This window comes from Gopherus flavomarginatus, chromosome 3 (assembly GCF_025201925.1).
Source record: "Gopherus flavomarginatus isolate rGopFla2 chromosome 3, rGopFla2.mat.asm, whole genome shotgun sequence".
NCBI classification, from domain to species: Eukaryota; Metazoa; Chordata; order Testudines; family Testudinidae; genus Gopherus; species Gopherus flavomarginatus.
In genome coordinates this window covers 234,577,230-234,713,702 of record NC_066619.1, presented here as the reverse complement: position 1 = coordinate 234,713,702, position 136,473 = coordinate 234,577,230, and the positions used below count along the sequence as shown (strand labels likewise).

General features: G+C 41.3%; 2 protein-coding genes across 6 annotated transcripts; one reads left to right on the top strand and one right to left on the bottom strand.

Annotated features, from left to right (window-relative positions):
* Positions 1–36,836: 36,836 nt before the first annotated feature.
* On the bottom strand, positions 36,837–57,794 carry SGCB (sarcoglycan beta). 2 transcript variants are annotated; one of them, XM_050947948.1, is made up of 6 exons: positions 57,545–57,794; positions 45,829–46,038; positions 44,372–44,557; positions 44,051–44,242; positions 41,438–41,569; positions 36,837–40,794 (listed from the first exon to the last, which is right to left on the bottom strand). In XM_050947948.1, exons 1-6 carry the CDS (start codon positions 57,584–57,586, stop codon positions 40,594–40,596), a joined length of 963 nt encoding a protein of 320 aa, XP_050803905.1. In that variant the 5' UTR covers positions 57,587–57,794; the 3' UTR covers positions 36,837–40,593. The 2 variants fall into 2 exon arrangements, with proteins under 2 accessions (XP_050803905.1, XP_050803906.1); XM_050947949.1 differs by lacking the exon at positions 57,545–57,794 and adding an exon at positions 46,417–46,475.
* A 9,387-nt stretch (positions 57,795–67,181) lies between these two features.
* Positions 67,182–109,632, top strand: SPATA18 (spermatogenesis associated 18). 4 transcript variants are annotated; one of them, XR_007773575.1, is made up of 14 exons: positions 67,182–67,738; positions 77,536–77,641; positions 77,760–77,875; positions 79,991–80,109; positions 85,989–86,084; positions 95,738–95,872; positions 96,625–96,862; positions 97,992–98,150; positions 98,699–98,874; positions 101,315–101,438; positions 101,798–101,887; positions 104,502–104,547; positions 105,521–105,603; positions 106,617–109,632. XR_007773575.1 is itself a non-coding variant. In XM_050947778.1 (13 exons), the coding sequence occupies exons 1-13, from the start codon at positions 67,652–67,654 to the stop codon at positions 106,673–106,675; spliced, it is 1,551 nt and encodes a 516-aa protein (XP_050803735.1). In that variant the 5' UTR covers positions 67,182–67,651; the 3' UTR covers positions 106,676–109,632. The 4 variants fall into 4 exon arrangements, 3 of the variants coding, with proteins under 3 accessions (XP_050803735.1, XP_050803736.1, XP_050803737.1); XM_050947778.1 differs by lacking the exon at positions 105,521–105,603; XM_050947779.1 differs by having other exon boundaries at positions 67,183–67,738; positions 105,521–109,632.
* The last annotated feature ends 26,841 nt before the right edge of the window (positions 109,633–136,473 follow it).

Here is a 136,473-nt window from a genome sequence, read left to right as displayed (position 1 = left end):
TCCAAGTATAATTTGGTAAAGTGCACATGTGTGCAGTCTTATTATTTTTAATACTGTTCATGTAAAGGCAGATTGATTTTAAAAGGATATACTGCTATGCTAGAATATACTGTATGCTTCAAAAGATGTAAGGGGCTAGAGTAATGCGAAAGTTTTTTTTAATGCAGAGACTATTTCTCCGAGCTCATCTGTTCAAGAGGAACTGCACAGTGAGTATCTTTAGAAACTGGTCATTTCTTAAATCACACATTACTCTGGGAAAGTCCATAAATGATTTTAGGGTAACATTGGAAGAATGAGTTGTTCAAGTAAGCTTAAATTTATTCCTGGGGGAATTCTGCGCCACTACACAGGTGCAGAATTCATTTGTCCTGCAGATTCTCCCTCTCTCCCGCCCCCCGAAAAGACATTCTGCTGGAGAGACGCTGCAATTACACCTTTTTCCCACCAGGGGCTGCTGCAGCATCAAAAGGGAGGTGAGCCAGCTCTGGTCCAGAATAGCCAGCCACAGAAAGGGAGGGGGCAGTGGCTGTGTTCCTCACAGTAGCCTGCCCATGGGATCAGGTGAGGAGGCACAGGATATAGGGTGGGGGGACAGAGAGGGGCACATGATGCTGCAGGGGGGTCATATAGACTGGTTTTCAGAAGGCTAGTGGAGGGGACAGATGGGGGTGAGGGCAGAGGAGTTAGTGGGGTGACAGAATTGAACCGGGGCTGAATGGCAGTCGGGGTGCAGGGCTACATGGAGATGGGGGAGAGGGTGCAGGGGCAGGAGGAGTGGCTGAGGGGGGGTGCAGAGACACACTGGGGAGAGAGAAGATTCAGGGACATATGGGGACAGGGACAGATGTGCCTGACTGAGAGAGGCTAGGAGTCAGTCAGGATCTGCATGGAGGAGGCTCCCCAACTCCCTAACAATCTCTCCTTCACCCCCCAAAAAATTTGTTCTATACTTCTACCACCCATACCCAATAACCCTCCAGGTTCACTGCCAGGCTCTTTCCCAGCAATTAATCCCCCTCCTTCAGCTCCTCTATTTCCCCTGACTCCCCCAGGCTTTTGCACTACTTCTGAGGGGTGCAGGAAAGACATTTCTGTATTGTAGTTTAAATTAAATATTACTCAAAGTTCTGAATTAATATGCCTATAAAGGATTCTATTTGTCAAAAAACATTTCCTGAATCTTTTTTATCAAAAGTGGCATGGTTATATTGTGTTGTTTTGACAAATAAAATAGGCAGAAATTTGCAGAAAGTTTAAATACTGTGTGCAGAATTTTTAATTTTTTGGTGCTGAATTTTTAATTTTTTGGCACATAATTCCTCCAGGAGTATTAAATGTAAGTGATACTTTATTTTAGATGCTGTGTGAAAAGTCAAGTATATACATTTGTCTTACTTTGTTTGAAAGTGATTCTTTCCAAAGAATCTGCTTGTTGTAAGTCTACAGTAAAGTAAGGTACATTTTTTAAAAAAATCTACTTTTACTATTGAAGTGCAGTTGCAAATAGTGTTTTGAGTTAGTGACCAAAAAAATGCAGAGAAAAATAATGAATAAAGTTGAGCCAGCTTTGAGAGCTCTGTTCTTCCTTGACTGGATCTTTAGCAGCTTTTTAAGGTATAGTTCCCAAGCCTTACCACTTACCAGACTTATTTTAAAAGTGATTAAACTTGTTCCAGAGAAGCGATGCCTCAGATATATTTGAACTAATAACCAAGGGTGGGCTTGTTTTCTACAGTTTCAGAATGTAGGCTACTGCTTATATTTACGCGCTAACTTGAGCCTTGGTCCTCTGTAGCAACAGTATCTTCATGCTACTTCCCAAATAAGCTTGGGGGGCAATTATTTATTACAAGCATTTATTTTACAAACTCCTGTCAGGGATAGTCTAGATCAGGATTAGGCAACCTATGGCACGCGTGCCAAAGGTGGCACACAAGCTGATTTTCAGTAGCCACCCGGGTCCTGGCCACCGGTCTAGGGGGGCTCTGCATTTTAATTTAATTTTAAATGAAGCTTCTTAAAACATTTTTAAAAACCTTATTTACTTTACATACAATTGTTTAGTTATATATTATAGACTTATAGAAAGAGACCTTCTAAAAATGTTAAAATGTATTACTGGCATGCGAAACCTTAAATTAGAGTGAATAAATGAAGACTCAGCACACCACTTCCGAAAGGTTGCCGACCTTGGTCTAGATAATACTTTGTCGCTCCTTGGTGCATAGGATGGAACTAGATGACCTATCGAAGTCCCTTCCAGTCCTACATTTCCATGATGCTGTGGTTACTTTCTTCATAATGTCTGGATTCACTGTATGTAGCTTATTTAAGGCAAAAAACCCTCTCATATATAAGTGACTACAATGATACACCATATTGCCTATCAAGTTCCATGACTTTAAAGAGATTGATCAGAGAGACCTTGTACATAAATCAAATTATTAGGGAAACCTATCTGGCAACTATCAAAAACCTAGGACAAATAAGTGAGTGTTCAGAATGTGGCCAGGTTATGGTGTGTGAGTACTGGTAGCTGTCTGTATTCTGGAGGAAACCTAACCTCAAACTCAAAACTCCAGTACTGTTCATAATGAACAAATGCATGACAGGGAGAGCAGTGGCACCTTGTCCCTTCCAACCTCTTACTTGAGCTCAGAGAATCCTTGTCTGGCTACATTACTGGAAAAGGGTAAGTCTGGAATAATAGTCTAAAATAGAACAGCAGGTGCATCTAATAAAGTGAGGTCTCCATGCCTCCAGTGGATAAGACTTCTGTTTTCAATCAAGAGTTCAGATGGTTAATGGTCATGCTGCTCTTAATAGAGCCTCTTTGTGGACAATCTATTTATCCAGTATCAGCAGTGTATACAGTGACTTACAGCTTGTCTGAACATAAAGGTACAGCATTAATTATGCCAGTATAGTTAACAGTTAAAGCCGTACAGCTCCCATACCGTGGCGGCAGTTATACTGACACAAAAGTGCCTTATTCTGGTATAGCCTATTGTACAGGGATGGGAATAAGCTATACCAGTATAACTGTATCCACACTGGCCGGGGAGGTGGAGGGGAGAGGGAGGGCTTACTGGTATAATTTCTGGTAAATCGTCTCTAATTGAAAGTTATACCAATACAATCTTCAAGGTACATCAAGCTTTACTGGGCAAACAAGGCTTGAAGAATTCTGCTTTGGCAGATTTAATGTAAGAAGGAAAGAAGAAGAGTTTCAGATCACAAAGGGATTCTATTCTGAACAGAAGGGTAGTATAGAAGAAAATGAGTGGAAGGAACTAGATGGAATAAATATTGAGAGGGCTAGGCTAAATGAAATGGTGCGGGGGGAGGAGTAAGAGCTATAGGAAAGGACAGAGTTCAGGACTTTGGAGCGGGGGAGTAGCTTGAACTTGATATGGAAGGCAAGGGAATGTTAGTGAAAGGAATCTAAGCGAGCCTCATGTTAATATGGTCAGAGCAGCTAAGAAAGAAAATGATGTTAGTGACAGTATTTTAAATGGATTGATGAGGAAAGGGGAGAGGCAAATAAGGCGGTTGCAGTAATTGAGTGCAATGCATAAACAAAGGTTTTAGTAGTAGGGATGGAGAGGAAAAAACTCTTAGCCCTGGTCTACACTACGAGTTTAGGTTGAATTTAGCAGCGTTAGATTGATTTACTCCTGCACATGTTCAAACAACGAAGCCATTTTTGCCGACTTAAAGGGCTTTTAAAATCAATTTCTGTATTCCTCCCCGACAAGGTGATTAGCGCTGAAATCGACCCTATGGGTCGATTTTGGGGTAGTGTGGACGCAATTTGACAGTATTGGCCTCTGGGAGCTATGCCAGAGTGCTCCATTGTGACTGCACTCTCAACTCACATGCACTGGCCAAGTAGACAGGAAAAGCCACGTGAACTTTTGAATTTATGTTCCTGTTTAGCCAGTGTGGTGAGCTATCAGCACAGGTGACCATGCAGAGCTCATCAGCACAGGTGAGCATGGAGTCCCAGAATCGCAAAAGAGCTCCAGCATGGACCGAATGGGAAGTACTGCATCTGATCGCTGTATGAGGAGACAAATCTGTGCTATCCGAACTCTTCCAAAAGACAAAATGCTGGAATATTTGAAAAAATCTCCAAGGAAATGAAGGACTGAGGTTATAATGGGTGCCCGCAGCAGTGCTGTGTGAAACTTAAGGAGCTCTGGCAAGCCTACCAAAGAACCAGAGGGGCAAATGGCCACTCTGGGTCAGAGCCCCAGATGTGCCGCTTCTGTGATGAGCTGCATGCTATTCTAGGGGGTGTCCCTACAACTACCCCACCCCTGTGCTTCCCTCCTTCGTCACCCCTCCCGAGCTACCTTGGCAGTTATCTCCCCATTTGTGTGACAAATTAATAAAGAATGCATGAATTTGAAACAACAACGACTTTATTGCCTCTGCAAGCGGAGATCAAAGCGGGGAAGGGAGGGGAGGGAAGGGCGGTTGGCTTACAGGGAAGTAGAGTGAACCAAGGGAGCAGGTTTTCATCAAGGAGAAATAAACAGAAATTTCACACACTGTAACCTGGCCAGTCATGAAACTGGTTTTCAAAGCTTCTCTGATGCACAGCGTGGCCTGCTGTGCTCTTCTAACCACCCTGCTGTCCGGCTGCGCGTAATCAGAGGCCAGGCGATTTGCCTCAGCCTCCCACCCACCATAAACGTCTCCCCCTTACTCTCTCAGATATTGTGGAGCACACGGCAAGCAGTAATAATAATGGGAATATTGGTTTCGCTGAGGTCTAACTGAGTCAGTAAACTGTACCAGCGAGCTTTTAAACGTCCAAAGGCACATTCTACCACCATTATGCATTTGCTTTGCCTATAGTTGAACTGCTCCTTACTACTGTCCAGGCTTCATGAGCAATAGGAGCAAGGGGTAGGTTGGGGTAAGTGCAAACACATGGTGCTGCAGATGGGGAGAGCAGCCAGAGACAGAAGCCTCCAGCTGGCATGATATTCCAGGCAGGACTGAATCTCCATTAGACGAAACTTAAAGAAGAGAATGAGCTTGAGTCAGGGCCAGCTCTAGGCACCAGTGTTTCAAGCATGTGCTTGGGACAGCACTTTTCAAGGGGTGGCACTCCATTTTTGTTTGTTTTGGCGGCAGCACTCTCCCTCCTCCTCCCCCCCCCCATTTTTTTTTGCTTGGGGTGGCAAAAAACCTGGAGCCGACCCTGGCTGGAGTCATTCCTATTTTTGTCCAGGCGCCCCCGACTGACCTCACCGAGGCCAGCCAGGAGCACTCAAGTCTTCCAGACACCCCCGACCAACCTAACCGAGATCGGCCAGGAACACCCACGGGACGACGACGGTTAGCAGTCGTATTACACCATCTGCCATCCGCAAGGCAAGGCAAGGGGATGCTGCTGTGTAGCACTGCAGTACACGTCTGCCAGCAGCACCCAGGAGGCATATGGTGACAGTGAGCTGAGTGGGCTGCATGCTTGCCATGGTATGTCATCTGCACGGGTAACCCAGGAAGAAAGGTGAGAAACAGTTTTTTGCCGTTGCTTTCACGGGGGGGATGGACCTGACAACATGTACCCAGAACCACCCGCGACAATGTTTTTGCCCCATCAGACACTGGGAGCTCAACCCAGAATTCCAGTGGGTGGTGGAGACTGCGGGAACTGTGGGATAGTTACCACAGTGCAATGCTCCAAAAGCTGACACTAGCCTCAGTACTGTGGACGCACACCACCGACTTAATGCACTTAGTGGGGACACGCATAATTGACTATCAAATTGATTTCTAAAAAATTGACTTCTATGAAATCGACCTAATTTCATAGTATAGACATACCTTTAGAGATGTAGAATACTCCATAGGATTTGGCAACTACCTGGATTGGTTTGGAGGAGGAGGGGAGTATGTACTTTGCAAAATAAGATGACGGGAGGTTTAGTGAATTTTTATAGTGAAGGACAAAGATTCAGGCAGAAAATTTCACTTTGTGGTAAACTGAGCTTGAGTTGGGGGTGGAGTGTCAACAATGAGAAGCTGAATGAGAGAGTGAAGAACGTGGTGAAAGTCTGGAAAGGAAACCTGTATTTGAATCATCGGCATAGAGATATGGTTGAAGCTCTGGGAGTGGATGAGATTAGTTGGATAAAATGTAAAGGAGAAAAAAAAAAAAACAACCAAGGGCAGAATCCTGAGGGAAGCTACAGTGGAAGAAGGGAGAGCCAGGAATCACTAGAAATACTAAAGGAATGATTGGAGAGAGAGAAGAGAACAGCATCATGAAGCATGGGGAGGTCAGCTGTTAGAAGTGGCAGAGTGAGAACGGATGACAAGCCTTCATATGAGGGAGGTCACTGGTGTCTTTGATTAAAAACAATTTCAGTGGTGTGGAAGGAAAATACATTAGATTTCAGGGGATTCAAGAGAGTATTAGAGAGGAAAGTAAGCGGTGAGAGTAGTGTTCAAGGTGGTTGGTGCTAAAAGTTAGCTGGACTTTTAGTTATCATTTTAAGTTTTTTGTGATTTAGACGTTGTTTGGGGTCTTTCCAGCATGGTGGGTGTCTGTACTCTTCCCACTACCAGTGACACATAAGCCAAACTCTGCAGGGATCAAACCTTGTGCAAGTAGCAGGAAGCCTTTAGTTGATAGTGACACTCACCCCTGCTGGCTCAAGTGTTTGAGTGATGGCCACGTTAAGAGATCGGTGTTCTGTTGTGGCTTCAAGAGTAGGACTATCTTCAAGGCTCCCTCGGTCATCTAAGGGAGGCCCTTCCAAGACTCCTTCCTTAAATTCTCCACCAGATATGTCAGCTGAAAGAGGTCACAGAGGATCCCCTGTCTTCAAGACTTGCCTCTTTGAGGTCCAGGGAATTGGAGTCCCAGTCTCAGAAGCACAAGCAAAAGACTGCATCTGGCTCCTTAAAGCTTAGGATGGGGGACTCTTCCTATAGAGGTTCCTTCAGACATTAAAAGTAGAACAGGCACTTTGGCTTACCACTCCCCAGTATCAACTCGCTCAGAGAGATCTGGGCTGTTGACTCTTGTGCCCTCAGTTACTATTAAGACCTAGTTACTTCTATAATGGTGAAAGATCAGGCTGCTCTGATCACTGCAGGTCAGCAGCCCATGTCAGTACAGACTATGCCAGAGGCTTACACCAGTTAGGCAGTTATTATGCCTGTCCGTACTGCCACTGTCTTTGCTCCAGGATGAGGACCCTTGCGCTTCACCAGTGCAACCTTCTAAATTGTTGGCACTGATCACTTATCCATGGCGCCACTTGCCCCAAGCTTGATATTGCCACCTTCCCTGGGGCCAGCTCAGGATCCCTTACATGGAATATTACCGGCAGCCAGGAAGTCGTCCATGCTGCCTCCAGTACTGTGCTCCAGACATAGGTCCCAAACAAAGTCACAGAGGACTCCTCTCCTCGCACTGCATGATCTAATTTTCTGGGTACTCCAGATTATCGTAGGACGCTGAAGTTGACTCTCAGGTTTTCCAGTACTGAGAGTCTAGAGCCCACTGTCATCACTGTTCTCATTGCCAGGGCTTGGATAAGGGTCCCCCCAGGCCTTTGGGAGAGTTGGGCTGGGCAAGTCTGGAGCCTACTACTGTACCAGCCCTCCCCATTTCCAGTGTCTCTGTTGGCTGCTTTGGAGGAAGCTTCTGGCATCTAGATATACATCAATATGGTATATAGATCAAACATTTTCTCATTCAGTTCTTGTCTAAGCAGACCTTATAGAGAACAATTAAGTTTTCACTACAAAGCTTCCAGCTGTGTCACTGTCCTGTTTTTTTCAAAAATACCAAAAGCAGCTATGGTAGCAAAGTTAGTTTGTCAACTTATGTAAAAAAAAAAAAAAAAAAAGTTTCATCAGAGGAAGACTGCGTCTGATTTAGTGGCACGGTGCCTGTGGCTCGATGGCTAGGAATTGTAGCAATGGAAGTGGAATCAGTCACTGCATTCCTGACAACTTTTTAGCTACTAGCTTCTCACTTCCAAACCTAACAGTGGTGTGAGAGTGGGTTCTGATTATCAATCTATTCTCCTAATACAAATGCAAATGGGCAATGAAAAAAAGGATTCCCCACTACTCAAGCCTAAGCAAATACAAGGCATGTGAATACAACTGGAAGAAAGGCAAAAGATACCAACAGTACAGTGAGATGGGCAAACACCTCAGTTGAAGCTAAGAACTGATAACAGCTGGTGAAAGCCACCAAGAGTGATTACTCCCAGCTGAGCCACAATCATATGCTGTGAAATTAGAGGCACCAGAAAAACTCAAAATACCTGAGACAACCCAGGTATCTGTGGATACTGTACAAAAAAAAGTTAACTCAGTTCTTCATGGGCCATATGGGAGTGTAAGAGAATCTGTGTCAATGCCTGTAGAATCACTGTTCACAGTGGCATAGTAGAGGTCATTAAGAGCACAGTTATTTGTGGATAACTTAATTACCAAAGTCAAATTCAAATAATACTTGGCTGAAACTGCTACATAACCTGTCTCAGGAATAAATCATGATAGTGAGCATAGCTGAGAGAACCAGCCAGGTAAATACATGAATGAAATAAAGTATGACTGAGAGACAAGTGGATAAGGTAATATCTTTTACTGGGCCAACAGAAGTTCATTGAATAAAAGAGATTACCTCACCCACCTTGTCTCTCTAATATCCTTGGATCAACACAGCTACAACAACACTGCGTATGACTGAATAATTTACCTTGAAAAAGCATCTCAATTTATTGATCAGTTAGATTAGAAGTACTGTAGTGGAATAAAAGCAGAAATGAAGGGAATATTTTCCAAAAATTTACTTTGGGAACCTAACCTTTTTCCTCATTCAACTCAGGTGTCTTCACATGTACTGGATTCAGTGATACCTTTTATAATAGTGATACAGTTCAAGTTGGGCAAAAATATCTGCTAGGCCTTATCAGCAGCTGTTGGTTTTCTCCAAGCTGTTGTTTTAAATAAACCTACAAAACCTTATCAAGTATCAGAGGGTAGCTGTGTTAGTCTGGATCTGTAAAAGCAGCAAAGAATCCTGTGGCACCTTATAGACTAACAGATGTTTTGGAGCATGAGCTTTCGTGGGTGAATACCCACTTCCTCAGATGCATCTGAGGAAGTGGGTATTCACCCACGAAAGCTCATGCTCCAAAACGTCTGTTAGTCTATAAGGTGCCACAGGATTCTTTGCTGCTTTTACAAAACCTTATCAGTTTTCTATGCTTCTCTCTCTCTCTCACACACACACACACACTTTCTCTCTCTCTCTCTCTTTCTCTCTCTCTCTCTCTCTCTCTCTCTGACAAAGGTAAATCCCTTCTCCTTTTTAACTATCTTCTCATCAAAGCATTGAGAAGTTGATGTTCTCCCTAGATGTGACCAGATAGCAAGTGTGAAAAATTGGGACGGGGGTGGGGGATAATAGCCCATATTAAAAAAAATAAATAAAGCCCCAAATATTGGGACTGTCTCTCTAAAATTGGGACATCTGGTCACATTATCCCTAGATAGCTATTCCAACTTGTGCAACTGGAAGCATTTCAGAGAAAGCTATCCACAGAGGTCCTGAACCTTCTCTTTCCCCTCTCTCCCCCTCTCTGCATTTAATTTCAAGGCCTTCTCTTATACATCTCCCTACAAGAATGACACCAGTGTGGAATGATATTAGGTCCTCTTCAGTACTCACTGAAGTTTATCTAGATGTCGCATGAGATCTGTTGCCTTTGTACTTGGAAGGAATCACTATGCACCCAACTATCAATATGCTATTGATTGAATCTCTGTTTTATACAAATTGTTTCACATCTGTAATCACATCTGCTGGAATGATACTTAGGTCCAAGGACTGATCTGCTGTCTTCCTTCATGGGATATGTGGGTCCCAAGTAAATGAGTTTGTTCCTTCATTCCATGTTGAATGCTTCTAAAATCAATACCATGTGTGGTTTTCTTTCAGTCCTCCAGAGTTTTCAGTGACACTTCAAAGAGCAGTTTAGTAAGATCACTAGCTTTTTGTTTTAATACTATAGGATGAATGTCATCTGGACCTACTGATTTGTATATAGGTAAGTGCATATTTCCAAGCATACCCTTCTTTTCTTTATCTCTGTTTTTACAAAAACTATGTTTTAATTGTACAAGCTTAGTTAACAAAAAACAAAACAGATTTTATGTATAAATAAATAAAAATAAAGATCTCTGTACTAAAAAGGAGGAAGGCAATCAAACAATGCTTTACACTTTGAGATTTTTGAATGAAACATACTAAGTGCTTTACCAACCATTAATTAATCCTAATAGCAACCCATAAGGTAGGAAAGTACCCTTTATAAAACAGTCAGTTAAAGATGCCATGAAAAAGATAAGAGCTGAAAAAAGTCATCTTTAATTTGTTTGAACTTATTTTTATGTTATTACCAGTAAAACTTAAAATTGCTGTATCTAGAAAAGATTAAAGGGGAAAAAATACCTTCTCCATTTTTTTTTCTTTGTTCCTTTGACAGCATATCCACTTCCACTGTTTTTCTGTTGGTTTGTTGCACTTCTTTCATGAACAAGGATAATATATCTTTCATGCAGTGCTGTAGCCAGACCTCACTCTTGTGCTCTTCCCTAGGCCCTGCAATAAATTCACTATCAGCAGCAGCAGCAAAGCTTTAAATGAAAAAGTAAGTAACGAGGGAGGGAAGGATGAGCCTGAACGTGCCTGAGTTGTTGCTTTCAAACCTGCACACCCATGTCTCCCTCCCCAAATCCACCCAAAACCTACCACCCTAAACATTAACCAGGAAGCAGAAAAACCCATGGTTGCAGCCCTAGCTGAGCTCCCTCTTGAGAATACTCAACACGCTGCTGTACTAGACCTAAATCCTTGGATCCCATGGGCTTTTAAGTTTGCTGAGTCTGAGCAGTGTTTATACATTCTCTCCCTGTTGGGTTTTAGGCACTCCCGGTATACAGACTCTGTCATACTCCTCAGGGAATTCTGTGCCAAAAAGTAAATTCTGTGCACAATATTTTAAAATTCTGCAAATTGTATTTGTCAACAAATAAGTGTGGAGGCTCCAGCATGGCAGTGGAAAGCATGGGCCGCTTGTGGCACGAAGGTGGGAGATCACTCTGCAGCCCTCCCTCTGCCTCTGGGACATGGACTCAGCGATGAGGCTGCACCCAACCCTGACACAGTGCAAGGACTGGGCCTGGCCCAGAAACAGCCTGGGGCCCTGTCCCGCCATGCCAGGTGCACCAGGTGTGGGTAGGAAGGTTCGGCCCAGTAGGATCCAAGTGTGGATCCAGGGGCTCAGTGTGGGGAAGATCCAGGTGTGGGGTGAGAGGGTTCTGTATGGAGAAATCTGGGTGAAGGCAGCTCACTGAGAGCACCAGTGGCAGAGGGATCTGGATGCACAAGGGCTTATTGGGGGGTTCTGGGTGCAAGGGCAATGGGACTGAGTGGTGGGGAGGTTCAGGTGAAAGTGATTGAGGCTCAGCAGGGTGGTCTAGATATGGGGGCCCCAGGAGGGAGGGGATGGGTGCTGGGGAAGTTGGGTTTGGTGTGGTTGGGGGTCCAGGTGCAGCTGAATGGTGCTCAGTGTGGTGGGGTTCTGGATGCAAGGAGCTCATCTGGGTGGTACAAGTGTACGGGGGTGGGTCTTGTCGGGTGGAGATTCTAGTGTGGAGGGATCAGCAGGGTCTGGTCTGGGTGCAGGAATGGGGATCCGGATGCAGAGGATGAGGCTTGGTGGTGTGCAGGGCTTGGTAGGGAGTCTGGGTATGGGGGGAGTCCAGATGCACAGGAGTTGGAAGGATGAGGGAGGAGCTTCTCATACAGTAATCTCTCCCCTTAGGTTGCGGACCAATGATGGCAGGAAATGGGAGGGGTGTGTGTGTGTAGCACTTCCCGCAGCCAGGGGAAGTTTCTGGGGGTGGGTCTGACCCAGCCCCGGCTGCTCCTTGCAGGGGAAGAGGAAGTCCTGCCTGCCCTCAGCTCAGCCACAACTGGCAGCTGAGCCCGGCGCAGAGTAGGAGCCACTGGCTGGGCTGTCCCCAGCCCTGCCCTCCCCCCATCAGTGATTTACCTCTCTGATGGCTACTCCAGATGCCCAAAATGACATGCGCTGCTGGGGAGGGGTGTGTGACCGCTCTTGTGGTTCCCTTTGCTTCCCCATCAGAAAGTCATTTTTTGAGGGGAAGCAAAGAAATCTACAGGTACATGAATTCTGCACATGTGCAGTGGCACAGAATTCCCCCAGGAGTAACATCTGGTACAGCTTCCTGGGATGTAGGACCCTGTTGTCCAACTGCCCTATTCCCCAAGATCAGTCCTGACCCCCTCCCCAAGTCTCCCCAGTGGCTTTTGCAAACATTCTCCAGAGCTACACCCTCATGTGTACTGTGGATTACCGTTTTACCCTTCAGGGACTTTATGATAGTTAAAGTGAGAGCCATACAGATAAAATAATTTCTAAATCAGGCATACTTTATTCATAGACAAAGCATACAAGATATAAAATGTATGGAAACACAACTCCGAGCAAGCAGGTCTAGGCCTATTACTAGATGGTAATAGTAAAATTGTTAATAACAATGCAGAAAATGCAGAAGTGTTACATATTTCTGTTGGTGTTTGCAAAGAAGCAGGATGCTGTACTCATTTCACGTAAGAATGATGACATACTCCAGCAGTAATGAAGAAGGATATTAAACAACATCTCATAGGCCAGAAGGGACTTCTGTGATCATCTAGTCTGACCTGAATAACACTGGCCATAGATGGACTCAAGGGGCTCAGTCATTATCATACATGTTTTCTAATCATTTAATCGTTCTCTTGGCTCTTCTCTGCACACTTTCCAATTTATCAACTTCCTTCTTGAATTGTGGGCACCAGAACTCAACACATTATTCCAGCAGCAGTTGCATGAGTGCCAAATACAAATGTAAAATAATGTACTTGCCTATTCAAAATTCCCTTTTTAAGCATCCAAGGATTGCACTAGCCCTTTTGGCCACCATGTTCTGCTGGTTGTCCACCAAGATCCCCAAATCTTTTTCAGAGTCACTGCTTCCCAGGATAGAGTCCCCCATCCTATAAGCATGGTCTACATTCTTTATTCCTAGATGTATATGTTTACACTTAGCTGGATTTAAAAAATCTTATTTGCTTGTGCCCAGTTTACCGAACTGTCCAGATCACTTTGTATCAATCAGTGACCTGTCCTTTTCATTATTTACCATTTCCCCCTATATTTGTGTCATCTGTAAACTTTATCAGTGATAATTTTGTGTTCTCTACCAAGTCCTTGATAAAAATGTTAAATAACATGATGCCAAGAACTGATCCCTATGGGTCCCCACTAGAAATACACTCACTGGATGGTTACATATTGAGACCTATCAGTCAGTTTTTAATTCATCTTATGTATGACATGTTCATTTTGTATTCTAATTTTTTAATCAAAATGTGTGCTACCAAGTCAAAGGTCTTACAGAAGTCTTAGTATATTACATCAATGCTGTTACCTTTACTAACCAAACTTGTAATCTCATTTGAAAAAAAAAAGAAGATATCAAGTTAGTTTGATTGCCAATCTAAGAATAAACATTTTAAAATCAGCAGGCCTGGATAACTTGCATGTAAGAGTCCTAAAAGAGTTGGCTGAGGAGATCTCTGGCTTGCTGGTGTTAATTTTTAATAAATCATGGAGTACTTTGGAAATTCCCAAAGACTGAAGAGTGCTAATTGTGTGCCAATATTTTAATAGGGCAAGCAGGATGATCCAGGTAACTATCAGCCAGTTAGCCTGAAATCAATCTCAGGCAAAATAATAGAAAAACTGATATGGGATTCACTTGATAAAGAATAGGAATATAGTTAATGCCTGTTCACATGGTTTTGTAAAAAATAGGTCTTGTCAAACAATCCTGATTTCATTCTTTGATGAGATTATAAAATTGGTTGATAAAGGTAACTGCATAGATATATTTAGACTTTTGTAAGGTGTTTGGCTTAATACTTCATGACACCCCAATTAAAAAATTAGTGCTATGCAACAGAACACACATTTAAATAGATTAAGAACAGGCTAACTGACAGAACTCAAAGTAGTTAGTTAATGGGGAATCATGATTGAATGAGGGAATTTCCAGTGGGGTACCTCAGAGATTGATACTAGGTTTCATCAACATTTTATCTAAAAGGGATTTAGGAAGCATAGTGGACAAGCAACTGAACATGAGCTCAATACGATGCTGTGGCAAACAGGGTTAATGTGATCTCTCCATGCATAACCAGGAGTAGTGTGTAAGAGTAAGGATGTGATTTTACTTCTGTATGCAGCATTGGTGAAACTGACACTGTAATACTACATACAATTCTGGTATCCACATTTTTCAAAGGAGGTTAAAATATTAGGGTGCAGAAAAGAGCTACAAAAATGATTTTAAGGCTGTAGAAAATGCTTTTGAGTGAGAGACATAAACAGCTCAATCTGCTTAGTTTATCAGTAAGAAAATGTGAGAGGTGACTTGATTAATATATAAATATCTTCATGGGGAGAAAATACAGAATCCTAAAGAGCCCTGTAATATAGCAGAGAAACGCGTAATAAGGAACAATATCTGGAAGTTCAAGCTAGACAAATTCATATTTAAAAATTAAGCACAATTTTTTAACAGTGAGGGTGATTAACCATTGGAACAAACTACCAACGAGAGTGGTGGATTCTACTCTGTCTCTTGATGTCTTCAAATTTAGACTGGGTGCCTTTCTGAAACATATGCTTCAGCCAAACCAAAGTTATGCTTTAGTCAAACACAAGTTAATGGCTCAATACAGGGGTAACTGGATTAAATGTAATGGCATGTGATATACAGGTCAGACTAGGTGATCTAATCATCCCTTATGGCCTTAAACTATGAAGACCTTGCCTCATTTTCTTTAGCTCTCCTGAAGTTTAATACTGTTCTTCCAGGGAATCCAGAGAATCCTTCTGCCTCATTCACCTCCTGGCCAGTCCTATCTTCTGTTTTGGGTCTGCTGATGGATGACTAGTGAGAGAGAGCCAGCTCAGAGCAGAACTTGTCCTTTTATAAAGTTCCAGTCCCTTTTGTCAGATGACCCTCACCCTGCCTCTCTCCCTGAGTGGCTTCATGGCTTTCATCAAGTGATGTGTTGCTTAGTTCCAGCCAACCTGAAATCCAGACTGGCAAAACTGGTTTCCCTGGACTTCACCCAGCTCATTATTCTAGGGTGCTTTCATTTAAATGGAAGCAGCAAAGAATCCTGTGGCACCTTATAGACTAACAGACGTTTAGGAGCATGAGCTTTCGTGGGTGAATACCCACTTCCTCAGATGACTTTTGGTTGCTCTCTGTTGTCAGCCATCTGCTAGGTGCAAGGATCTCTCCTGACACCTCTTGTATGTTCCAGCTCAGGTTAGAGGCTGGAGTGCCAAAAAGCACAAAAGAGTTTTACAATCAAAATGGCATTCACAGAACATATTGGGGTTTGCAGATTTATATAGAAATATGCTCTATTAAATGTGTTTTTAAAATTCTGTAATTGCTATTGAATTGGTCCTCTATTAGAAATAATGCTTTAAAACAGCTTAAAAAATCAAGTTGACAATGTTCTTTTGTCAGGCAAAGGGGAATAAAGGATATTTTACAAGGAGACAATTTCCAGGGGAAAATATCTTTTAAGGTGCCTTAGTATCTAAGCACCAATACTAAAGAAAAAATAGGCCTATTAAAATGAAGCAAAGAGAAAATTAATCTAATTTTGAACGTTATTGCATAGTTGCAGCTACTGAGTGGCTTACATGTTTGAGAAGGCTATAATATATTATTCCACTGAAACCATTTTGCTTACTAAAGCTGACTCTAATTCTATTTGTTTTGAATAAGAATTTTTCTCAAAACACACTATTTTTGCCAAAACACATGGCTTTTTGGAGATTTTGATTTTGAATGGACATAGCCAAATACTGGCAAATCAAAAGTGAAATATGGCTGCTTGTGATGTTCTGCTCAGGACACACAGAACTGTAAGCCACTGTGTTACCCCACAGCTTCAGCAAGAGTCAGTTGTGAGGGGGGGGGGTTAGACTGTGTGTCAGCTCCCTGCCATGTCTGTCTATCTGCTTCACCAGCAAACTCCTCAAGCCTCTGCCAGTCTAAACCTTCCTTTGCAAGTAGCAAGCAGTGAATCCTAGCTCTCGAGTTCCACTCAAGATGTCTCTTCGTAGTGTCCAGTCCCTCTCACTAGAAGTTTCCAAAAATTAAGTTCACTGCCTCCAAAGAGACAATATACACACCAACCAGTTTGATTAGCTGAAGACACACTTCACTTTAATACACAGCGTTGAGAGGGCTTTGTAATAAAACAAGAATAAGTTTAGTAATAAAGAAGAGAGATTTAAATGATACAAGGCAAATGAAAAAGAGACAGGTTTGGTTACAGACAAAACAAAATTTGATCTCTACTGTAAAATTTAATTTTACCAAGTTATAATCTTTGCCTAAGCAGCTTTCTCACTTACATCTAGCTACCAGCATCTCTAGACCTCCTGGCCAGGGGATCCAACGTTCACGGACTCAGAGGGTGCTGTAACCTATGTGCCCTAAGTGATGGATAATTAACATGTCGTTTTGTTCCCAAATTCCATTGTCTCTGCCTTAAGAGCCAGGAAGACTTCATCGGGATGTGGACTCTGTCCCTCTGTGTGCTTACTAAACTACTGCTTGTTAGCTTGGTTGCTTTGTTTACCTTATATGTAAATGTGCTTTCATTTTCCTCTGCTTGTAATCAAGCCAGTCAGACAGGGGAATACACATTCCTTTGCTAGGGCATGTTCAATGTATGTACTGCCTCCCAAACACATTTTAAAGGACATACTTCCAGCACACATAACTCTTTGTACACAATTCTTGCATGTATCAGACACTGATTTTGGGGGCCAATTTACCTGTTTACATATGATACCTTACATGATACCTTTTAGATACGTATTATGACAACAGTGTGTTGGGGATAATGAGTGTGTCAGGCCTGATATGAGTTACAATATAGCAGACTCTTAGGATCCTACTGCTGTCATCCCCCTTCATTTTTAAAATAGTTTTACAGCATGGGTTTCTGAAATAATTCAGGTCAGATAATTATGCTGAGAAAACTGGGCACAATGGTTGAATGGTTGGGGTTGTTTTAAGTTTAATATTCAATATTTATCAGTATATATATAATTTAGGAACCATAGTCCATCTTAAACTAAGCACATTTTGACATTTACTTGGGTACTGTGTACCCTTAATAAATGTTGCAGAGTCTTGGTACAGTCATTTAATATCGTACGTCTTATTTTGTGGAATCCATTGTTCTGCTTTGTAGAATACTTGCAAAACCATCAAAGGCTTTTTTTTTTTTAACAAAAAAGCTGCCCTCTGTTAAACGCCGCTCTCTTGTGGCTTCATTTTTTTTATCAGATTTTTCGCTTGAATTTTGGAGGATTGCATCTGCCTTAGAATTGTTGTCTAATTCTGCCAACAAAGTTTCATTCTCAGTCTCACTGGAATTGGTTCTATTGGCAATTGTATTTCCTTGAGCAGTCTGTGACACCTTATATAAACTATGTTGCTCATTTTCATTAAAAAAGCTCTGGGGATGTGTTGAGAAACATACATTCTCTTCACTCTCATGATCGGGTTGTAAGTATTTGTCTTCCTTGAAAACTGATTGCATTGTCTCAGAAGAGGTAACATAGCTTGAATCTGTCATAATATTGTGAAACTTCATTTCTGCTGAACACAAGCTAGAATTGCCTTTATCTATTCCAGACAAAACTTCTTGTTCTGTGTATTTATCCCATTCCCTTTCATTAAAACCTCTGTGCATTCTTTGTGCACAAGTCCCAGACATGTCCACGTGCTGTTGCTCTTGCACTGATGAGCCCTGTCTCTCAGTAATGTTTGGAACAGATTTTTCATCTGTGCTCTCCGAATGAGACTGAAGAAATGGTTCACCAGTGGTTATACTGGAATGCAGAAGTGATGCTTTATTAGCAGCACAGTTCGACCCCAAATCAATAGAAGTTAATATAAAATTATTGTTCATATGAGGAGTGTTAATATTTGCTATGTTTAATGTAATGCCATCTTCCCTGTAATTCTGCAGGGAAGAACTCTGAGCTATATGATTTTCTTCTGTATTGATCTTAGTAACATTTTCTTTTTGATCACAGGGGGTGGATCTGTCAAAATGCTGAGTTAAAGTAGAAAATTCAGAAAGCTGCAAATAAGTGTTTTTAGCAATAATGTTCTCTGTATCTGGAATAGATCTGGGAGAATACTTTAATGGTGGTAATGTTGCATAATTCAAATTTATATTTTGTTTGCAGACAGGATTAGAAATTATATTCTGGGCTGGTGTAGTTGGGCTGGTAACATACTCAAATATACCAGGAACTTCACAACATGGAGGATTATTTGTATTTGAATACGACAGGGTTACATGATCATCCAACTTATCAATATGAGATGTCAGATATAACAATGTGAGATGAATCTATATGAAAAACAGATGAATATGTTTCAGACATGCCAGTACCTGATCCAGAAATAATAGCTGTTTCAGAATATGTTTCATTCTTACTTTGATGTTTTTGCATAATATCTTGAAATCCAGTAGTAATGGTAGAACTCTGTGGCAATGTGGTGAACTTGCCAGTAGTACCACTGTTTAAGCTAATCACCTGCTCTGTTACTGACGGGTTGGTCAGATGATGATCATCATCAGCATTAGATTGCCCCAGTTCACTTTCTGTTAAAGAACTGGAATCACTCAGTGCGAATGCAGACCCTTCATCTGTGGAACTGCTGTCATTAAACATGTCCACTGGATTGTTTTTATTTCTAGTATTTTCTTCTTTACAGTTAAGCTCTTGAATACTAGCAGAATTTTTCTGTGTTTGGTAGGTATGTGAATTCTCAATATTTATACCACTTTCACAGCTAGAAGATAAAATAAAATTCTCACTGTTATTGAGCATATCTATGTTGTCCTTTACATCAAGCTCTTTATCACAGTTATGCCTTTTGAGCATAAATTGTTGAGTATTCAGTGGCTGAGTGTGGGAAGTCATTTGTCTCATATTCTCCTGAAGAGACTCTGCAATTTCAGACTGCAACAGATTAGACCTGTTGTTTACATTGCTATATTCTGAACTTTGTGCGTTTGTTTGTATTTGTGCTTCAGAAAATGGAAAGTTAGTTTCTCTTGCAAATGGTGAATTTAAATCTGAAGATTCAATGTGGAGCGAGTAAGAGTCCATGTTAAATCTATTTGCTATAGGAGAGAACCTGCATTTTCCTGAATCTTCATTAAAAAGGTATTTTGAATCATCATGTGATGAAATGTCATTATTTGATAATTCTTTTTGAAAGGCTTTATTGCGACACTGATGATCTGACATTGCAGAAAAAATGTCATTATTATCAATGTCTATATCTGCTTCACCAGCAGAATTAATTGCCTGGCTATTCTGAGACACCTTTTCTTTCTTTACTTTGATATAGCTGCTGCTTTGATCTTGGTTTGCTTCTTCTGTATTTAGTGCAAGTACACTGTTGTGAAGGGCAACTTTATGCAAGCTAGTGGCTTCCACAATGTAAGAGCCTACATTTCTTGAAGAGTTTCCACTACAAAAAGACAAATTTTGCGGTACGTTTGTTTGTGTGTTTGTAGTGTTCTCTCTTGTCAGGGTTTCAGCTGAAAATCCTTGGTTAGAAAATGTATTTTCTGAAGCTGAGCTTTTCTTTCTGCATATTTGTCTCCAGAGTCTGCCAATGTAAGGTCTAGTGAAAGCACCAAGACAAAAAGCACAAACAAATGTAATGAGCACTGAGAGACAGACTGCCAAGGTGAAGTCTCTTTCTGTTCTTCCTTGTCTAATAACAGCATTGATGTCTCTGGCATTTCTAACCAAGGCTGGTGAATATTTTTGCTTCAAATATATGTCATAGATGAGATATTTTGTCTTCATTTTTTTACAAATACCTGCATATAGAGCTTCTGCAGTTTTCCCAATATTGTGTATTAAGTTTTTCATTTCATCCTGTCTAATATGAGGAAGCCAGTTATCCTTGGAAATTCTGCCATGGGGTGTCCACCAATAGATTTCTTCATTCCCTGAAATTAAAAAATATAATGAAATACTCATAGACTCATAGACTCTAGGACTGGAAGGGACCTCGAGAGGTCATCGAGTCCAGTCCCCTGCCTCATGGCAGGACCAAATACTGTCTAGACCATCCCTAATAGACATTTATCTAACCTACTCTTAAATATCTCCAGAGATGGAGATTCCACAACTTCCCTAGGCCATCTATTCCAGTGTTTAACTACCCTGACAGTTAGGAACTTTTTCCTAATGTCCAACCTAAATCTCCCTTGCTGCAGTTTAAGCCCATTGCTTCTTGTTCTATCATTGGAGGCTAAGGTGAACAAGTTTTCTCCCTCCTCCTGATGACACCCTTTTAGATACCTGAAAACTGCTATCATGTCCCCTCTCAGTCTTCTCTTTTCCAAACTAAACAAACCCAATTCCTTCAGCCTTCCTTCATAGGTCATGTTCTCAAGACCTTTAATCATTCTTGTTCCTCTTCTCTGGACCCTCTCCAATTTCTCCACATCTTTCTTGAAATGCGGTGCCCAGAACTGGACACAATACTCCAGTTGAGGCCTAACCAGTGCAGAGTAAAGCGGAAGAATGACTTCTCGTGTCTTGTTTACAACACACCTGTTAATGCATCCCAGAATCATGTTTGCTTTTTTTGCAACAGTATCACAATGTTGACTCATATTAAGCTTGTGGTCCACTATGACCCCTAGATCTCTTTCTGCCATACTCCTTCCCAGACAGTCTCTTCCCATTCTGTATGTGTGAAACTGATTGTTCCTTCCTAAGTGGAGCACTTTGCATTTATCTTTATTGAACTTCATCCTGTTTACCTCAGACCATTTCTCCAATTTGTCCAGATCATTTTGAATTTTGACCCTGTCCTCCAAAGCAGTTGCAATCCCTCCCAGTTTGGTATCGTCCGCAAACTTAATGAGCTTACTTTCTATGCCAACATCTAAATCGTTGATGAAGATATTGAACAGAACCGGTCCCAAAACAGACCCCTGCGGAACCCCACTTGTTATACCTTTCCAGCAGGATTGGGAGCCATTAACAACTACTCTCTGAGTACGGTTATCCAGCCAGTTATGCACCCACCTTATAGTAGCCCCATCTAAATTGTACTTTCCTAGCTTATCTATAAGAATATCATGAGAGACCGTATCAAATGCCTTACTAAAGTCTAGGTATATCACATCCACCGCTTCTCCCTTATCCACAAGGCTCGTTATCCTATCAAAGAACGCTATGAGATTAGTTTGACACGATTTGTTCTTTACAAATCCATGCTGGCTATTCCCTATCACCTTACAACCTTCCAAGTGTTTGCAGATGATTTCTTTGATTACCTGCTCCATTATCTTCCCTGGCACAGAAGTTAAACTAACTGGTCTGTAGTTTCCTGGGTTGTTTTTATTTCCCTACATATTTAAAAATGTAAATCTGTTGCTTCTTAAGGCTAAATAGTCTTCAGTGTGGTAGCCATTTCTATACAGAAACTATATCTGATATATCTTTATCAGTTTTAGACATCATTAATTCTTAAATATTAAATAAAGCCATTTTCTACTTATCCCCCAACAGCACTCCAGTACCCTGCCACCTTACTGTTAAACCACCATACCTCCTCATCCACACTTCCAATTTGGACCATAGTCTTTCAAACTTCCATACTGTAAATACTATAAAAATAGAGGGGAAAATTACTGGAGTTACATTAATATTTTTTTTGGTTCATATTGGAAATATTTTACTATTGAACTATAGCAGTATCTTCCTGACAACCACTTGAAACATCAACTGGTGCAGAATGTGGCTGCTTGCTAATTACTGGCATACCTTTCTCGGGATCTACTTATGCATCTGTTCCAGAACCTGTGTGGGCTTCTACTTTATCTTTGGGTGCAAGCCACTGTATTGATTTTGATCTATATACCCTTTATGGTTTGAGTTCTGCACGTTTTAGAGATGGCCTTTCTCTTTGTATCCAACCCTGGAAGTAGATATTGGCTGGCATATATGACAGTTCCTATCCATCCATCCATCCATTTGGGGTAAAGAATTTCAAAAGGAGGGTCCAGAACCCTTCAATTTACTTTCCCATTAGTTTGTCAGAACCCATCTTTGTTGAATCTTCAGGACCATTGCAAAACATGTTTGTTTATTGGGCCCTATCTTAGAGAGGGGGCTAAGTGGGAAAAGTCTTAGCCCTTATGTATGTTGTTAATATTGAGAGGAGTTAGTGTTGATTAATGGGTCAAGAAGAATTTGTTTACAAAGTGAATTATTATTGGTTAAAGCCTGGGGTAGCCACACTTATAAATAAAAACAACACTTTCCCCTTCACACACGTTACAGACCCAAATAAAAACCCACTTTTACTTTACCTAGTGAGAACAAAAATCACTACAGTGATACCTCTCATTTCTCTACAAACAGTCCAGAAGCATCGTCCCATAGTCATCACTCTGGTAAGGATGGCAGAGTTTATTCTGCCTCCACCATCCTCCAAAATATGTACTGATTTATAATTCACCACCTGTTCTTAACTTCCTGGTATGACTGATTCTACACCATACATTTCTTGGATGAAGAGGTGAAACATGATATCAATATTTTAAAGTAACTATTCAAATTTTGAAAGTTAAGTTCCCAAAAACTCTTTTAATCACAACATTCTAACATTTTAATGTAACTGAAATCTATTTATTGTACAACTATTCTTAATGAAGATTTTATCTGAGGAATTGTTCCCTTTATTGTGAATTGAGCTTGATTATCATCCTACATGTATTTCACAGGAACTTAAAATGTTGGATGGCTATAGTAATTATTACACATACCCCAGGTTTTATCCAAGCCACAGTCTAGCACAGCTGTTTCTCCTGTTGGGACAGCAATTTTCTTAAATGAAACGTTGTTTATAGGCATTTCACAGTTTAAATGAAACCTTTTGAGAGACAGCAGAGGTTGACCAGAGTTGCTGACCAGTTCATTGCATAAGATACTCCACTTTTTCCTCAAGGATTCAGAAAGAAAACTAATGAAATGTTTGAAAGCAATGAGCCTGCAGTCACATATCCAGGGATTGTTTGATAAATCCACTTCCCATTGAAGTATGTTCAAGTCAATGAATATTGCTTTTAGAAGGGTTGTCATAGCATTGTTGCTGAGGTTAACAACCTATTTGAAAATAAGTTACTCAAAATTAATTTATAAAGAGCTGTATAGAGCAGAGGTACTCAAACTGTGGTCTGTGGACAACCAGTGGTCTGTGAGCTCCAGTCAGGTGGTCCGCGGATAGTTCCCTTTAAGATGTGTGCATGGACAGCTGCACACAAGAGAATGAAGGACCATCCACCTAATTAGTGGAGCCGTGCAGGCCTGGCTCCACTAATGAGGTGTCTGAACCCTAGAGAAGATGCACATGTAAGGTGAGGTGGTGGCATTGGGGGGAAACCGGGAGTAAGAGGGAGGGGGCAGTGGGGTGAGAAGAGGGGGTGAGGGAATTTGGGGTGTGCCAAGCTGCAGTGGCTAGAGAAAGAGGCAACTTTCCCCAGCTCCAGGGCCATGGCTGCTGCGGAGAGACCCCACTCCTTCCCAGCACCAGCTCAGGTGCTGCCATGGTGGGGGGGAAAGGGCATGTCCATCGCATTAGAAAGGTAAGACTACTGATATTAAAATATAAGTTGTGTGCTTTTATTTGTGGAACAAAATATGTTAATTGTTATTAAGGGTTTTTTTATATAGCGCTTTTATCCAGAGTGCTTTACAGTAGTTAGCTAACGGTACAAGCAACATTTAGAAAGATCATTAAGTGGTCCGCCGAGACCCTCAGCAATTTTCAAGTGGTCCGTGGAAAAAACAAGTTTAAGAACCATTGGTATAGAGTGAATGGTGTCCAACTTCTGCATCATTAGCAATAACATTTATTTTAATAAACCAGTTTTTATGTGCTAAGCATTTGTAAGGAAGCAGGAAAAATACCTTCCAAATGTTCTAGATGTAACTGTACTAAAGCACTGTTTATTAAGTGATTCAAAGATATGGAAAATTCCAACGTTAAATTAAGAATGAAGGTTTTTGCCCATAAAAGATGATGACAGTATCTTTAGAACTCTTTGATCCTTGATGTGACTACTCCTGCATAGGGGCCTGGAAGCTTCATGGGGTTCTTTCCATGAAGTTTCTTCCATACTGTAGAATTGTATCCCTCCTTTGGCAGGGAGAAGTCCTGTCCCTTCAGAGGTGTTAGTTTCAGATGCTTCAAAGGAAGGTAGTTTTCCAGTATTTTCAAATATCTTCTTGATCCAACTGGTGAACAGTTTATGCTCTGAAGAATGAGTGTTAAGTAGCTAGGGTTAAAATTATAAGGGTAACTGTATATTAAAAATAATTCATCTCTGTTTTCAGTGTACAGTTTTTAATTTCAGAGGGCCTCTTTGCTGTTATGTTTGGGGGAGAAATAAGTAACACATCCTAGCTAACCATCCCCACCCTAGATAACCATGGGTTGATTATTTTATCTATTTCCATCATAGCTCTTTCTACTCGTCTCCTTTCCAAAATAAATAATCTTGGTCTTTTTAATTTCTTTATCTGTTCATGAAGCAGACATTGACAGGAAAAAAATCCTAAGATAACATATGCACTGAACTGAGGGCTTAATTCTGGAAATACATGGGTTGGCCACTAAGATGGGTGCACGTGTACATATGCTGTAAAAGCAGTGTTAAAATACATCTATATTCTGGTCAATACTAGGCCCATGCACATTGCTTGTGCTTTTAATCTGCACCTCAGTGTGTGTGTACAGGCCTTTGCCATGGTTCATGTAGCCTAAGCAATGCCTAGTGAGGGATCCATACAGCAGGAAACCGGGACTAGGAGATCTTTTGCGCTGCCTGCCCCCTGCTGTGCACAGAGTGCCCAAAGCACTTTACCTCCTGTTAAATTTGGTCCAAATTGCAAGTGAACCCATAAAGGGCCCTGTTCTGATACTTGTTTTCCACTTAAGTTAAAAGGAGCTGTGTAACATGCACACTCATTTAAATTATGCAATTATTGATATTCTATCACCTTGAAATTGGTGTGTAAGCACGTCTTAATAAGGGTTAGGAAATATATAAAGAGTGGAGTTAGCCCAAAAGAGAAGATGAAAGGTTTGCCCTTAAAAACTAGAACACTTACGAAGGTTTACAAGAAAAAATAATCTGCATATTTTACGACTCCCCCCAGATAGCTATGGTTTAAAGCTGTTGTCACAAGACTGTTTGAGGATTTTTTCAGATATACCCCATTTCCTTTAGATTAATGTTTACACTTGTATACTGATGATTGTGGATTAATATCTTATTGCTTAAGAGTTATGACACTTAATGTCTTTAATAAGTATTCTATGCACACCATTTTCATTTGGAAAATCATAACGCCACATTTACAACCTGCAAGTTTTTGAGATTCTTGAAGGCATCTGGATGAATTTTGGTTATCCTGTTGATCTGTAAGTAGACGTTCTTTTGTTGGGAACAGTTCTGAAAACCACTGTGATCAATCTATGATATCTCATTGGATGACAGATGCAGACTTTGTAAAGACTGCAGCTTCTCTAGTCCTGAAAATACAAAAAAATTGTCTAACATACTTGGTTAACATACACGTAAAGCCCAATTTTGTCTGGTAAAAATGGTTTTCTGTTTTCTTGACAACAAAGTTTGTTTTAATTACTGGATATTACAAGTGGTTGCTATAGTTTTTGGTTTTTCATGCATATTCTATTCAGCATTATTGTCTTATTTTTAAATGGGTACAGAGTATCAATACCATTATTTTAATCTTTTGGCAAATCAATAACATCTGAAATGTTCTTTCCAATGTGCGAGTTCATTAAAGTAGTAACATTTCTTAATGCTGTAAAAAACATGCATATTTCCCATCGGCTGCCTGCTGTAGCTTCATGCAATTTATAATTTTTAATTTACCTAGTAAAACATAACTAGTTCTGGACCACCTGAGCTCCAAAAAACACCCCAAACAACTTTTGTGATATCAGTCTTAAATTTGTGGGAGTGTGAATAGGTTACATGAGTATCTCTGGCTTCAAAGGGATGCTTCAGCTAAGATGTGCTCCCCTGCTTGGAGCACAGAAGGGATTTAGCTCAGGGCTAAAACTTTCCAAAACACTAAGTCCAATTCTCAAAAGTGACTTAAACACTTAAAAGTCTAAGAGAAAGTCTACACTGGAGCCAGAAGTGTAATTCTCAGCTCAGATATACATACGTGTGCTAGCTTTGATCCTAGCATGCTAAAACTAGAAGTATAGCAGCTATGGCAGGAGTGGCAGGACAAGTTAGTGGTCCAAGCACGAACCTGAGGTTTCAAATGGGATTGTACTTGAGGCAGCTGCACTCTATTTTTAGTGTGCTAGCTGCATCAGAGCTAGATGGGTATGTCTACCTGAGCTGGAAATTACACCTCCATCTGCAGTGTAGAGACACCCTAAGAGTCATTGAAAGTCACCGGGACTTAGGCTCTCCTACATGTCTGAGTAACTTTTGAAAAATTTACCCCAGAGCTCATACGGCTCATTGGACCCCTACATGAGAAAACCCTTGGGCTGGATGAACAGTTGCTCAATCCCACCCTCTGGAACCATTGTGAAAAATAGTTCCATTCCTACCCAGGTGCTGACTTGTCCATTCCTGCAGTAAAGTCAACCAAGTCTTGTCATTGGTATCACTGGCTCTGTCTTATTTATAATAATTAACGTGAACATTTGAACCTTTGTCCTTTTGATAAGAGGAGATCTTCAAACGGAGAAACGTACATAGTTTCCTTCCTGTACTCAGGTCAGAAATGCAAGGCTTCCAGAAATGCTGCCTCACTGTCACTTTCAGTAATGTCCCTATAGGGCAGATTAGAATCAGGGCAATAACTTATGTGTTTTCTTGAACAAGACAAGAGATAGTCGAAGGTTTTCCTAAACAGAGCCTAACAGCTTTTAATTAAGCTGGCACGCTGCCTTTCTTAACGGAAGCATTAATGATGTCTCTAGCAGTAGACACTATATCTCCTTGCTCATGTCCACTAGCCATGAGGGACATGTGTCTGACTTACAGGCAGTGGCCTCTAAAGGGATTTTCAGCAGTGCTTAGTGTTGGCCTAAATCTGTTCCCAGTGAAGTTAATAGAAATTTTACCATTCATTCTATCATTGACTTCAATGAGAGCACAGTTAGGCCAACCCTAAGCACTGTTGAAAATCCCACCTGGAAGCTGTCCTACCACTTCTAGAACCTGGTTGGATGAAACTGGCCAAAACTCAACCAGAGAGAAGGTGGACATGGCATTTGTCCCCACCAGATATGAGGGGTGCCTCAACTGAAATGGCCAAATCAATCTGATTATTATTTTACTGGGAAGATAGAAAACTGTTCAGAGTAAGAAATGTTCACAATATGTTTCAAGGCAAAAGCAGCTCTGCTATTTCAGAATGTGCATCACTTGAAATAGTTTGGTTGAGCAAGATCATCTGGATCAGTGGTTCTCAAGTTTTTATTTAATTAATTAATTTATTTATTTCATTTTGCAGACCACTTGAAAATTGCTGAGGATCTTGGTGGACCACTTAATTATCTTTCCAAATGCTGTTTGTACCGTTAGCTAACTATTGTAAAGCTGGGGCTGGGAAGGAGGGGGGGTCTCTCCCTCTCTCCCACCCCACTGCAGCAGCAGCCTAGCTGGGGCTGGGAAGGAGGGTGGTACCTCCCCCACTACAGCAGCCACAGAGCTGAGGCTGGGAAGGAGGGCCATCTCTCCCCGGCAGCCGCAGCCCTGGAGCTGGGGAAAGTAGCCTCTTTCTCTATGCAGCCTTGCATGTCCCAAATTCCCCCCACCGCCTCTTCTCACCCCACTGCCCCCTCCCACCTACACCCTGTTCCCTCCTCCGCCACGCCACACCTGTGTGGCTCCACTAATTAGGTGGGTGGCCTTTCATTCTCTTGTGTGCGGCTGCTCAGACACACATCTTAGAGGGAAATATCTGCAGACCACCTGAGTGGAGCTTGTGGATCACTGCTGGTCCACGGACCACAGTTTGAGAACCTCTGCTCTGGATGATATATTGAAGGAGAGGAAAACTTTCTTTGCCTCGATGACAGCCACAGCACAGAATTTAAAATATCCATTTAAAAAGTATTTATTCTCTGAACTGCAAACCCTAATGACACTAGTGTTCTGAATTCCATCTGCTACGCTGTTGTTACTATGCCAAATTGTAACGTCACTGCACATTCAGTGCAAAGGGTGTCAACCTGCAGACAATCTCTTATCAGTTTCTATCCAGAAAATCTGTAGGACAGTCACTTGGAATTTTCTGTGCAACTTTATGAAGAACTTTATTGTTTGGTTACCTCCTTGCGGCCATGGTTACCCTAGAAACTTTTCCCAGTATAGCAGATGTCAGTTAGGAGTGTGATTTGTGTGTCTTTGACATTGATGTGCCTACAAAAGCCCTACTGTAGATGCAGTTATACCGGCATAAAAGTGCGTTTTCTGATATATGCACTAAACTAGGGAGGTTTTGGCAAAGCTTTTCTAGTGTAGACCAGACCTCTAACAAGAATTAACACTTAGCCTCTCCTACTGCAAAATCTACTTATGAGGTGAGAGATCCCTAGGTCTACCCTCCCCCATTCACCAATTTTATTTTTAGGCTGCCTTTATTTTGTTTTCTGTTTATTGAGAAGTTCCTTGGCCTTCTCTATAATTAAAAATCAATTTTTAATGCTTGTCTTTTTAAAAAAGAAGTTGTTTCTGTTTATGGTGTATTTACTATATATCTCCTGCTACTTACAGTGATATTTCCAATGTTCCAATATTGCTATTGTTTGGATGTTTATATTTGCAGAGAAATATGGTGGAGCAATTCAGGCTCCAGGCTAGTCAAGGCTCTTTAAGTATTTCTCTTTGGAGAAAAAAATGCCTGTAACTGGTTCACTGATCACCACGTGCCCACCTACCTCTCCTTCAAGCCGAAGGTCCATACCCACTTTTTGTTGCATCTTTTTAGACAAAGATTTTATTTTATTTATTATCCACTGTTTAGCTTGAATGAACTGATGACAGCATGCAGTGTCCCCGGCTGAAGCTATTAGCTCAGAGATGAGCTATGGGACTTCCCTATGCAGTCTATAGCACATTGGCCAAATAGCAATCTGCTAGTTAGGTATTTTTGGAGCAAGACAATTAAAGGCCAGTAATTATTTTGTCTTGATGTCTTAAATATCAAGCTTTAATGCAACATTGTTACAGCACATTTATTATTTAATTCAGGGGTTATCAAACTGGGGGTCGGGACCGCTCAGGGGGTCATAAGATTATTACATGGGGGGTTGCGAGCTGTCAGCCTCCACTCCAAGCCCCGCTTTGCTGCCAGCATTTATAATGGTGTTAAATATATAAAAAAGTGTTTTTAATGTATAAGCAGTGTTGCACTCAGAGGCTTGGTATGTGAAAGGGGTCACCAGTTCAAAAGTCTGAGAACGCCTGGTTTAATTATTTTTATTGCAGTAGCATGCAGAGGCCCTATTGTGCATTCACTTTGCACACACACACAATGAAGACAATTGCTGCCCCAAAGAGTTTACAATCTGTGTATATTCATATTTATGCATTTATTCATGTGGAGAGACTTGTAGCTTCCACATGCTTACCTGAAGGACACGGGCACAAGTCCCCTTCAAATCACATGATTCAAGCAAGAGCCATGTGTGACAAATCACCATATAGCCACATTCTATGTAATGTTAAGTATTCTATTCAGGTAGAGGGCACCATCACTGTGCTCCTTCAGTGTGTGTGTGCTAGCTGCCATTCATTGCTGCTGTCTCATTGTTAGGACAGGGGGGTTAGGAAAGGGGAGAGGAGCTGGTGATAAAGTGTGAGTTACTTGTTGCAAAAGTTGCAGAAAAGAGGTAATCACCCCCCATCTGTCCATAAACTAACCATGATGAGTACTAAATTTCTACTAGGACAGGTCTAGTATCAGATCAGAAATACAAAACTATAGTTACACAGCCCTCTTCCTAGTGGTTATGTAGGAGAGGGAATTGTTTTATCATTTATAATTTATGACCCTAAAAAGGATTTTCAGACAATAGAATAGACACGAGTACATTTGGTTAGCCCATTTGCCAAACTTTGGCGCTCTACCATCAGTAATGTACGAGACGTGGTCAAATTTTACTCTCAGGTTCGCATGCATAACTTCTATTGAAGTCAAGGGTAGCTGCATGCATATATCTAAGGATATAATTAGTCAACAGTTACCTAGCTTTAACTTCCAGCTACTAATAAATTGCACAATCCTGTCCTTATGTAAGTATCATTAATTTCAACAATTTTTGCAAATATCCCAGAAGTGCAAAACTACATTATATTCATGTAAATCATGACAAAGTTCCTCTCCTGGGCGTTTTGTATTTACCATATACTAAGAACTCACTATGATCTAATTCAACGGTTCGCAACCTGTGGGGTTTCAATGGAGTCACCAGAGCTTGTGTTAGACTTGCTGGGGCCTGGGGCCGAAGCCTGAGCCCCACTGCCTGCAGTATAGAGACACTATAAGTCTCACTGAAAGTCACTGTAACTTCAGTCCTGGTGGCAGGGCTCAGGTAACAGCCTCACACTTGGGGCTGAAGCCTTTGGGCTTTGCCCCCCACCCCTACCCCAGGGTGATGGGGCTTGGCCAGGTTCAGGCTTCAGTCTCCCTTCCTGGGGTTGTGTAATAATTTTTGTTGTCAGAAGGGGGTCGTGGTGCAATGAAGTTTGAGAACCCTGATCTAATTTATATATGTTCTACATTGTAATTCTATGCTAGTGAGTTTTAGTACTACATACCAATATTTTCATCAAACCAGTGTTCCTCTGTGACAGGGACAGCTCATTTATGACAGCTTATCAGGCATAAGATTATGTTTATCTAACAAAACAATCAGTAAATAAACCCAACAATGCATGTTCTAACACAAGCTGTGGCTACAGCCTTCACAGAAAAGCCTGATTGGTTCAACAAGATAACAAAGCAAAACATCTTACCACATGCCATAGGACTGTTTGGAGATAAAAGGGCAGAATAGTGGGGTGAAAATTAACACACTTGCTGCTGAGTAGTTGCTTCTGCATATGCTGAAGGATTTGTATGACTTTAGGCTTGTTTAGCCTTCTGGATAGGGACTTTTCCCTATGCATGTAAATCTTTTTCTCTGCAGACCATGCACTGATTGTGTCTAAACTGCATGCTTCCTTCAGGTGCTGTGGTGACCATCTCTGGGTAGTCCCCTCCCCTTGCATGGGTGTGATTAGCAGTGTAGATTGAGCCATGGCTTTGGCAGTGAAGACGTACCTGAAGGATATGGGTATGGATTTGAGTACATCCTGTATGCAGCTCTCGATTCGCATAAGCCAGGCCTCCCTGTCTACAGTATTATTAGTGGTGTGGTGTCCTACTGCCTCCTCGCTGCTGGAGTCTTTCCCTGGAAAGACTGGCAGTGGGGAGGCATCAGGGAAAGGCTTCAATAGCTCCTCATGATTGGAGCCCTTCTCTACTGCAGGGGCTCAGCAGCAAGAAAAAGCTCTAGCAGGAGGGAAACATTCGGGATGGATGCGGGGGGGAGAGGGAAGGAAGCTGCTGAAGCCTTTCCCTGCTTCCTAGCCTCTGCCAGAGGGTTTTGCTGAAATTAGTAGCTACACAGCACAGCACGGACACAGTGCACTTTTCATTGCAGCTACCTGTATCCTAGGTTCGACGGGGACAGGTGAGCAAACCCCACAGGTAAGTGGGGAACAAGACCTGGGAGATGGTTTGGAAACAGGAGGGAGCACGGGCTATGATGGCAGAGAGGAAGGAGGGTCAGGGCAAAGCTGGGAGGCAAGATCAAACCAGTATCTTAGATGCCTATATACAAATGCAAGAAGTATGGGTAATAAGCAGGAAGAACTGGAAGTGCTAATAAATAAATACAACTATGACATTGTTGGCATTACTGAAACTTGGTGGGATAATACACATGACTGGAATGTTGGTGTGGATGGGTATAGTTTTGCTCAGGAAGGATAGACAGGGGAAAAAGGGAGGAGGTGTTGCCTTATATATTAAAAATGTACACACTTGGACTGAGGTGGAGATGGACATGGGAGACGGAAGTGTTGAGAGTCTCTGGGTTAGGCTAAAAGGGGTAAAAAACACGAGTGATGTCGTGCTGGGAGTCTACTACAGGACACCTAATCAGGTGGAAGAGGTGGATGAGGCTTTTTTCAAACAACTAACAAAATCATCCAAAGCCCAAGATTTGGTGGTGATGGGGGACTTCAACTATCCTGATATATGTAGGGAAAATAACACCGCGGGGCACAGACTATCCAATAAGTTCCTGGACTGCATTGCAGACAACTTTTTATTTCAGAAAGTTGAAAAAGCTACTAGGGGGGAAGCTGTTCTAGACTTAATTTTAACAAATAGGGAGGAACTTGTTGAGAATTTGAAAGTAGAAGGAAGCTTGGGTGAAAGTGATCATGAAATCATAGAATTTGCAATTCTAAGGAAGGGTAGAAGGGAGTACAGCAGAATAGAGACAATGGATTTCAGGAAGGTGGATTTTGGTAAGCTCAGAGAGCTGATAGGTAAGGTCCCATGGGAATCAAGACTGAGGGGAAAAAAAACTGAGGAGAGTTGGCAGTTTTTCAAAGGGACGCTATTAAGGGCCCAAAAGCAAGTTATTCTGATGGTTAGGAAAGATAGAAAATGTGGCAAAAGACCACCTTGGCTTAACCACGAGATCTTGCGTGACCTACAAAATAAAAAGGCGTCATATAAAAAATGGAAACTAGGTCAGATTACAAAGGACGAATATAGGCAAATAACACAGGAATGCAGAGGCAAGATTAGAAAGGCAAAGGCACAAAATGAACTCAAACTAGCTATGGGAATAAAGGGAAACAAGAAGACTTTTTATCAATACATTAGAAGCAAGAGGAAGACCAAGGACAGGGTAGGCCCACTGCTCAGTGAGGAGGGGGAAACAGTAACGGGAGACTTGGAAATGGCAGAGATGCTTAATGACTTCTTTGTTTCGGTCTTCACTGAGAAGTCTGAAGGAATGTCTAATATAGTGAATGCTTACGGGAAGAGGGTAGGTTTAGAAGATAAAATAAAAAAAGAGCAAGTAAAAAATCACTTAGAAAAGTTAGATGCCTGCAAGTCACCAGGGCCTGATGAAATGCATCCTAGAATACTCAAGGAGTTAATAGAAGAGGTATCTGAGCCTCTAGCTATTATCTTTGGGAAATCATGGGAGACGGGGGAGATTCCAGAAGACTGGAAGGGGGCAAATATAGTGCCCATCTATAAAAAGGGAAATAAAAACCCAGGAAACTACAGACCAGTTAGTTTAACTTCTGTGCCAGGGAAGATAATGGAGCAGGTAATTAAAGAAATCATCTGCAAACACTTGGAAGGTGGTAAGGTGATAGGGAATAGTCAGCATGGATTTGTAAAGAACAAATCATGTCAAACTAATCTGATAGCGTTCTTTGATAGGATAACGAGCCTTGTGGATAAGGGAGAAGCGGTGGATGTGATATACCTAGACTTTAGTAAGGCATTTGATACAGTCTCGCATGATATTCTTATAGATAAACTAGGAAAGTACAATTTAGATGGGGCCACTATAAGTTGGGTGCATAACTGGCTGGATAACCGTACTCAGAGAGTAGTTGTTAATGGCTCCCAATCCTGCTGGAAAGGTATAACAAGTGGGGTTCCGCAGGGGTCTGTTTTGGGACCGGTTCTGTTCAATATCTTCATCAACGATTTAGATGTTGGCATAGAAAGTAAGCTTATTAAGTTTGCGGACGATACCAAACTGGGAGGGATTGCAACTGCTTTGGAGGACAGGGTCAAAATTCAAAATGATCTGGACAAATTGGAGAAATGGTCTGAGGTAAACAGGATGAAGTTCAATAAAGATAAATGCAAAGTGCTCCACTTAGGAAGGAACAATCAGTTTCACATATACAGAATGGGAAGAGACTGTCTGGGAAGGAGTATGGCAGAAAGAGATCTAGGGTCATAGTAGACCACAAGCTTAATATGAGTCAACAGTGTGATACTGTTGCAAAAAAAGCAAACGTGATTCTGGGATGCATTAACAGGTGTGTTGTAAACAAGACACGAGAAGTCATTCTTCCGCTTTACTCTGCGCTGGTCAGGCCTCAGCTGGAGTATTGTGTCCAGTTCTGGGCACTGCATTTCAAGAAAGATGTGGAGAAACTGGAGAGGGTCCAGAGAAGAGCAACAAGAATGATTAAAGGTCTTGAGAACATGACCTATGAAGGAAGGCTGAAGGAATTGGGTTTGTTTAGTTTGGAAAAGAGAAGACTGAGAGGGGACATGATAGCAGTTTTCAGGTATCTAAAAGGGTGTCATCAGGAGGAGGGAGAAAACTTGTTCACTTTAGCCTCCAATGATAGAACAAGAAGCAATGGGCTTAAACTGCAGCAAGGGAGATTTAGGTTGGACATTAAGAAAAAGTTCCTAACTGTCAGGGTAGTTAAACACTGGAATAGATTGCCTAGGGAAGTTGTGGAATCTCCATCTCTGGAGATATTTAAGAGTAGGTTAGATAAATGTCTATTAGGGATGGTCTAGACAGTATTTGGTCCTGCCATGAGGGCAGGGGACTGGACTCGATGACCTCTCGAGGTCCCTTCCAGTCCTGGAGTCTATGAGTCTATACTCAGCCGAAAGTGTTGTGAAGTGTAGACATAGCCTTAGACACTAAAATTTGTGAATCTGAGAGCATGATCAGAAAATTGTGTCCAAAAGACATGCAAATTAATTTTCCCTTTTCTTCAACACACCAGGAACATCATGAATAACAATACGTATACATATTCTTCTTAGTTACTAGCTCTTGGCTTAAATTTAAATTGTGGGCTCTTTAGGGTGGGAGTTATTTTTGTCTGTATGATGCCTAGCATATTTGAGTACTCGGTGAATAAATATAGCTGCAGTAAGTATCTGAGCCTTAAATCCTTCCCCTCCTAACCACGGTTGCTAGTTTGGTTGAACTTTTTATTGAACTCCATTAATATATAGCTAAGTGTTTGGCAAAATATTTGTTTTGAAAAAAAAAATCTCACAATTTGCCTGTTTTAAAATTTGTGAAACTTTGAAATTACTGAACTATTTAATACAAATTTTTCTCCCATCTCTTAAGGTAGTGTATTATAAAATTCTTCACCTTTCTCCACTGATGTTCTTGCGAATAGGGTACTGGACTAGGACTCGGGAGATCTGCATATTGTTCCCAACTTTCCCAAAAGCTTGCCTCAGTTTCCTATCTATAAAATGGGGGACAATAATACTTCTGTACCTCACAGCGTATTGAGGATAAATTCATTAATGTTTGAGGCATTTAGCTACTACAGTGACAAGGACCATAGAAAAACCTGTCAATCTTGTTCTGATCTCTTTGTGCATGAATCTTTTATGTCCACTCTGTATAAGTCAGAATTAAATCAGTTTCAGATTTACATAACACAATCAACAAATTAAAACAATGTATAAAATTATATATTTGAAGTCAACTCTCTTAGGTACTACTCACCTCTTGGAATTGCAGTAAGATTATTTCTCTCAATAAACAAGACTTTTAAAGAAGGAAGGAGATCGTAAGTATGAACTTTTCTATGTTTTATCAGTCCAGTGTGCAGGTTTATGTATATCCAGTGTGACAATGGATGGTATTACCACTGAGATTTAGAGTTTCTAAAAGTGGTCAATTTCTAAAGCTATTTAAAGATAGCTCAGAAATCAGGTTATTACTAAGATTCAGATATTTCATATTCCATTTTTCATCTCTCCAGTTAGACCAGAGTAAGGTAGTAATATTATTATAACTTAAATCAACTATTGTTATTGTTTGATATCTCTGTGGGGATAGTAGATTTCCCAATGAAAGAACAATTCATCAAGAACTTCCCATCCCACCAGCAGTCAGAACTGTAATAGATACCAACACCGGTCTGCTGTGATTTGCTCTCTGACAATCCGGTAAAATTCAGGCAAAGGACCATAACTATGACCTTCACATAAGGCTTTGCCATAATATCTAGAAATAAATATATAAAATTATAATAATTAAGGACCAAAGAGAAATCAGAAAAATCTTAAATGTTTCTTTAAATAAAAAAAAACCCTCACTGCCAGTTCATATTAAACATTCTATTTCATTAAGAAAGTCACAATTACTTTGAAAAATGCACAGTCTGAAGTTGCTAAAAACTTATTTTCAATTTTTCTTACTTTTCTCACAGATGATCAGTCCATAGCGCAGCCACTCAGAAACTTGTGAACTACTAACATCAGGGACTTTTGAACTCCAATTTCCTCTACTGTACATACTTATCAGGGAGCAAAGTCTACCATTCATAATCTGACACAGATGTAGACTGATTCTCATGTTTTTAGTTAATAGAATACTTGTATCATCAGTAAACCAACAACATATTGTAAACTAAATTTAGTATATACTGTACTTCCAAAACAATTTAAAGCAGAGTCTAGATTTTTAGAATTTATTTGTTTCACTTCAAAAACATATGGATTAAAAACTCAACACTCTGTTTTACATAATGAAACAACAATCAATACAAATGCTGAGAATAACTTTTTTCGAGAACAAGAGGTTTTGGAAGTACATAACACTATTTTACACAGAGGCATGTAGTGTGTACTTCAATATTCCTAGAATCTCAAATGTATCTAGTAGTTAAATAAATACAGGAGCACACAAGAAATCTTCTACTTAAACAAAAACATCCAGAAAATATAAAACGGATGCAGTTAAAAGTTAAACCACAAATAAATGCACAACACAGGGTATATATGGCATCAATATTTTTTCAATTTCTGTAGTTTATGGAAGGCAATGATTATTTTTGCTAATTTTAAATTACAAATGGACATTTTAAACAAATCCAAATACATAATTTAACACTATTACAGGTTTTGAGACAAGTTCTTTCAAATGCAGTTTGCATTTAGTACCTCAGCGAGAAGAACTCAACATCCAGGTACTGTATGCAGTCATGTGGTCATGCACACAACTAGCCAAAATTATCAATATTAACCGTATAATGGCCACAATGCGCCCATACAGATTTCATATATACCTTTGCCAGAAAGTGCTGCTGAAAACTTTTTAAAATGAAACATCTATAAATTGAAGCCCATAAAGTATCAATCTGCCCTTAGTAATATGGAGTGAAAATACTAAAAGCTTTTCATCTTGTTTCTTTGCCATGTTGAGCATATTGAGAACACACAAGTTCTATATACCAATACCTAACACAGCAAAGGAATTTATGTTTCAGGGAAATGTATATTTTAAAGAATATTAATAAGGATAACAAACATCCACTTCTGTAAAGCAATTTAAGCTCCATGAATGTAATGTGCTGTCTATGTGCAAAATGTTATCAACATTTATTCCATGTCTGAAGTGAGTGAGACAATTACTTTCACTATTATGTTGGTTTTTTTTTAAACTAAACCCCTGGAGTAAAAATCATCTTGCTGTTGCCATCATTCATCCTAACATCATCTCCTCCCTCCTGTTTGACACACTCAGTTGTTGCATCATGTCTAAACGAAGGCCCCAGTCCTGCAATCAGTTCCATGTAGGTACACTCCCGATTCGTGCAGAGTCCCACTGACATCAGCAGGGCCCAGTGCAGGACTGTGATGGTCTTTTGTGACGTGCCTACCACACCTTTGGGCACTGTCAGTCAATAAAACTAGATTAGACTTTATTTATCTTTCCATAAGTACCACATTCAGTGGGGAAGTTAATGTGTAACATTTGTAAGCCTATTAGTACTAGAAATTTATTGTCTAGTACAGCTTGTTAATAACCATGCACAGGAAATCACTTACATGGTCTCCATTATTAAGATCACTAGTGGCTATTAGAAAACAACACTATTTCTAACTAATGGTAACAAGTATAAAAGCTTTATAATTAGCAAGTTTATCTTTTACATTGGAATACATTATTCTTGCTCCAAAAACAGTTAAGAGGGTTTTAGTAAAAGTTGCCATCATTCTCAAAGTGCAAAGGTTTCATTAATACCCCAATTCATCACGATACATAAGAACCTGCATAACTTTTAAGCATGTATTCATTTTATTGATGTTAAATTTAGGCAGATGCTTCCGTACAGTGCAGAATTGGGACCTAGATTACTGTCATGTTTAGAACTACAGAACATTTTAGAATTTAAATACCAGTTTACTTAGTAACAAATTTATATTTCTAGTCATTGTAAATAGCTACACTTTTTTTTAATTTAGAAAAGTAATGGTCTCAATCACTATGGCCTACAATAGTGTTGTTACAGTGTTTTGAATCATCATCTGTAGAATACCATAGAATATCTTTTATTAAGGTACCCGAGAAAAAGCTATGTTCCCCTAATATAGTAGAGAAAAGCTAATTTCAATACACCTTTGAAACACCTCACTTTAGCAACATAAATAAAATATATTATAAATACCTTATATAATTAAAAAATGTAGCATAACTAGGCTGGTACTTAGATATTATAACGCTGGGAGTTCAAGATATACTTCCGATAAATTCCAACTTTCAGAATTGCCAACTAAATATTTCAAACATGAAAAAAATGAATAATTCCGCTGAAACAATAAAACTAGTTAAAGAAAAAAACTAGTTAACTAATGTTGATGCATGGAAATATATTTCCACAATAATTCTGAATCTAGAGAATTTTTCTTTTTTTAAAAAACAGACATTGAAATGCACAGCAGAAGCAATTGAAAATTAAATAGGATTCTGCTGTAGACGCTTTCATTCAGGACTGCATAGCATATAAATGTTTGGGGAAATGGTCAAAATGCAAGCTAGTATGATAAAGGATTTTCCCATACATCTACATCCATTGGCCTGCTGTTGATACTGCTATTCCCAGTAGCAGAACTGATTCCATACACAATTTTTTTTATAGCTACTTAATGGCTTTCTATTGCTTCCTAAAAGTTTAATTCCCAATTTCTTCTCTAAGCTTCTGGTTGAATAAAGTATGGCACATCCTTACAAAGAAGCAACTTATTCTCCTAAAGAAAAAAAATACATATCTTAACAGTTGGGCAGCAAGCAGCTGCCATCTTTACTGAGTCACATTATAGATGTGCTCTGAAGCCAGAAATGTATTATCCTTTTATTCCTATTAAGAATTTGTTACTTTTGTTTCTATCTATGTGAATAGTTATTGTTCCGCTTTCTGCATTAATTTTATATTTACTACTACATGATCATGTATTTGAATACATGCTACTTTGCTACCCTCCAAAAGAAATAAAAAATGGGTTTTCAAAGTAGAATACAAGCTTCTAAATATCAAAGCAGATACAGTACAATAATTGACTGTCCCAGTTCTGCCTAAAATGTTGGACACAGATTTTATGTAATGTCTGAAGGATCAAATAAGTCAGCATATGCTTGTCTCTAATTAACTGAAAATAATCAAAAGAAAATTGTCAAGAGTTCATATTAGAGTCCAACAGTCAATATGCATCAACTGCAAATAAAAACTGAATCTATTTGAATATAGATTTCACTGCATTTATAGGGCTACAGTTTTGAAAGCTAGCCTCTGTTTTTGCATCTAAAGTGTAAGTATGGCTATTTGGAGATGGAGAAATGCTTACTTGGATGTCAGGTACAGATTGTCGCTACAAAGCAGTTATTTAGATGACTGACCTTTACTGCACTCTAACTAATTACTGGTGCAAAAATGAAGGTCTGGCTGAGGTGGGCTGAAAATCACCATATAACACATCTATATAAGAAGTCAGATTGCCTTTTGGCTCCTTCCAGTAGGGTTTATCTCTAAAGAACTGGAAAGATCCTTCCCAATTATTCCTTTGTGGTTGGTTTCCTGCTACTGCCATAAAGCTTGGCCCCAATGAAGCCATGCTGCCAGAGCGTCCGTCTTACCACAGTTATCCCATAGTCCGCTTCTTAAAGAATGATCTGCACAACCAAAAAGAGGCTCTATGGAACAAGTAACAGAGCTGCAAACTGTATTGCTTCTTCCAAGGAATCTCTGCAGAGCCAAAGGTGGAACAACGTGCATCCACACAACTCTACACCTCACTCCATGCAGATTCCAGCAACTATAAACATTACAATAAACTGTTGTAAAAACAGAAAGAATTGGCATGCAATTGTTTTATACACACAAATGTAAAAACGTAAATGAACTCTCATGACTGCTCTTGTCCCAGTACTTTGCGTTTAGTGTGTGGTTCCGCAAGGGTTGACTGAGGTTTGACAACCCATGTTGCGGGTCTTTACTTCAACTCGGAACAGAGTTCCATCTGCACACATACAGAGCTTATAGCGCAGCCAGTCAATATTATTAAACTTTTCCCCATAAGAACTTGGCAGTCGAGATGTGCTGAGCATCACAGTTCCATTTAAGATAATGCTGTTTTCCTAATAAAAGAATAATTATACAATTTGTTACTTAACAGAAGTAGGATGTTTATTTTCAAAAGAATGTAAACCAACAGCTTATTTTCAAAGCTACCCTAAAGATAATAATAGGTTATTAATTTGGTTTACATCTAAAGTCTTTGCATAAGAACTTTATTTAAAAAAAAATCACAAATGAATGTAGTGCTCACACATCTCACTTCTGACCCGTCGCATACCTTGCTATTCCACTCATAGGCCAATACCGAGTACACTACTCATTCTGCAGTAGTTAGATGTGGATGCACAATACAATGAGCCCACCAAGCTTATCTTCACTTGTGAACCAGAACAAACTAGACTTTAAACATCAATCTTCTAAAAGCTACTATTTTTCCCTCTTCCCCCACTTCACATCAAAAAGCATACACCATTAAATAATTACTAACTCAAAGTTTTTGAGTCATCATTTCAAAAGATGAATAATAAAATTATTACATTTGCTTTTATAAGGCTACAAATTAATTGAACTGCTACTAAACTATATTTTTATATTGAACTTACAGATTTGAATCCATCCACAAAAATGAAGAAGCCTAATTTTTTTCTTCTTGGTTTTAACATGGAACTATTAGAAATAATTTTGTCAATTTAAAATACTTACTGCCTTTAGTTCCATATCACCACCCATGCGAAACTCAATAGTTTTGCCCATGATGAAAACACCTTCATTTCCACGAACAATGGCACGTCCGTCAACCTTTATATTTAGGTCACTGGTAGCATTGCTGGTAATCTTAAAGGGAAAAAAATATGCAAGAAGAATGAAATAATGGTTAATACAGTTTTAAAAGTTCCATTTTTGCTTGTCTTTAAGTAGTTTTGTTAAATTAGTTCCCTAAATAATAGCTACACTGCTAAAAATTTGAATACAACGCTGTCAATGCATGATGCATATCCCTCTCCCTATGCCTTTCAAGTTTCTACAATTTTTTACTACTCTGAACAATCAGTCATGTCTAGAAACAAGGATTACCTATCCTGGAAAATTTGTGTCACAGTAAAAAGTTAAACTTTTTAGACCGTCAGCTGACTTACACTTCCGTATCACTTGGCTAGGATTAAGTACAAGAATTTCAACCATTAATACTAGAGCATAGGTTCCCAAACTTGGTTTATGGCTTGTTCAGGGTAAGCCCCTGGCGGGCTGTGAGACGCTCTGTTTACCAGAGCGTCCGCAGGTATGTCCACTTGCAGCTCCAAGTGGCCGTGAATGGTGAACCATGGCTACTGAGAGCTGCGAGTGGCCGTACCTGCGGACACTCTGGTAAACAAAGCATCTCATGGCCCACAAGGGGCTTATCCAGAACAAGCCATGAACCAAGTTTGGGAATCCCTGTGCTAGAGAATTTAGAGGCACATCTAAGTAGTTTAGGTGCCAAATTTAATCTACCTTGTAAGTCTCTCTTATTCTGAAGAGTGATTATATAAAAATGATTCCTCCTTACCCATCAGATCTGTTCCCTGTGTGTATTCAGAGTTATAGCTGTTTACTTAGGTACAAAAATAAGTTTACTTTTTATTCCTGTTAGTTCTGCAGAGTAAACATCACAGAGAGAGTGAGCTGGATTCTGTTCCTTCTTGTACATCATCAACAATTGTTCACTACATTCTAAGTATACAGCCAGTTACCTGTGTAAACCTACTGAAGGCAATGAGGTTTGTCTTAATGTGGCCTGCAGAATCTTTATTACAGATGGTGATGTGCAAGAAAGAAACCTCAGAGCCTGATTTTCAGATCGCATGTTGAATTTGTAATGCTGGCACTTGGAAAACATCTTTTTTACTAATAAATGAAGCACATTTGATCTGGAAGTCAAACTGACAAACACGGAACCCAGCAATGCCAATGTTGTTCACTTTTATGTTTAACTGCACATAAAAAATTGTTATAATGTGCTGGATAATGTCATCTGATTATTACAAATCTATCGCCAAGGAAAAGAAAGCAATATGTAAAGCAGGGGTGGGCAAAGTTTTTGGCCTGAGGGCTGCATCGGGTCTCGGCAATTGTATGGAGGGCCAGTTAAGGGAGGGGGTCATGGCCTGGCCCCCACCCCTTATCTACCCCCCCCCAGGACTCCTGCCCTATCCACCCCCCCCGTTCCCTGACAGCCCCCCCCCCAGGACCCCTGCCCCATCCACACACCCCCACTCTCTGTCCCCTGACTGCTCCTTGGAACCCTGCCCCTGATTGCCTCCCGTCGCCCCATCGAACCCCACCCCTTCCTGTCCCCCCCAGGATGACTCCCCCCCCGGGACTCCTGCCCCCATTCAACCCCCCTGTTCCCTGCCCTCTGGCCACCCCGACCCCTATCCACACCCCCTGACCAACCCCTCCCCCGAACTCCCCTGCCCTATATCCAACCTTCCCCCTCGTTCCCTGCCCCCTTACCGTGCTGCCTGGAGCACTGGTGGCTGGCGGTGCTACAGCTGTGCCACCCCGCTGGAGCCGGGCATATCATTGCCACCGCGCAGCACAGAGCACTGGGTCAGGCTGGGCTCTGCAGCTGCGCTGCCCAGAAGCTTGCAGCCCCATCGCCCAGAGCATTGCACCAGTGGCGGAGTGAGCTGAAGCTGCGGGGGAACAGCAGGGGAGGGGCCGGGGCTAGCCTCCTGGGCCAGGAGCTCAGGGGCCCCGCAGGAGGGTCCCCTGGACTGGAGACGGCCTGCGGGTCATAGTTTGCCCACCTCTGAGGTACAGGTTGGGAGGGGTGTGTGTGTGTGTGTGTGTGTGTGTATGTGTGTGTGTGTTATTTTTAAAGAACTGAGTTTTTAAAAAAAAATCTGAATTTCCCACAACCTCTGAACAGTAATTATACAACAAACTATTTCTGGACCACTTACTGTCAAAATCAATAATGCTGGTGCATGAACAAACAGGAAAACTCCAATGGCAAACAGAAAAATAAATTTGGGTATTCTGGACCTGAAATGTTAGGATGGTTAATTAAAGCTTAATTTATCTTAACTTATTCTCTTACTTGCAACAGTGTACAACAAAAAGAACATAGTTACTACGACTTTTCTTCAGGATCTTACTGTTTATATTTTGCGACAGTTACTTCATGACAAAATACTTTTTGGGTTATACTTCTGTATTTACTTGAATATGACCAAGTCACAACACAAACTACATTCCTACTTTGCAATAACAAACAATTCCATAATCAGCCTTTATATAACAGAAAAAGTGAGCTATTAAAATAGTTCATACCCTCTCCGTAGATGCCTTCTGTACATTCAAAATTTTCACTCCATTTGGCAAATGAAACTCATGAGTCTCATAGTCTGTGCTGAACAAAGTATTTTGTGTCCTCGGGTCAATAAATTCCATACCAATATCACTGGTAATGGAGGTTTTGTCCTTTTCAACACTAAGTTTTGTTGTTCCTTGCTGAAATACAATCTGCAGAAACAAATAATTAAAATTATTTTAAAACATGACAAAAACGTTTCTACTATAGTTATGATTAGTAATAATAACACAATTCCCCATATTGTTAACCACATATGTTCAACTCATGATGTAACTTACAGGCTGGTTATTTCCAGTGATAACCAAATCTTCATTACGCTTGCCTCCTACTGTACTTTTATACAATGGATGTATAACTCCCATGTCGGATACTTGTTTAAATCGCAGTAAGCCGCTCTCATGAAACTCCATGCTGTCACAACCATTGGGCCCAATACGAATCACAGCCCAGATGACAAGTGTGATCTAAAAGAGTAACACAAAGTTTCATATTTATTGTAATACTACAGATGCAGGAAAAACAGAGTGGTCAAAATACTTTTTTTTTTAAAAAAGGAGTGTTTAATTAGTTATTACATTTGAAATAACTTCAAGCATACAAATTATTTAAGTGCTAGAGATTTTTACAATGGGTGTGTGAAAGGAAGTTTGTTTTAAAATATTTTCCTTTGCTTTCTATGTTTATCCTTTCTTTCCATTGAAAGCACAGAAATGCAGTTAATCACAATATGTGATTATTTGTAAACCATCTGAAATATGATCTAAAATAGTTTGTAAAATATTATAAAAACCTACATTCTCCTTACACTTGAACATTTTGAAATTAAGTAATGTGGGTGATGGCTTGAGATATATTCTTGTTTGAGGTACTGTCTGTATCCTAAGCTAAATAAACTCAAGGGGAAAGGTATTTGTTAACCCAGGACAGGACACAATCAATTCTGAATTAAAAGAAAGGACCTCTCAGTGTTGATGGTATACTGAAATGCCTAAATATGAGGAGATGAGAAGCAAAGTGGGTATTAAAATAGTGAATTGCAGTAGCAAATCAGAGTGCAGATTGTACAGGATGAATTCTGAAAACTAATGTACAGTTCAGTTAGTAACTATACAACATTCCTGTGATCTGATGGGTTGAGATCACTTCATTGCATACATTAATTAAGAATAATTGTATTGAAAGTTGCACTGGTAATACTTCGCAATGTTTGTCATGTACAGCTCTGGGTGTGGGAATAACTAGAAGATTCCTGATTAATATTGGGGGCATAGGTTCGGTTGTGGTAGTGATACATGTGGCCTCTTAGATGAGAGGATGTAAAAATAAGATTTAGCATTTAAGCTCTTTGTGGAAGGAACTGTCTTTTTAATATCTGCAAAACATCTTGCAATGTTATGATGCTATTTTTAAAAACAACAGAGAACTTTGGGAAAAAATGGAGAAAAAAATCATTGGTCTGTTTAGTTATACTAAGAAAAAGAAAAAAAAAGATTGGGGACTTCTTGCTAATAAAAAGTCCACAACAAAACACCTTGAAATAATATTTTTGAGACTAAAAATAAGCAGGAAAGGTAGGAAAAAAATTAAAGTAATCCCCCTTAATATATTTTAAGATTGTGCTTTCCAAAGTATTCTGATCTATACTGAAGAAAGTTTATATTTATTTAATAAATACTCAATAAAAAGTAAAACAAGCATGCCCAAATATCACTTGCAGCCTAAGTGTTATACTCACAATCAAATTGATGACAGCCAAAATAAAAAGGAGAACAATCACACAAATAGCCAAGTTGCCTTTCCTGCCTCGTAAGCCTGTTTTATGGAGACGGTCTTCATCAATTGGGATATATCCAGCCTTAAAGTTACTGTTGTGTTCTTTATTAATGTTTCTCCGCTCCACAGCCTTCTCACGCATAGATTTCTTCACGGGGCCATTAGAACTTTGCTACAGCATGACAAAAAGCATGGATAAATGGTTATTTTGCAGGTAATCAAAATTTATAACAAAAGTAAGAGTCTGAACCAGTGGAATATTTGTCTGCTATCCCAATGTTTGGTTTATCTATTTTTAAGTAACACCAATACAGAAGTACTTTAAAACCAATTATAAAGAATTTCTCATTTTTTTTATAACAGTATCTATCAATCAGTGATGCTGTTGCAGTAACCAATTAAATTTCAGTTGTAAAGAATTTCATTATGTATTTACATTTTGGGACTGATACAAGATATGCTCCTTATATCTAACTGGATTATTTACAGGCACCCAAACATTTATTTTTTAGTTCCCTGTGAACTACAGTGTGAGTCTCAGTGGGTTTACCTAAGAATGTAGAAAAGAGTAATGGTACAAACCATAAAGTTGTCTTACTGGTTGTCCCTAAGACAGAAATCCAAAAATATTTAAAAAAAAAAATGTAAAGCGACACCATCAATTTAAAAAAATCATACTATTTCTTTACTAATTATATGTAACAAATAAGATTGCTCTAACTGAAAGAATACAGAAACATATCTTTCAGGATTTTTATTGTGTGCATTTGACAGCATTTTGTGCATAGTCAGTTTTCTCTGTTTCTGGGGGTCTCACTTCAGGAAAAGAGAAGAGAAAAAACATAAAACCACAAAAAACTGGTAGGGAAACTCATGGGCACGTGTCATAAACAGATAGCTAAGGGTTAATGACTCTTTCACCTGAAGCACCTGACCAGAGGACCAATCAGAAAACCGGATTTTTTCAACTCTGGGTGGAGGGAAGTTTGTGTCTGAGTCTTTTGTCTGTCTGCCTGCTTTCTCTGAGCTTTGGAGAAGTAGTTTCTACTTTCTAGTCTTCTGTTTCTAAGTGTAAGGACAAAGAGATCAGATAGTAAGTTCTATGGTTTCTTTTCTTTGGTATTTGCATGAATATAAGTGCTGGAGTGCTTTGATTTGTATTCTTTTTGAATAAGGCTGTTTATTCAATATTCTTTTAAGCAATCGACCCTGTATTTTATCACCTTAATACAGAGAGACCATTTGTATGTATTTTTCCTTTCTTTTTTATATAAAGCTTTCTTTTAAGACCTGTTGAAGTTTTCTTTACTGGGAAATTTCAGGGAAATTGAGTCTGTACTCACCAGGGAATTGGTGGGAGGAAGAAATCGGGGAGATCTGTGTGTTGGATTTGCTAGCCTGATTTTGCATTCCCTCTGGGGGAATAGGAAAGTGCTTTTGGTTTCCAGGACTGGGAACGGAGAGGGGGAGTCACTCTGTTTGGATTCACAGAGCTTCTGTCTGTGTATCTCTCCAGGAGCACCTGGAGCGGGGAAGGGAAAAAGGATTATTTCCTTTGGTTGTGAGACTCAAGGGATTTGGGTCTTGGGGTCCCCAGGGAAGGTTTTTCAGGGGGACCAGAGTGCCCCAAAACACTCTAATTTTTTGGGTGGTGGCAGCAGGTACCAGGTCCAAGCTGGTAACTAAGCTTGGAGGTTTTCATGCTAACCCCCATATTTTGGACGCTAAGGTCCAAATCTGGGACTAAGGTTATGATATGGTGTGCAGTGGTGGGATAGACAAAATCCAGAAGCCAGTAGGAATATTATTTTTTTTCTTTTCTCTGCTAAGGGCTTTTTAGCAGAGAGAAACAGTTTGGTTTTAAAAGGGAACCAGAGAGAATTTTTATTTTCTGCTCTCTCTGGCAGTTTGTGGCTTGCATCTTAAGCAAGAAACCATTAAGGTGCTATTAAGAGTCTTTTGTCACACAATAGCACTCCCATTGAGAGTCATTACCAGCACTATATATATGCAAATAAAGTGGTTTTTCAGGTTTACTTAACATTGAAAATTAGCTAAAGGCACTGTTGCTAGGCAGACTTCAGGAGGCAACAGAGAACCTGCAGTTCAGAAGATAAACACCGGAGGGCACCCCAACACAAGAAAACAGGAATCATGACTTCTAAGGCAAAAATTGAGGCCGAAGAGCAACTCAAAGAAGCTGAACACAGGCGACAACTGGAAATAAAACAAAAAGAGATGGAGATTAAAGAAAGAGAAGAACAAATCAAACTGGCAGCCTACCAAAGAGAACAGGCAGCCAAAGAGGCAGCACACAAAAGAAAACTAGAATAAGAAGAGGTGGCCCACCGAAGGAAACAAGCAGAAGAAGAGTTGGCCCACAGAAGGAAGCAAGAAGAAGAAGAGGTGGCCCACCGCCGAGAAATGGAAAAACAACAAAAAGAAAATGAAGAGAAGGAAAAACAGAGAAAACATGAACTGGACTTGGCAAAAGCTGGGCTGCATGTGCCAGCCAACCCTAACAACCCGGCGCCAATTATTGCTCCACAGCACAGGAAATTTCCCACCTACAAGGCAGGGGATGACACCGAGGCCTTCTTGGAAAATTTTGAAAGAGCTGTCTTGGGTACAGCATCCCCGAAGACCAGTACTTGGTAGAATTAAGGTCACAGCTCAGTGGACCCTTAGCAGAGGTGGCAGCTGAAATGCCTAAGCAGCAAATGAATGACTATAAACTTTTTCAAACCAAGGCCAGATACCGAATGGGGATAACCCCAGATCATGCCCGTCGGCGCTTCAGAACCCAAAAGTGGAAACCAGAGGTGTCATTTCCCAAACACGCCTACTACATTGCAAAAAACTATGAGGCCTGGATAACAGGAAACAACGTTCAAACCTTGGAAGAACTGCACCTCCTCATACAAATGGAGCAGTTCTTGGATGGTGTTCCTGAAGACATCACACGGTACATACAAGATGGAAAACCCAAAGATCTCGCTGAGGCGGGGGAGATTGGAGCCAAATGGATGGAACTGGCAGAAAGCAAGAAAGCTACTGTCAAGGGGAACGATTACCCCAGGGGGCACACAGACCATAAACCCTACAACCGAGGACAGCCAAAGACCCCACATACCACCCAAGTAAAGCCACAGACACCCTACCCTTCCACCTCACCAGTCTCCAGTAACTCACCTCAGCCCAGTGACCCATCAGATGGAAGATGCTTTAAGTGTAATGAACTGGGACATATCAAGGCCAACTGTCCAAAGAACACCATGCGAGTGCAATTCATTACACCACCATCACACCAAAGATCCCCAGGCCCGGATGCCTCTCAAATACCCTTGGAGCGAAGGGAAAATTTGAGAGTGGGCGGAAAGAAGGTTACTGCGTGGAGAGACACGGGGGCACAAGTGTCAGCTATCCACCAATCCTTCGTTGACCCCAAATTCATCAACCCAAAGGCCAAAGTTACAATTTACACCTTCATGTCACAAGCTGTAGACTTGCCTACAGCTCAACTGCCTGTCCAGTAAAAAGGCTGGTCAGGAATGTGGACTTTTGCAGTCTATGACAATTATTCTATCCCCATGCTACTGGGGGAAGACTTGGCCAACCAGGTGAGGCGGGCCAAGAGAGTGGGAATGGTTACACGTAGCCAAACCAGGCAAGCTTCCAGACCCATTCCTGTTCCTGAACCGTCCACAGACGCCCCGTCTGGGTTACCAGAGACCCAGACAGAGGTAGTGGATCCAGATTCCATGCCAACCACTGAAACAGCCACAGCACCTCCAGTCCCAGGCCCGGAACTGGAACAGCAACCAGCACCAGCCATTGCAACCCCATCTTCAAACTCAACGCCAGTGGGCGCCAGCGAGCCACAACTGGCAGAAGCAACAGACAGCCATACCCAAAAGGCTCAGCCAGAGCCTGAAATACCCTCAGGTGCACCAGTGGAGAGCGGTTCACCAGCAACGGAAACAACCCCATCACCTACATCGCTTCCAGAGGGACCAAGCCCAAGTCCACAGTCTGAGGAAGAACTGGTGACCCCAGCCTCAAGGGAACAGTTCCAGACTGAGCAGGAAGCAGATGACAGCCTTCAGAAAGTGTGGGCGGCGGCACGGAGCACCCCACCGCCTCTCAGCTCTTCTAATCGATCCCGGTTTGTTATAGACCAAGGACTTTTATACAAGGAAATTCTTTCTGGTGGACACCGGGAAGAATGGCAGCCGCAAAAACAGTTGGTGGTTCCAACTAAGTACCGGGGGAAGCTCTTAAGCTTAGCCCATGATCATCCCAGTGGCCATGCTGGGGTGAACAGAACCAAAGACCGGTTGGGGAAGTCCTTCCACTGGGAGGGGATGGGCAAGGACGTTGCCAAGTATGTCCGGTCTTGTGAGGTATGCCAAAGAGTGGGAAAGCCTCAAGACCAGGTCAAGGCCCCTCTCCAGCCACTCCCCATAATTGAGGTCCCATTTCAGCGAGTAGCTGTGGATATTCTGGGCCCTTTCCCAAAAAAGACGCCCAGAGGAAAGCAGTACGTACTGACTTTAGTGGACTTTGCTACCCGATGGCCGGAAGCAGTAGCTCTAGGCAACACCAGGGCTAACACTGTGTGCCTGGCCTTAACAGACATCTTTGCCAGGGTAGGTTGGCCCTCCGACATCCTTACAGATTCAGGGTCTAATTTCCTGGCAGGGACCATGGAAAAACTGTGGGAAACTCATGGGGTGAATCACTTGGTTGCCACCCCGTACCATCATCAAACCAATGGCCTGGTGGAAAGGTTCAATGGAACTTTGGGGGCCATGATATGAAAATTCATCAACGAATTCTCCAATAATTGGGACCTAGTGTTGCAGCAGTTGCTGTTTGCCTACAGGGCTGTACCACATCCCAGTTTAGGGTTTTCACCGTTTGAACTTGTGTATGGTCACGAGGTTAAGGGGCCATTACAGTTGGTGAAGCAGCAATGGGAGGGGTTTACGCCTTCTCCAGGAACTAACATTCTGGACTTTGTAAGCAACCTACAAAGCACCCTCCGACACTCTTTAGCCCTTGCTAGAGAGAACCTAAAGGATGCTCAAGAAGAGCAAAAGGCCTGGTATGACAGACATGCCAGAGAACGTTCCTTCAAGGTAGGAGACCAGGTTATGGTCTTGAAGGCGCAACAGGCCCATAAGATGGAAGCATCATGGGAAGGGCCATTCACGGTCCAAGAGCGCCTGGGAGCTGTAAACTACCTCATAGCATTTCCCAATTCCTCACTAAAGCCTAAAGTGTACCATGTTAATTCTCTCAAGCCTTTCTATTCCAGAGACTTACAGGTTTGTCAGTTTACAGTCCAGGGAGATGATGCTGAGTGGCCTGACGGTGTCTACTACGACGGGAAAAAAGACGGTGGCGTGGAAGAGGTGAACCTCTCAACCACCCTGGAATGTCTGCAGCAGCGACAAATCAAGGAGCTGTGCACTAGCTTCGCCCCATTGTTCTCAGCCACCCCAGGACGGACTGAACGGGCATACCACTCCATTGATACAGGTAATGCTCACCCAATCAGAACCCCACCCTACCAAGTGTCTCCTCATGCCCAAGCTGCTATAGAACGGGAGATCCAGAACATGCTACAGATGGGTATAATCCGCTCATCTACCAGTGCATGGGCATCTCCAGTGGTTCTGGTACCCAAACCAGATGGGGAAATACGCTTTTGCGTGGACTACCGTAAGCTAAATGCAGTAACTCGTCCGGACAACTATCCAATGCCACGCACTGATGAGCTATTGGAGAAGTTGGGACGTGCCCAGTTCATCTCTACTTTAGACTTAACCAAGGGGTACTGGCAAGTACCGCTAGATGAACCTGCCAAGGAGAGGTCGGCATTCGTCACCCATGCGGGGGTGTATGAATTCAATGTCCTTCCTTTCAGCCTTCGAAATGCACCCGCCACCTTCCAGAGGCTGGTAGATGGTCTACTAGCTGGACTGGGAGAATTTGCAGTTGCCTACCTCGATGATGTGGCCATTTTTTCAGACTCCTGGCCCGAACACCTACTACACCTGGAAAAGGTCTTTGAGCGCATCAGGCAGGCCGGACTAACTGTTAAGGCCAAAAAGTGTCAAATAGGCCAAAACAGAGTGACTTACCTGGGGCACCAGGTGGGTCGAGGAACCATAAACCCCCTACAGGCCAAGGTGGATGCTATCCAAAAGTGGCCTGTCCCAAGGTCAAAAAAACAGGTCCAATCCTTCTTAGGCTTGGCCGGCTACTACAGGCGATTTGTACCACACTACAGCCAAATCGCTGCCCCATTGACCGACCTGACCAAAAAGACCCAGCCAAATGCCGTTAAGTGGACTGATGAGTGTCAAAAGGCCTTTACCCAGCTTAAGGCGATGCTCATGTCTGACCCTGTGCTCAGGGCCCCGGACTTTGACAAGCCATTCCTAGTAACCACAGATGCATCTGAGCGTGGTATAGGAGCAGTGCTCATGCAGGAAGCAACAGATCACAACTTCCATCCTGTCGTGTTTCTTAGCAAGAAACTGTCTGAGAGGGAAAGTCACTGGTCAGTCAGTGAAAAGGAATGCTATGCCATTGTGTACGCCCTGGAAAAGCTACGCCCATATGTTTGGGGACGGCGGTTCCAACTACAAACTGACCATGCTGCACTAAAGTGGCTTCATACTGCCAAGGGGAACAACAAGAAACTTCTTCGTTGGAGTTTAGCTCTCCAAGATTTTGATTTTGAAATTCAACACATCACAGGAGCTTCTAATAAAGTTGCTGATGCACTCTCCCGTGAGAGTTTCCCAGAATTCAGTAGTTAAAAAGTGTTCTTAAAATGTAGAAGTCTGTTAGTTATATACTTAGTAGTATATGTAAAGGTGCATGTGTTGTAGTAATCTGTTTATTTTAAAGTTCTAGAAGGAAATCGCCGCCAGTGAGCTTCCCCACTGTCTGCAATTTGGGGGGCGTGTCATAAACAGATAGCTAAGGGTTAATGACTCTTTCACCTGAAGCACCTGACCAGAGGACCAATCAGAAAACCGGATTTTTTCAACTCTGGGTGGAGGGAAGTTTGTGTCTGAGTCTTTTGTCTGTCTGCCTGCTTTCTCTGAGCTTTGGAGAAGTAGTTTCTACTTTCTAGTCTTCTGTTTCTAAGTGTAAGGACAAAGAGATCAGATAGTAAGTTCTATGGTTTCTTTTCTTTGGTATTTGCATGAATATAAGTGCTGGAGTGCTTTGATTTGTATTCTTTTTGAATAAGGCTGTTTATTCAATATTCTTTTAAGCAATCAACCCTGTATTTTATCACCTTAATACAGAGAGACCATTTGTATGTATTTTTCCTTTCTTTTTTATATAAAGCTTTCTTTTAAGACCTGTTGAAGTTTTCTTTACTGGGAAATTTCAGGGAAATTGAGTCTGTACTCACCAGGGAATTGGTGGGAGGAAGAAATCGGGGAGATCTGTGTGTTGGATTTGCTAGCCTGATTTTGCATTCCCTCTGGGGGAATAGGAAAGTGCTTTTGGTTTCCAGGACTGGGAACGGAGAGGGGGAGTCACTCTGTTTGGATTCACAGAGCTTGTGTCTGTGTATCTCTCCAGGAGCACCTGGAGGGGGGAAGGGAAAAAGGATTATTTCCCTTGGTTGTGAGACTCAAGGGATTTGGGTCTTGGGGTCCCCAGGGAAGGTTTTTCAGGGGGACCAGAGTGCCCCAAAACACTCTAATTTTTTGGGTGGTGGCAGCAGGTACCAGGTCCAAGCTGGTAACTAAGCTTGGAGGTTTTCATGCTAACCCCCATATTTTGGACGCTAAGGTCCAAATCTGGGACTAAGGTTATGATAGCACGTATAACTAAAAATAGTTTTAACTTATTGTTTTGAACTGACTATATTTCAAGGTGATAGTATCACTTTCATTGATATTACTGGACGGCAAATTAACAAGTAGGGAATGCTTTCATATAAAGTATTCCAGAGATAGAAAGTGGAAGGGTTACAAGACTACCATATTCTGCATCTAAAAATTCTGTGCCAAAAAAATAAAAATTCTGCACACAATATTTTAAAATTCTGCAAATTGTATTTGTCAAAATAACACTACATAATCATACTAGTTTCAATTATTTTGGTAATTTTATTTCAAAATACTTGTTAGCAAGTATGTCTGTAACATTACAGACACACACAAATTCCCCCAGGAGTAGAGAGTTAAAGAAACCCCTATGACAACCCTGTTCCTGTCTCTCTGCCCCCTCTCCCCCCCAGAGCCCAGCTGGGGGGGGGTCAGATGCTTACAATCCCTCCCCTAGAGCCCAGCCACATTGCCCAGCCAATACACTCCCTGCCCTCCAGAGCCCAGCCATGGGGACCCTCAGCCCAGATACCTGCACCCTCTCCCCCAAGCCCAGCTGTGGGCCTCTCCCTTGCCCAGATACCCACACCTCCCCGCCCCCAGAGCTAAGCCATGGCTCCCCCAGCTCAGACACCTGCCTCCCTCTGCCCCAGAGCCCAGGGAACCAGAGGGAGAAACAGCCTGAAGCTTGGTCCCAGGTCTGCATGCTGTCCTGCACACCACTGTCTCCTTCCCTTAGGGCGTGCTGGGAACCCTCTAGCTCTCTCTCCCTCCCACCAGTCATGTCTTGTCTTGTATGTGTGAGCTGGGTTCTGCTGAGTTCAGCACATTTCTGTGGGGGAAAGGAAATTCTGCATGTACAATATTAATTTCTGCAAAATTCTGCATTGCGCAGTGGCACAAAATTCTCCCAAGAGCAATGTTGCAAGACTGGGCACATAGTGACTTCTTTCTCTTTTCAGGCCACATCTAATATTACTTCCATGGATGACGAACTATGAGGGCATGTCTCTCTCCCCTCCCTCATCACCTTTACCTCTCAGAGACAGATGATGACACTCCTTAGATCATTTAGCCTCCACTACTCTGAGCGAGAATTCAGATAACCAGACTGAAACTTAGCCTAAGTCATATTTAAACATGGTCAACCAACCACCGCACTAGTACAAATTAAATAAAATGAAGCATATGATCACAATTCTATTTACAATAAACTACATTACATAGCTGTATACTGATTTATAAACTGTGAGTCTGAAAGACATTTTACTCATATGTTGAGATGTTACAACAAATGTACATTTTATTAACAAAATTCAGACTGTGAATGGGAAAACCTTCTTTCCCTATTACATAGATATATAGACACCATTCCTACAGGTGAATCTGTATTCCAATGTACAGTTTTAATGAGTATCTAAATTTCTGTCATTTACCCCTACCAACAGCTGGCACTATCTATAATGAAGTTCTATTCTACCATGGCAAAAAGCTATTATTTTTCTTGGCTGCACACATTGTGAATGGTCATCCTTAATTTTTCAAAGAAATTTAATGTGAGAGGCTTGATACAAAATGTAGTTCTTTCACTACATTTTAAATCAGTCTTGCCTGCAGGGCCAGTGCAACCATTTAGGCAATGCAGGCGGTCGCCTAAGGCGCTGGCATTTGGGGGGTGCCATTTTCTTTGGCAGTGACCACGGCAGCTGAATCTTTGGCCGCCCTGGTTGCCTCCGGCATTTAGGCAGAGGGAGCTGGGGTAGGGGAGCGCAGGGAGGGCCGCCTGCAGCAAGTAAGGGGGGGGGGACGGCACACAGGGGAACTCCCCGCCTCAGCTCATCCCTGCCCCGCCTCCTCCCCGAGCACGCCATGGCCGCTTCACTTCTCCCGCCTCCCAGGCTTGCAGTGCCTACGCTGATTGGCATCACAAGCCTGGGAAGCAGAAGTGAAGCAGCCACGGCGTGCTCGTGGTCATGCACGGAGCAGGGGTGAGCTGGAGCGGGGGGGGGGGGTGCCTCAGGGTGGAGGGTGGGGAGCTGCCACAAGGAAGGCGCCTCAGGGTCGTGGGGGAAGAAGTTATGGGGGGGCCCCTCCAGGTGGAGGGGGGGAGCTGCCATGGGAGGTGCGCCTCAGGGTGGGGACGTGGGGTGGGCACAAGGTGGAAGTTCCCCTAGGGCGCGAAACATCCTTGCACAGGCCCTGATTGCCTGTGCAATTAGATGGGGACCTTAGAGAACTCAGTAACCCAACTGCACAATGATAATCGAAACTTTTCAAAGAATCAAGATCAATTAAAAATAGAAGTGAAAACTTAAAAATGTGTAGTCCTTTGAAGAATATTTTACTACAAACTGGAGTCCCTTTATAAAAAATCTTGTATTTCTAATATTTTTTAGAGGTATTTAAACAAGGAGGTGAGGTGCGGGGTGGGTAGTGTTAAAAAACCTCCCAGACCTTTACACATAATAAAGCAAAAATACCGCTAAAAAAACCTCCCAAACACTGCTGCCAACTGCAAGCATTCAAAAATCAAGAATCAGGTCCTGTAAAATCATGAAATTTTTAAAATCTAATTATTTTTAAGTCAATCAATTTTTCATTATGTTATTTGTCTTCTGAGTTCAGGTTTCCAAGCTATTCTCTGAAACCATAAGGACTAGAAACTTACTTTAAAAAGAAAAAAAAAAAGATGAGATGCTCAAGAAATCAGAGGACTCCAGAAGCTTGGACTTTTAACAAAACCCCCAAATATGGAAAGTTTGCTGCGTTATAACCCTACTGATCCCAGTATATGAGAGAGAGGTCACAGTTTTCAAGACTGAAAGGCAAACTTGTCCCTTCCATCAGCAGGAAGATGGTCCAGAAAAAGATTTTACCTCACCCACCCTCACAACTCTGAAACCTTTTCAGATCACCTTGAAAGGAAAAGGCAACTGTGAAAGGGTTTGCTTGCAATGAATCTTGTCATGAAACAGGCCCTCTGAATTTTTCTTTAATTTTAGTATATTTGAGTAACAGAAAATCAGTGTGCAAAGAAAAACAACACCCTCCAGCCCCCCCAACACAACCTCACCACCACCCATTGATCAAATGCCAAGGGCAGCAACTTTAAACACAGACAACTGGGCTGTAATTAGCTTCTCCCCCCAGCAGGGAAGAGCTGGTTTTCGCTATCCCAGCCCTGGTTTTTAATACGCGGGGGAGGGGAGGGCACAGTGCAGACGGGTTTCGCCCCCAGCGCCGCGCTCACGGCTCTTTCAGGCGGCCCGGCGCAGAGCGTGGAGACAGGCGGCCGCTCAGCGCTGGCTTTTCGGCTCCCGCAGGCGCGGGGCTGCGCCCGGTGCTCGGAGCGCTGCGCGGGAGGCCGGGCTCGCACAGCGCGCGGGCGGAGCAGGGGCTGGCTGGAGTCCGGCCTGGGGCAGGCGCGGGGCTGCGCCCGGTGGTCGGAGCGCTGCGGGGGAGGCCGGGCTCGCACAGCGCGCGGGCGGAGCAGGGGCTGGCTGGAGTCCGGCCTGGGGCAGGCTCAGGGCCGGGCGCTCCTCTGCGGCCCAGGGGGCAGGCTCCGGGCCAGGCTGTCGCGGCCTGGGGGTGTTTATGCCGCTGGGAGCCTCGCCGGCACAGACAGCCGGGCTCAGAGCTCGGGTCCCCGAGGAGCCACGGCTGGGGGCGGTGCCGGCACAGCCGCCTGGGAGGGGCTCGTCCACGGCCGCTTTCCCTGGGGCCCGGGCTCCGCTGGGGCTGTTCCGCCCATGGCGAGGGAACCGTGGAGGCGGCTGTCCCGCGCGCCCCGCCGTATGGGGGCCGGGCACAGACCTGTTCCGAGGCGGCTGCTGCAGCTCCCGCTGCCGCCGCCATCTTCGTCTCCTGCCACTGTGCTGTTCTTGTCCCGCCCAACGTGGGGAGACTAGCGCCGCGCCAGCCGCCTGTCGCCGCTCCCTGTCCTGGGCTCGGCGCCTCCCGCCGGCCTGGGCACCCGGCGCTGCTGGTGTCCGGCCTGAGCTCTAGGGGGCAGGGTCGGGAATTCACCCTGCCGCTCCCAGACTCCCAGAACAGCCCCCCAGGGGTGACCCTGGCGGGGAGTGTGTGGATGAGTCTGGCACACACCCTGCCACCCCGAAATGCAGCCCCCCGACCAGTGACGGAAGAAGCATCAGCTTGTGCTGAAGGGCTTGTGGAGAGTGGGAGTCAGGAAGTGTGGGCCAGATTCCTTGGTCTGCCACAGACATTGGGTCACTTTCCCTCTTTGAGTCTCAGTTCCCCATGAGTAACCTGCACCACAGATTGGAGATTTTCCGTGGCAGTGCTCGGTTGGGGCCCGTGTGCGCAGTAGTTGTTGTGTCGTGCCGTTGGCACCTCATGTAGCGCCTGCACCACCCAACCCATTCAGTTCCTTCTCAACTGTCTCGCTGTAGAGGGAACTCAGTGGCAGTGCTGCCTCTTTCTTTTTTCTCTCTATAGAAATATTTAGATTAGTTGTAGTTTAGTAAGTCTAGTTTACTTAGTTAGATACTGTTCTTTCAAAAAAAAGTAATTTTTGTCTTCCTCAGTCTTTCTCTGTTGGGAAACTTTTAACGGCCACGATGCCTGGCTCGCCTGGGTTTGTGTGCTGTGACTCTTGCCATGAGGCGATGCCTGTCTCCGACAGCCACTCATTGTGTGTCTGTTGTTTGGGGGCAGATTCATATCCCTCAAAAATGCGCCACTGTAGCAACCTGTAAGCCAGGGTATGACATGACAGAGATCGTAGAATCATAGGACTGGAAGGAATCTCGAGAGGTCATCTATTCTAGTCCATCACCTGCACTCATGGCACGACTATATTATCTAGACCATTCCTGACAGGTATTTGTCTAACCTGCTCTTAAAAATCCTCCAATGATGGAGATTCCATAACCTTCCTAGGCAATTCCAGTGTTTAACCACCCTGACAATTAGGAAGTTTCTCCTAATGTCCAGCCTAACCCGCCCTTGCTGCAATTTAAGACCATTGCTTCTTGTCCTATCCTCAGAGGTTAAGAAGAACAATTTTTCTCCCTCCTTCTCCTTGTAACAACCTTTTATGTACAGTAACTCCTCGCTTAACGTTGTAGCTATGTTCCTGAAAAATGCTACTTTAAGCAAAATGATGTTAAGCGAATCCAATTTCCCCATAAGAATTAATGTAAATGGGGGAGGATTAGGTTCCAGGGAAATAAATATATATACACATACACACATATGCACAGTATAAGTTTTAAACAAATGAATACTGTACACAGCAATGATGATTGTGAAGCTTGGTTGAGGTAGTGGAGTTAGAGGGTGGAAGAGGATGGGATATTGCCCAGGGAATGCCTTATTGCTAAATGATGAACTAGCACTCGGCTGAGCTCTCAAGGGTTAACACATTGTTAATGTAGCCTCACACTCTACAAGGCAGCAGGAATGGAGGGAAGAGACTCAACATGGCAGTGGTTGCAAACATTCCCTGTGTAAACTGAACATGATGAACCCACGCTGTCCTTCTGGAGTGCACCACTACCTCCACTTTCCAAAATGCATGTGTGTGTGTGTGTGTGTATGAGAGAGAGCCAAACACAGTGTGTGTGAGAGATGGAGGGAGAGACAGAGAGACATGCTTTGTGTGTGAGAGAGAGAGAGATGTGTATTGCCTCTTTAAGTATGCTGACCCCACTCAAATACACTGCCATTTAAAGTAGATCAGCAAGTTGAGACAGCAGCTGCTGCCACCAAGCTTCCTCTGTCCTGATCCCTGTCCTTTCCCCCCTCTGCTCTGTGGAGATGGGGTACATGAGCAGGGGGCAGGACTCGGGGGGGAAGCGGCACACCCTGGCATCAGCATCCCTCTTCCCCCTGCCCTGCAGAGGAAGCAGGAGACTCCTGGGAGCAGCTCCAAGGCAGAGGGCAGAAGCAGCACATGGCAGTAGGGGAAGGGATACCTGAACTGCCCCACAACTGATAGCCTGCTGGGGGGCTGCCACACAGGGAACTTAGGGGAGCTGATAGGGAGGGCTGCCGGTCCACCCTGGTTCCAAGCCCCCACCAGCTAGCTCCAATGGGCTGCTCTTTCTGGACAAAGCATGCGGCTGCCAAACAACGTTATAAGGGAGCATTGTGCAACTTTAAATGAGCATGTTCTTTAATTGATCAGCCATGTAACAATGAAACAATGTTAACTTGGACAACGTTAAGTGAGGAGTTACTGTACTTGAAAAATGTTATCATGTCCCCTCAGTCTTCTCTTTTCCAGACTAAACAAATCCAATGTTTTCTAGACCTTTAATAATTTTGTTGCTCTTCTCTCGACTTTCTCCAATTTGTCCATATCTTTCCTGAAATGTGGCGCCCAGAACTGGACACAGTACTCCAGGTGAGGCCTAATCAGTCCGGAGTAGAGCGAAAGAATGACTTCTTGTGTCTTACTTACAAAACTCCTACTAATACATAAAAGAATGATGTTCGCTCTTTTTGCAACCACTGTTGACTCATGTTTAGGTTATGGTCCACTATAACCCCCAGGTCCCTTTCCACAATACTCCTTCGTAGGCAGTCGTTTCTCATTTTGTATGTGTGTGCAACTGATTGTTCCTTCCTAAATGGAGTACTTTGGATTGTCTCTGCTTCAAGGTGATTTTGATGAAAAAGTCCATTCAGCTTTCTCCTCAGGGACCAAAATCAACATCAGCAGATGGTTCCCCGAGCGAAACCTCTGCTAATGGGTGTGCATGGTCTTCCGAATCATCCAGGAAGCAAGCCACGACCTTCCCTCATAAGGACACACAGAAGAAGAAGACGTCCCTGGGGAAGTTGCTATATTCAGTGTCAAGCTCAACTAAAGTTAGCATCTTTGAGGCTCTGGGTACCTCCAGCACCGTCCCTCCACGGACCTCTGCCAAGCCCCCCTGCACCAGCACGGAGTTGAGAAGCCATTCCTCCTCCATGGCACCGAGGCCTGGTGCGGGATATGGCACCGAGGCCTTTGCCACTAGCAATGCTGGCACCAACTCAATCATTGGCACCAATGGACAGACTGAAAATGGCACCAACCGTCTTGACCAAGGCTGACTGCAAAGCAGACCACATCTGCAACAACATCACTGCCACAACAGAAACAAGCTGCTCTGCAACAGTTTCTACATCACAAAGACATAGAGGTCTCTTCAGTGCCACAGTTGTCGTTGCTTGGCACTGAGTGATCTCTGGACCAACTAGCAGAGCAGCTACCCACTCCACCTGCTCCTCAGCCCATCTCCAGTGATGAAAGAGGACTTATATGGGAGCCATTTCTCTTCCCAGCACTCTTCACCCACAGAGCAGAAAAGAGTGCAGAAAAAGGCACTCTTATACCAGAATAAGTTTTGTTTTACTTAAGTGAAAGAAGCAGCTAGTTTTAGGGCAATATGGGAGATGGGTGGTGAAGGAGCGAGTAAAGTAAACATTGACGTTAAAATTGCAAGCCAGAGAGAGGGGAAGGATAGGGTAGTTCTTAACAGAGGGAGATTCAGTACAATACTCCACATCAAGCAGACCCACACTTCCCTGCTCAGATGGTCCACATATTATCAGTTATGGTGATGATTTTGTGATATGACATACTTTCCGCTAGGAAGTCATTGCAGTAGTTTAATCACACTGCAACTGACGGAAAATTAAATTAATAAATTAAAATAAAAAAAAATCTTTAGGGCATTGTTATGGGCATGTATGTTTTTTTACCTCTGGGCACAAACATAATTCCATTTAAACAATAATACTTGACAAGAAAATTTCTAGCACTTCTGCTGTGAAGTCTATATGAAATTAGCCAACTGAACCACTCATTAGGAAAATAAAATGAATCTTAAAAGCTTCATTACTACATTAGGCTGTCCATTAGCTCTCAGTGACTGAACAACCATAATAATCATATTGCTGTTACCCCTCTCCTGCTCTCACCCCCACTCCCTCTCTGTTATACTGCTTTCCTTTTGTTACTTCATGTTTAATTTATATTCCAGTCTTGCAAACATGATGTATGCATATGTTTTCATTTTAAACATGTGAGTAGTCCATTCACTTTACTGAGACTACTCATATGAGTAAAGTTAAGTATGTTAATAAGTGTTTGCAGGATCAGAGCCTTAGTTGATAAGCACCTTGGAGCAGGGATCATACATTCTGTTTGATTTGAAGACATCTAGCATACCTGAAAAATTAAATAATACAATTTCATAACTTGCTGGAGATCTCTTATGTCTTGGTCTTTTAGCCTAACTAATTGTTAACTGCTAGGAAATATGTAATATTGAAGTAATGATTTATTTTATAAATGATTTGTATTGAAAAGGGGAGTAGGTTAAAAATAATATATTTTTAAAAAAAAACAAATGCCCTTTTCCATGTAACTAATATTTTAGAGGATTAAAAATGAAATAATTTTAAACAATCTAAATTGCTATTCCCAGTCAATACTGTTAGCTCACTTTTTGTACTTCACTTTGGACAATGAAAATTAGTCAACCCTTCAAACAGCTCACTGATGGATGGCTGACTTGGGACATCAGAGGTGTATCTTCTGCTTCAATTCCATGAATATCTCATTGGACAGTGGGATTGTGACAATAGAGGTAAATCAACCAACCATCACTCTTCTCTCCTTTTGTCTCACTCTCCCCAGTGAGATTGTGATAGCAGAGATAACAAGATATCTTCCTTTCTCTTCTCTTTTCCATATTCTTTATCCTTCTCTAGCTCTTCCCTTAATACATTTGCATAGTGATGTTCAGCCTGCATGCCTCATTTGCCTGCTTCTTCCACAACCATCTCAGGGCTTTCTTCCATAGCCTCTATGCCTGGATTGCCCTTCCTGAGCTGGTTCACCAAACCACTTCTCCTAATTTAGGTCTAGTCTCCTCATTCTGTCCACATACCAGAAAAAAAAATTGTTCCAGCATGCTGTGCAATAGTTTTTACCGAGCAACTGCATAATCATGCTGATGTTGTCCCTATTCACCAAGTCAGTGCATAAAGGCCATCAAATAATAAATAGTAAGTTTTGGTCATTACCAACTTGGATCTGATTTGAAATAGTTGCCTAGAGATGCCATTCTGCCCTTTTTGAAAAAAGTGTATAAAGCTAAACTGTTGTCTGTCTGCATGTGCTCTGCTGGTAGTTGGGTTCAGAAACTTTGGGTCACATGCTGTCCTCATAGGAATAAGTCCATGGGAGTGTAAAACATGCCCCAAACTCTGCTTTAGCACCCACAGAATTAAAGGGACATCTTAGTCTTTGGGGAAGGATGTGGGTCAGGACAAGGGAAAATGGGTGCTTGCAAAACCAATAGATCCATTAGAATGGTGATACTCAGACTGAGGCTCCAGAGCTTCAAGTGGTTCTTTTATGTGTCTCCTGCAGTTCCTTGCAGCACATGATATTAAAACACTGTGTGGTTGGTTAATAATTAAATCAGGATGCTTTTACTATGTTGTTAACCAATTATAGTTGATAAAATAATAATATTTGGTCAGTCATTTTGCTGTGAGAATTATATATATATCAATAGCAAATGGAACAATGAATTCACTCTACCTATGGCTCTCTTGGGTAACGTTGATTGCTAATTTGGCTCCTGAACCACTGAGATCTGAGTATCACTACATTAGAACTACTGGGAAATCTATGCAGACCCACCAGGATCTTGGCCCATCCCTGTAGTAGGCCATTTAGGGCCAGAATTCCCTTCCCTTTAGCGATATATAGCTGTTAGCCAATGAGAGCACAGTTTGCCTCTTGCACTTTACTCTCTTTTCAGAGAGTGGTTTCAGAGACAGAAGAGAATCACACAGAGACAATTCTATGTACATTTTTGCTGGAAAATCCATGCCCTAAAAAGGGCAGCATGTTATGTCCATTCTCTTTTAGACCTCACAGATCTGGTGCAAACCAGTTTAGGAGGCAGGGGGCACATGTTTTGGAGATGCAGATTAATGGTACTCTCTTTTTACACAGTGAAGGCTTTTCTCCCCCTTTTTACTCCCTTCCACATCCCATAACAGCAAGAATCATATGGCTCTTTATTTTCATATACATTACATTTTATTACTGCTCGTAAGTGCTTATCTTTTTTAACTTTCTTGGGGCTGAGCAAAATGGATACAGTTTTTTAAGTAATATGAAATTTAGTGGAACAACACTGTGTGTCCCAGATTAAAACCAAATAATATTTATCTCATTTTTAATCCCATTCATTGCTGTTTGTATCCAAATTCTCTGATAAATGTCCCAAATCTGTATGATACAGTACATCTGTCCTGTCACTGTTCCCATTTGCATGTGAATAGCTGAATTAGTTGAAAGATAAGTAAAATCACCTCCCAATTGACTACGCATCTATAGAGACTTGAGAATGCTAGTAATTACCTCCAATGTGTGGAATAAATTACACTTAAAAAGTGTGCTCTAGATATTTTGCAGATGGAAAAATAGATAGAATTTTTTGTGAATGAGGTGCCAAAATCTTCCACACCCTGTTTTTAAGCTATTCCATTGCAAGGGCAGTACACATAGTTCTGTGTTAGCACACTTTTTGAAGGATAACAGGATTCTGGCAGAACAATAGTTTAATGCAGAGGCTACTCTAAGTTATAATAATAATTAATATAAATGTAATTAGGAAAGCACACATTCCTTCATTTCCTGGATCTTTAATGTGAAGATCTCAAAACAGAATCTGACTCAATAGAATGCATTCAACTTCATTCAAATTGATAATTGATTTGTTTCTTATGCTACTCTGTTCTCCCAAATACACACACATACTGATTCTTTGGTGAAGGCACACCGATTGTGGAAGTCTGCCATTCCAAGTGCAAATCTACTCTTTATTGTTCATGAAAAGGAAAATGCTGTCTGATGTAAGGGCATAAAACATATTTCATTCTTCCAAATGTTGAAGATTTGCAGTGTGGTTCTCAGGATGAATTTGATTCTTGAAATAGACTTATTAAAAGCTCGGTTTTGTTCCATTTAAACCTGTACATGTATAAAACTAATGGAGAAGATGGAAAGTTACATGAGCCCTTGTTTTCTAGCCCCTTCATAACAGAAGTGTTTCATTTACTGTTCTGAATCAAAGGCTATGGGTTTTCAAACTTTTCCATAGTGTAGACCACAATTTAGAGAGATTGTTGCATGGAGGATATTACATACATTTGCAATTGGGAATCACCTCCTGTCTCATTCAGGCTCCTGTGACTTTCTAATGGCAACTACAATATTTGTTTATATAGGTGTAAGCAGAGTCAGGATAAGCTCTACCCTGACATCTGGTGGAAAGAATGTCAGAGAGTGTATTTGCATAGGCACGCCTACCCTATCCCAGACTGCAGAGCTGTGGGACTGCTTGGTGACAAATGACTCACCCTCAGTTGGGTGGTACTTGCTAGACAAGGGACATGGGTTCCAAAACCCAGTGAATTGAGAGGCTGGGGGCAGGTATCTGTGCCTGGTGGTGCAGTCTTCTTGTGGAGCTAGAAGCACCAGTTCCACCCCCTCCTCTCTCCACTGTGGAATGTCAGAGTTGATTTTTTTTATTCCCTCAAGAATCTAAATACAGGTTACTGAGCTGAACTCACTTTGGGCTAATGGTGCACTAGCACTGGGGTTCCCCCACTAAGAGCTGAGATCACTAAGAGTTGAAATCACTAAAGAGCTGAAATAACTGAGCTGAGAGCACTGAGTACTGTGCTAACTAGTGGGGGAGCCTGAAGTTATACTGTGGAACCAAGCAGCTGGTGGAGTGGAGCAGTTGCACGGACGGCTGGAGCGGATCACGGGACAGCTGGTGGCAGCGGAGCGGCTGGCAGAGCGGAGTAGCTGTGGGATGGGTGGAGCAGCCCACAGAGCGAGCGGAGCCGAGCAGTTTGCAGAGCAGCTCATGGAGCAGAGCAGCTGGTGGAGCGGAGCAGTTTCTGAGGACGGCTGGAGGAGCAGAGTGGAGCGGCTGGTAAAGCGGAGCAGTTCGTGGAGAAGGCGGAAGCAGAACCCACGGAGAGGCAGGGCAGTTGGCCCCGGACCACGTAAGGTGCCCCTTTCTACCCAGGCTGGTGGGAGGGACCTCTACAGATAAACTCTCGAACTCTGGGGTGGCATTGACCAGACACTTTTGGGTTGTTGGACTTTGGGGTGATTGGACTTAAAACCCTAAGGGGAAAAAGGACAGTGCCAAACGTACTTGGAGGTGGGTTTTTGTTTATGGTTCGTGTTATAACCCTGTTTGTGGTGTTTCTCCAATGGGATGCCGCATTGATTCCTTCCTTTATTAAAAAGATTTTGCTACACTCAGACTCCGTGCTTGCGAGAGGGGAAGTATTGCCTCCTAGAGGCGCCCAGGGGGGTGTGGTATGTGAGTGTCCCAGGTCACAGGGTGGGGGCTCGAGCCGGTTATGCATTGTGTTACTGAAACGGAACCCCTGGATACTGAACCCGGCCCTTGTTGCTGCCAACTCAGAGGGGCAGAAGGGTTACATAGGGAAGTAATATTAAGAAAACAATTAGCTATTTTAGCTGTCTTTAAGTGCAGTAGGATCTTGTCCTTTCTGAAGAAAGTTAATCACAGGTTTACTTTTGCTCTTCATTTCATTTCCCCCTCCCATCTCTCTGTTTTTGTTTTGTTTTTTTCCTGGTGGAACTAGGGAGAAGAGCCATTAACACTGTGACCAGAAGTGCTTTGCAGACCACTAGTGGTCCAGTAACTACAGGTGTGTGTGTAGGGGGCTCTGTTATATCTTGTCTGTTTAATCTGTGATCCATTTCCTGTGTGTCTGAGCTCAGTTTTAAGCATTAAAAGCACAAGGGAGGAAAGAGTTGCAGAAAATTTTCTTTGCTATGAGAGGCAATTTCACGGTGTTCAGAAAGCCACCAGCAAAGAGTTCTGATACTTTTCAGGCAGCGAGCCCTGTCTTGGACACTTTTTGAATGAGTTGCTCCCTTTACTCTCAGTCTCAGGAGATCACAGTTTAGGTTAGGGAGATAAATCCTGAAATCCTTTGGTCAAGTTAGAGCGATCTCAGGGCAATTGAAGTGCCAGGCAGTGGAAGGAAAGGCAGCAGCTGCTGCTCGCTTACTCGGTCCGGCGGATATATACATAATTGACCAGAATTCATCCTTTGGGAAATATTCTTGCCGGATCATCCAGGCTGGATGTGAATGGGAGATCCGCTAGCGGAATAAGGGGAGTATACGCCCATTAAAAAAAAAGCCCCAATAGGGGGGTTGTGTATCAAAATGAAATTGCATCTCTTATGCGTAATAAAGGCCACTTTGTTGTCTTGCTGCGCCTTAAAGGCGCCTTGAACTGAAACAAGCGAGAGTGTCTTCACGGGGGAAAAGAGGCGAGGAGACAGGCTGGGGAGGGAATGGCGGTACCGGGTGGGTCCTGAGGAAACTCCTCGCCTGCACGTCCTTGACCTGCCCCTTCCCCAGTGGAAAACATCCTCCTCCTCCTCCCGCCGCGGAGTTAGCGATTAGCTGGAGCCCTCCCGAGTTAAAGCTTCTCCGCGGGAGGGGCGAGGGCTGGTCAGAGGGAGGCACGTTTACCGCGTTGCTACAACTAAAAAGTGCCCCCTTCGCGCAGTCGTGGCGTCCCTGGCACCCGAGCACAGCAAACGTCAGTTTGTTTAACAATCGCGGAGTATAAATGCTCAGATTAGCGAGGCGGCTGCAGGAGGAAGCAGCGCTGAGCCTCGGCCGGAGGCGGTGGCACCGGCAGCTGTGGGGATCCCCTCGCTGACCTCTCCCTGGTTAGTGCCCTGGGGCTGCTGATGTAGAGGTCCCAGGGGGAGGATCCATCTATGCTGTTTGTCCCATAAGAAAAGAAACAACAGCTTCCCCTTCCCCTCGCTAGCCCAGCCCCAACCTCGGTTCTCCGTCGCTGGGTGACCATGGCCGACAGCTTGCGGAGATTAATCAACAACGAGAGCTGCAGGATTTTGCAGGAGAAGCTGGAAAGCTGGTATAAAGATTACCACGTGAGTATGTGTGTGATTCCTCACAAACGTCTTCTCTGCGTTCGCCGCCTCGAGCCTGTAAGCGATTCGATTCATCGGGGTTTGTTTTGGGAGTCTAAAGATGCTGCGCAAGCCTTATATCATCTACTCGCCTAATGTTCTACCAGCGGTGTTTTGCCATGAAAAAATGTCTTCCACCCACCCCAGACACGGGTGAAAACGTGCTGCTTCTTGTCTCTACTTTTGTGTTTTCAAAGGGATTTTGTAGAGTGAGCCAGCTCAGAAATTAACATTTCTACTTTGTCCAATTAATGGGGGAAGAATACACAGAATAATGGTGGCTGTTTGGAGTGTAAATTTAGGCTACTGGAGAAGACGGAATCTGTGTGAAGGGTGCTACGCTTTGGATACCTCGAGTGCTTTCCCGGGAAAGCAGTAACCAAGGACGCTGGTTTCCAGACACTGTTGTGGTTGCTATAGTTACTGACACCCATTGACACTATAAATGCAACATATCAGGCCAGAAACAATTTGCAGCAAGGACTGCTGATTTCCCTCTCATCTCTTGGTGTTTTGATACACACATCTGATCAGATTAAAGTAAAAATCAGTTGCCAAAATGCAAGTTCACATCTCTTTGCAAACTCATCAGGGCCACCTACTCTCTTTCACAGTGAGTAATACTCCATCCAAAAATATATTTTCCCAGAAAGGATAACAGTGGCCTCCATTTGATTTTATAACTTCTTATATGTGTAAATATTTTTGAAAACACTTTGTGTTAGATATCCAAGCACAATAGCTGTGCTGGAAACTGCTGAGTATCATAAACATCAAGGAATATAAGAAGACCTTTAAATACAGAGAAAAGTTAGACAAGAAATATTTTATTGCTTGCAACCACACTGTACACCAAGATAATATAGCTTGTTCTGCTAAGGTTCTCAAAAGCCTCTGGTGAGAATCTCCCCATCTCCAGTTGCTGCCATGGAAATTGAATATGTGGTTGGGTTTTTTTTAGTTGTCTTTAAAATTTCTAGTTTTTTTACTGTTCTTGATTATAGTGTCACGCATTTGAGGCATATCAGTTTGAGAACTATGAATTCCTATTTAAAAAAAAATCAGACCCATTAATAATGGTTAGAAATTCAAAACTAGAACAAATGACTCATTTTCTGAAAGCAAATTCAGTTTACAGCTATTTCACGTTTGAAACATTTTTGTTAAACTGCTTTTGTTGTATAACTAAAAAGTTACTGCAATTATAACTTAGTACCAAAATGAAGTTATACCTTGCAGATAACATAACTGTTGAACATGGTACTGAATGTTCTTTGTAGCTGTTCTATTAAATGTAACCTGTGGTACTGTGACAAGTTTTGCATGTAGGGGTGGGGAAATAAAATACACCAAAAGAAACATTTGCTGACCTGCATGGCTTTTTCTTTTTTCTTCCTAAAACATTTTTTTAATTTTTATCTTGAATGAAGCCATAATATTTGTGGTTTTATTTTATTTCAATATTGTGCATTCTATTTTTATTATAGTACTGTCTGTCTGAGAAAGAAGTGACTTAGAGGGTTGCTTTATTTTATTTTATTAGTACAGAACAGTTATTACTCCACAGTGTTTGAAAGCTGACTCGTACAATAACCACAGCTGACTGAAGTAGCTGACAGGGGAACAAGGGATTTGACTTGGTCTCTGGTCAATTAAAGTGTGTGCAATTTCTTTTATCAAATAGAAACAATTAACCTAAAATATGTTACACATCAACAGAAGAGCAAAGAAACCACTAATCAGGTTCAAATATTTAAATGCAGATGTTTTTGCCCTTAATGTACTATAACATCTGGATCTTGCAGCATTACAAGATATTCTAATTGTAAAGTGACATATATTACCCAAACTAAGAGGAATATGTGTGGTTCTTGCCTGAGTAAGGGTGGTGTGACAGAGGAAAGCAATTGTGCAAATCTGCTAACTGGCTTAAGTCTCCCAAACTGTTGACTGGCTAGCTGGCTTGTCACTGGCAGAGATGGAGCAATTAAAACTGTGATATAAACTACAGAAACCTTAGCAGATGGTAACTGCTGTTTGTAGCACATTTGAGATAAAAACACATTTTCAAGGAAATAGTCAAATATAAGGTGAAATACATTCTTCTTGCTGCTAGTGTTCTATATTATAATCTCTAGTCTGTTTGTCTGAAAACCATTTATTTATAATTTGTTTTGCGGAGGAAATATTTATACATACCATAATTTAGTGCTAATGTACCAAAGTGATATATATGAGCTTAAAACAGATAAATGTATGGTATGGTACAGACATTAAAAAGACAAATTAGAAAAACATAGAAAATGAAAGTAAGACAAAGGAGGTGGACGAAGAAAGTAGGGCTGATAGTTAAAACAAATACAAATAACATGAATTATTATAGACTTTTTGTAAGGTCTAATATTTTAAAATATAGACTTGAGAAAAGAGGGAAGAAGCAGATAGCTCATGAGTTAACAGTGAGAAAGCAAGGTCAAAGAGAGAAATTTGAAGGAGGAGAGTGAGGATACTTGGTGCACAGGAAGTAGGATGTCATTCCAGGTGCTGGAAATTATTCATTATGACTGAGCCCAGATAATGTGCTTGATACAGAACACAAAAATGAAGATAACCCCTTCTCCAAAAATGTGCAAATCTTAGACAGATGAAGAAAAGTAATGTTGCTTTGGGAAACCCAAAGAAGAGGGTGGATTTCCCCCTCCCCTTCCCCATTTAATTAATAACTTACTTTTTTGTGGGCCTCATCAAAGGAAGTGAGTTTTTAAGAGTTTGGGGAAATGCTACAGGGTAATAGATTGGCGAATCATGATTGAGAAGACCTTCAGTGCATAGGCGGCTGTGTGAAAAAAGGCATGGAAATAGTGGCAGGAGACCAAATGAGGCTGGTGTGGTTGGCAGAACAGAGGATGGGTGGGCACGTTTTAAGAGACAAGGCCGAGATGCGTATTGCAATAGATTTGAAGGGAAGAATGAGAAATTCAAACTTAAGGTGATGGACAAGTTGAGGACACTGAGGAAGAGGAAGGCTGCTGAGAGAATCAGAATCAAAGAAGGAGGAGGGAGGATTTGGGTACGGGACAATAACATCCACAGAGAGGAAGAGGGGTGAATAGAGTCTAACAATGCAGCGTGAAGAAGGCAGTGAAGTTGGCAGGGAGTGAAGTGAAGAAGGCAGGGAGGGAGGGCTGGAAGGAGGAGCAATATGAAAATAGGATGTCAGTGCATTCAAGTATCAGAGGGGTAGCCGTGTTAGTCTGGATCTGTAAAAGCAGCAAAGAATCCTGTGGCACCTTATAGACTAACAGACGTTTTGGAGCATCTGAATGAGCTTTCATGGGTGCATCTGACGAAGTGGGTATTCACCCAGGAAAGCTCATGCTCCAAAACGTCTGTTAGTGCATTTGAACTTCTCTAAATGGTATGCCAAACAATCTTTCTGGGCCATTTCTGAGTGGGATGTGTTAGAAAAAGAGAGACCACCATGAGGGAGTGCAGTTTTGCAGGGAGGTTTAGAAGGAGAGATCAAGGTTTCAATCAGAACAGAGAGTTCTTTAGAAATGGAGCAGGAGAAGAATGTAGAGAGGCAGTGTAAGAGGACAGACAGAGGAGATAATGGGAGGAAGAAAGAATGGATTGGGAGAGACGAGTGGGTAAAGTACAGCGTCAAGATGGGGAGCAAAGGGGAGATGAGATTTAGATTAAAGGCAGAGCTATGAAGAGCCTTAAAAGTGCGGAGAATTTGTTTGAACTTTCCCTAAAGATTCTGTCATTGCAAGATGCTTATTCCTGGGCCTTAGCTTTTTAACATGAGACTGGCAGAGCTCCCAGGCATTTAAGGATTTTTAACCCTTGAGGGGAGTGACAGTGGGATAGATAATTATCGTGTACCTTCTGAGCTGAGAATAAATGCAGCCATTTGAACACTAGCAAGTTCCTTTTTGATCTTGGTCACTGAAGGAGCTCCCTACAGAAGATTACACCTCATTAGCCATTGCTTCAGCGACTTTGAAATCCAACAGTCTCCAGGAATCTTTTACCATACCTTCTCTGACTTCCTATCCAGTCTTGTTCATCTGTGCTATGTATTGAGGCTCTTGCCTTGACCACTGCAACACACATTCATTGATCTTCTATTCCCACTTTTTGTGCCTGTTTTTTCTCAGCTTTCAGCACTTCCTTCTGTGCATAGATACAGAGAAAGTTTGGATGCTTGCCATTTTTTTGCTTTGATGTTCTCAGTGCCTCAGCACTTTCTAAACAACACCTGGGTTCCTTTTTCCCTGGTGCTTCAGTGTCAGCACTGTTCTTTGTGCACCAACATCTCAGTTAGGATGCCACCGTTTTTCATTAGGGTACCTAGCAACTTTCATGGTGCTTGTTTTTTCCACTTGTTCTGGCACTTCCTTCAACACACACCCATGTTGGCAAGTATGGCATTTAAAATGGGAGGAAACTATTCGTGGTTTCAAACTTTGTCAGCACAACAATGTCAAAGACTGACAATTTATATACCTGTTATGTTGACAATGATGTGCAGGGGTGCCAGACTGCCTGCATGTGTCATCACATGCCCCGATGTGGAGAGTGTCTCTAAGTCTTCCTGAAAGTACCCATTAGAGACTCCTGTAAGTTTGGTGTGACACTGGCTAGGATAGAGTGATTCAAAGGATAAATCCTTGATGCTAAAGCTGAGTTTTTCTACAACTGCTCAACAGTGGAACACCATGCCAGGGACAGCTGCGTTTGCTCAGACCTGCTCCTTGCTCCAGTAATCCCAGTCAGACAGCTTCAACTCAGAAGTCTCCTGCAGCATCATCACCAGTGTAGCCAAAGGATGAGGTGGTACTGAGTTCAGGCTAATGGGATGGGACAGAACCTCTATGCAGGAGTCTGAGACAGGAGGCACCACAACAGTCAGCAGTTCCCTGACATGCCTTTGCCAGAGTCTCTGACTCATGGTTGCTCCACATCAAGACCCAGGGCTGGTGCAACCTTTTAGGTGACCTAGGTGGTCGCCTAGGGCGCTGGCATTTGGGGGGTGCAATTTTCTTCGGCAGCGACCGCAGTGGCCGGATCTTTGGCCGCCCCAGTCACCTCCGGCATTTAGGCAGAGGGAGCTGGGGCAGGGGGGTGCAGGGAGGGCCGTCTGCAGCAAGTAAGTGAGGGGGCGGCATGCAGGGGAATTCCCTGCCCCAGCTCACCCCTGCTCCGCCTCCTCCCTGAGCACGCTGTAGCCGCTTCACTTCTCCCGCCTCCCAGGCTTGCGGTGCCTACGCTGATTGGTGCTGCAAGCCTGGGAGGCAGGAGAAGTGAAGCAGCCGTGGCATGCTCGGGGTGGAGGCGGGGCAGGAGTGAGCTGCTTCATTTCTCCCACCTCCCAGGCTTGCAGTGCCAATCAGCTTAGGCGCCGCAAGCCTGGGAGGTGGGAGAAGTGAAGTGGCCACGGTGTGCTTGTGCTCATACGCGGAGCAGGGGTGAGCTGGAGTGGGGGGGGGGTGCCTCAGGGTGGGGGGTTGGGAGCTGCCGCAAGGGGGGTGCCTGAGAGCGGAGGAGGGGAGCTGCCATGGGGGGCGTCTCAGGGTGGAGGGGGGGAGCTGCCATGAGGGGGGCACCTCATGGTGGGGGCGAGGGGAGGGGAGGGCGCAAGATGGAAGTTTCGCCTAGGGCTCAAAACATCCTTGCACCGACCCTGTCAAGACCTCTGTATTTTTTCACTCCTGCATTCAGATGCTTGAAGAGGAGAAGGAGGTCATGATTCCAGGTATCCGTGTATGCTTGACAATCTGGTCTGATCACTTCTGGCTTCATAGCATTCTTTGTCTTGGTTATTGGGCGCAAGAAATCTCAGTGCAGTTATGACTCTGTTTGCACCAAAATGTACTCTTGCATTGCAAGAGTCAGTGCTCCTTGGGCAAGTAGCTCTGGCCTTTACACTGACACCTCTTGCATTGGGAACTCTAGTGCCAACAGTGTCCGTCCTTCCCAGAACCCTGATGATACTCCAGGCTCCCTGATTACAAGCTAAGGATCAGGGTGATGAGATCTGGTCTTTGCATTTAGATTAGCCAGAGGACTTTCCTGATGCCAAATACATCTCCATTATGAGAATACCAAGACAGTGACTTTGCAGCAGAAGATCCTACTTTTTTCTCAACTTTTACAGAAGTTTTCCATGACCACTGATTATTTCTGACCTGGTTTAACTGAAAAATATACAAAGATCATGGTTATGCAGTAACTGGACAGGAAACCACAGCCATCCAATAGTGTTGCTATACCCTTGCATCCTATTTTTGACAAGTTGGTGATTTAGCTGTGGCAGATCCCTTACAGAGCTGTCCCAGTCTTGAAGAAAGTTAAGTAAACAGTACACCCTTCCCTAAGACTGCCCCGGGCTATGTCTTCCCCACTCCCACCCCCATGCCTCCTGGAGCTTGGTGATGGAGGCTGGACACACTTAGGGTATTGTACCCAGAATCCTCAGCTGCAGTGCTGGGATTCATTTAAAGAGAAGCTTTTTCAGTGTGACTGCAATCCTCCAAGTCATTCACTACCAGTCCTTCATGACCAAGAGTCAGGAGGAACAATGGTTGCTTTTTCTTCCTCAGTAGTAATGCCAGAAGCTTAAGAAGCTGATCATAAGGGCATCAGGTATGGGCAACTTTTGATGCTGATGATACAATGGTGAGAGTCACTTTCTTCAATAGTGGATGCCTGGGGATCCAGAGAGCTTAAGGACCCATCTTACTTTATAGACAACTTGTCTGGGAGCAGATAGCGGCTTCTATACAGAAGACAGAGGAGACAAAGGCCACACTGCATTATCTTGGGCCTTTGTCTTGTTCCTTGGGTCCCTCTTTCGAGAGAGGGAACAAAAGTCTCCATTTCAAAGGCTGGCTTTTATGTCAAGAGCTAGCTTTAAGGGAGCTCAGTATGCACCATGCACTTTGTGTTTGGCCTCAGCACCCCAAGAAAGTAATGGTCCTAAGCTGCCTTTCAGCAAACACCAAAAACTGAAGGATTTGAAAGGTTAATTAAAATCCAGAACATTTCAGTTATCATAAAAATCCCTATAATCAATTTTGGTAATTGATTCAGCTGATTGGTGTCCAACTTTTAATTTCGGTTCACAGGTCCCTACCCCAATTTCCTACCTCCACGCTAATTGCCATGGAGATGGGAAACCTGCATGACAGAACTTACGGATATGAACATGGAGAATTTTAGGCAACATTCATATCTACAGTCATACCACCTCAAGGTGACAGCTTATCAGATCTGAAAATATAGGTTGGATCAGTCCAGGTAATTAATTGGTTGGGAAAAGCCTGGAGAAAGCCCTTGCACTATAAAAAGGGAGGAGTCTCCTTTGCATGATTGTGCACAAATACATTCTACGGCAGGTGAAGGTTGCAGCTTGCATGCACTGGGCATGCATACACCTGCAGAGGAATGTGTATATGTGCAACACATCTCAAAGAACAACAGTTAATACATAGGTGAGTAACCATTTGTTTTCTAGTACATTGTAGTCCTCTTTCTGAGGCAGTACTATACCAGTACCCCAGTATAGTACTGGGGGCACTGTACTCCTGGAGGTACAGTTATTTCAGATGTGATATGTAAACAGAAATTCTGACCACTTGTCGTTGGTAAAGACATTTTAGAGCTTTTCCTGACAGATGTAGCGTTAACAGTAATGTCCTGGACAAATTCCAACTCCAGTAATTCCATGAGATAGCTGATAGCTTTCTGTAATTTTTTTTTCTGCTTTTTGTATCAAAAACATAATGCTAGTTTCTTCCTGTTCTTGAACACTGTTTGCTTCAATATGTATTAAAAACAGATAAAATCACATGTAAGCTATGTGTGACTATTAACAGTGCAACAAAGTAATCTTATAAGTGTGGTTTATTTCAGCTAGTCTGTAGGAATATATTTTGCACTTATATTGGACTTTTCATCCAATAATTTTATATCACCTTTTAAACATTAATGAAGTTTCATGCCACTTCCATGAGGTAGGTAAGTGTTATTGCATCTATTTTATTAATGGGGAAAGCTGAGGCATAGAGAGGGTGAATGATTTCTTTCACCTAGTAAGTCAATGATAGAGTTGAAATAGGACCTTGAATTCCTGACTCCCCGCCCTTTGATGTAACCTATTAACATCTTATGTTATTTTTTCAGCCCTTGGAAGTATCTGAACATTCCAATGGCTGTTTAGGAAGCTGTAATGAAGTCATAGACAAAATGATTAAAAAAAGCTCTTATATCATGTTCAATGTACATCATAAACATAGTTGAGCATAAGAACGGCCGTACCGGGTCAGACCAAAGGTCCATCTAGCCCAGTATCTGTCTACCGACAGTGGCCAATGCCAGGTGCCCCAGAGGGAGTGAAGCTAACAGGAATGATCAAGTGATCTCTCTCCTGCCATCCATCTGCATCCTCTGATGAACAGAGGCTAGGGACACCATTCTTTACCCTTCCTGGCTAATAGCCATTTATGGACTTAGCCACCATGAATTTATCCAGTTCCCTTTTAAACATTGTTATAGTCCCAGCCTTCACAACCTCCTCAGGTAAGGAGTTCCACAAGTTGACTGTGCGCTGTGTGAAGAAGAACTTCCTTTTATTTGTTTTAAACCTGCTACCTATTAATTTCATTTGGTGACCCCTAGTTCTTGCATTATGGGAATAAGTAAATAACTTTTCCTTATCCACTTTCTCAACATCACTCATGATTTTATATACCTCTATCATATCCCCCCTTAGTCTCCTCTTTTCCAAGCTGAAGAGGCCTAGCCTCTTTAATCTTTCCTCATATGGGACCCTCTCCAAACTCCTAATCATTTTAGTTGCCCATTGCTGAACCTTTTCTAGTGCTAGAATATCTTTTTTGAGGTGAGGAGACCACATCTGTACACAGTATTCGAGATGTGGGCATACCATGGATTTATATAAGGGCAATAATATATTCTCAGTCTTATTCTCTATTCCCTTTTTAATGATTCCTAACATCTTGTTTGCTTTTTTGACCGCCTCTGCACACTGCGTGGACATCTTCAGAGAACTATCCACGATGACGCCAAGATCTTTTTCCTGACTCGTTGTAGCTAAATTAGCCCCCATCATATTGTATGTATAGTTGGGGTTATTTTTTCCAATGTGCATCACTCTACATTTATCCACATTAAATTTCATTTGCCATTTTGTTGCCCAATCACTTAGTTTTGTGAGATCTTTTTGAAGTTCTTCACAATCTGCTTTGGTCTTAACTATCTTGAGTAGTTTAGTATCATCTGCAAACTTTGCCACCTCACTGTTTACCCCTTTCTCCAGATCATTTATGAATAAATGAATAAATTGAATAGGATTGGTCCTAGGACTGACCCTTGGGGAACACCACTAGTTACCCCACTCCATTCTGAGAATTTACCATTCATTCCTACCCTTTGTTCCCTGTCTTTTAGCCAGTTCTCAGTCCATGAAAGGACCTTCCCTTTTATCCCATGACAGCTTAATTAACGTAAGAGCCTTTGGTGAGGGACCTTGTCAAAGGCTTTCTGGAAATCTAAGTACACTATGTCCGCTGGATCCCCCTTGTCCACATGTTTGTTGACCCCTTCAAAGAACTCTAATAGATTTCCCTTTACAGAAACCACGTTGACTATTGCTCAACAGTTATTTAGAAAAGTCAAAACAAAATAAAACTAAAACCCCAAACATATGTTTTAATTCCTCTGATTTACAGATTAACTCATGTGATCAGAATCTGAACCGATGTTGTGAAATCATAGAAATGAACTCCATGATTCAGGGTCAACTCTTCACAATCCTCAATCAAACAGCTCGAGAAGGTGAGAATTTTCCATGTCTCTATGGTTTGTATGTATCGCCTCCATTTTCTTTATAAGTGCAGACTAAGGATTTTCTCTGCATTTTTCTCACATGTACCTGGTTTATGTATTCTCTTAGGTGGGCATTATGCAGGTGTAGAGACAATAAAATCTCGTCTCCTGCCGTGGCTGGGAACTTGTTTTTCCAGTACTACTTCGGGAAGGCCCTTTGAAACCAGTCTTTCTCTCATTCAGGTATGCTGAATGCTTATTTTTAAGATGATAACAGTATATAAATCAGAGACTTCCTGCAATTAAAAATCAATGTTGTTTTTTTTACTAACTGAAACAGTGTTTTCTCACTGTTTGCCTTCTGAACTATTTCCATCATTGTTAACTGTGACAGTTCTTTCATTCCCCCTTTAAAGCTTTTTTTGAATGACATAAGTCATTAAAGTTAATTTGACTAAATTAGCTTAGCAAGCCTAAGGTCTTTTGTCTTGTCTAAGAAACTAATTTCTTAAATACATTTTTACATCAAGGTTAAGTAATTTGCTAATTAGAAGTTTGCTATGATATCACCCTAAGACTTACGCCAGACCTGTATTGGAAGCAACTTAGTGTTTTGTGAAACTCCTCATGTGAACTGAGAGGTGAGCATAAGATCCCATGACCTCTGTTAGTTTTTGTTCTTCTGAAGCTTGGGCTCTAATACATGTGTTGAGAGATTTTATAAATCATGATACCACCATGCATCTAACTTTGAGGACTAGGATATGTCAAAGTTAGACTCAGGACTCACAGTTTGTCAGACCACTCTGTATTATTATCACAGCGCTATGCTAATAACACCCAGATAATGTGAGCACCATGCAAGACACAAACTATCTTATTTATACAGATAAAAGGGCGAGCACTTAACAAGATAACAAAGGAAGCAGAATCTGATAAGTTTACCTGGGCTAGGCATGCATATCTTATTTCCTTACTAACTATTACCGATCTTCTGTTAATGTTTCGCCATTAGCACCCTTGTTTATGCCTGATGTTTCTTTTCCTGTCACCTGTATTTCAACATTCTTATTTCTGCTTATAGGTACATACAACATTTCTTTAATCCATTCTTATTTTTACAATATAATTCATTCTACTTTCACAGATAGCAGTGGTGTGAGTTCCTTTTTCTCTTCCACTGCATGATTCATAAGTTTTACAGAAGGTGCTGTTTACAATACTTCAGCTGGAGATGCAGACCTTCTGTGGCACTCTTGTATGTTTTGGGAGAAAACAGTAGTATTAGCTAGTGGGGAGATGAGAGGAAATGTCTTCATGCTTTCCCTGATTTCTCACTTTACATTTTGCCCCCCCAAAAATCACTGTTTACAGTTTAAATAAACTATTTCCCCTGGGTAAAATGACATCCGACCATATGGACTAGGATTAATCTGGCTAGGGTCTGTACTTGGTACAGGGAGTAGAGCAGTTTTCTCTTAATTTGTTTTTACAAATGACAACATTTAAAAAGGTGTAGTGAAAGAAATAATCTGCATGATAATTTATGGGTTTTCAACTGCATGTGCAAATGAAAGGAAAGCCTTCAAACACTGAATTGAAACCCAGTGCACAATTACTAGTTTATTTACAGTTTTATAAGGGTTTGCAATGTGGTATTAAAAGCAGAGTTGCTTGTGCAAGGGTGTATCCTTTTCAGTTCTACTAGTTGCTTAATTTGCTCTTATGATTTCCCCCCATTATTTTGCATGCCAAGTAGTGTGTAAAAAGTTAATTAATACAGGAAGAATTGTTGGCATATTTAGTTCAAAGAGTTTACTAGAAAGGAAAATATATGGACAAAAAGTAGTATGTGTATTTGTGTGCATATCCATATGTATATCCATCTAAGATCTATCTATCTTACATTGAAATAGTAAAGCACCACTATATGTAACTTTTCCCATAGTGTAATTTAATCTCTCTCTGGCTGTTTTGTGCTCCCTCTCTATTTGACCAAGTACAATGTTTTCTTTGTTTAAGATCAATTTAGAATTATTATTTACTGCATCATTTCAGAAATGCACAGCCTGTCATGAGACATTCTAAGGCAGTGTTTTTCAACCTTTTTTCATTTGTGGACCCCAAAACATTTTGAATGGAGGTGTGACCCCTTTGGAAATCTTAGACTTAGTCTGTGGACCTCAAGTTGAAAACTACCGTTCTATGGTAATGACAACCATCCACAGACTCCTTAGACATAGTCTGCCCACCCTCAGGGGTTTGCGGACCCCGGGTTGAAAACCACTGTTCTAAAGAAATGTTGTATAGCTTTCAGGCATAACATTCAAAAAGTGTGATATTTGTATTTCACTGTAGGAGTCAATTGAGAAAGAAAGGCAGCTGAGGGAATTTGCCAGCACTCGGAATCATGAACTACAACAGTTGGAGAAAGAACTGAACTCAACTCGTTTACAACTCACCTTAGTGCAACAAGAGTAGGAGAATTAACTGTGTATTTTTCAACAACAAATTGATTTTTCTTCTCACACCTCACTTCTAATAGAGATTTGCAAAATGTTTCATTTCTGCTTTGAAATAAGAATTTAAAATGTATCTAGACTCTGGATTTTCTGACTTTGAATGATGTGGACTGTATACCCAAGGCATTAAAAGTCTTCTAGTAAGTAAGTTTAAACCTTGGTTGTTTGGTTTGTAAAATTAAAATAATTTTAAAAATCATATTGGCTGCCTGAAAGACAATAGGCCCGGCAGAAATTAAACATTTTGCCCCGAAAACTTTTTATCATAATACCAGTAGCTTATTTAATACAGATTCTGTACTGCTAGTTGCACAGAGGGAAATTTTCATGCCACATATGGCATTTGACACACTTTGGATATATCCAAATATGTGGTGGTTTTTGTTTGTTTGTTTGTTTGTTTGCAGTGCTGCTGTAGTTGTGTTGGTCCCAGGAGATGCGAGACATAAGATAAGTATGGTAATATCTTTTATTGGCCCAACTTCTGTTGGCGGAAGTAAACTTTTGAACTACACAGAGTTCTCCAGGACTAGAGAAAGAAATTAGAGTGCCTGAGCTAAATATAAGTTGGGACAGATAATTAAGCAGATCTACAGGATCTCTACTGTGTCCCAACTTTTGAATAGTCTTTTGGAGGAACCACTCTGGTGTGACAGACCTCCAGGAAGCCCTTCTTTTTAGCTTCAGGGTAGGCCACCCAGCCTCACCATCTTCTAGACTGAACCTCTGGGCTCCAGCACTCCTGCTTCATATTGTGAGATCTGTCTAGTGAGTCCAATTGAGATAGACTCGTGGTAGAGACTTGTACACTCTTCAGAGACTAATGCACCTCAGCAAGTATTTGCAGTGACTTCAAAGCACAGTAGAATTTATTACACAGCATTGGAAGTCCTTAGGCTAGCACAGTGAAATAAAGGTTCAAGCATAGTTCATTCCGGTCAAGCCAGAGTAAACCACTAGCCAAACTGTAGTGGATTCCATCTTAGGCTCTGTCTCTTTCTGACTCCTTAAGAGAGCTTAGCTATCTGTCCCCACTTGTATTTAGTTCAGACATTCTGATTTCTTTCCCCAGACCTGAAGAACTTGGTATAGTTTGAAAGCTTGTACCTTCCACCAATTATAACAGGGTTCAAAAAGAACTAGGTAAGTTCATGAAGGATAGGTCCATCAATGGCTATTAGCTAAGATGGTCAGGGATGCAACCCCATGCTCTGAGTGTCCCTAGCCTCTGTTTACCAGAAGCTGGGAGTGGATCACAGGAGATGGGATCACTCGCTGATTGTCTGTTCTGTTCATTTCCTCTGAAGCATCTGACATTGGCAACTGTCAGAAGAGAAGATACTGGGCTAGATGGACCGTTGGCCTGATCCAGTATGGCCGTTCTTATGTTCTAACAGAAGTTGGTCCAATAAAAGATTACCTACCTTGTCATATTTTGGATTATGAGAGAGACATTTCATAGAAAAGGTATGGTTGAAAAGAATGCCCAATGTTTTATCCTTCCAATTACTTACAAATATGCTTCTCAACAGATAGGAACAGGTAGGTCTAGCTAGCAATCAGAGGTATGACTGCGGCTTGTGTAGATGTACCTGAGCTAGTTTTGATCTAACTAGCTTGAATAACAACAACAGTGAAGCGTAGTTTATACAAACCCATCTGGAACCCTGGATATCTACTATTGAGCAGCTAGCTTGTGCTGCTTCTCCTGGTGCCACAACTTCATTGCTATCATTATTAGAGGTAGCCAGATCAAAGCTAGCTCAGGTACGTCTACATGTGCTGTAATCATACCTCTGACTGCAGTGTAGTCATACCCAAAGAAAGGGAGAAAAACCTTGCATAATTATGATCTTTATCTATTAGAAAGATTTCTGTCTTCCTTAAGTAGAGAATGAGGCCGCTCCTGTGCATCCAGTGAGCTATAGCATCCAAGCACTCTTCTGGGGTAGATGCTGAGGTAGCAGGTTCTGCAGGGCAAGAGATGTATAATTATATATCATCAGCACACTAATACTCTAGTGTTCAGAAATTATGACTGCAATCCTGCTCCCCTTGACATCAGTTCCCAAACTCCCATTGATTTCAATGAGACCAGGATATGGTCCTATCTCACCCAGGGCCTCCTTATTTGTATCAAACAGCATATGGGTAACAAAATAGATGCTTGAGGGACACCATATTTTAGTTACCTTAGTAATGACATGTAACCATCTATTACCTCCAGTTGTCTCCTGCCTTTTAAGTGTGAATGGGGGACAGTCATAACAGTAACTTATTTGGATAATTAAATTAAGCAAATAAATAAAGGTAGTAAATGAAGATTAATATCTTAGTGTCAGCTAAAACTAAGCTATTATATTTGCTAAATATAGCAACATATTATTTCAAAGGAAAATAGCAATGAAATGTGTGCAGGAACAGCGATATATTTCCTGTAATGTTTTCATTGATGTCGTCATAGGCAACTAAAACTTAAAAAAAGGCTGCTAGGAGTGAAACTCTCTGCACATTTATGTTTTAACCGCTTAAAAGTTTTTGTTCCCTTTAACTTGAAATCTGTATTTCACTATAAGCTGTGCTCTAATAGCCATTTTCAAGAAGAAAACCCTCAATATTAAAAGCAGCTGAGGCGTGAATTGGAAGAGGGAGGTAGAGAGTTGGTTATACTAACCCCCAACTTCTTGCCACTGCTTTGGGGGGAGGAGGGGGGAAGGAAGAGGAGCTGTACCAATGCAGCTGCACCACTGGAAGAGCTCCCGGGTGGCTGCTCTATACCAACGGGAGAGCATCTTCTGCAGACATAGTGCTGTCCACATGAGCACTTCTGTTGGTGTAACTTATATCACTCGGGGGATTTTTTTTTTTTCACACCCCATAGTAATGTAAGTTATACCAACAAAACTGCTAGTGTAAACATAGCCGTAGTAAAATTGTTGACTGTAGTTTGCATAATGCAAACATCAACTCTCCTGAAATGAAAATGCATTTTCGTGGCAGTGGCTGCGGGACTTGTATTTAATCAGAGCTAAATCTACATCATACAGCTGATATTAGTTAAATATGAAGAGTGTTTGGGCATGCAAGGGAGGGAAAGAATGGCTTGCACTGCTCTCCAGTGATGGTGCCTTCCAGTTCATTTGTGGTAGTGAGGGCTTCTAGGGCTATCTATAACTGGCCTTCCTCACCTGGAAGGGTGGGCTGCCAGACTGGGATTAAAGATCAAATTGTTAAGGCTGTACTCAGCAGACCAAATGAAGAGAAGTAAACGTGCATTTTGTGTATGTTTTTTATTCTTTTTTCCCATAACTTCCGAAGTTCTCATGAAAGTTGCATGCTCAGCTTTTCAAGTTGCTTATGACATTTCATGACTCATGAGTCTCTCTCATTACTGGAGCAAAGTAAAATAGTGTGTGAAAGACAAAACAGTGTTCTCCTCAGTCAGGACTTTTGGGGTTTGTCTTCTAAGCAGCACCAAGATAGTACTGAATATTTAGGAGTTTTCTAAACATCATAGGGTGTATCATCCCCAGGTAAAGGAAACCCCCAAGAATGAGAACCTTCAGAGTTTACCTCATAAAGTTCCTTTCTCATTGTCCTTAAAGTATATCAGAAATGTTTCATAGGCCTGCCAATATCAAGTGGCAGGAGGAGATGAAACTACACAGATTTTCTTAGAATTATGTGGTTGTGAGACCTCTTTGTTATACCTCATGCCCCCTTTCACTTCTGGCAGTACAGTAACTCCTCACTTAAAGTCATCCTGGTTAACGTTGTTTTGTTATGTTGCTGATTAGAGAACATGCTTGTTTTAAAGTTGTGCAATGCTCCTATATAACATTGTTTGGCGGCTTTGTCCACTGCTTGCAGGAAAAGCAGCCCATTGGAGCTAGCTGGTGCGGGGCTTGGAACCAAGGTGGACTGGCAGCCCTCCTTTCAGCAGTTCCCCTAAGTTCCCTGTATGGCAGCCACCCAGCAGGCTATCAATTGCCAGCAGTTCAACTGTCTCGCCCCACCCTCTGCCTTGGAACTGCTCCCGGGAGCCTCCTGCTTGCTTTACAAGAGTAGGGGGGAAGATGGGAGCTAATGTCAGGGTGTCCCCCTCCCTCCTGCTCCTGCACCCCGCTCACCCCATATCCATAAAGCATGGGGGGACGACATGACAGGGCTCAGGACTGAGGGAGCTTTCTGACAGCAGCTGCTGTCTCAACTTGCTGATCTAATTAAAAAGGCAATGTACTTAGAGTAGGGTCAGCGTACTGAATGAGGCAATGCATCTCTCTCTTTCTCTCACACACACAGTGTGTGTCTCTGTCTCTCTCTGCCCTCCCTCCATTCCTGCTGCCTTGTAGAGTGTGAGGCTACATTAACAACAACAGGTTAATCCTTGAGGGTTCAGCTGATTGCTAATTCATCATTTAGCAGCAAGGCATTCACTGGGAAATATCCCACGCTCTAACTTCACCACCTCAACCAAGCTTCACAATCATCATTGCTGTGTACCCGTATTACATTGTTTGTTTAAAACTTATACTGTGTATCTATATCTATATAAAATATAGTCTTTTGTCTGATGAAAAACATTTCCCTGGAACCTATCCCCTCTCCCCCCTGTCCCATTTATATGAACTCTTATGGGGAAATTGGATTCGCTTAACATCGTTTTGCTTAAAGTCGCATTTTTTGGAAACATAACTACAACGTTAAGCGGGGAGTTACTGTACAGCTCACCAAAGGGTTGTGCTGACTTCCTGTGGGCTGACCCCAACATTGAATAACAGAGGGGATTAATGCTGAAACTGTTAGCATTGATTCTTGTGGGTTTGCAGTGGGATGATGCCAATTAGAGTAGTTAGCCTCCATTTTTGCATCCTCAATCCTCTGGCTCATATGCCCACCTCTTATCACACAACTGAGCACAGTGATCAGATATGGTCAATGTTTTTCATCCGGAACTTTTTCTCCCCAGAAAAGGCTGATTTGAATCAACCAAAACATTTAGGGAAATTGTAAAGATTTTGGTGAATTTGTTTCAGTCAAAACGAACAAAGAAAAAAAGTTGGAAATGTTGAAACAAACTACTTTTCAACCAATTTTCAATTATGGTAGACAGCGAGGCATAGACATAGGGAGGCCAGATAACAAGCATTTCAGCAAAGCCTTCTGTATGAACAGGAAGAGATGAGAAGGGAGTTAAGTACAAAGAAAGGTTCATTATGTAGGCTGGAGCAAATCTGCAGAAGACTTAATACAAAAGAAGGCAATTTTGAGCTGGATCCTGTAATAAATGGGGAATCATTGGTAATGATACAGGATGATGGTGGCGTAGTTGCATTTCTTTGTACAATACATATATGAAAGTGGGCAGCAATATTTTGCACATGTAGGAGTCTAGAGAGCAGGGACTTGGGGACAGAGATGTGCTAATTAAGTTAAGAAGAAAAATGAAGGAAGATTTTGGCGATGATGCTATGAAGGCAGCGGAAAACAGGCAGTGTTGTGGAGCTGGAGATGGGCAGGTTTGCAGATGGAGTGTTCATGTTCAGAGATTATGCCAGATTATGATTAATGGAGACAAATTGGGACATCTAAATTAGGGACGGAGATGGAGTAACTGGAGCTGTATAAGATTAATAGTAATGGGTTACAGAACAGTAATTCTGCTGGTATAGTTTAGTCAGATATGACTTTTGCAGACTATGCATGCAGGTGACCTGCAAAAAAAAGGAAAAAAAAAGTCTGCTAAAATATTTGCTTTGTCATGCAAAATTCAATGTGAGAATCTGTACCTTTTAATTTAAAGGTATATTTCTGGTTATTAATTTCTCTTGCAGTCTGGCAGAAGCCCAGATGGCTCTTGAAGACACAAAGACCAAATCAGCCACTACCCTTTTGGCAGCAGAGGATGAAATTGTTCATCTAAAAGCAGCGTAAGAAAAATGTGGTGTACTGTAGGGCTATTTGTGGCAGTAAGGCAGCATGCAAAGACATAGGTTGTGATTTGTTTGTGTTTTGTTTACATTTTTAGAATGCTCAATTCCCCACTGTCCTATGCTACTTCAAATAAAGGGGAATAATTCCTCCTACTAACACATGAGACCAGGCAAAGCTTTTGTGATGTGTTGTTCCCCTTTATAAAGTTGACTAGCTGATCCTGATCAGTTGTCTTCTAGACTCTAGCAGTTGGATACAGCTCTTTTGGCTGGATAGGCTTTGAGGGTTTTTTTTTTCCTGTGTTCCTCTCTCCAGTTGTCTGGGTTTTGTTACAGTTATTTATGCAGGGGTACTTTACTAATAGTCTCTCTTTCTTTTCTTTTTTTTTAACCTCACTTTTCTTTGGATTATTTAGAGATATGGCCCATTAGTTGCAGTGGTTTCATTATCTCTCTTGGCCAGAGGATACCCAACAAAAAAGGCATGGTTTGGACACATCTGGCTTTCTCTTAACAGCCAGTTGGTTAGAGCTTCGGCTCTGTGTATAGAGAGACCCTGTGATTTAGTGGAAGTAGATCCAGGGTGCGAGGTCCCATGTTGGTTGTATGTCCAGTGTGAGTAAAGCATGTATAAGAGGTCCCAGGAGTGTCATATACAAAACCTGAGGTGTATTAACAGAAGTGTTGTATGAGAGACTTGGTAGATAATTGTTCCCCTCTACTTGCCATGGGTGAGGTCTCAGCTGGAATACTGTGTGCAGTTCTGGGCACCACAAACTAAGAAATATGTGAACAAATTGGAGAGAGCGTCCAGAGGAGAGCAGTAAAAATTATAAGACTTTTAGAAAGCATGACCTCTGAGAGAAGTTTGAAAAAATAGGACCGGTTTAGAGAAAAGAAGGGACATAGGATCACAGAATATATGGAAGGGAACCTCGAGAGGTCATATAACCTATTTCTGTGCACTGAGGCAGGCCAAGTATACCTAGATTATCCTGACAGGTGTTTATCTAACCTGTTCCTAAAAATCTACAATGAAGGGGATTTCGCAGCCTCCCTTGGTAATCTATTCTAGTACTTATCTATTGTAATAGTTAGAAATATTTTTCTGATGCCTGACCTAAGTCTCGCTTGATATGGATTAAACCAATTCTTGTCCTATGAACACAGAGAACAATTGATAACCATCCTCTTTATAAAAGTCCTTAACATATTTGAAGACCATTATCAGGTCCCCCTTCAGTTTTCTTTTCTTAAGACTAAACATTCACAGGATTTTTTAAAAAAACTTTTCCTCATAGGTCAGGTTTTCTAAACCTTTTATCATTTTTATTGCTCTCCTCTGGATTCTCTCCAATTTGTCGACATCTTTCGTAAAGTGTGGCTCCCAAAATTAGACACAGACTCCAGCTGAGGCCTCAGCAGTGCCAAGCAGAATGGAACAATTACCTTCCACATCTTCCATATGACAATATACTCCAGAATGATATTAGCCTTTTTCACAATTGCATCACGTTGTTGACTCATATTCAATTTGTGATCCACTATAACCCTCAGATCCTTTTCTGCAATACTACTGCCTAGCGAATAATTTCCCTTTTTGTGTTTTGATCTTTTCCTTCATAGGCATAGTAACTTTGCACTTGCCTTTACTGAATTTCATACTGTTTATTTCAGATCAGTTCCCCAATTTATGGAGGTAATTTTGAATTCCAATCCTGTCCACCAAAGTGCTTGTAACCCCTTCCAACTTGCTGTCATCCACAGATTTTATAAGCATACTCTTCACTCATTATCCAAGTCCATTAAGGAAAATGTTGAAATATACCAGACCCAGAGCAGATACCTGTGGGATCCCACTAGATACCTCATCCTAGTTTGACAGTAGAGCACTGATAATTACTCTGAGTTTGGTTATTTCATCCAGACCACATTTCCTTAGAGGTGACAGCTTAATTGACTAGTCAATTCATTCTTCTTATCTTCAGGTCAATGCAATCTTTTCACTAGCAGAAAAGAAGTTTTGATCTAACAGGATGTAAGATTCTTCTGATATTTGGCTTTTCAGAAGAGGTGATTTAGTCATGCCTGTTAAGCAAGATGCCTGCAATTTAAATGTAAATGGCAGTGTTCCACTGCTTGAAAAAATTGGGGACTTTATGCCTAATAACACTGTAGGAAATGGTGTAACTTTTTTCTTCACAGTTCCCCTTTTCATTCAGAACATTTAAGACAGAGAGTGGACTGCTCCTGACAAGAAACCAGGCCATAAAAGCTTTTCAATCATGCTCTGCTCTCTCAGAAGAAAAGCCTGGTGGGGTTTTTTGCAGCCCAAAGAATTGATCCAAGTATTTCAGGGATGATTAAGAAGTCCATTCTTCCAGTTAACTGGTCCTTGTGCAACTGATATACTGGGGAAAAAAAGTAGTGTTCTTGATCTTATGAACATTACAACATTTCCATGCTTGGGTAGATAAGGTTTACCCATACATCTTAGATAATTATAAGACACCTATCAGCATGGTATGTAAGTACCAAGAGGGACTAAGGTGTTCTTTCCTAAACAATGGATTGTGAGGCTAAGAGTCATGTTTCTGCCTTAATCCAGTTGGCTCTGTTTATCTAATATATAATCTCACCTGATGCTTGCAGGATAACAGTAACTGGCAGAACTCAGTGATGGATTCCCAAATAGGTTCTGGGAATAGATTCTCAGATACTAGCCTTTTGAATGGAGTGCCAGCTTGGGGCACAAAGACACCCATGCTTATGGTCTTCCATAAAGATGGGCTCCCTTGATCTATTGGGTGGAGTCTAGATCAGGCAACTCATTGCTTCAACCTAGAGTTTAAAGGCCAGGTAGTAGGGATCCAGATATAGCATATCAGCATAAATTGAGGTTTGGGGATGGAAAGCATAAAGATGAATGCGTGAGGACCTAGCCCATCAAATCTTCTTGTAGCAAGAGAGGAATTTTCTACCATTCTTAGTCATTCATGGGTATAGTAGCCCTGAATTTCATGGCAGTCTGGCTCATTGAATCAGATCTAGCTAGAGGAATTGGAACTGTGTGAGTCCTCATTCTTAATATGTTTTAAATGACCTTATAGGTTCCTAAATAAAGTGCAAAGTAGTGCGAGTACTGTTTTTCACATTCTGAGAATCATTGCCTCTGAGGCTGAATACTTTCATCTCTCACCTATGAAAGGATAGCCTATTCAGCATTCATCTCAGATGGTCACATATATACACTCTGAGACAGAGCCTCTGTTCCATAAACCTGATGGTCATAAGGGTCCTGGTCACCTTTGATTGTCAGCCTGGTTCTTGAGCAGGTGCACAAGAGGAGTTTTTTAGGATGATTATCTTGCTTTTCCCCTAAGTGTAAGCAGGCTATATGTTCCACATCTTAGGTCCTGTGGCTCTTTGATCAAGGCTTACTCCACATAAAAAAAACAACCTCATGATCTCTAACAGGTGATACTGGTACATCTTTCAGATCATTACAGATTTGAGCATTCCTCCTATGAAAGACAGGTCCTGTATGCTGTAGTTCATCCATTTTCTCAGTTTTTCTTAGCTATACCCTCTGTTCTGGTACTCGGTACTTGAAGTTCCCATTTGCCTAGCAGGACATAGAAGGATCTTGGAGACTGGTAATTTCTTATCTGTTAATTTGATTTCTCCAAATCCTGTACATAGAAACCCAGACATCCATTTGCTGTTATTGTTGTGTATGGATTTCAGATAGTTGTCCTGGATTTTTTTCTTAGTTTTCTTTGTAGATTTTTTTTAAACTGAAGTCTTATTGCTCAAGAAGATCCCAACTGATCAGAGCCAGGCAGCCCATTTTTAGAGAGAGTGATGTCATAGAATATCAGGGTTCAAAGGGACCTCAGGAGGTCATCTAGTCCAGCCCCTGCTCAAAACAGGACCAATCCCCAACTAAACCATCCCATCCAGGGCTTTGTCAAGCCTGACCTTAAACACCTCTAAGGAAGGAGATTCCACCACCTTCTTGGTAACCCATTCCAGTGCTTCAGCACCCTCATAATGAAAAAGTTTTTCCTAATATCCAATCTAAACCTCTCCCACTCCAACCTAAACCTCTCCCCTAAAAAAACTGTCTTTTTTCTTTCTCCATCTGCTGGAAGGAAGTACTTGTATCCACTTATCTGGTTTGGTAAAGTGGAACTTAAACAGGATAGAACCCCAATTGAAATCAATGAGAGTCTTTCCACTGACTTCAGTGGGAGCTGTATCATGTCCTGAGACAAATACATGATTTCCTCCTTTCTTTCTTACCTTCACTGCACTGTGGGTTGTTTTTTTTTTTGCTTTTGTTTTTGTTCTGTTTTTGTTTTTTAATAATATTGAGAAATTATGCATAAAAGAACAAGAGAAATTTGTTCTTTGGTTTTATGGCCCACAACAGTTGAACACATTCGGCAACTGAACATTTTCTCATACATTCATATATGGTATATTACTCTTTGTCTGGATTTTTCTTTAAAAGAAAAATGCCAGAATATATCTGAAAGGACTTAATTTTTAATGTATATTTTCAACCCTATGAAAGAACTGAAACTGCTCTGATCTCAGCATGCTTTCATCAAAATTTTTCTCCAGATACCCTCTAATTATCTTTGTGCTTCTATGTCAGTAGAGTAATAATTAATCTGGATTCTGGCATTGTGTGTCTATGTTTTGGGGGCTTCTAAAACTGTATTTTAATCCTATTCAGTCTGTTATTCTTTTCTTGAAATTTTATTGCTGGTCTATTTATTATTTTGTTCAATTGATCATAGTTAAGGCTATTGACTGTTTAATTTGGCCTCTTTTCCAATTGTACTCCTTTTTTATTTAAAAAAGTCTGATTATTTCATAGTACAACTTTTAGTTTTTAATGACCACTCATTCTCCCACTCCAGAATTGCGTCTCATGCTGTAATCAGCCAGGCACCATTAGTATGAGTCTTAAAAACTCCCTCACTTGCTGATGCACTTCTGGAAATGACAGAATTTGAATGGGTCATTTGATGAAAGTGGAATGCCAATACAGAAAAAGTAAAAATCTTGCAAATTAAGATGAAATGATCAACTAGAACAATTTACAATAAGCAGAACAATCAAAGGAGCAGAGGACGTGCATAACCATTAGTTAGAGGTAGAGGCTACCTAATGTGCTCCATCTAAATAGAGAGGAGTCAAGGTTGGTTAAAAGATTAATGGATTTACCTTGAATAAAACTGAATGAAGGAACAACGTGCCAGCCTTTTATAATATGCTATATTTTTATATAATAATTAATCATTGATTTAAATAATTAATTTGTAAAATTTTTAACTTTTTCTGTATTGATGTTGCACGATTCTCCTCAAATGACCCATTGAAATTCAGTCATTTCCGGAAATGCATTGGTAAGAGATGGAGTTTTTATGACTCATATTGATGGTGCCCGGCTGATTACAGTATGAGAGGTAATTCTGGAGTGTGAGAAAAGAAAATTAATAACATTCTTTACAAACTAATTTATGTGAAAACTTAAAGCCCGAAGGAAGCTAAATACCAACAAAGTGTTAAGGGGCCAAAAAACTGATGAGGTATTATGAGTGATTAAACCATGATGATGATGATGATGGTGATGATGAAGATGAACTATTTGTAATGAGGAAGCACCAAGAGGCCTCATCCCAATTATACTAGGGGCTGTATAAACATATAAAGAAAAGATGGTTGCACCCATGTACACCAGTGCTGAATTTGGGCTACTGATACTACAACAGACCATGTTTGAGCTGCTGAAATTGACATTCTGTGGCTCTTTTGATTAAACACTAGTTTTCTGGGTCTTATAGCTCTTGTGTTGTAATTTGCATTAGCTTTAGAAACTTCACACAGAATTTCTTAGGCTGTGACTTTTTTTTTAAATAACTTCCATCAGTCTAAGTTGTCCATTTTATTTTTAAATAACATATAGAAAAGTTTAAGCATCTATGGTAATATTTTTTACCTTTTAACTCAAAAGTTCTTAAAAACTGCAAATTAATCAGCAAGTAAGCATGAATGTATGGTAAACAGGTACCTTTTTTTAACAGATGAATTTTTAAGGCATGCACATGGACGTCCATAGCTGCTTTTCAGAATGTTGTGATTTTTCACAGAACACATTATTTACCACCATTTGTTCTTATTAATGATTTAGGAACACCCACAGACCCAATATCTCCTACAATCCCCAGAATGTTCAGACCTCTTTAGTGTCAGTGGGAAAACTGATAATGTTCTACTGATTTTTGGATCAGTAGTTTTGTAGAGACTGTATAATATTTATTAAATAAAAAATTTAAAACAACTTAATTCTCACTCATGCTAGACTAGCATTGAAAGGGGATAATGTCAAGGCTTTCAAAGACTAGAGGTTGGTCTACTGTATATGTCCCATAAAGAGAGTCTTTTCTTCTAGTGCTTTGTTTTTCTTTTCTATATCTTTAAAAAATTAATCCAATATGTAGTGGCTGCTCTTTTTAATTTGTGATTTAGTGTGGGATTATCAGTGAACATAGCAGGGTACATGTACTCTAACTGGCTTTAAGCTAGAACACGTGACGCTGTTTTTTTATGAGTAAGGTAGATACCTCTTTCAGTAGGTCTCTGAAGGTGCAATAATTATTTGCAATTATTATCTGCAGTTGTGATAGTTATTTCTGATAAAAAAAGATAGAAACTCTTCAGATCTATATAGAACTACAGATGAGGATCATCACATTTTGTACTTAAACATCTTGATGGGTGAGCTTGTGAATAGTGTTAATTGACAAAAGGCAGGAAATACTGAATTACTTTTTCCTTGTCTGATTTTGTTGTTATTGCAGACACCCTGCATTGCCTAACCATGGTAATTGTTAAGGACACTGTGGTAGATGAACTGCATGGCACTATGTTCCTTTTTACTACTTTCTTGTCAGAACATAAAAATGGCTTTACTGGTTCAGACAAATGGTTCAGCTAGCCCAATATCCTGTCTTCCAATAGTGGTCAGTGCCACATGGTTCAGAGAGAATGAACAGAACAGAGCAATTATTGAGTAATTCATCACCTGTTGTCCACTCTCAGCTTCTGGAGTTAGAGGTTGTGTCCCTGACAGTCCTGATGAATGGACCTATCATCCATGAATTTATCTAATTTTTTGAACCCAGTTATACTTCTGGCTTTCACAATATCACCTGGCAACAAGTTACCCAGGTTGACACTGCACTGCCTGAGGAAGTACTTCCTTATGTTTGTTTTAAACATTCTGCCTATTAATTTCATTGGTTGGCCCTGGTCCTTGAATTGCATGAAGGAGTAAATAATACTTTCCTATTTGCTTTCTTCACGCCAGTCTTGATTCTACAGACCTCTACTGTACTCCTACTTAGTCATCTCTTTTCTAAGCTGAATGGTCCCAGTCTTTTTATTTTCCCCTTGTATGGAAGCTGTTTCACACCCCAGTTCCTAATACACCTGAATCTTCCCTCCCAGAACATTGTCTCGTTCATGCAATGAGACCCTGCAGTTCTAACTGGCCCAGCATGTGGAACTGGGTGCATTTCAGAGAATGTCACCATGAAGGTTCTGGACTTTAGTCTCTTACCTAGTAGCCAAAAGCTGGCCTCCAGGACCCCTCTCCTACCTTCTCAATGTCACTGGTACCTACATGTACCATGACTGAGATTCCGTGACTTCCTGTGACCTTTGGGACTTCTGCAGTGGCTAGTGTGGCTGACCCCAGGCCCACCCAAGCAGCTGGCTCTGGGGACAGCTGCTCAGGTGGCCTTGGGGACAGCCATACCAGCTGCCCCTGTAGTGGCCCCAGGGATGGCCAGAGCAGCCATGGTCCACAGCCCCCGGGCAGCAGTCCCTGGGCGGCTGGACGGTGTGTCCACAGCCCCAGGGCAGTGGTCCCCAGGTGGCCGGATGGAGTGTCCGCAGCCCTCAGGCTGCAGTTCCTGGGCGGCTGGCCAGAGCAGCTGTGGTCCACGGTCCTGGATGGCCGGCCAGAGCAGCATGGTCTGTGGCCCACAGCAGCAGTCCCCAGGTGTCATCCCTCAGCAATCCCCTTCCCCCCCAAGATTTAGTCACAAGTATTTTTAGTGTAAGTCATAGACAGGTCATGGCTGTGAATTTTTGTTTATTGCCTGTGACCTGTCCATGACTTTTCACTAAAAATACCTGTGACTAAAACATAGCCTTAACCATGACCCACCGGCTTCTCCCTGGCACTGCACATAAGTCTATCTGGATGTCTTGAGAGGTCTGTACCTTTGCACCCAGCAGGCAATTCACCATGTGGTTGTCCCAGGCATCACAAACCCAACAATATATATTTCTAATAATTGACTCCTCCATCGCTATTATCTGTCTTTTCCTAATAACTAGAATCCCCTCCTCTGGAGGGGTATCCTCAGTGTGAGGGGATACCCTAATGTCATATTGACCTAAGTTAGGAGCATGTTTGTTAGACGTATCTGCCTCTCGCGTGCCCTTGCAAAACTCCCTGGTTTGCTGCTCCTGTTTGTCAGCTCCTTTGGTCAATTATTAGCTGGCTTTTTAAACCCCTTTTCCCTCTGAGTTAGACATTCCCCGTCAAGGGATTATGATGCATAAAAGTTTTCCTCCCTCCCCCATCTCGAGAAAAAACCCACTAGTTTTCTTTCCTGATTATTTATTTCATTAGAAATATCTGCTCCCCTCTTGCCTCTCTTTGCTGGAATTCCTTGCTGTAGGAATTGCAGAACTTGACTAGTGGTCACAGGAAACTAACACTATGGGCAGCTTGTCCTCATTTGAGGCAGGAAATTCTCTTGCCCTTGCCACAGTGGCCATTCTTACATTACTTGTAGATCTTTCCTCCCTCCAGTGGAGGGAGAAAGATCTGCAGCTCAGGTGGCAGCCTCGTTTGGTATCGCTAGTCAAGCCCTCCAAAGATCTCACCAGTAAAGAAAGGGAAGGAAGGACAAAGAAAACATTCAGAGTTTTGTTTGTTTTTTGGAGTGGGGAGAAGCAAAGGGGGAAACTTTGAGACATCTCCTATATATAGTAAAGAAGCAGTAAAGGGCAATATAAATGTGTATACAATTGCTTTTCAGGGCATCTAACAATGTTTAAGAATCATCATTATTTCTCCCTCTTTTGGGGTGAGGGAGGGCTTCAGTAAGGTTACAGCCTCATGTGACATCATTATTCAGGGCCTCCAAAAATCTTGCCACGGTACTCCTGCAGAGACAGGAAGAGGAGGATCTGATGTAAAAAAATAAAACAACCCCAAACTCCTTTTTTAGAAAGTTTGAGACTCTAATTAATTTGTGACAATGAGGAAAGAGACTGATCTTGTTCACCTGACATGGTCCTGGAATACATAAGGGTAATTAATATCCCCTGTCACATGACAAGAGTTTGTATACACGAAGTAGCAATTAAGGGGGAACAAACAATTTTGGGCTGGTTTTGCAGTTCATTGCTAACTATGGAGCTCCCTGTGTTTCTCTCTAGAAGTTAACCTTCCTATTATTTTTACAAAGCTTTTTGTATTTAATATGGATTAATAAATAGGGCATTTAGATTGGTAGAAGGGCCCCTTGTCACCAGTTTTATGTTATTTGATTAAGTCTGAAGGCTTCTCAAGCACAGGAGGAGAGCGCTTTGAGGAATCTGGATCGTCTGAATGATTATGAGCAACAGGTTCAAATACTAAAGGATGAGATTGCCATCTTGGGTGCCCAAAAATCTGTTCTTCACAGCAGGTATGGACCCTAATTTGACAAATCTTTAAAACATACACAGGAAGCATACCAAAAACTGAATTTATAATCTCCTAAGCTAGGATAACATATGTTGAGCTGCTACTGAAGAGGAAGAGAAATTGCAGATACATAGTTTTAGATTGAAAAGAAAACATAAACTAAACCTCCTCATCTTATAATGAAGCAACATAAATGTTTCCACCAAATTTATTTTGAAGGAAGAAAGGGGGGTAATGCACACATATTTTCATTTCAGTCATGTTGAGCTTCGGGAAATGTACAAAAAGGACAGCTTTGCAGAACATACTGAGAAACTTCTTATGGGCAGAAGCAATACATTATTTCTTGCTGTAGGGCTTTTGGAGCACCACACCATTCCAGTACAAGACTGTTTGCTAAATGTGCCATTTAGTCACTGTACATTGGTAATGGAAGAGGTACAAATTCCAAAAGTTTTACTTTTTAAAATTCTGTTTCTCTAGTACAAAGTGCTTCCCTCCACACACTTTTGGAACTGCTTTAACTATATTGATTTAGAAACCAACTTATGGGAATAAGCTATACTGAGAAACACAACTTTATTCTAGTATAACAGCATCCATACTGGGGCTTGTACATCTTTAACTATATCAGTATAAAACCACACCCTTAAGCAAAATAGTTAAATTAGTATAAACATTGTGTATAGACCAGACCAAAACTTTCTAAAGGTAATGAGGTGACCTTAAAACGACTTTTCATCTCTCTTTTAGACTTGCACGGAGTCGCTCTCCTTCTCCAAGGCGCTGCCAAAGTAGATCACCTAGTCCTCTTCCGCTCAGGAGCTGCTCACCTGGCCGCGCCAGGCTTACGAATGCTGCACGTCATGCCCGCTTGGTGGCTCGCTTTAGTGAGATTTATACTCAAGAACGCTTGGATGCACAAAACCTTCTGAGGACTTACATCGATGATCTGGAGATAGTGCAGAGGATAATATATGTTGCAGCTGTGGTAGGATATGTTTACAGTATTTTTTTTCCATTACAGTTTGTGCACATACCTTATGTAAAAATAATGTAACCTGTCTGGATTACAACTTGATTCACTTGACACATTTTTTTGTTGTTGCTATTTTCCATTTCAGTTCTTTTAATTTAGTATCCTTTTTATCTTTTCCCTAAAACATGGCAGTTCCTGGCTGCCGGGCCCATTATTATTACTCTGGATCACACCACTTCATTTAAACTAGTTTTAAAAATGAATATTTACAAGCCACTAAGACCTATCCATATGATGCTTCACATTAAGTCACATGAGATATCTAGATGCATGTTTTCTGAATGTTCTGGGTATCATATAAGAACCTAGGTAAGTAGACAGAGCAGGAGACTGGGAGTTAAGAGGAGTCCTTAATTCTATTTGTGGTTTTGCCACAGCTCACTTTTATCGCCTGTGGCAGGTTGTTTTACTTCTCTGCGCTTCATTTTCTCCCTCTATAAAATTGATGTAGTACTTAGCCATAGCAGAATCTTAATGGATATGGTCCTGAGAGAGGTTGAGCACCTGCAGCCTCCACAGATGTCACTGGGATTTGTGAATGCTCAGCACCAAGCCTTAATGGCAAGCATTGCTGTGTAAATGCAAAGTGTTATTTTTCCCTAAACTAGCAATTTTCAACCAAATTACACAATCAAACTACAAATCCTCTTACTAACAGACAACGTGTACTGCTGTAGACATGTTATGCTATAGAGCTTAAGATTCTAAGTACAACATCCTGTCCACTGACATCTTTGAATGTATTCAACTGCAGTACTTGATTTTGCAAGTGTTGAAATCTTATGGAAAAATAGAAAATTCTAGCTGGGAAGTCGAAGCATTCTAATCTGATTTGTCATCTGGAATTTAAAAACAAGTGTGATGTATCTGAGAATACCTTCCCTAAGGTGTATTGTTTCTAAACACCACCGTTTTAATATGAGATTTTTTTCTCCTCAGGAAACTATACAGACATTTGGCCAGATTTATCCCTTGATATCAGCGAGGTTACTCTGGGAATGTGTCTGGACCATTGTTTGAAAATCAAACCTATTTTCTTGCTCAGGGTTATAAATATAACTGGCTGTTTTAACATTTGCAGGAGTCTTTCCATGCAGCGAAGATGGCCTTCAGACAATTCAAAATGCGTGTGAGAAAGACTCTGTCTCTAACTTACTCAGGGCCTGAATCACTTGAAGACACTGTCCTGGATTATATAGTTCGCCATGAGGATCTATATGATGTTCAAGCCAGTGTCAATGTAAGTCAGAGACAATGTAAAGCCAGACTATTCATATTTTGTACAAACCTGAAATTCATCTTACTTTTGAAGTAGTTTTACTAGAGAGAAGTTAACGGCATTAATTTCATTTTGTTGTATCAATTCATTTTTCTCATACAGTAATATAACATGCTAGTGTTTATATCTGTTTGATATACTTTTATTTGTGACTGTAGTGTCTGTGTTTGCAAAATAAAATAAAACAATTGTACCATGCTTTTAGTGATAGTTTAGGAAACACTGTACTGCACTTGAAATCAGTATACCAGTCATAGGACTGATGTCAGCATTAATGCTGATATTGTGATGTCATTTCAGAAATACATCTTTTAGAGGTAATAGTCCCTGAAATAACATAAGACAGCATCTTTGGTGTTCTGTGTATCTTTTATTAAAGGGGGTTTTGTGCTAGTGAAATTTAGGAGGGTCAAGTGTTGCAGTATCGGCCTGTCTGTAACTACAAAGCTTTGGTAAGCTCAATTTCATCATCACTAGTGAGTAACTAGATATGTTATGTTTATTTTCAGGAAGTAATTCGTGCCATGAATATCAATCCTAAAATTTCATTCCCACCAGAAGTTGACTTCATCATGATCAGCAGTTTGATTCGGGAGTTGTGCCGTGTAGCTTTTTCAATGCAGACCTTGGTTCCTCCCCTTGATATTGCATTTGGTGCAGATGGAGAACTGTTTAATGAGAGCAAGTAAGAACTCTGGAATATTCAGTAATAGACTCCTGCCCTAGAAATTAGAGATGGAAAAGACCCATCAGGCCACACAGTCCATCCTTCAGCCAGTTCAGCCTGTTTAAATTAAGGTTTAATATTGCTGGTAAACGTTACTTGTTTAGTTTGAGTTCTATTTCCCTACTATGTAGCACATTTGGTAGATAATTCAAGGGTTATAGTGGAATATGTATGCAAATATGCAAACTTTGGGCAATATATTTCACTTATTAGTCACTTTTTCAACCAACAGGACAACAGTTTTATCTATAAACTCCAGTCTCAAGTGTATATTTGATTATAAAACCTTTACTAAAAATATTAAGAACAATCTTCCTCTTGCTGCCAAATTCCCCCCTGCCTCCAGTGTTTTAAAAAGATTCTTCTTGCTACCTCCTCCATTGTTACTTGCCCAATTCATTACAAGCAAAGCTCCAGTGAGCTCTGACAGATAGTGCCTGCCTTTAAGGGTCTCACAAATCTCAGGATTCTTTGCACATCCTTTCTGGCAGCTGTTCTGTGGATTCTGAGCTCTTTGGTGCCCCATCATCACTTGCTGCCACAGTTCAGTATGGAAGGAGAAGCCACTTCTTAGAGAAGTGAAAATCCTTTGTAGAAATGGGATTTTCTTTAACATTTTGTGAACTAGGGTTTAAAGGCTCTTTCAAGGCTCAGAGTTGGCTGCTGTGTGAACTGATAGCAAATCCTAGAGCACTTCTGAGGCCTTTCAAGCAGGCACCAGAGGCCAGAGCTCAAAGGACATTTGCTTTCAAGGAGAAAGACATTAAATAAGAGGGAGAAAAGGAAGGCAACAACAGCAAGAAGGCTTAAAATAATTACTTTAAAACTGGAGAGAGACAGAGGGGAACAGGTGAAGTTGTCAGGGAGAGAGAGGAGGAATGAGAAGAAGGTGAAGCTTCAGCAGGACAAAAGCAAAATCAGACATGATCAGAAGACGTGGCTTTAGCCAGCTGCTGACCAGCCAGCTGTTTTGACTATATTAGAAGGGCAATGGCCCCTAACTATTTTTAGTGTTATCACCCTTTCTTAGGCAACTAGATGTGTTTGGCCTTCAAAAGACCAGGGAGTGAGACAGAAGATAGAACTAATACATTTAAAAAACCCTAAAAAGTCCCAAAATAGTTTTTCTAGACTTAAAAATATCACTGTTTTATAGGCCATTATCTCGGGATCTTTAAGGGCAAGGAAGAAGTCATGTGTCCCACTGGAAAGGTGGAACTCTCCAGTGCCTAACGGTAGACAGCTCCTGTTTCTAGCCCTCATGAATCATGAGATACCAGACCTTAAATATGTTTTTAGTCAGGACTGACCATTGCCCATCCTACACCTAAGACCAGGGTAACTTTGGGAGTGGAAATGTTAAAATTTAAATTTTTTAAAAAGGAAGAATTGCAGCAGTTTGAAAGTACTCAGAGGTTTTAAGGTACATGAACAGTGCAATTTATAACATGGCCTGCAATTTATTATATGGATATCACCAATAGACATGTGATGTAAATAGCTTTGTGTATATGTGTTTATATAATATGCAAGTATCAATAAACAAATGTGCTGACAAAACTGTTTTAACACAATGATAAATTTTCTCTTGTGGCATAAAATGAACAGCTTATTGTTGTCATCTGTGGCTTCTGACAAAACTAAATATGGAGGGTAACTTTGTGATGCTACTGTGATTGACCTACCTGAAACCCATGACATCGGGGAGACTTTTGGTTCATAGAAGAAGGCCTCAAATTGAGGGAAAGTCCTATGTTTAACATGGAATGGTGGGGAACTGACTGTGGACATTGGTCAGGGAGGGAGAAAAAAGATGGAGGGGATTTGTCGGGGATGTGCAAAAGAGCAGCAATTACTGGGAGGAGGAGAGATTGAAAGGATGGGTGTCTCCCAAAATAACTTTGCTGGGCCCCCAGAATCCTAAATCTGGCCTTGCTAACTAGTGTGTTCCCCATCCTTTAAAGTGGCTTCTTTCAAAGAAACCAATATTGTCCATTTAATATTTATTTCTAATTTATTTTTATTGTTGTATCTTTTATCTTATCATTTTTTGACAAGCAGTCCCAGGAAGATGCAATATGCATTGATTATCCAAACACTGCACTTCATGTTGCCTGTCAGTGATGGAAGGGCCCTTGCTTGCACTTGGGCTAAGCAGGTGTGCATCTGATGTGAGAAATTATTGTAACAAAATTTCTATTGGCACTGGCAGACCACATATGCCTATGTTAGATGAGTTTCACACAAGTACATTCCTTTTTTATACTTCATTTTTACTTGTACCATTGAAATATTAAGAAACATATTTACAAGCTATATTCTGGCCTTATCCAGTGTAGCCATCACTGGTTTCTTTTAGCACTGACATGGTAATATCCTCTTTGCTGTGTTTGAACAGATACCGTCGCAGCTATGATTCCGATTTTACGGCTCCCTTGGTGGTCTATCATGTGTGGCCTGCTCTGATGGAAAATGATTCTATTATTGTGAAGGGAGAGGCAGTCTCAAAGAGAGGTGCTCTGGTATGTATCCTTGGACTTGCTAAAGAAAGTCATCCTATTTAAATTTTCATGCAACTCTACTACAGGCAGGGTTATTTGTATCAAATCTCAATATTTATTTAGGGCCTGATTTGTCAGCCTTACCATGCATTTAATTTTGCACATATGAGTAGTTCCATTGGCTTCAACATGCTGCTCATGTGCTTAAAGATTAGCATGTGAAGTATTTGCAGGATCATGGCCTTAGTTAGGGAAATATTCTTCTATTCATATAGTTAAGCCTTGACTTCAGCAAAGTAAGGCTGCTCCCAAATTTAGTTTGAATGAATGAGCTTTTCTTAATATAGATCTGTGTCATACTGTACTGTGTTTTATTGTAGTGGTCTCGCAGGAGCAGGAGTAAAAGCAGAAGCAGAAGCCGCAGCATGAGTCCTATTCTGTCTCATTCTGCAAACCCCAGCCGCACCTTGGTACAGTATAACACATCAGTCATTTTACACTCAATATCATTAACAGAATCTCTAGGCATTCAGTAACATTACAAGCCATACACACTTGTTGAACATGGGAAATAAGCATTCATATTGACAATCTTGCATGGAATAAGATGAAGCATTATACTTACATCTGCTACATGCATTATACCGTACATTACGTACATCTGCTTCTGCATGGTGCAAAATGGGTGATGTGTTACCATTTTAGTCAAATATGTAAAATTTGTTGATAAATAATGTGGTCAATTGCTTGACCACACTTTGGTTTTTTATGAAATATATTCAAGTGGCCAAAATAATTTAATGTCAGTCAGGTTTATTGCTCTAAGCCAATAACGACAGAGTAAAGGAAAATGGTTCTACGTGATACCATTCTCCGGGAAGTCGTCTTGTGCAGCAGTGTTACATTCACCTTATGCAGAAGGTGGGCTTCCAAAGTTTCATGATTCTGCTGGCATTATTTATGTGATGATTTTACAAGTTACACATCTCTTGATATATCACTGAAATCCAACCCATATGTTCCAAGCTCCTTAACTTTTTGTTCTGTTCCTTCCTTTTGGATATTAGCATTCAAGGTATTGGTCCATAAGGTACTTCCCTAGCTTGTACTAAGACACACAATAAAAGTATCTTGATTTTTGACAAATTTCCTATTTGCTTAAGGCAAATGTTTACTTTAGCAAATGCAAGGAGTTATGGGATACTTACCATAATCCTGTTCACTTATGCCAGGAATCCCCAAAGCGGTGCCCACGGGTGCCATGGTGCATGCCGGGGCGTCTAAGTGTGCCCACGTACTAGCCGGCGGACGAGCATCCACTGAAATGCTGCCGACAAGCGGCGTCATCCAGAGGCATTGCCACCGAAATACCACCAAAAATCAGTGGTATTTCGGCGGCGATGCCTCTGGATGACGCTACTTGGTGGCATTGCAGCAGCAACACCTATTGACATTGCTGCTTGTTGGTGGAATTTCGGCGGATGCTCGTCCACTGCCACGGTCCTCCGTAGCTCATTGTCTGGCTCCCACCAGGTGAAAAATGTTGGGGAGCGCTGATTTACGCAATAGGTGAGTTTAGGCTACCTCACTATTACAATATTTGTACATAATGTTATTGGTGCTTAATACATACTTATATGGTATGATATGTGTCTGTGTGTATATATATTGGGCCCCACCTTCTGCATAAGGTGAATGTAAAATTGCTGCACAAGATGATTTCCCAGAGAATGGTATTACTATTACATTTTCCTTTACTATGTTTGAGTATTGTACATGGCTCTGTGTGTGTGTGTGTGTGTGTGTGAATGAAAAACTGTATGGTAAACTATCCTTATTGCAGATCAAGTGTAGACTAATGAAAGTATTGATAGATTGTTGGTCTTATGTATATTATTTGCCCTCCTCCCTGTCCAGTTCTGCAAGTTTCCACCTTCTCCGACTTCCAGTCTCTCCTAAATTATCAAGTACAACCAACCAGAAGAATTTTAGGGCTCTCTCACACTATATATAAATAGCAGATTGTCCCTGCTTCTTAGAATTAGCAGTCTAAATTTACCCTCTAATGGAAGGCAGGAGCAACAAATCAGTGAGGTGGGGATAGGTGTCTGAGCTCACAATAATAAGATTATGGGCGTGAGCAGCAAAGGTTTTATGCAATTTTTGAATTATATTTGAATAATTATCTATCTAATTTTAAAATTGTTTAATTATACTATATATTTTGTGTGTATCTATTGTTAAGGTATTTATTTAATATTATATAAATGGAGTGTGTGGGGAGGTGGTTTATTTTTATATATAAATACACATACACACTGTGTGTGTGTGTGTGTGTGTGTGTGTGTGTGTGTGTGTGTGTGTGTGTGTGTATAAAAATATGTGTGGGTGCATTTAATAAATAAATACCTTATCATTAACAATGTCTTGGTAGACTCACTTCTTGTGGGTGTCATGAAAGAAGAATGAGAGGAGGTAATTTGCTGAATTAAGCTTGAAGGTGGTATAGAGAACCCGCTTTTTAGTTGCCTGGCTGGTGGGTCTTGCCCACATGCTCAGGGTCCCACTGATCACCAGATTTGGGTGGGGAAGGGATTTTCCCCTAAGTCAGATTGGCAGAGACTTTGTTGTTTGTTGCCTGCCTTTGCAGCATAAGGCACAAGTCACCTGATAGGATCATGTGGGCTTATCCTGCTTAATCAATTCCCTATCATTGAGGGGCTGCAGGCATTGGTAGCACCTCAGTCTCCCCTGCTCTCTGCCTGGGGCACAGAACGATTTAGTCTTCTGAGGACTGAAATGCTTTAGTCTTACCCGTTACTGGGCTCAGTACAGGGTACCAGGGTGAAATGTAATGACCTATGACATACAGGAGATCAGACTAGATGATTTAGTGCTCCTTTCTGGCATTAAACTCAATGAAATCTCTGAAATCCATGCTAGTGTAAGTTCCACTTTGCATCATTCGTGTAGTTACATCAATGTAAATTTTCTGAATGTAGAAGACCTGAGATACTTGTCTGGAGCGTAATACCTTTTATTGAACCTGGTCTGCTGACTTGCTCTTTGCTGTTTGCCTTGCAGTTACCTCGAAGTCGCAGCCCTTCCCCAATAAGGAGCGGAAGCCCAAGTAAGTGGGCGTGTTCAGTATACAACGCCTCTTGGTTTTCACATTAAGTGCTTGAAAGATTGAGTAAAGAGATCAAATAACATTGTGCACATCTTTGTCTCCGACACACTTGTGTTGTTTTTAAAATGAGTGGCCCTTCACTTTTTCATTTTGTGAAAAGGCCGATGTTTCAGACTTTTGTAGGGTGCCTTCTTTCTCATCCCTTCCAAACCATTATCACAATGTCTCTGACTCCTGGTTGCCTTTATGCTATGGCCAGCCAAATACCTCCACAGCCTCATATAGAACTGTCCTATAGTAAGTACAATTTGGCCCCTTTTCCATGAGGGGAGCAGGCAACTTTATGACTACTGGTGCTATACCTACAAATTCCAAATGGACTGGCTAACTGGCCAGGGTGAAATGAGGAATTTTTCAAAATTTCAAATGAAGTCCCTTCTTGATTCCACTCAGTGTAGTTACACCACTACCCCGATATAATACAACCCAATATAACATGGGTTCGCATATAGCGCGGTAACCCAGGCTCCGGCAGTGGGGCTCAGGCAGTGCTTTAAAGGGCCCGGGGCACTGGCTGCTGCTGAGAGCTCTGGGCCCTTTAAATCACCTCTGGAGCCCTGCCACTGCTACCTCGGGGCTGCGGCATTGGGACTCGGGTGCGATTTAAAGGGCGTAGAGCTCTGGCCACTGTGGGGAGCCCCGGGCCCTTTAAATTACCATCAAAGCCCTGCTGCCGCTACCCCTGGGCTCCAGCAACATTGCTCAGGTGGCAATTTAAAGGGCCCGGGGTGCCCTGCAGCTGGAGCCCCGGGCTCTTTAAATCACTGCTGGAGCCCTGCCACTGCTACCCCGATATAACAGGGTTTCACCTATAACGCGATAGGGATTTTTGGCTCCCGAGGACCGCGTTATATCTGGGTAGAGGTGTACTTAGAAAACAAATCATACTGAAATGTGTATTTTTCTCCAATAGGACTTTAAATTAACTGGATATGTTTCTGTGATTCTGTACATCCGGATCAGTCAACTTCAGTGGTGCCTCCTCCTGTTCCAAGAGTACCTCAAACCTCACTTAAGATAATGTGAATGGCAGTTTTGTGTTACTCCAAAGGGAGGGTTAAATGTCGTTTTTGCTTAGTGTGTTTTTATAAGTTTAGTAGGTTTTTTATCATTAGAGAAATTAGTTGAACCAAGTTGATAAAAAAAATTGCATAGACATTTAGGATCATACTCCTATGGTGTAGAGTTTACACAGCTCTTAGCAACCCTTGCAGAAATAGAGCAGTAGATCTAAGGATCACATCTAGAACATTTTTACCTGAAACAAAAGTGTGCCATTTATTTTGACAACATATTTAATATCACACGAACATTACAACTTGTTGAGATTAGCTGTTACTTGAAAACAATGTCACTAGATGGTGCTTATTTACATTTCTAGAAGGCAGCACTAATCTCAGGATGTGAAACTCTTAACTATGTGAATAGCATTGTTTTGTCACAGATGTATCAACTGAAGGTGGTCTCTGTTGTCTGACTGATGAAATACCGGTAGTTTATGACTGGCGCAAGTAACTACTGCATTTCAGTCTCCAGATCTTCAGTTACATTGATTTATGAAAGCACACAACTAATGGGTTGTATGAAGCGTTGTGCTGGTTTTGGCATGGAATTCACTATGCTTGTTAAATTCAGTCCCTTACTGAAGAAAGGAATCTCACTAGTGGTTGCGATTTGGACCTTTATTGATATTTCAAAAGCGTATCACTGAACATATTGTGGTTTGAAATACTTGCTTGGGATGTATTAACTATTCAGTATCTCCTCTAAATACATACAGAACAAGATTAGACCCTCCATTTGAACACAGTCACAAAAGCTTGGCTATTAAAGACAGTAATTTGCTGCATTCTGAATTAAATAATTGATTATTTTGGTCTTAGAAGTATATTGGTTCTTCTGCCATTTTAAAGGATTTCTTGTCCATTTGTAGAAGTTCATGTTAATATCAGAATGTTTGTTTCTAAGAGAACTGATTTTCTTTTTTCTCTCCTGAACCTCATCTGTAGGGCCAGCCTTAAATACAAGCACCACAAGTGACTGCTTGGGGCCTTGCGCTTTTACATAGGAACCTAGGACGTGTAATAATGGATCTGACCATTAGTTCATCAAGTCCAGTATCTTGTTTCAGTCCAATACCTGATGCTTCAGAGGAAAGTGGAAATTTCCCATAACTCAGCTTCCTAGTTGTGGAATGTAAATGGCTACAAGCAGGAGGAATTCCTTCCTTCCTGTCCCCTGTTGCAATCAGCTTATGCCCCGAAACATGAGATTTCCTTACTTTCATTGTAACAAAATCCCGAGTTGTACACGCTGTTAGTCATGAAGTTAACTCTTTAATTCACCTACATTCTTTAATTCCATGACCTCTCTTAGGGGGACTTGTGCAGACCTGGTACACTCCCTTCTTCCTCCCCACAACTGCAGGGCTGTTTAAGACTCTACAACCTTTAAGACCAGCCCAGCCCAACTTCACTATACACTACTGTAACTATAATGTCACAATTGGTGACTGTATACACAAACTGTGGGCCTGATTCAGCTCTGACCCTGGTTTTATACACATGGAATGTAAAAGTTACTCCTGATTTACACCAGGGTGAGAGCTCTGTGAGGGCTGGTATATGCAGAATCATTTCCACAGGTCCTCAGAATGAACTGAGAGATGCACTGAAATGGAAAAGGCATTCAAGTACGTGGTGGGCTGTCTTGTTGTCTGTGAAAATCAGTGCATATATGGCCTCTGAAATGAACATTTAAAGTAGTTTGTTCTCTCTTATAAGCTCTTATATTGTTAGTTACAGCCAGGGAGCTGGGGTTACAATTATCCTGTATACTTACATGTCAATCCCATTATCAATATCTCTAGATAAATGTCTTGATTTTGAGCACTTGCAGCACTGAAGTCACTGATCATAAGAATGGCCATACTCGGTCAGACCAAAGGTCCATCTAGTCCAGTATCCTATCTTCCAACAGTGGCCAATGCCTGGTGCCTCAGAGGGAATGAACAGAACAAGTAATCTTTGAGTGAGCCATCCCCTGTTGCCTGTAATAATCAGGCCCCTTCTTCAGGTGTCTAAATAAGGATTTAGGTGCCTAAGTAATCAATATCACAGAATCTAATAATTGTTTCGGGCCAAAGAGAGATGTTTTTGTAATATTAGTGTTTATGTTTTATATATTATTTGACTTCCACATGTTCACTACAAAGACACACTAGATCACAATCTCTGTCATTTGACACATATTGTTTTGACAAGAAGCAGATTTTCATAACCAATTTTAAGAAAATTAAATATGTTACAAAAGAGGCTCAAACATATTTAATGGCCTGGGATCCATGATGGACCCAGAGACACACCTCAGCAATACCTTTAGTTGAAGTATCCTGCAAAGAACTGAAAATGCAAGTTCAGAAACCAATATTTTAAACACTTGAGGACCACATCATATACAGAATTGACCACATGAGCTAACTGAGTGCTCTGGTCACTTGTCTCAAGGTAATAGAAAAGTTCAAAAGAATTGAAGTGAGTGCACACTAGATTTTGCAGGGAGAAAGTGGCTTCAGTAATACCTTGCAAAATGTAAAAGTTAAATAAAAAAAATAAGCTTGATAAACAGTTCTATCATGTGGGTCTGTGGAGCCAATAGCATTTAGCAAGGTGCATGACGTCATTAAGAGAATGATGTTTTTTACTGGGCTTCAATTCAGCTCATTTATAGTCATTTAAATTAGTGAGTAGGTCGGCCAAGGGATTTTTTTTTTAGTGATGAGTCCGACATTAACAGGCTATATACTGCCCTTTATCTACATGCACAACTCCTCATGACAACAGTGCAATTTGTACATGCTGATCAACGTCGGTGTATGACCCTGTGTGATTGACTTACATGTGCAATAAAGCACAGTGGCCTTATAAAAAGGGAGCTCTGTAATTTCTCTCAAGTGCTAAGTGGAAGAATCACCAAACGGGAATTGTATAGCACACATACATGTAAATAAAGTATTAAAAACCTTCAGGGAGAGCAAATGTTTTATAACAAATCAGTGTAAATGCCACACTGGTAGTCATAACAAAATAATACATGTGGCATAAGTGCAGAAATGTTTGCTGACATGATTTATGTAAGCTGCAAAATGAATGTGATCAGTGGGGTTTATGCTAAAGATTGTGCCAGTACAGTGTTATTCATGATGTCAGTGATAATCCTGAAGTGTTGGACCAAATTCAGATCTGATCCAAGCCCTGAGATAAATGAGATTGCCTGGGATGTAAATCAGCACTTAATATGGACCAGTGCATTTGTGTGGACATAATGTATGTTTTATATAAACATTGTAATAGCTGAGGAGTTTCCCCTGCATATCAGCACTGTCAAAGTTGATTTTGAATGGCTGAAGAAAAGATCACCCCGTAGTCTAACCTAAATCTGATATCTTTTTTTATTACCTATTTCTGAGGAGATACTGTGGCCTCAACATAAGGATTCTCCTTCACCTTCCCTTCTTTTCTATGAGCAAATGATTTTAATATATCTCAGAATATCACTATATACAATCAAGAGTTACCAAGATGGATGGCTCAGCTTACTACCACGCAGTGGGAGATCCAAGTTCAGAAGCAATCTTGTGCTGCTTTTCCACCTATCTTGGGGTGGGAGTTTTTGATGGTGATGCTGGGCCAGGGTAGTATACATCACTCTAGGAGGACTTGGAGAAGTACTTTGCAGAGGAGGCAAAAGCTATCCAATTACCCAAGGTGGTAAACACCCTTCCATCCTCCTGGACCAGTTGGTGCCCTTTAATCCTTCTTTTGCATTTTTGACAGTCTGTTTTAAATGTATTGCAAAGAATGACTTTATATAAAAGTGCCATCAACAATTAATTCACTTTTTTAGCCTTAGATAACATAGCTTTGTCATAAGTCATTTATCTTTGATTGCAGTTGTCTAGAGAATTATGTTCTTTGTTTGGTTTGAAATAGCCTGGCTTTGCATTAAAGAAACTTGACAAATGAATTTATTTTGTTTGCGTTTTAGCATATGGTACATTCAGGCTGAGTGCGCTTTCTGTGTTTCTGGATTGTACCGTATCTCTCGTTCATGCAGTATGGATTAATTACATTTAAACAGAAATATCTGCATCTTGTTTCACAGCTGAACTCAAATTTTCTGCTATTGAAAAATGATGTGAGGAAATCTGTGGGCATTTTGCTGATACAGCATGTGTATTTCCTGAATAAATAACACATTTTACTCAGTATATTGTTATACCAATTCTTGGCACTCTGCTTTTTGAAGTGAAAGTAGAAACACAAACCAGGTACATCTGAAAACTGGCTGTTGACTTTTAAGAGTGCTGATTGTGCAAGCAAGAAATGCTATTACAAAATTCTCTGTGAAAATTAGAACTGATCTGAAACAAAAAAAGTCAGTGCGCAGATGTTGTTGTTGAACTTCGTGTCACTTTCTGTGAAATAGACCATCTTACAGGGCCTCATGCCCAATAACCTGTATACTGGACTTCTTTGTTTAAAAATAAACACTTCATAAAAAAAGATGATTGTAAAGCTAATTTGAAACTAAAGCTAGTTCTTCCTTTTCACAGCATTACAGCTTAGGAGGAAAATATTCCATTTCCACACTTGTAAGATGAGGATAACTTACCTTTGTAAAATGCTTTGAGGGCTTGGATAAAGGATTATAGGTTTGATGATCAAAATATCTGGAGATTTCCTATGATACTAAAAAAATATTGGGTGAAGAATATTTTCTCTTTTATTACTGAAAGTCTGTTTTCTGGAAAAGAAGGTGAAATGTCTGTATCACTATGGGTTTTTTCTGTCAATGGAAGAAGACTGTGGAACAAAGAAAATTGAAAACCATGGAAGATAAACACAAATGGGAATGACTCAACTGTATCTAACTAGTTAGCACTGAGATGTTGAATAGAACTTCATTTACTTTCTAGAAATATGTATTTTAAAATTTTGCAACTCTCATAAGAACTGGCTTGCCACATAGTTTTGTAAGATCATAACAACAAATGATCAGAAATTAAAAATGTTTACCAGTGGCAAGGGTTTGCAGTAGCAGGAAATTCATTTGCATTTGTTAGGCCTTGGCTTTATGACATCACTCCTGGTGGCATGAACATGTTGCAATGCCACATTTAGCAGAGTTGGGGGTGGACAATTTCCTTTCCCTTAAGTTTTATGTATAATTCATTCTTGGCTTTAAATTTCAATTATAAATTTAATTTCTTGAGACTCATGTATTGTACTAAACCAAACTGAAAAGCAGCTTCCAAATAAATAATACTTCTGGGGGAATTCTGCACCACTGTGCAATGCGGAATTTTGCAGAAATTAATGTTGTGGGTTCAGAATTTCCTTTTGCCCCCAACAGAAATTGGCTGTAAAGATGTTGACTGCCACTAGGGGCAGCTGGACTTGGCAGAACCCGGCTCACAAATAGAAGACAAGGCTGCAGGGAGGAGGGAACTGGAGTTCCCAGCATGACCTGAAGGAAGGAGGCAGTGCACAGGAAACTCTGTGCAAGCCCAGAACCCAGGATCAGGCTGTTTTTTCCTCTGGATCCCTAGGATCTAGCAGGGTAGGGAATGTGAGGGTCTGGGCTGGGTGGGGAGGGGCACAGCTGGGCACTGGGAGGTGAGGGGGTGTGAGTGTCTGGCCCCCAGCTGGGTTCTGGCAGGAGCGGGCAGAGAAACTAGAATTGGGTTGTTCTAAGTCAGGGATGGGCAAAGTTTTTGGCCTCAGGGCCACATCTGGGTGGGGCAATTGTTTGCAGGACCATGAATGTAGGGCTGGGGCAGGGGCAGGGATGTGGGAGGGAGTGCGATGTGCAGGAAGGAGCTCAGGGCAAGGGATTGGGGTGCATGGAAGGGTGTCAAGGGCTCATGGCAGGGGGTTGGGGTGCAGGACGGGTGTGGTAGGGGCTCATGGCAGGAGGTTTGGGGAGCTCAGGGCAGGGGGTTGGAGTGCAGGGTTTGTGGCAGGGGGTTGGGGTGTGGGGTGCAGGAGGGGTTTGGGATGCGGGCTCCAGCCCGGAGCCACTTACCTGGAGTGGCTCCAGGGTGGCAGCGGCATGCAGTGCCACCCCAGGGCCCTGTGCTGCACCGCACCACTCTCAGAAGCAGCTGGCACCACGTCCCTGTGGCCCCGGGGCGGGGGGGAACAGAGGGCTCCATGCACTGTCCTCACCTGTGGGTACCTCCCCTGAAGCTCCCATTGGCTCCGATTCCCTTTTCCCAGCCAATGGGATCTGTGGGGCATGGTGCCTGCAGGTGAAGGCAGCACATAGAGCCCTCTGTCCCCTCCTATTTCCCCAGAAGCCGCTGGGATGTCGTGCCGGCTGTTTCTGGCAGCGGCATGGGGCCCACGGCGCCACAGGGGTGTTAGTCCCGTGGGCCAGATCCAAAGCCTTGACAGGCCAGATCCAAAGGCCTGATGGGCTGGATCCGGCCCGCAGGCCGTAGTTTGCCCACTCCTGTTATAGGGGTTTCTTTAACTCTACCCCGGGGGAAATTTTTTGTGTCTCCATTTTTACAGGCATACGTGCTGACAGGTATTTTGAAATAAATTCCCAAAATAATTGAAATTGGGCTGATTATATAATGTTATTTTGTAGAATTGCAGCATTGTAAATTATTGTGCACAGAATTTTTAATTTTTTGGGACAGAATTCCTCCAGAAGTAAAATAAATTCATGGCTTCCATTGAGCCTTGGAGGCAACTAGATCAGGAAATGAGTTACTATCAGATATAATATAAAGTTCTCATAGGTGCACTGTCAAAGCCTTCAATTCCGACAAGAATAACTCGCCTTTGTAAGAAAGGAAAGTTTATTCTTCCTCTGTGCTAATATAGGTCAGTCATGGACCTCTCTAAATTCAAAAGCATCAGATTGTGTCATGTTAAATTCTCTTTCTTTAAGATTGTGCTGTAACTACTCCCATCTTATTCTAGAAGGAGTATGACCAGTGTTCTCAGAGCCTCCAGAGTTCCTGCTCTAAAGAGCTTACAGTTTAAATCAGCCTCTGATTTCAAATGCTTCAAAATTTCAAATCAATGGTGCTCACTTTTTGTGTGTGTGCCTGTAATGAAACTCTATCTGTCTTTGGTTGATTAATACCACTTAGGACCATATATTTGTCTCATTCAGACTGGAATTTTATAGATGACTGACTATAGTCTAAATAACATGTCAATTCCAGTTGTTCTTGGCAAAACACCAAGATTTCCATGTTTTCACTAGTACCTCTAAAATTGTACTTAAAAACACTAGATTATTTTGTTATAGAATCACTGACCACCTACCCAAAACAGTCCTTCTGTCTTACACTACCAATGTCTGATGTAAATTAAACATTGTAAAAGAATAATGCATCTAGATTAAAATGCAAATCTAATCCACATTTCAGTCTACTGTTATTTTAAATGGACAACTGATTGTGCCCCTCAAGAAAGAGGTTTATGAAGAGTAGATGACAACTTTTATGCTCCCTTTTGGTGAAGCTATGAATAGGCTAATCTCACTGATGCACGAGTACACAGACTTCAAATTAAGGTCCAGTCTGATCCCTTTCCTGGCATAGACATGTTGCTTTACTGATAACTCAAACAATAACAACATAAATATCGGGCTAAGCTTCCTCCCTGAACTTGGCTGTCCTTAGGCAGCAAAAGCAAACTAGCTAAGAACATGGGCTCCAATTCAGTTTCTATTCACAGCTAACTCAAAACACAGTCTTCATCTGAGGACCAAGAAGAAAAACTGCTTAGCTATGCTGTGAATGACTCTAATGAATTATAGTATAATATGTTGGACTGCAGCCCAAATCTGGATTGTGGCCTGCATTAATTTTGGCCATGGAACACTTACTCAATTTGGCCAGCCTTGCCTGTACAGCATAGTAGTAGCAGCAGAAGCATTGCTCCTCCCAGCTCTTTATGCACACAGCAGGCTCCTGTGTAATATTTGCTTAATGTAAAGGAAAACTTACTCAGAACAATCAACTACCGTCTACATCAAGGGCCTTATGCTTTCTAGATCTTCCACAGGTGTGTAGGCTTTTGCAGGGAGGGGGAGGTAAATGCAGATTGCATTTCCTGGGGTCCCACTCAAATAGGTTGGTTTGAAGGAGACAAAGGTGTGTGCCCACACCTCAGTGCAACTGAGAAATCTTACTACAGCACCCTGGAAAATTGTATCTGTGCATAATTTATGTTGCATAAAGGGCAGCTGAATCAATATTTGCCTATAGAGAGGTGAGTAGTTCATGTGCTAACCAGAGGGAACCAGCATTGAAGGCAATAAACCCTCACAACATTTCCTGTTGGATTTTGTTTGAACACGGCCCTCCAGTCACCATGAAAAATGTACATTTTAAAAGAAATTTTAGAACATGGTACAAGGTTTGGGGCTGTGAGGTTAGATAATTGTGGTGAGGTTAGATAACTGTACTTTCTTATAAACCTAGTCCCTGAAAAACTTGTCAAGAGATAGACATACTGTTTCCCACAAGATGGCATTGTTGCTTTATAAATGGAATTTGTGTGTGTGTGGAAGAAAAACACATAAAATTGGACAGCTGACTGATGTGTTAAACATAGACCATGAGGAACAAGATAAAACATGAGGAACATTTGTTGAAAATTCAATTTTGGCCATCATTTATGGAGTTTAATGAAAACTTCTTTTTTGAAGTTTTTGGTAAAATGTTCAGTTTTGAAAACCAAAATGTTTTACTGAAAACTGAACACTTTTTAGATTTTGGATGGATGTTTTTGTTGAAAAATCTAAAAAAATTTCATTGAAAATTTTTAAAAATTTGCATTTTCAACCAGCTCTCCTTTTCATCACCAAAGATAATATCACAGCTTTCAAAGGATAACACAGAGATTTGCTATAATGCCTGTCAGATCTTTGCCAGTTTCTAGGTTAAGAAAGTGGCAACTTGCAGTACTGATCTATTGCCTAACTCTGATTAAGAGCTGGATGATCAGTTTTCCATGTTTTTCCCTTCTCCTATGATTTACAGAGGTATTTTCTTTAAAAAAAAAATATACAAAGGCTCTTTGCTTGCCATTACCCTGAGTGAACCTGTATAGTGCACCCTGTTACGGAGCAATCTCTGTTTTTCACCTTCTGCTGATTTCTACCTCATGGACAAGGGCAAATGCACATTTTGAGTCATCTAGCTTCTTTTTGTCTAAGGATGCCTTCTGCTGCTGCTGTGTACAGTATGGATCTTCAGTCATTTACAACTGTTTTTCTAGGGTGATCATTTGTTTGGGAACATTGGTTGCCTCTCTAAACCTCTTTTAATTATGGAGCTCATAGATATCAGAGGAACCCTATGGCCCTCTTCCCTCCAATGTTTAGAGGGGGAGAGTTGGTACATGGACGTATAACAACCATAATTAATTGTTAATAGGTGTCACCTCGGTTTCTGCAGAAGCAAATGACAATGCCATCCGTGCAGAAATGCATGTTATCAGGGTCCTAGTGTATTAAGAAATACCACGAGATGGCATTTTGTATGAAGAGCATAGAACAACCCTACTCACAGCAGCTCAGTAGCAGTAAAAGTAAATCCAGGCTGTTTGAAATCATGCAGAACAATGTTCTCTTTGACAACCTTTCTATTTTACATGCAGACTAGCCTTTGCCAGTAAAGGAAATAAGACTAAGAATTTTATCATAAAACTTGAAATACAAGGCATGGTACAATGAACATATTGCATATAGTGTGGGCCAAACTTCTGGCCAGAAAACTGTGGACTCAGCATTTTTAGCAAGTTTGTATAAGGCTACTTTATGATTTGTATATTAGTGTTAACAAAAAATACTAGCCAAGCTACACCAAAATAATGTATGCTTGCCTATATGTTATCTGTGTGTGTTGTTAATACTTTGTTGCAGGGGTCAGATGTCAAATAAAATATCTTATTGCAAATCTAAAAACATTACCTTTTGTATGACTTATGGTATGACCTTCAGCTCCTGCTGGGACTGATTGCATGACCACTCGATAGTTTTTTTTTTTCTCAAGAGTATCTGTTCCTGCTCCTTATTCACAACTTAGACTCATCAGTTGTGTGAGATCATAATCATCTCCACCACACATATATAGGACTGATGTCACAAAGAAAAAGGCCTCCATGCAAATGCCTTCTGCAAGTCCAAAGATCTGTGGGACCTCACTGTGGCTCTCAGGACACCCTGGGCTTTCAGAGCAATGTTCCCTGCCTATTTTGTGAAGGACATACCATGCCTCTATATCCCACTTGATGGAGTAATTCAAAGGAAACTGACTATCAAATTCTGGAGTTTCAAAGCCCTTCTGTGGGGTTTCTCAGATGAGGGATGATTTGACCCTGTGACTTCAAGTGAGAAATATGCAACTGATAATGGCAAGGCAAGCAACCAGAAAGGATAACTGGTGTCGTTATTATCTCCTGTTAATTTATATCTCTGTGCAGCCACTTGTTCCTATTACTGTTGCCTTCATTCTCTCCCTGCCCACTCTCCCTCTGTGTATTTCTTAAATCCATCCATTACATCTTTTCTTAATTTAGATAGTAAGATCTTCAGAGCAGGACTGTCTCTTATTTGTACAGCACCATGGTGACCCACCTGATTTTTAATACAATAATAATGATCCTAACATGGGTAGTTAAACCAGAGTTTTCATGCATGTGTTCCTAGCAATAAAATACAAGGAGGGAGAAATACAACACTGAGGAGATAGGAAAGCATTCTACTGAGAGACTAAGATTTCCATAAAGCCTCAGTGACCTTTAAGCATTCTTGCAAATAATCATATACGTACCCATCAGCCTTTATTCTTCAATAGTCTTGGAGGCAACCCCCCCCCCTCCAATATCAGTGAAACACATAGCACATTTAGCAAATGAAGCTGTTTGGGAAAGCTGAATGAGCAACTTCATAGGATTAGCTTCCCCCCCAGCTGCTGCCTAATACACTTTTCAGAGCTTGAATAAATGACTTGTTCTCATCTTAAAAAACAAAACAACTCACTCCCCCACAACCCAAACCCAGTAATTATATCCAATAAATGAAGACTTCAGTGAATGGCAAAAGTTGCCTGAGAGAAATAGCTGTTGGCAACTGTTCCTTCTAATTAAAATGTATGTCTGAAAAGCCTCAGTCTTTGGGAATATTGAACAAAATGCCAGCACTAGATAAGGTACAGATAATGCTTTGTGTCCATTAACTGCTCCTTACAATTAGGAAATGTGGGTCCAGCCAAGCCTGACTGTTTTGTGGTATGAAGGACGATTTGGGGGTTGAAAGTAATGTAGCACCTGTTGCTTGCCCTATTGAATTGGCTGGTTCTTTAAAACTTTAGAGTAATAATAATAATTAGTAAATAAAATATTAAAAACCCAAAGCCGCCCCTGGTTGCAAAAGTGCAAACACTCACCAGCAAACAAATCCTGCTTAATTAAGACAGATAAATAAGAGGAACTATAAAACCGATGCCAGGTTGGAAAGTTATACAGACTAAGTTTCAGAGAGTCAAGTCTGATGGTGGGATAATAGTGAAAATTTTTCTTTACTGTACATTCAATCTGAGTCAATTATGTTTTTTTAGTGAAGCAGTGTTAAAAACCACACTCATTACAGAATTGTCAACTTCCAGCGTTCAAAAATCATGAGTCATGCGTCAAAAATGATGAGTGACTTAAAATCATGACTTAAAAAAAAAGCCAATAAATATTAGTTTCTTTTTATTTGCCTTCTGGTTTCTGAATCTTCAAGGTGCTCTCGGGTCCTGTTTTCAGGCTTTTCTCTTCCAGCATGAAGGCTAGAAACTTGCTTTAAAAAAATAAAAGAAACAGCTTTAAATGAAATCTCTTAATTCAGGAGCTGGAGCTTAAAGAAAACCATTAAATATTGTGAGACTTGCAGTAAAATTGCAAGAATTGGCAATGCTGCTTTGAAAGCCTCTTTTTGACATCTTCAGGGAAAAATAGCTGGTCTGTTTCCACCCCCTCTCCCACACACACATTCAGGGGCATCTCACTCATTCACTCTCCTCAGGAGAATAGTGGGCCCCCAGGTTTCTCTTCTTTCTCTCTCTCTCATTCTTCTATTTGTCTCACAGTGCATTCCCCACCTCTATTGTGTCCCCCCTCCATGTCTGTGTCCCAGTGTGCTCCTCCAACATCCCCACTCGTGCCACCACAATGTGACCTCCTATGTCCCAATGTATGTGCCTCCCCACTCCCAGTGACCATTTCTCCTATTCTGTGTCTTCCCTAATGCATGCCCCAAATAGTGCCATGGCTGAGGCAGGCAGAAGTCTGCTCAAGCAGCCTCGGGCCCACCGTCTGCTCTCTACAACAACACATTGGCAGGAAGCCTACATTGGTTTTTCATAAACTGATCTGGCTTTCTGGGATGGTGAGCAACTAAACCAGGGGTTAAAATTCCAGGATTGTCCTAGCCAAAGCCAGATATTTGGCAGGTCTCATTAATTTAGCTTCTCAACATCCCTGTCAGGTAGGTAGTAGGTATTATTCCTATTTTACAGAGGAGAAAACTGAAGAAGAGGGAGATTCTGTCTATCTAGCCAGGTACTTGTATGGCCTTCGTCGCTGAAATATCTGAGCCTTCAATACACGTCCCATTGAAGTCCAATGCCCAGATGCTGGGAACAGAACTCAGGTCCTGACTGCCAGTCCTGAGCCTTGACTGTAAGACCATCCCTCCTCTTTACTTTTTAATATGACTGCTATATACATACACTTCTATTAGTGAATATTTGTAAAGCATGTGGAGCTGTCTGGTTGGAAGGCACTATCTTCCGAAGTAGAGTGTTACTGTGAGGGCATTTTTTAAAAATGTAAAACATTGAAAGATGTAAATTTTGGCATGTGGATGAGACAGGAACTACAAGTGAAAGCAAATATTTCGGTATCATTTCCAGTCATGTGAGAAACATCACCTCAGTATATTAATGTATTTCAGTGATCCCATCAGTAAGAACTAGGATCAAGGGATTCTGATAATAATAGTTGGAACCTGTGTTTCAATCACTTCATCCCACTTGTTCCATCATTCCTCAATTAATTCAGTCATTAGCTTAACACAGGGAGTCAATCTTTTTATTTCCCTTCAGGCTGGCTAACTGTTTTGCAAGAATAACATCTGATGTTGTGTCCCATGAAGTCCAGGGGAGATTTGTTACTGACTACCATATGATCAGGGACCAGCCTGTGGTATTGAAATAAATAGTTCCATGTGACTGTAATCATTCTATCTCCATATTTTCTGAGAATGCCATAGTCCACTCTTTAAAATGATTTCTCACACCAACATGGTCCCAGAGGTCCTATTGATATCTGGAATTTGATTACATCATAGTGCTCTGCTTCTAGCTCACCCATTGCGCAACCAGGAAACCCTTCCCCTTCTGCTCTAAATACACCAGCTCCTCCTAGATTTTAGTTCCTTTTAAGTTTAGTAACTAAAGCTGTGAGATTCAGGAAAACCTGCCTGGTGGGTAAATTCTCTTTTTATTAAAGTTTCTGCACCTCTGTTCACCTGGAGGGACTTGCTTAAGTCAATGGAGAAATCACAGTTAAATGAGCTCTTGAATTGTGTCAAAACATGCATGGAATGGAGTTGTAGCCGCTACTGCAGCCTGGAGACTGCAGAGTGCCTGTGCAGCTACTCCACACTCTGGCTCAGGGCAGGGTGAAGCAAACCCATCCAACCCATAAGTTATGTCCGTTGGACAAATTTTGTGTGTCTCAGCTTTGTGTGGAGGAGTGAGGATTTGGCTCTATGCACCTCTCTGATTGAGAACAATCTCAGGACAACCTCCCCAAACAAAACAAAACTCTGATCAAATTTATAAACACTGGCAGATTTCAGGTTTACATTTCTTTCTGAATCCAATTTAAATGAACAGCAGACAATTTATGGGCTTTTCCAAGTGAACCTACAGGGCTTGTTTGCTAGAGTCTGACTCTCAGACAGTTCACTAAAAGTCTAATCAAAACCAGATTTATTCTAATATGAAGCAGACTAATAAGTATTGATGGAGCTACAAAGGACCAGGTTTAATGTAGTAAACAATGAGCTGCTAGCAGGGCAGCAGTCAGCGTCGCTGCTATTTAGCACACTGAGATTTAGAATCAGCAAATTTGCTTTTGACTTCCCTCCATTGTCCAAGGAAAGTTAAATTGTTTGGGGGCCAAGTATAGAAGGGTTCTCGCTAGAAGATGCCTCACCTCTGTTATGTGGAGTTTCTAGTCTTAACACTGAGGAGAATAAGCCTGTTGTGTTGACCCCTCAGAGGGTGATGCAGAATAAAATGTTCCTCAACATTGGTATCCCCAGATTCTTCAGGAAAAGCTGCAAGAATCAATCCAGGCTGTGATGAATGCTTCTTTCCCTTCTCGTTGGCCAGTGTGCACTCTAGGGCCTTGTAGAAATCAAACTCTATAAAGCTGGCTCTGGTTTTGATGAGATGAACTTGGACAGTTGAAATCCACTGACCTTGACTCAGAATTAATTCTGAGATGATGCCCATTGATAATACCTAGGATTTCTATACTGTAGTGTTTTACATGTTCAAAGCAATGAAGAAATACAAACTAAAATTCAACAGCCCTCTGTCTCTTCTACAGATTGGAAAAATAAGGTAAAGTTAAATGATTGGTCCAAGGTCACACAGCAAATTAATGGTAGAGACAGAATTAGAACTGGAGAATCCCTGAGTCCTTCCACACATGCGCTATCTATTAACTCAGGCTGCTTACTGGTTTGACAGAAGTACGCCCACATACCCAGAGGGATCAGATACATTTGTGAGGTGGGATATAAATGTGCAGTACATGATAGGCATTTAAGGAAGAGAGTGTAAACACAGTATGAGCAGGGGAACACTAGTACCCCAATAGGAAAACACTCGATTATTGATAATCCAGAAGCAGGATTTGACCATTGTTACCTCCAACAGCTTTCAGTTTGATTGACTGGCCCTGGTGGTGTGACTTTGTATCCAGTTGAAGATTTAATTGTTAATGTCTAATGAAATGGCCCACTGGGTGAACCCCTGGATCCTCCTTACATTTTATTTTAACATCCAAAACAAGGTGCTAAATGACTGAAAAGCAATAGATTGTGAACTGATGCTGGAGAAAAATCTGGTATTAAAAGTAGGTGTGATAAGGAAAAGCTTCAGAGTCAGCAAAAGAAATAAGTTATCTACATCAGTGCAAGAGAGCTGGCCAATCTCTGAAAGGAGAGAACACAAGCATATTTTACAGACACTGATTTCTTTTGTGGAGGTTAAGCTGTTGAGCTATACAGTAGATAGAGTTATCTTCTTTCCTTTGTAAGGCTTTATCAGGGGTTGGCATTAAAAATCTTACTAATTTGTCATTTTCAGATACACTGCAGTGTTCCCAATATTCCCTCTCTTTAAATAGGACAATATTGGAGTAGATATTTAGCACACAGAATACTGTGGTAACAGTCATTACTTGCTAATACATTTACAGATTGTAACCGTGACCATTAAATAGTCTCTTCTTTCTTTTTGTTAATGTTCCTAGTGCTTAGGTTTGAAATGTCATTATTCTGTGGGGTCCCTTCATATAATGTCACCCCACTTAGTGCAAGAACCTGCCCCTTTGCAGCGCCTGTCATCTGGAGCCAACTTTCTTGATCTCTCCTCATGTGTTTTCAGCTGAAATGTGAAATGAGGCAGTGAGCTGATGATACAATTGGGATGTTCCAGGTGGCAAGGAGATGAAAAGGAGAAAACTCATTTGCCTCCAGTGATAAGACTGCATTGAAACCAGTGCTAGGTGAACAGAGATAAAGGGTGAAATCCCAATTTGGCCAATTTCTTCACTGGGGCCAGGAATTCACCCAAAGTCTGTAAGATGGGCCAGATAAGTCCACACAGAGCTTCAAGGCAAGGAGAGTAATTTTGACTTGGCTCCTGAAATGAATGAGGGAGCTGTCTCAAGATAGGGCTGAGATAATTATGCTTATTTTTATGTGAGGTGGGCAGCATCATCTCATACATTCTGGTGATCTGGCATTGAGAGAGGCCAGGGGAACAGAATTGCCCTATGGAGAGGGAGGAATAAATGATAATGTCCACAAAGGTGGAATCTAGATAGCTTCAGACCTGGTCAAGGCTATAGAGATTGTGATAGGCAAATGTACAGCCCTGTGGGATTATGGGAAAAGAAGGAAAGTTCACAATCAAAGATGATGCCAAGGTTATGGACTGTGGGTAAAAATCCTGGCTCAATTGGAGTCTTGCCATTGACTGTGTTGGAACCAGAGATTTGACTCAGTGAAGGCATAAGCTAAGGAGAGAGAGAGAGGATACGATGTAAATTTTTAGATGAGATTTTGTCTACACATCTTAATCTCTCACTCTCTCTCTCTCTTCTCTGATTCTGTAAAGCATTTGAGATAAAGGGCTTGATTCTCCTCTCAATGGCCTTTACATCTGTGTAACTCCACTGACTCCAGTAAAGTTATTTCTTATGTACCAATGTGAGTGAGGGGAGAGTCAGGCCTCTGGTTTGTGTCAAAAAGGTGTCTTCCTGCAGACCTCAATGTGAGTGCTGCATGCAGAGCAGCTCCAAGATTAGGCCCTGAAGTTGTACTGTCAGGGCATTGTAGTCATTTCTGTACTGCTTCTGGCAAGGTGTTATAAATATCCCCTTCTTCTATGGCCTCCATCACCTCCGTATCTGAGCACCTCACAATTTGTAATGGAGTTATTCCCACAACACCCTGTGAGGTAGGGAAGTGCTATTAGTCCCATTTTTCAGATGGGGAACTGAAGCATAGAGCATTTAAGAAACTTGTGGCAGGTCACCCAGGAAGTCTGTGGTGGAGCTGGGAGCTGAACATAAGAATGGCCATACTGCATTAGACCAAAGGTCCAGCCAGCCCAGTATCCTGTCTACTGACAGTGACCAATGCCAGGTGTCCCAGAGGTAACCCTAACAGGTAATGACCAAGTGATCTCTCTCCTGCCATCCATATCCACCCTCTGACAAACAGAGGCTAGGGATGAATCCTGCATGAATTCATCTAGTTCTCTTTTAAACCCTGTTATAGTCCTAGTCTTCACAACCTCCTCATGCAAGGAGTTCCATAAGTTGACTGTGCGCTGTATGAAGAAGAACTTCCTTTTATTTGTTTTAAACCTGCTGCCCATTCATTTCATTTGGTGGCCCCTAGTTTTTATATTATGGGAACAAGTAAGTAACTTTTCCTTATTCACTTTCTTCACACTACTTATGACTTTATATACCTCTATCATATCCCCCCTTAATCTCCTCTTTTCCAAGCTGAAAAGTCCTAGCTTCTTTAATTTCTCCTCATATGGGACCTGTTCCAAACTCCTAATCATTTTAGTTGCCCTTCTCTGAACCTTTTCTAATGCCAGTATATCTTTTTTGAGATGCGGAGACCACATCTGTATGCAGTATTCAAGATGTGGGCGTACCATGGATATATATAAGGGCAATAAGATATTCTCTGTCTTATTCTCTATCCCTTTTTCAATGATTCCCAACATCCTGTTTGCTTTTTTGACTGCCACAGCACACTGCATGGACGTCTTCAGAGAACTATCCACGATGACTCCAAGATCTTTTTCTTGATTCATTGTAGTTAAATTAGCCCTCATCATATTGTATGTATAGTTGGGGTTATTTTTTCCAATGTGCATTACTTTATATTAATCCACATTAAATTTCATTTGCCATTTTGTTGCCCAAAATCACAGTTTTGTGAGATGTTTTCGAAGATCTTCACAGTCTGATTTGTCTTAATTATCCTGAGCAGGTTAGTATCGTCTGCAAACTTTGCCACCTCACTGTTTACCCCTTTCTCCAGGTCATTTATGAATAAGTTGAATAGGATTGGTCCTAGGACTGACCGTTGGGGAACACCACTAGTTACCCCTCTCCATTCTGAGAATTTACCATTTAGTCCTACCCTTTGTTCCTTGTTGTTTAACCAGTTCTCAGTCCATGAAAGGATCTTCCCTCTTATCCCATGACTACTTAATTTACATAAGAGCCTTTGGTGATGGACCTTGTCAAAGGCTTTCTCGAAATCTAAGTACACTATGTCCACTGGATCCCCCTTGCCAACATGTTTGTTGACCCCTTCAAAGAACTCTAATAGATTAGTAAGACACGATTTCCGTTTACAGAAACCATGTTAACTTTTGCCCAACAATTTATGTTCTTCTATGTGTCTGACAATTTTATTCTTTACTATTGTTTCAACTAATTTTCCCAGTACTGACATTAGACTTACCATTCTGTAATTGCCGGGATCACCTCTAGAGCCCTTTTTAAATATTGGCGTTACATTAGCTATCTTCCAGTCATTGGGTCCAGAAGCCGATTTAGTTAATAATTCCACAATTTCACATTTGAGTTCTTTCAGAACTCTTGGGTGAATGCCATCTGGTCCCAGTGACTTGTTACAGTTGAGTTTATCAATTAATTCCAAACCTTCCTCTAGTGACACTTCAATCTGTGACAATTCCTCAGATTTGTCACCTACAAAGCATGGCTCAGGTTTGGGAATCTCCCTAACGTCCTCAGCCACGAAGACTGAAGCAAAGAATTCATTTAATTTCTCCGCAATGACTTTATCCTCTTTAAGTGCTCCTTTTGTATCTAGATCATCCAGGGGCTCTACTGGTTGTTTAGCAGGCTTCCTGTTTCTGATGTACTTAGAAAACATTTTATTACCATCTTTTGAGTTTTTGGCTAGCTGTTCTTCAAAATCCTTTTTGGCTTATTACATTTTTAGACTTAATTTGGCAGTGTTTATGCTCCTTTCTATAATCCTTTCAGGTTTCAGGCTAGTAACCGACCACGAGGCCAGCCTTCCTCTTTCCAGGTTATAAAACTATCATCATGTGCTGAGTTTATCCATACAGGCAAAGCCCCTTTTAACTGAATGCCTTCCTATGTCTATCAAAATATATGATATTCATTTTGTTTAAAGTTGGAGAAAATTCAAGCTGTTTTTGAATTGTGTGCCTGTTTTTCTTTCTGATTTAGTCTTCTTATGTTTCCTAATTCCCTGCTGAACTGTTGCATGACTATGGAACTCTTACCAATGGAAGCCGGCCAGCATTGATCATAGTCTCTATAGTATGGTCCACCTGTTTTCTTTAAATATTTGCCTTCCATTAAAGATCAGTCACTGGCTTTTCCATGCTGTACCCAGAATTCACCGTTTCCTGTAATTCTTAAGTGATTCTAAGGTCAGAGGGTAATAGTAGCTTCTGCTGTGTCCTAGAAACTTATTCACACTGACCTGCTGTAATTTCTCTTGAGCTGAATGTTACTTAACATTTCCTTTCAAAGAAGAATTGGACTTTTTGTGTTCATCAGCCAGCTCTTGACTGAAAAAAATGACTATAAAAATGGCAATATAAGATTCCATGTTTATTGTGTCTCAGTGATTTTTGCAATCAGATATGTTTATTTCTCAAGTAACAGCTGTTTTGATGAACTCTGAGCCCTGCAAACTCAACTCTGGTTCTGACAGTCAGATAAAGTTTTTTTCTATAGCATGATAATCACCAGTGTCAAATGAATGTTAAATTGTACTCTTCTGATTGGGTTACATCCATTTTGCCCAGGTGTAAATAACAACATAAAGTGTAAGGCAACTTGTAATGGACAATCAAGTCCATTATCATGTTGCCATTTATTACCTACAAATATCAAAGTGCTGTCACTTTTAAAGTATGGTATGTGCTATGGGCTCAGTTCTGTGGGATGGTAACTGGCTTCTGTGAGGTCCTCCACTTCTACTGACTTCAGTGGTAGATAAGGGCACTCAGCCCCTGGATGGATCACACCCTCTCATTATAGGATCTAAATAACTAATAGTAAATATTGATTTTTGTTTGTTATTGTGAAACATATTCACTCATACTGGGTAGAAAGTGGAGATGAACTTGATCCATGTAGATTAGATCCTGATTTTGTCACCATGCTTCCAAATTTCAGGGTGTTCAGGTCTGGAATTTGGATTCGTGCTGAGTTTTATTATCCTTTTACTTTGTGCAAAACCAAAAGAAGACAATGCCACCAATTTTATGTATCAGTTGTTTGTCTCTGATGTTGTTATTTTTCACTGCTCTCTGTAGAGTGTTATCAGAAAATTTCTTCCTCTCCATATTTTAGCCTGGTTTTAGATCCATCTGGACATCATTTGCAGCTTAGGTGTCTTTTGATACACTACATTACAACACGACGGCTATCTTCTTTTAGGAGGGCAGAGGCTAAGAGAGAAAATATTCTGTTTTGGAGATGTAGAAGTGATCTTTTGCTCTCATTTTGTGAGTAATATCAAACTTGGTGCTAGAGTGTCCCATCCAATATAAATCAAAACACTTACAGATACTTAAGCTTTTCATCTTTATCAAATATAGATGTGTTCACATTTTTTGAAATCACATTCTAAGAAAATTCCTTTTTGGATGGACTATTTATGCATCATCCTTTTCAGTTTTTCTTTTTAATCTCTCAGCCTGTAGGTTGTCCCGTAGCAGCACTGTGACTTTCAGAAATGGAAATTTCTGCTTCTATTCATGTTAGAAATGGACTGAAAGATTTTATTTCATTCCCGGACTGAAAAATATCAGAAATTCAGAAGATAGCCAAGGTAGGTGAGTTGGCATCTTTTATTGGATAACTCTGGTGAAAGAGACAAGCTTTTGAGCTTACACAGAGCTCTTTTTCAGGTCTGGGAATCAGCGGATGTTCTTAGCCCTTATATGCAGAGGATGAAATAATTAAAAGCCTTCTGATCCAGATTTTAACAAGAATACTTTCCAGTTAGGCCAAGGAATGGACTTCACTGAAACGGATAGACAGACCATAGTGCTCTCTCTTTCATTCTGCAAACCTGCAGAAACCTTGACGATGGTTTGGTCCAATGCAGTGGATTAAAATTCAGTCCCTTTTCTATGAACCTGAGTCATTAACATTTTAATAACTAACCTATTATGCAAGTATTTGGTTTGTATTTGAAAGGTCTTGTCTGATCAGAGAGTGATTCACATCCCAGCTCCCCATGCTCTACTAGCCACTTGAGTACCTTGGCATCTATGATGCACTGAATGTTGAATGGAACATTATACAGCTGTGCACTGAAAGTCACATCCCACTGGTCCATTCACTGCAAAAGGCTTGCTTTTAAAAAAGTCGTGTCCCAAACATGTTGGAAGGGTGGCCTTCAATAGATTAATACAAAAAGCCAGGTATCTGTGGCTGTGCACAAAGAGGTGTGCACAACTGCTTTTAATTTGTTCATGCAACTGCGTACACTGAGTTTTGCCCTTGACTTCAATAAAAGCAGGAACAAGCCACAAATTGAGTATTTCACAAAGAAATGACCAGGTAGGTCTTGCAGTGGCAAATGGCTATTGAAAATATTTGATTTTACTTGCGTTAACCAAGTACTCAGATTATATGTACAATTGCAGGAAACCCTACATTCCTTTGAAAAAGCAAGTCCTTAGGGAATAGAGGCATAATCTAAAATGTTAGTAATTAAAATAAATAATATTACAGCAAGCTACATGAAAAAAAAATCAGATTTGTCTGTGTTGGGAATCTTACCAGGATCCAGCACTGACTATAGTTATGAAGTTATTTCTAAGAGCCACATCATTCTCACCTCACTGGCAGGGGCAGTCTCATTGATTTCATTAGGTAAAGGGAGCCAGGCATATCAATTTACAATCTCAAATCAGTAAAACCACAATTGCATAGAGTGGGTCAAACCATTCTCACTTCACTCACACAGGTAGTCCATTGAAAATGCCAATCCTATTGAAAACAGTGTTACTAACCACATGAATAGGGCCTGAATTGTTTTAGGCTGCATTTGTCTTCATGGGGTGTTCTCACTCAGTTGAGAACATCACATTGAAATGAATAGGCTGCTTTAGACCTTTTGGAGTCTCCTTTGCTGAAGACAGATGTGTAGAACAGCCCTTTCCCTCCTCAGTGTTTAGAATAAGATGCTTCTAGTCCTCTAAAATACACATATTTGTACAGATTTTTTTGAAAATTTCTATGCCTTGTGAAATACAGAGTAGGATTAGTGCTCCAGATTTGGGGTCATTTGAGCAGGGCTTCTGGAGATATAAGTCCTCTCTCAAAATAGTATCCCTCTGACCAACTTTTTTTCCTCTTTTGTTCTTTAATAGTGTTAGATGGGATTTTGTGCATGACAGTGAACAGCTTGTAAAGGAGGTGAAGAAACTGTGGAATTGGCAGAGGAAAGCAGTGTGTGTTAACAAGGAATATTGGGGCACTGCTGAATGAGGGAAGACTTAAGGTTGCATGGAAAACCTTAACTATGCTTATCAAAATGGGAAATGACTTCCTAGGAAGGAGTACTGTGGGAAGGGATCTCGGGGTCATAGAGGATCACGAGCTAAATATGAGTGAACAGTATAAAGCTGTTGCAAAAAAAGCAAACATCATTCCGGGATGTATTAGTAGGAGTATTGTAAGCAAGACACGAGAAGTAATTCTTCTGCCTTACTCCAGGATGATTAGGCCTCAGCTGGAGTATTGTGTCCAGTTCTGGGCACCACATTTCAGGAAAGATGTGGATAAATTGGAGAAAGTCCAGAGAAGAGCAACAAAAACGATTAAAGGTCTAGAAAACATGACCTATGAGGGAAGATTGAAAAAATTGGGTTTGTTTAGTCTGGAGAAGAGAAGACTGAGAGGGGACATAACAGTTTTCAAGTACATAAAAGGTTGTTACAAGGAGGATGGAGAAAAATTGCGGCAAGGGCAGTTTAGGTTGGACATTAGGAAAAACTTCCTAACTGTCAGAATGGTTAAGCACTGGAATAAATTGCCTAGGGAGGTGGTGGAATCTGCATCATTGGGGAATTTTAAGAGCAGGTTAGACAAACAGCTGTCAGGGATGGTCTAGAAAATACTTAGTCCTACCTTGAGTGCAGGGGACTGGACTAGATGACCTCTTGAGGTCCCTTCCAGTTCTATGATTCTATGATATGAATGAATTGGCCCGCTGTGGTTGCTGTTTTTATATATTTTAGTTTGAGCCAGATTCTGATATGCTTACTGATGTTGATTAGTTTCTTATCCTGTGAGTGGTGCCATTGATTTCAATGGGACTGTGGGTGGAGTAAAGTACTAGTCAACCTTAGTAAGAATATCAGACTTGGGAGTTTTATTTTCCTGTAAATGAAGTGAATTAACATGTCAGACTCTGTTTATTTATAGTCATGTAAGTGCTGCTTGGATTCTGTGTCTTGCTTTGACTCACAGTCTTTAAAATGACCTAATAGCTGAACTATATAAGAGAGACAGTTTGTACAGAATTACTTTCCAGAGAGAAAAATTAAATTAGTCTTCAGTTTGAACATAGAACTTTCTGAAGCTATCAGTTAAAAACTATAAAGTTAATGCAGCTGATTCCTCTCTTTTCAATATTTACCACAAAAAACATCCTAAACTTGTTGGCCTCTGGTAGATGACATTTGCATTCTTCCGCTAATACCATGAAAATGATAATGCACCAATTTCCTGTTTGAAAATAAGAAGAGAGGCAAGGATGTCCTTTCTTTTGTCTCTTAATAGTAAAAATGTCCATCTCTTGCACCTTTTTTAAAGAAAGCACACAATCATACATATGCAAATATATTTTTGAAATTCTTTCTCATTGCCAGAAGATAACACTGAGGTTTAGTTTTCTTTTACACTATGTCTCTTGCAAAAGCCTGCATAGTGTGCCAAAAGACATAAAACCACCCTTGAGAATATATGAAGAGGAAAATTCAAGTTCTCTGTGTTTCCATTTATTTCTTGCCAAGACTTTTCAGCTGCAGCATACAGCAAAGGCCAAATCGCTTGAAACTTATTAGGACTGTCAGGACAATCAAGGGGAATTGCATTTGTGATAAAGATATGGCTCTGTGCCACAGAACCCTTATGTAATTATATATATTTATAGATTTAAATTATATTTAGAAACCTCCCCTTCCCCTTTTGTCTAAATTCTTTGAAGGCAACATCTGCTCATAATGATGTGGCATCCCCCAGGCAGATGTTCCAGAGCTGGAGTTAAAGATTTTACGCGACTATCAATTGATATTTGCTTTATATTTTGATAAGGCACTTTCAGAACAGCATATATTTTAACTTAGGAAAGATAAATTTAACCACACTTATTTTACATGGGTTTTGACCCAAACAATTGTTTTCTCAAAGCAGTGAATTTTGGTGTCTTCTTTTTGTAGCATCCAGGTTCTATGACATTGTCCAAGGTTCCCAATGGAAGAAGGAAAGTGCAATACAAACTGTTTGTTTAGACTTGTGAATAGTTAGATTGTTTCACCACTAGATGCTATGTAGAAGGCATTTCAGTCCCTAAAGAAACTCCTGTCAATGTTTTGAAGTTATCAGGAGGAAGACGTAGTTGCAGCACAAACAAAACACTTAACATGATTCATACCCAATAAGCTTTTCTTAAAATGATGGAAGAGGTCTCATTTGTATCAGAAAATTCCAGAACACTCCTGGTTAAGTCTAAAGCTTAGGCTGCATTGTTTCCTTTGATTCCGCAGAAGGGGATGAAAAGAAGGTAAAGCCACATGTGAGAGTGGTAAAGAGGGAATGCTGCCTCCATTAAATTAGCTTCCCTTCCACAATGGGAGCCACCTTGTGGGAACATGTGGACACCCGACTTCATGCTGTGGAGAGGGGCAGGCCAGGAACAGGACTGGACTGACAGCTTCTTTCCAGGGTGTTGTGCTCTCACCTTTGTCAGACATTAGCAAGTAAGTTATTGTTCTGCTCCAACATCATTAACTTACTTGCTTTTCCCTTCAATGAAGAATGTCTCCATGAGCCCCAGGTTCTTGGGCCAGTCACTAGAAAAGGAACCCACCATGCAGGACCTGTGCTGCTGAGGGGGCTGGGGCCTGTGGAGCAGGAAACTAGTAATTGAGCATAGAGGATGTGTGTGATTAGCTGGTTTCAGGGCAAATCTTTTGTTACTACTTGGGGGGGGGGACGGACATATCCATGCTCCCCAAAGGAAGAATTTTGAAGGAAATTCCTTGATTGTAAGGTGTCCGAGCTTCCTATCTCCTATGCAAGTTCCAGGTGTACCCTATATAATGGATGAGATGGTCTCAGTTCTCAGCCTCCTTTGCCCCCATTGGTATTGCAGAGCTTTCTGGGCAGTGGATGATCACTGATTTATGTATACTGTATGCCATGTTTTGGCAGGGCAGACTTTTATGACTTTGGGGCCTAGGTTCCCCTTTACTCAGCTCTGAAGAAAACAAAGGAGCAGAATTTGTTAGCAAGTGCCCTAAACCCATTGAAGGGAGGTGCTGGACCAGTGAGGCAGGATCTACCTCTTTTCACAGGTCTCCAGAACCCATTGTGCCTACTGTGCTCTACAAGTCTTCAGGGCTGGAGTGGAGTTGGTGATTGAACAGGGTGAAACTAGTGAGCAGCTTCACTTGCTGGTTTGCTCCACTCAGGACCCAAGAGATTTCCAAGTGGACATCTTTGTGGGAGTCAATGCTACAGTGTTCCCTCTATGGCTTCTATTGCATGGGACCAGAGGAGTGTGGAGGAAAAACCCTCTGCACAAAGACCCTGGGAGCTGAGGAGTTGATAATAGGAATCTGACTCCACAAGTTTAAAGAGCACCTCCATAGCCCTCCCCTGAAAAGGAGGATTTGTTGGACTGAAGCTCACAGTTTCCTGGGCTTTCATTTGCCTTCACTTCAGGTTTATCTTGGGAGGATGTAATATAGTCCCAGATTATCATCACCCCTTCAGACCAGGGAGTTATTGTGGAAAGGTTGATAAATTCTAGTTTGTTGCATAAAACTATTGTGCTTCTCTTTTGACTTAAAATGTAAACCACAGAAAAAATTTACATTGCTACTTTAGAGCTGTTAGAAGTCACTAATGCCCTATAAATTAAAGGGTGTATATGGCTATAAGGTCTCAGTTTTACAGCCACATAATACACACAGGCTTTTATACAGAGTACTGTACAATGGACCCTATTTATCTGGGTTAGGTCCAAAGTAACATTTTATTTCTTATTGGTAATCAAGTTTGCTGTAGATTATACTAGAAACAAAAACCAAACTTGGTGAACTTATCACCCTGGGAGGGTTGTTCATAGTTAAACTGAAGATATACAGAGCCATTAGATTGTTCAAACAAATACCTCAGAAGCTGGTGTAGAAGCAAGTGAAATCAGCTGCTGCTGAATTGAATTTCCAACTTCCATAGCTATTGGTCTGTGTTAATGGGTAAACATACTGCTTTCTGCCATCAAAAATATCATTGAATTCCAGACAGTGATGTCAGTCTCCTTGATCTAAATGGTGGATATTAATAATTCAAGGATTCAATATGAAACCGGTGAAGACTTATCAGATTCTATCAATGAGAAGAGCAATTCCATTAACCTTGATGGACAGCTGTTCCAGCTGTGCTTTAGGGGTGAGGATGTTTTGGTGGCAGTTTGAAAGAGGAAGAGAAGGGTGAACAGAGGGCCAAGGAGCAGGGAGAAGAGATAGAAGAGGAGGTGGAGAGAGAAGAAAAAAGGGGAGAACAGAAATAGAGCCCATTTAACTAAGAAATGCAACCACAGTGGTGACTCAGTTAAAGGATAGTTATGTTGTGCAGCTGTTATTAGCTGTGTCCTTGAGCCAGGCCAAAGCCATAGAGGGCCCAGTTGTTTAGCATATCAGGTTCTATATTCACTAATCTGTCCCCTGAGAGGCAAGTTCTTGGACTGTTCAAACCTCAGTACAGTTCAAGGACACAGTTAACATAGTCTACAATGCAAAGTGAAACTGTGCTTTTATTGTATTGGGGACAACTGTATTGTATTTTTTGGTGTAAGCAGACCAAGAGTTATGTATGACATTATATACAAAAACTACATTAAAATAATAATACAGTTGCAAAGTCGAGCACTGAAAATATAGGTGATGCCAGTCCACCTTAATTCAGCCTCCTTTTCAAAGATTTGTAACTTGGTCAGATTTGGTTTTTTTTAATGAGGATCTCAAAAGGCTTTTCCCTAGCACCTTTATCAAAGGAAGTCCAGCTTCGAAAGCCATGGGTGGCGGGGGGAAGGGATTAGAGCTTCTCAACAAAATAAGTGTAAGAATTTTTTAGCATGGCAAAAATAATGTATTTTTTCCTAATCTCAGCTGAAACTGTTTTTTCTGAAGTTTGCCCCCCAAAATTCAGCCTGAGGCAGACATCCAGCATAGAAAATTTCAGCTCAAATGGCTAAAGTTGGCAAAGTAATAAGCAACTGAAAACAGGGTCTTAGAATGGAAAGAGTAAGAAAAAAACCTTAATTACAATCATTCCTACCAGCATCACATATAATAAAATTATAAACATGCATAGTGTGAATTAGGAAGCTATAATTCCATTTGGTATTTCTAGTGGCTGCAGAAAAATAGTGGAGTTTTGTTCTCCTGAGATTATTAGCACCTTTCAGTGGAATTATAGTCCCAATCACAGTTGCCCATTTTATGTATATTAAATGAGTAGAGAAAAAAATTCCACTTCTAGCTAACAAAAGAAACCATCTTAAGCAAAAAGCTTTCCAAAAGATTCAGTTCACTCTGAAGGTGCCTGTAATCAGTTGGTACCCTTCTTTCATGCTTATATTTCATTTTAATTTGTTGTCAAAATAGAAATACTGTTGAAACTATTGTAAAATACTTGGGTAGTTGACATTTCTTTGCTCTGTGAATGTTACTAAGTCAGTCAGCACAGAGTGATATTTTATTTGCATACAGCAATCTTTCTGATTAAAGTACTGAAAATATTATTTGGAGTTTTTCTTATGTTTAAATAATTACTGTTACATACACACACATTCCATTTCTATGGCATCTGTGACAGACTGACCATTTCCTGCAATATCCTCAATGAACTGTGTTGAATTAAGTTTATACCTTTGGGGTCCATTGTATTAAAAGTGCAACTGTATATGTGTTGTTGTGCAGTTGTCTGTCTGTATTTCCATGGGAAGAGTAAATAGGAGAACAGCAAAGGACGATTAGGTAAATTCGCTCCTGTTGTAACTTCTCCAGTGAAGCCACCCCCCTGGAAAGGGCCATGTGTAAGTCCAAACTGGATTCTCTGGGGACTAACAAAGAAAAGTTGTTGTTTTTTTTGATAAATTGGCTCATGGCCTTCTTTCTGATCCAGCAAATGGATAGGAGTTCTGGTCGACAGAGGGCCCCAATCCTTAGGGCAGGGTTGGAAGGACTTGGTCTACTGAGGCCACATAACACTGTGTGTTGTTCTGAGCTGAAGCTTTGATGAACTTGTAAACACAAAGGAATCCTCTTGGGTTGGACGTTGAAGGACGGCTGCTGCAAGAGCTCATGTTGGAGTTGGGGGTGATCTCTGGTAAGTTTATTAGTGTGTGCGTGTTTTTAATGTTTTCTCTGTAGTGCTTTTACCCCAAAAGTGGTGTGATACCTTTTAACTGTAGCAATTACACCTGTTAACTATCTCTGAAGAGAAAGCAAGCAGATGTCCTTGGGCCATGCAAGTATGTCCTGGACCACGGAGGGAAAATACAGGTGCCATTGTCCTGAATGGTGACGGTGTTTCTAAAAACACTTTACAAACAATTAGTTTAACCCACACAACACTTCAGGGAGATCATTTTTATCCCCTATACAGAGGCACAGAAAAGGTAAGGGCTTTTCTCCACACGACATCACTGCACGGCAAGCCAGGGTATGAATCTACAGCCCATTAGCTTGCCATGCCGTTATGGGCCATATGGACACTGCTATAGTGCACTGGAAGTTCTGTAGTGTGCTTTGATGTACTCCTATTTCAAACAGCTGTACATCAAAGTATGCTACAGAACATCTAGTGTGCTGTAGCACTGTCCTTGCATAACAGTACTCTACAGCAAGCTAGTGTGCTGTGGATTCATATCCTGACTCGCTGCCCAGTAACATCCCATTTAGAAAAGCCTCAAGTGACCTGCTCGAGGTTTAACTGATTATCATATTCTGGGTCAGGCAGGAATTCTTTACCAGGTCAGATTGGCAGAGACCTTGTGGTTTTTTGCCTTCCTCAACAGCATGGGCTATGGGTGGCTTGCTAGGACCATCTGGGTATCTTACTGAATCAATTCCGTGATGTTGCAGAGGCTTCAGGCATTGTTGCACCTGCTCCCTTCTCTGCTTGCGGTACACTACAGTTTAGTCTCTGAAGGCTGTAATGTTTTGGTCTAATTCTGGTTGTTGGGCTTAGTGTTGGGTTGGGTGATGTTTACTGGCCCATGATATACAGCAGGTCAGACTAGATGATCTGGAGGTCCGTTCTGGCCTTAAACTCTATGATATTCCCACAGTCATACAATGAGTCCATGACAGAGCCAGAAATCTTGACTTCCAGTCTCAGTTTTCAACCATTAGACCAGGCTCTTTTTCTGCATATTCTCCGTATGGGGAGGGCAGGCCTGTAACGTCACAACCTTGAACTCTAATAATGCTGTATCTGGCAGTCAGGGGTTCCCACTAAACATATTTCAGAAATGAAGAGTATTCAGAAGCTTTCATAACAAAAGATTCCACAAATGTCTTTAAAATATTTGGCTACACAGCGCCTAAACACGGGATAAAGGAGAAAAAAAGAAACTCTATTTAATCTCAGAGTCAGAAGTTTATTGCTGATATTTACACAGATGCCATGTAGCTGGAGCCACTGGACATCTGGGATGTAGGCGGCTAAATCTCCCTTCTAGTCTCTTACTGGAAGTACAGTCCGAGAAGGTCTCCTGACAGCCCTAATAAATCAACACGTTGTCCACAGGAAGCAAGCGATAGCTGGAACGATGCACGAATTCTGTAAGACTTACAAACAGGCTATTTCATATCTTTCCTTTGCAGGAAAAACAAAATAAAAGGCTGTTCTGAGTGAGCCCTTATGAATGATAAAAAGAAAATCAATCAAGAGAGTGGTAGAACACAAATCTGCAAGGCTGCATTATAGTATGTGTAGATATTGAGGTAAATTTCCTATCTAGCCACCTGAGAGGAAGAGTATCAGAGGGGTAGCCGTGTTAGGGTACGTCTACACTATGGGATTATTCTGATTTTACATAAACCAGTTTTATAAAACAGATTGTATAAAGTCAAGTGCACGCGGCCACACTAAGCACATTAATTCGGCGGTGTGGTTCCGTGGTCCGAGGCTAGCGTCGATTTCCGGAGCGTTGCACTGTGGGTAGCTATTCCATAGCTATCCCATAGTTCCCGCAGTCTCCCCTGCCCCTTAGAATTCTGGGTTGAGAGCCCAGTGGCTGATGGGGCAAAAATCATTGTCGCGGGTGGTTCTGGGTAAATGTCATCAGTCATGCCTTCCTCCAGGAAAGCAACGGTAGACAATCATTTTGCACCCTTTTTCCCTGGACTGCCCTGGCAGACGCCATAGCATGGCAACCATGGAGCCCGTTCAGCTTTTTTTCTTACAGTCACCGTATGTGTACTGGATGCCGCGGACAGAGACGATACTCCAGTGCTACACAGCACCGTTCATTTGCTTTTGCATGATAGCAGAGATGGTTACCAGTTGTTCTGTACCGTCTGCTGCCAGTGTAATTTGGCAATGAGATGATGGTTATCTGTCCTTCTGTGCTGTCTGCTGCTATCATGGGTGCCCCTGGCTGAGATCGGCCGGGGGCGCAAAAGCAAAACTGGGAATG

What these genes read in the sequence shown, in the direction of transcription:
- SGCB (XM_050947948.1), bottom strand. Translation starts at nt 57,586, where the DNA reads ATGGCGGCGGCAGCGGGAGCTGCAGCAGCCGCCTCGGAACAG. An exon ending in CAGCAGCCGCCTCGGAACAG is followed by an intron (nt 46,039 to 57,544) that starts GTCTGTGCCCGG and finishes GTCATGCTGTAG; the next exon opens with CAAAGTTCTAATGGCCCCGT. An exon ending in GTGATATGGAACTAAAGGCA is followed by an intron (nt 40,795 to 41,437) that starts GTAAGTATTTTA and finishes TTCTTTTATTAG; the next exon opens with GAAAACAGCATTATCTTAAA.
- SPATA18 (XM_050947778.1), top strand. Translation starts at nt 67,652, where the DNA reads ATGGCCGACAGCTTGCGGAGATTAATCAACAACGAGAGCTGCAGGATT. An exon ending in ATGTTCAAGCCAGTGTCAAT is followed by an intron (nt 98,151 to 98,698) that starts GTAAGTCAGAGA and finishes GTTTATTTTCAG; the next exon opens with GAAGTAATTCGTGCCATGAA. An exon ending in TCTCAAAGAGAGGTGCTCTG is followed by an intron (nt 101,439 to 101,797) that starts GTATGTATCCTT and finishes GTTTTATTGTAG; the next exon opens with TGGTCTCGCAGGAGCAGGAG.